Genomic DNA, 119,181 nt, shown 5'->3' on the forward strand with positions numbered 1-119,181 from the left:
CGGCACCCCGACCCTGAATCAGCATCCACTTACCTGGGAATTCCTCTCTGGTATTCCGGCTGGCGGCAGAGATATCTTCACTCTTCCGGAGCTCCAGGTATTCCTTGGCAGCATTGATCTACGGACTGCTGCACTCGAACCGATCTGCACCTGCAAAACAAAGGAAAGAAACAAGATAGCTCTTGGAAAAGGCGCTAGGAAAGCAGCACAGCTACACATACAGCATATGCATAGTGCTGCATCGGAATAGAACCGCACCAGCAGAAAGCAACATGTAAACACGTGGAAAAGGCACTGGGAATGCGGAGCAATTGCATAACTATCATCTAAACATAACCATACTTACCAGCATAGCACACGTGTACTTCCACCATTAGTGCTGGTGTGCAGGACTTGCACCGAACACTGCAGACTTGCACTCCTCTGCGGCCCGTGCTGGAAAGACACAAGCATAATAGAAGACATTAGCCCCACGAAGACCAAGTAGCAGAGGACAACATCCTGCAAGAACTGAGACATTACGGAGTCACTGCCACAGCAGGACTGGGCTAGAACTCAAAACAGCAAACCAGTGACACAACTTGTTTCCACCAGAACACAGCAAGAGACATAGCGAATCTGCCAAGAAGAAGCAGGACGGAGAGCTTGCCCTCAATAATTATCAGGTGAGTAGAACCCGTGAGAGGGAAGTGACGGGGCAAGAAACACGGGGCATGGGGGAAGAAAGACATTGGCGGATGTAATTGATCCCTACTTCCTCTTGTAGGAGGTGATTCCAGAGCAGACAACCGGAGATACTCAATCGAGGCTCCAGATGCCCCCACAGAGACAAGGTGAGCGTAACTGCAGGTCTCAGTGTTTTGTGATGACTTCTATCATACGCTGTTAGGGTTCATGCATCCCCTGTGATGCCATCAGAGTAGAGATGCAGGAGGTGGCAAGGGCAGAGAGGAAAGCATTGAATGGACAGACTACAGCTGTGAGGGAAGCCTGTCGGGTGGCGGTCAAGCCAGTTAGGTAGGCAGCATGGGCAGTAAGGGAGGCAGCCCAGAGGTCAAGAGATGATCAGGCGAGTGCAGTCATGAGCTGGGCAAGCATATTTCATGAGGAAGACATGGAAGTCAGTATGAATCAGCCAATGTTTGGGGTGTCAGAAATGAGTGGCTACCAAGGAAACAAGCTTCAGGATACTGGAAGGGCCATCAAAACAATGCTTCATGTTATGATGGCATAGGGAATCTGTATTTTATAACATGTAATTCACCTCATTGAGTACCAAATAGACTCCCATGCTGAAAATAACCATCAATGTGCGGACAGGAAAAATTGGCATTCTAAATTAATAGATACAAGTGCTTGCATCAGATTCAAGCAATGGGCTGATATCTAGTCATGTAGCCATGTGTACAATCTGTGTCAACTAGACTCAAAGACTCATATTGAATACCCGCCTTGCACACCAGTTATTTCATACTCTACATCAAAATGTAATCATAGGCAGTGCCGCTGCAGGTAGGCCTGAGCTAAGTTTATTATATCCATTAGCAGCCTGCCAGCATCCAATCACAGAGCAGGGAACAATGGCCGAGTCGTTCAGTATAAACCAGAGTTCCCTGCTCTGATGAGGTTCCTCTATTTGTCAATATATTTCCCCACTTTACCATCCCTCATAATTTATTCTTTCTGTCATTCCTCGAGAGTATGCATATTTTTTGGAGGGAGGCTGAGGTGTGCCTGTAGATGGGGGTGGTCATGTCATCATCCTATGTGTTTCCTAAGCACCCGGGTGCCTGATCCAAACCACTTTACCGCTGCCTCAGCCACCGGCCTCTAGATTTATTTTCTGTTTTACTTTTAATTTGCCACCTAGTAATGGCGAGTATTAATGGCAATAATGTGGGCACTAATATAGGTCGTCTGACATTTCAACACATAAAAAAAAGATTTACGCCAGGTCTGGGGGCTCATCAGGATTTTGTAACCTAAATAGAAAAATTCGGGGAAATGCAAATCGAAGGAAAATGTTTTCATAAAATGGATTTTGAAGGGAAATGTCTGAAAAATTATTAGCCCCAAAAATTACAGGAAAGGATCAATAGCAACCCCTCAGGCCACGGAAAACTAGTTAACTATGAATAGGCCAACACACAAAAATTATTGAAATCCAGGAGAAAATCCCCCACTTAATACAAATGGTATGCCTGAGGCAAAACACAACAAAGGAAAGTTCCATCTGGGTACCTTGGGTGGCGTGGGGCAATGCGGACAAGTGTGGAGGCATGGAATGAGGAGTCAGACCAAATGGGGGCATAGTGATTGCTATTCACTTTTAATTATTTTTTAAAAAATGACTTATCCCTAACTATAGGTGGCTCCCCACCTCAAACAAACTAAAATTCCAGCAGTCAGGAAATCCATGTAGTCCAAATCAAAACGTTCACATTCCTAGTCCAAACTCCTATTCTATCCCTGCCACTTAAACACACAACCTGCTCTAAGAGTTCTTCCCAACTCCCAGGAGAATGACTCCCTTCTCCTGGGTATGAGTCTCTGAAGGTGCAGTGTTCTCAACTTCAGGACATGTTCAAAGGTTCACAAAAAAGGAGAGGTTCAAAAGTGCACAACCAAAATAAACAAAGTTCAACTATTTCCAAGTGGGGGTAGGAGAATGACTTCCCTCACCTGGTGTGCTCCCCACTTCTCTGGGTATCTTATCTTCAACTTCGTTATCAAATCTTGTAGTCCCCTCTCCCCCAAGGGCTTCTTTCCGCTTTCTACTTTATTTAACTTGTCCCAATGGGTCCTCCTTGACTCTCTAGAACCACACCCCTGTGGAATTGCCTTACAACAACATGTTTCACTACTTTTTCTTCTTCTGCTTCTCCACTCACAGTCGCAAACTTTCCCGGCCCAGAGCACCATTATATCAAAGTTGTGGCCATCGGTCACAACCAACTTCTTAAGAATCTTCTTTAGTGTTCGATTAAATCAATCCACCAGCCCATCCATCTGTGGGTGGTACACAGAGGTATGTAATATGGAGATGCAGAGGATTTCTTTCACTTCTGCATGTGTTTTGGCATAAATGTACTCCCCTGGTCGGTTAGAATATTTTTTGGGAAACCCCACTGGGAGTAAGAAAGGGATCAAATATTTCAGTATTTGTTGAGAGGTATTGCTCTTCATGGGAAATGATTCAGGGTAATGGGTTCCTTAATCAATGATTACCAAGATCTACTTGTTTCATCGGGATGGGTCGTCCCACATGACCTACAATATTCATTGCTATCCTCAAGAAAGGGACCTCCATAATTGGAAGGGGCTTTAATCGGGCAGGTGGCACATTATATTTATATTTACTTTATTGTGATACAATCCTAAAATTAGGATTTTGCACAACACATATATCTTAAAACATACAAAGCATGATCAAAATAGAATAAAACAATAACACAATTAAACAAGAACAACAGGAAACAGTAAAGACAATAGAAATCTGTCAATAGAACACCAAGATGTAGGATCTGTACCAAAATACTAGCCCAAGCAATAGTAGACCAGACATAAGACATAAAAACAGAGAAACATAAAAACATCCCATACCTCTTGCATACAACCCGCAATGGTAGAAAATAAGCAGCAACTCATTCTTTCGAGGGTTATGTCGCCTGCCGTGCATCAAAGCGTGCTACCCATGCCCTGCTCATAGTCACCTGATATGATACAAAAAGCGTTGGTTTAGGGCATTGAATCAAGTAAAAGGGTAGTTTTACCAGTTATAAGTATGCATATGAGACCCCCTCCATGTTAACAATTTCCAGTAGCCCACCAGACAAGCCACTCAAGCTTCCATCAATAATTAGTCCGAGAGAAAGATCTTAACATGGGACCATACTTTAAAAAGAGCAAGCTGAAATCCCAAAGATTCGGAGTTAAGGCAAGTATCCCAAAAGGGTTTCTCAGTTATTGCCTCGTAATTGTGGACCAATTTCCCAAAGGCACACATATATATTGGTCCTAACTCGGGACAAAGGGTCAGGACATGCTTAGTGGATTCCAGCACTCCTGTGGCCTGACAAATTCGACAATATCTAGACTCAGGCGGCACCTTCAAGGGAGGCTCTGTGATTGCCAAAACCGGAAGCAGGTGGCACATTGGCAGTGGCTGTCTTCTGACGTAGTGTTCATGTGGCAACACAGTTCTTAACATCCACATGTACACCCAGCCAGTGGAAACTTGTTATTATCTGGTTCTTGGCTTTCGTCATGCCCAGGTGTCTGAAGGTCAGCTGGGTATGTTTCATATCTAAGACAATGCAGCAGTGACTCAGAGGAACCACTAATTCAGTACTCAAGACTTCAGTGGCACCTCTTCGGTAGAGCAGAGCGTTTTTTTTTAAAGAAGAAGGGGCCTCCTTTTTCTTTACCTTTTTTAAGTAATGTCTTGGTGGAAAGCCTCAGCTAATATAGTGTCATTCCATTGTGCAAATGCAAGGTCTGGGATTTCCTCTGTGTCATCATCCACCGGTCCAAGCATTTCTGCAGCAAAGGATGCATCTTTTTTTCCCAATGGTGCGAGGTTTGTCAGCTTCCCAAAAACTCTTGTCACATCTCTCAGTGATCTCATGCTCCTGTACCTCCATAGGTTTGGGAAAGAGACTCCAATATACCCTGTGCTATTTTCTCCCCAACCTTTGCATGGTAGACTTGCTTTCAATTATTATGTAGCTGAATTTGTATATCTCCCTGATATTCTGGGTCGATTATTCCCACTTCCACATCCAGACCATGTCTCTAGAGTAAAACTAGCTGGACATAGGTGCCTTTTTGTAGGGACAAGATCAAGCCTTTGGGTATTATTGGATATTATTTGGCATTCCCTCACATCCACTACAAAGGCCTCATTACGGGTCCGGTGGTAACCGTGCCAGTGATACCGGCGGGTTGCCGCTGGACCGTAATGATTTACCAGTGCCTGACTTCCCGGTAACACCAGGGGATGACAACCCCGGCGGACCGGAAAGTCAGGCGCTGAGAAATTGTAAGTCCCCATTCCAATAGAGTCCCAAAGGACTCTATGGTAGTGGGGACCACGGAAGCACCAGCACCATTAATAACAGTGCGGTGCTTTCGTGGATACTCTGTGGGCAGGTGACCGCCCGGCGGGTCGGCACCCGTGCTCAGACCTGTAACATGCCGGTCCGGTAAGCTTACCGGGTCCGTTGTTTCCGGACTGGCAGGATCAGAATGAGCCCCAATGTCCTGAAATACAGTGGACTCGGGATTTGCTACTGTGAATTCAGCAGTGGCAACTGTGGGGCTGGAAGCTCTCGTGGTCCAGTTTGGTAAATTTCAGTTTCCCTCAATTTATTTCAGTTGGGCAAGATCCCACTCTTAACACCATTTGTGGTGGAAAGGAATGAGTCTGACCAAACAGAGGCATAGAGATTGCTTTAAACTTTTATGTATATTAAACAAACCTACCTATCTCTAACTAGAGGTGGTTTCCTTACCTCAAACAAACTAAAACACTGACAGTCTAGAAGCCTGTGTAGTCCAAATCGAAAAGTTCACAGTCCTAGTCCAAACTCCTATTCTAGCCCTGCCACTTAAACACAAATCCTAAACTAAGAAAAAGAAATAAAAAAGCATTATTTTAAAACCCCTGAGTATGACTCCCTTCTCCTGGGTATGAGCTGCTTTAGGTACAGCGTTCTCAACTTCAGGAAATGTTCCAAGGTTCACAAAAAAAAGGAGAGGTTCTAAAGTTCACTACCAAAAGAAACAAAGTTCCCCAATTTCCTGGTGGGGCTCGGAGAATTGCTCCCTTCTTCTGGCGTGCTCCCCAGTTCTCTGTAAAGCTCATCCAGGCCATGTTATCTTCAACTTCTTTAACAAATCTTGTTGTTCCCTCAAGGGCTTCTTCCGCCCTCTACTTTCTTTAACTTGCTCCCACTGGCCCGAGGAAAAGGCTCTATGAGTCCTCCTTGACTCTCCAGAACCACACCCCTGTGGAATTGGCCAGGGAATTGCCTCACAACATGTTTAAATACTTTTTCTTCTTCTGCTTCTCGACTCACAGTCACAAAGGTTCCCGGCCCCCGACCGGACTTACTCTTATTCCTGTTACTTTTGGTCGGGAAATGCTACACTGCTTTCGTAAGGGGGCGCGGGCTTGTTCTTCTGCTTTCTACTTCTACTTCTCTTTGTAGGCCCGCATGTCTTCACAGCCAGGTACCGCTGGCGGTCTTGGCACAAGTTCCGGAAAGGTCCACCTGTTACAGGTCACGCCACCACCAGTTTCCTGTGCTCCACATACATTCACCTACACAGCTCTGCAGTAGACCAGAGTAGGTGGTCTGGGCACAGTTCTCGGACCACACAGTACACCCACAACAGGTCACACCACCACTTCTAAGTTTCTCCACTTCAAGTGCAACTGCTCCCAGCCGATTCGTAAGATGCAGCGTGCCGCTACTTGTACCAGGCGTCCCACTGCTTGTTCCGGGCATCACACTATTTGTCTCTGCTACACTGGAGAGCTGTCTCGCTGCAGTCTCCTGAATCCCAGTTTCAACCTTGCAGGCTTCTCAATGGCATGCTCACTCAACAGGTTCTCCTTACGGATTCAGAACTGAACAAAGTCCTTCTTTGCTGTTTGGTTTAAATAGCGGGGACTGCCCCAGCGTAACATTAGTTCAACTGACAGCAGCTGGTTCAGCACTCTTCCCACTTTTGCTCTGCATCTTCTTCGTCCCTATATTCATTACAGCAAGATTATCTGATAGTTTACAATAACACATGGTTTCAGACTGTAGCATATGTAGAGACGTGTGACAGGGTGGGCCGCCACAAAAAAACACACTGACTCTTATGAAAAGTCCAAGAGTGTTTAATTGAAAACAATGGTCAGAATGGCTGCTTCTGTTGTTGATTCTTTGGGGTCTAAGGAACTGGGGATGACTGGCGCTATGGCCGGCCCTTTCCTCTAACAACTTCTCAAGCCTGAGTCCAACCACCCAGCCCCCGACGTCCCTACAGGGCTGTTAGTCACTACCAATCAGTAACACCCATCTGTTCTTCTTACTATTACTATAGGTGTTTTCCCTACGATGCTGGCTATGTCTCCCTAGGGAACATCAAACGTTCCCTCTCCTATCGTTGGTTAGTCTCTCAGGAATAGAGAATGGTGCCTTCTTTCACCCAGCGTCGCGCTCACACCTTTCACAGCCTCTCACTCCTGACCCTTTACTATATGAACCTTCTAACTGTTCTCCTCCCACCACGTCACTGTTCCTCCAATCGCACACTCCACCTTTCCCATCCACCCTTTGATCTTACTTCCTTTAACAGTCCTGTTCTTACTACCACTTATATCTCCAACTACTCCTCTACCTCTGTGCCTTCTTCTCCCTCCTTCCTCTCACTGTACTTCTCTGCCTTCTACTGTTCCTCTAATACCAACTCCTATTTTACTCTATACCAAGATCTACTCTGTTGTTCCTTCCACTCTGCTACTACCACGACATCTCTCTACTACCTTCCAAGTTACTCAGGGATATGGTCCCCTGTTCACCTCTCTCACTATTATCGACAACCGAGGATATGGTGCCTTGCTCACCCTCTAATAGCCCCTGTTCAACCCTCAAGAACCTCGATGGATATGGTGGCCTGCTCACCCTCTACTAGCCCCTGTACAACCCTCAAGAAACTCCAGAGATATGATGCCCTGCTTACCCTTCTACTACTATCTCCCCTCTGTCAGGAAAAAGGGTTGGTGTAAGAGGGGAGTGTGCAAAAGACACTGAAAAGGGTAGAGACACGAAATGCATGGAGAAGCTACAATTCCCAGCAGCACTTGGGAAATATGCAGTTGTGAAGCCGCCCGTGCTTCTGGCCAGCTGTTAGTGATTGAGAACAGCTTATTACAGGCCAACGATGCGCGGCAGGTGTGGCTTATTTTGACAGCATGGAGCGGGCGGTGAAGGAAGACCGAGAGATGCAGCCGCGTAATTACTCCCAGTGTTTCTGAAGTGGCAGGATTTGCTTCAGTGGTGGCGGGCGGAGAGAACGTTGCAGGCTATTTTGGCATAGCAAAACTTCGTCTGGGAATGCTCATGGGCCTCCCGGACCTCAGATAAGTGCGGAAGGGGCTTTTGGGCTAACTGTGTATGCTCTTGAGCGCTTCTCGATCACTTGAACTGGCAATATGAGACGGGGCAGGGTGATTATTCATATCTGTCTATGTAAAGCACACAAACTCCCCGCAGCCTTTTAAAAGTTGAAAGGCACCAGGAGAGCAATGCAAGCCTGTTGTTTATTTGATTAATCACCGGTGCTCAAATTGGATTGGCCGCTATTTACCTCTAATCAGTGCTGTAACTGGTTTTTGGGGTAATTTTCAGGACAGGAATGTGCAGGCAGCATACGTTTATGTTTAATGTCACAATCATGTTATGTGTTGATATTCTTTGCTTCTGCTTGCCCTAAGGGCCATGTGTATCGTTCATCATTGTGGGAACCTTCCCAATTGTATGTGTCCATACTGCTTGCTACATATGTTGTTCATGTGTTAAGGAAAAGAAAGTACACGTATCAAGGTGTGCTTATTCTGGGTGTGCCTAAGTAGGGAGTGCATGGTGCATGGTTATGAGTAGGAATTCGAGGTATATGGTAATTACAAAGTACTAAGTTTATCGTAGGGAGGCTAGGGTTTTACCCTGTTACTTCCCCCCATCCAATCCAAACTAGAAGTTCCCTTAGCCTCTATCCGGTGTTCCTAAAACCCCCTACCCTATCCACAACCTCTCCCTAACTCCTCTTCCTCCCATTGGCTGCCACGTGGTAACCTGTGTTATATCTATCAGGTGCCTGTGCCAACCACGGTGGGAGGGTCGAATTCATTCGGCTTCTGTGGTTCGGGGGAGAGTGTTGAATTTTCTTCCCCATTATTGTGGATCATTGTTACCCTCTTCCACTAATGTCCTTCGCTTGCTACTCCCACCTTCTACTACCTTTACTCCCAACAACTACTACTGCTACCTCCGCTCCTACTACTATCCCACTCTGCCACTACTCCTACTCTACCTCTAATACCCACACTATCTTTTCTCTCAAACACTCCACAGACCTCCTCCTTAACAATAGCCACTGCACTCCAGTCGCTCTCACCTCCTCTGGTCTCTTGGACGTCCTCCTCCGTCTCCTGTTCTCACCCAACTAAACCACACCTACTCACACCCACCTCCTTAAATACCCTAGCCCCGCCCAGGATAGGCCACTCACCCTGTCCAATAACTTTCCTGGCTCAAGAGGGAGTGGCATGGGGAGTGTACGGGGAGGCTTCAAAAAGGGCTTGGTAGCTTTGCCCCCTTTTCTGGACGCATCTCTGGAAAGGAAAGTGGAAGAGTTTCTGGAGGAGCTGGAGTCCCTGTTCCATGAGGTCTTCAATTGTAATATCTCTTGTAAACTGGTGGGAGCCTAATTAATAAGGCCTCCTTTTCTGAATGGTGTGTAGATTTCTGGAGACTTTTCTACACCGGTTTCTCGCCCGGCTGGTGTTAGGCTGCTGGATGTGTGTTGCGAAGTAGTACAAACTGCTGCTGCGCTCTGGCTTCCCTCTGCTGCGGTTACGCCCCCCGTCATTGTTCACTGCCATCATAGGTGTGGGGCGTCTGTAAACACTTGCGCGAACACTGGGGAATGTTTGGGGTTGGCTCCCTTCCTTCCGTTGCGAGGCCTGCATGCAGCCCTTGTCACAGAGGGTTTTGGTGTTATTACCCGGTGGGGTCAGTAGTTAAAGAGGCTGAGTCCCAGACTCGCGTCCTTGTCCCCAGGAGGGAAGATCCTCCCCATGAGGTCTTTCCGCATGTTACTACCCCCCGCGAGGGTGTCTATTGGTTAGCAGCCGCACCTCCACAGACTCATAATAAAGGGCTCCCCTGGGGGAGAAGTGTTGACACCTGGAGGGTCGTCGCACATTCTGTTACAAGAAATAAAATAAACTAGAGTGCCTATAAATAAATGCAACAATAACACTTAAAGTTCACAATCACATCCATTCCCAATTAAATCGAGGAGTGTAACTCAAAGATCAGACCCGACTAATTGAAACACATGGTGCCCTCCTGTTCCAGGAAGACGTTTGGTCGTGTGCAAAGTCAGGCAAAAGAAACGGATACAAGCATACAAATGACAGCACCAGTAGGATATTGGGGCTCATTACAAGGTTGGCGGGAGCCTTGCTGGTAAAACCAGCAGGCTGCCGCCTACCTGGACATTTTTTACGGCTCCTGCGAATGGGCAATTACCGGGTCATCATGGCCCTGCCAGACCCAGTATTTGCCTATTCGCGGGCGACGGAATGAAATGCTTCCAATTCCCATTTGAGCCCCATAGAGCTAAATGGGAATGGGGAGATCGGATGTACCGGCACCATTCTGAATGGTGCCGGTGCATCCAACATGCTCTGCTCGCGGGTGCCGGCACGCCCGCCCGCCAGGCCAGTCCTGGCAGGCGGGAAGGCACCCACAAGCGGAACTCGTAGTTTGCCGGTCTGGTAACTACGGTACCGGCAAGCTTACCAGTACCGTAGTTACCGGACCAGCAAACTTGTAATGAGGCCCATTATGTTTTTAATGTTATTGCAAAGTGAGACGTTTGGATGAATGTCAGTATCCTTTCCATCAGTATTTTATTTCATTGACGTTTATCAACTGTCAGATTATTTTTAAATTAGAAATTGGTCATCTTAATTGATCATATTTAATTTGGCAAAATGACACTTGGACCACTATTCCTTCTTTGAATTAATATAGAATTCCTAGGACATTGTCATAAGCCAACAACTATTTATCATTTTATCCAGAAAGGACATCATTTGATTTCCAAAATAGTGTGAATCATATCTCACCAGAGCACAGAACAAATGTCTATTTAATTCTCTGATTGTACTATACGGACAAAATAGTATTTTCTTAAAGACATTTATAAATTATACACTGGAAATCCTTTGACATCTTTTGCTTACTCATCACACCCACAGCACTCCTGTAAAATAGTGTTTAAACAGTGGACATCACACCCTTTCTTCTAGAATGTGCTCCCCATTATGTCGTTCCTAGTCCAGGGAACCATCTGATAATCTCCAGTGATCCAATAACAGTAGACAACAGCGTTAAACAGTTTCCAGGATCCTGATGGGAGGAGGAGACTAGAGTTGAAGAATCTTCTGGAAAAGGGCCAATGTTGCACTTTTCTGGAAAATTGAAAGCAGTGTTTTACAAATGCAGCAGAACTGAATATTGCAGGTTTATAAAATACCCAGAGTATGGTTCACCAGACACGGTGAACACAAACAATGTTACTAAGCATGGCACTAGACAACATTTTGAAGAGGTTGTAGCATTTTACTCCAATTTTCTGACGTCGAGAGTACTAAAAGAAACAGGCACCGAGCATACAGCTCCTATTCCGATCAGGCTGTCCAAATTCCACAGCTCCTCCCTCTTGAAAGGCATCGATGGTGCCAGTGACCTGAACATATCTATCAAACTCTTGGATGAAAGCAGGGGCAGGCTATGCATTGGGATGGGACTGGGGAATATCTGCCTGTTTTAAGGGAGTAGCGGGGCCAGTAAGCCGCATATCTGTAAAGAGGGGGTTACACGCTCCCTTATTTTATTCATTTGTTTTACAAGAGTGCCTTTTCAACCCCAGGTCCCTTGGTTCCAACAGCAGATGGACATGAACACATTAGCAAAACGCAAGCAAGGCAAATAAGAACGGATGGGTCTCCAGCAAGGACCCAGAGGCCAGATGGTCTGTGGTAATGTGCAGTCTCAGAGAGAGGACATTTCAGATATAATAAGCTGCACCTCTAGATATAAATAAAACTTCTGAAACAGGAAACCCCAATATGGAGGCATGAGAAGGATGTAAGGATACAGGGAGGACAATCGAGTTGAAGTTTGAACTGCCAAAAGGGGGTGATCCAGGCAATAAAAATCACCAAAGCAAAAATAAAACCACAGGTGACCACACAATAAGATAACCAGTGCCAGTGTTGATGGCGATGAGCCAGTAATATACAAGGTGTGTAGAAACGTACGAAACACAGCCAATATAAATCAGTAGTGCAGCATTGAAGAGCTGTGATTTGCAGCTATTGCTGGCACAGTTGGGGGCATAAGAAAAGGAGGATTTTGCGCCACACCTTAAGGAAGAAGAACCAGCTGCCAACCACAGCATTTAGTGCGGGCTAAGGGAGACCCTGCGTAGCATTTTGACACTCAACTAGACAGTGTGGGCACAGGATTCTGAAGGTGGGGAACAGAAGGGTACACGCCAGACTGTTTTATCAGAGTTCAACTTTAGCCAGTGTGACCATATCCTCTAAGTAATTGCCAACAACTCTGAACATTCGGCCACACCAGTGTTGTGCTGCGGCACCAGTGTTGTGCTGTGGCACCAGTGTTTTGCTGCGGCACCAGTGTTGTGCTGCTGCACCAGTGTTGTCCTGCGGCACCAGTGTTGTGCTGCAGAACAAGATCTGAGAGCCAGTGACATCAGAGCAGAACCTGTAGCCATGAAAATGAGCTGTGAGGCATACCATATCCGGTAGCTTTGAAACCAGGAATCTCAGCCCTGGTGCCTGCCTTTTATTCTTTTTATAAGAGTGTAATGGTGACATGTGGTCAGGATCAGCTCTAGTCTTGGAAGACAATAAAGCTTTTCCAACATTCACTATATGCTCTCTGGTACCGAGTGACCATTCATTTAGTGGCTTCTTGGTACTAAATTGCTACAAGGGTTCCCTGCGGTTGCTGACAGGATTAATAGGTCATGTCTTTAGGGATTTTCAAGATATCCAGTGGTCCTCAATTTCTCTAAGGCCCTCAGGCCGCGTTTCATAGGATGGGTACATTAACACAGAAGGCAGCCTATCCCCGTTCTAATATTCTAGAAGAGATGCATATCAAACAACACTGTTTCAGGCAATCATAACCAGCAATTTGTGTAACGGGCTAGCTATGCAATTCACAGGAATTTAGCTCTCAGCCTCATTTATCATATTTCTTTTTAAATCACCCTTTTGTTTTTTATAAATGTGAGTGCAGAGGAGTTTTCTCACCTGTGTGTGTTCTCAGGTGACTGGTAAGAGCTGCCTTTGCACTGAAACCTTTCCCACATTTAGCGCACACATGAGGTTTTTCACCTGTATGTGTTCTCAGGTGACGGGTAAGAGCTCCCTTTGCACTGAAACCTTTCCCACATTTAGCGCACACATGAGGTTTTTCACCTGTATGTTTTCTCCAGTGGTAAACAAGCTGCGCCTTCTGAATGAAACCTTTCCCACATTCAGTGCACAGGTGAGGCTTCTCGCCTGTATGCGTTATCTGGTGGTAAATAAGATTTCCCTTCTGAATGAACTTTTTCCCACAGTCTGTGCACTGATAAGGTTTCTCACCTGTGTGTATTCTCAGATGATCAATAAGAGATGCCTTTCCATCGAAGCCTTTGCCACATTCCGTGCAGAGATGAGGTTTCTCACCTGTATGCACGCTCTGATGGCGAATAAGATCTCTCTTTGCACTGAAGCTTTTCCCACATTCCGTACACAGATGAGGTTTCTCACCTGTATGTGTTCTCTGGTGGTGAACAAGTTGTCCCTTCTGAATGAAACTTTTCCCACATTCAGTGCACAGATGAGGTTTCTCACCTGTATGTGTTCTCAGGTGATGAATAAGTTCTCCCTTCACACTAAAGCTTTTGCCACATTCAGTGCAAAGATGAGGTTTCTCACCTGTATGTGTTCTCTGGTGGCGAACAAGTTGTCCCTTCTGAATGAACCTTTTCCCACATTCAGCACAGAGATGAGGTTTCTCGCCTGTATGTGTTCTCTGGTGGCGAACAAGTAGTCCCTTCTGAAAGAACCTTTTTCCACATTCAGTGCACAGATAAGGTTTCTCACCTGTATGTGTTGTATGGTGGTAAATAAGAGCTCCCTTCTGAATGAAACTTTTTCCACATTCAGTGCACAGGTATGGTTTCTCACCTGTATGTGTTCTCTGGTGGTTAATAAGAGCTCCCTTCGAACTAAAGCTTTTCCCACATTCAGTGCAAACATGAGGTTTCTCGCCTGTATGAGTTCTTTGGTGGCAGACAAGTTGTCCCTTCTGAATGAACCTTTTCCCACATTCAGTGCACAAATGTGGTTTATCATCTGTATGTGTTCTCTGGTGGTAAATAAGACCTCCCTTCTCACAGAAGCTGTCCCCACATTCTGAGCACTGATATGGATTCTCACCTGTATGGGTTCTCAAGTGATAATTAAACAATGCCTTTCGAGTATAGCTTTTCCCACATTCAGTGCAGAGATGAAGTTTCTCAGCGGTTTGTGCTTGCACGTGGCATATAAGACTACTCTTCTTATGGTACATTTTCATCCACTTATGATGCTTTTCATGCGTGTTCGTTATCTGAGGCATAGTATGAGGTTCCTCTGGAGACAAACATGGCTTGTTTCCACTGAAGGTTTTAGCATGTTCAGTACATGAATCCCTGATGACCTTTATATTCACACTATGGTTAAAATGCCATGTGTTCTATCATGAATTAAGAGACGGTATAATATGCTTTTCGTGCAGAAAATAACAATACTGAGTTCCTGTGATCATTCTATATATGTTTCCGATCTATGTTGTAAGAAGCTGGAGGTTACAGTGGCTGAAAACCTTCAGGTATTCAGAAGGCTTCTCTAAATCCAGTTCCTTGTTACGCCGAAAATCCAACCAGTTCTTAGACTTGCATCATCCGAAGATGTGTAGATCGAATACACACTATCGATATTCGTGCTATATTAGAGAAATGAACAGAAGCGCTGTTGCAGTTTTCTGGGCATCAGTCACCTATAGAATTAAAAAGGAGATTCACATTAATAATGAATACATGTTCAAGACCACTGGAATAACATTTAGCAGGCAGACTGGTTCTCAGAACGAGTGATGTGTGCTAGTTAATTGCTTTCTTGTATTATCTGATATGTCTTTGAAGTGCCATCTATTGGGGACAAGTATCTCAATGAGTGGCAGAGAAGTAATGCTCCAATGGTTAAACAAATAATGCAGCCGTAACGGAGCAGATGTGACCAGTAGCTGGAATATTATGTTTTTATTATAGTTGTGCTACAGAGTGAAAAAGTATTAATGTTATTGTGACTTATACTGCACACCACTGCCATTCTCATGGTCTCCAGGGGCTCTGGAGGATCTGAAAAGGAAGAAGGGCTTGGAGGGCTTAGAGGGATAGAGAGGGGAAAGCGCTAGAGAGCTTTAATGTGCTGTTGGTAGCTTCTAGTCAGAACAACCAATCACTTTGTGCAGGTTTTGGTTTTAGTTGGTACAGGTTAGGGGGTGTTTGTTGTGCATTTGGGATGATGTGTGTAATTGGTTTCGTTTTCTGCAGTGTGTTGTGTTTAGTTGGGTCTAGCGGAGTGTGTGCATTTTGTGGTGGTTGTAGGTTTCTATTGCGGTGGAGCTATGTGTGTGTTTTGTTTGGTGTTTGATGGAGAGTATGCAGGAAATTGGAAAGTTTTTAGTAGAGTTAGTTAGTCTGTGCCTTCTGTGCAGTGGTTATGGTGGTGCGGCAGGGTTCAAATTCTTATAAGGAGGATTGTGTTCAAATGCTTTTTAATTTGGGACATCCTTGCCGGGTGGCAAAGGGCTGAGGTTCAGAGGTGGTGAACTCAAGGTGGAAACATCTCACAGTGGCCAAGTTCTGAGTGGCAGTGTCCCAACATAGTGCAATTAAACGTGTGCCAACCCTGAAAGCAGCTGAATTCAGAGAGACAGAGCCCACAAGGCAGTGACAATCTCACAGTGGCAACATTCAAAGTGACAGAGTCACACAGAGGGAGACATCAAAGAGTCATACAGCGGCAGAAAGTCAAAGTTAAGTTAATATAGTCCCACCGGGATTTAAAGATTAAAAACCTACAGCATCTAAGATCAAAGTGGCAACATTCAGCAGCAAAGTTCAAAATCAATGTCAAAAACAACCTGGAAGTCGTAACATTTTAAGTGGGTCCTTTATTCATTAGGTCTCCAGATGCATGTTCTTCCATCATATTTATGAGGCAAGGCCTCAACTAGCTTATACATGCTCCACATTTCATTCTATGAATGGTAAAGCCATACATGTCTCCAACAGACATACAGCTTCTAACCAGCCTATGTTATCAGCGATTACCTTTTGGCAAATGTATTGCGGCTCGGTCATGCAAAAGTTTAAATGCATTATTGAAGAGGAAAGGACTGAATTGAGGTTTAAAGCAACAGTGTCTTGCCGCTTTAAGAACGATGCAGGCCCTGATGGCATTGCCAAATCTTAACTTAAACCCCAGATGACTCTGCAAACACATCAATCTCCTGAAGAATTGACGGAAGGTAAGATCTCAGGTCACACCAATGGCTATGAGGCAAAGTCCTTCGGAGTCTCCCCTCGTTATCATTCCATCTGCCTGGCTATCTTTTACCATTACATTATTGCCACATACTTGCTTCTTTGCCAAGAGAGCGTGCGTGTATTGCCTGGTTGAAAATACAGACACCTCGTCTTCAGAAGGATGCTTTCATTTCATGACATTGCTGGTGCCATTGGATCAAGTTCACGCCAGTTTCCCACTGCACAAACCTGGTTGCTTCTTCATGGAGGAGCAGTCCTATGTTCATCCAGCCTCAGAAAGCCCCTTGACCTTTGTCATGACTGTGCACTCGCTAGGTTTTCCCCTGCTGATTGCTTTCTCACATACCAAGTAACCGGTCTGGGTTTCATGTTCCTCTTAGGTGGAACGTCAAAAGGTTGAGGGGAAAATGGCGAAAGGCATACCCTACTCTTGGGCAGATAGCTCGGGGAGTGTTGATGACAGACCTTCCTCAAGATGGGCACTCTGTCATGTGTCCATGTGTGTTGAACATGAAAGCAAAGTCTTTTTGGTTGTAATCTGCACTAACCTCAAGTTGGAATGACTATAGGAGTCTGATTTTGTGTTGACTTTGTACAGATAGTGTTAATGGGGCCCCAATGAGTAATGGTTGTTTTTATTTATTCCATATATTGCAATGAATGTTACCATGACTTTAATCTGAAGTTAATCAGAATCCAGATATTACCATCAAAATACAATATACTAGGTTAGAAAGCGTGTTTAGCAATTATCGTTTTGGATTTGATGAGGAGGTCCTAGCACCCATCACCGTACAACCCCAGCACACAATCAAACTTGCTGGGCTCGCAGTGGCAGCAGTGCAGCGGCCCTGCACCTTTCTTTTCCACCTGGGTCTGATGGCGAGGCATGGATGGCCCACATTCTGGAGGATGACTTAGTTCAGGCTTGTCCAGATGGTGAGGATGTTGGCACGGTGATGCCTTAACAGGCAGGGTGAAGTCGTTGGTCCTTTCTCTGCGCTGCTAATGTGGTGCGCAAAGACATGTTATGACTCTAAAATATAAGTAGCCTTTTACCGCGCTAATAGCCAAATACTGGTAAATGGTTGCAATTTTGGGCATCAAGGGGAGGGGGTTTGGAGTCCAATGTCAGACAGAGAGTGGCAGCGAAGACAGGCTGGGTTGGACAGGACACTTCATACGCAAATGTCCAGTCAGACCTCGTCAGACATCAGGAAAAGTAATTGCCCGGTCCTGAGAGCACCACAGTGCCCATTTCAATGTTTCCTATGAAGGATGTCCTGACGCATCCACTGTCAATCGCCATGCCTCATGTGTACGTGCCCGTTACTAAGCAATGGAACAGTGGGTCTCCAGTAAAGACAACAGCCCTTCTCGATTTTGGTGCCACTGGCAACTATATATGCACACACCTCACGCACGCACGGTCTCAGGGTATCCCTACAATCATGAGGAGAACCACCTCCGGTTTAGAAATCACCTCAAGACCTTCCTCTTTCATCTGCCTTCGCTCCCCCTCTCCCCTGCTGATCTGCTCTCTTGGCACTGTGCACCTGGCCACCCTCTGTTCCCCTGGGCCCAGGTACCTGCTCACCCTGTCACCCTCCTGCACTGTGTCCTGGCCACCACTTGCACTTGAGGACTGTATCTGTATCCATACAGGCCCCCCTCTCATCCCCCATTTTCTTCTTTTTCTGCACTTATCAGACTTACCCAGTTCTGCTGCTGGTAACACAGCACTTGCCACTTGCTGGCTGCACTACCACCGTTTACTGCTTCCATTATCTGTTTATTTGTATTTAGTTATTATTATTTATCTGTTCTCCTCTGCTCAGCACTTTTCCCCTTTCCCTTTCCCATACACTTGCACGTTCTCAATGTCACTGGTCCGAGTAAGATCGTTTTTGTGTTCTCCCCGGTGCCCCTCCGTTGCCTTGTCGCGCTCTGAAACACTTGTGTATGAGCGCGATTAGAAATAAAATATCATATCATATCATACAATTGCTAAGAAAGTGGAAGAACCTGTGCAGGCCATAGATGGCACTGCTTTGTCTTCAGTGCAATAAGAGAACAAATGCTGCTGATTTACGTCTGTAGTAGCTCAACAGCATACCAAGGTCATCGCCACACTTCGGTATTGTGCTGGGTACGCCTTGGCTCGGGCTCCATAACCCTTCCATAATGCATCTTCCGATCTCCCAAGAGTCGTCCTTTCCCCCATTGGTGTCATCTACCAGTTCCAGATGACCCGGACCTAGCAGAACCCTCACCAGTGGCATGCTTGACAACTTATTGTGCCACAGGTACCCCCAACCCGACGACCCAGGTATCAGCCAAATACAGGCAAGACGTGGTAGTTTCTAGCAAAAAAGAGGCACCTTGCACCAGCCACGACTGCCCCATTTACCCAAATGAGGGGGGCTAAGATTCCATGTGGGAGGATATGTGCACTCACTGAACCAGAAGAGAAGTATCTCCACGAGTACCTTGACGCCAATTAACAGAAAGGCTTCATTCGACACTCCAAGTCACCCGCAGCTTTACCCGTGTTCTTCATCCTTAAACAGAAAGGAGAACAGAGGTGGTGTGCACTACCACGTGCTAAATTAGATCACAGAAATACAACAGTATCTGGCCAAACAACTAGGACTAGGTCCGCTGTGTGACAGTATTCGCCAAATTAGACATGAGGGGTGCCTACAACCTTATTCGCATTTGTGAGGGTGATGAATGGAAGACGGCATTCCACACTACATATGGGGCCTCATTACGAGCTTGCCGGTCCGGATACAACAGTACCGGTAAGCTTGCCGGTTCTGTTGTATCCGGACCAGCAAACTCTGATTTGTGCTTGCGGGTGCCTTTCATTCTGCCAGGTCTGACCTGGCAGAAAGAAAGGCACTCACGAGCACAGCATGCCTGTAGCACAGGCACCATTATGAATGGTGCTTGTGCTACAGGCATCGTCGTTCGCATTGAGCCCTATGGGGCTCAAATGGGAATGGGGATCACCCGATTCTGGCACCCACGAAAGGGCAATTACCGGGTCCGGCGGGGCCGGAATACCTCGGTAATTGCCAATTCACGGGTGCCGGACATTCCTGCAAGTTTCAAGGTAGCCTGCCGGTTTTACCGGCAAGGCTGCCTCCAACCTTGTAATGAGGCCCGTGGTCTTTCTTTGTACCTGTACGTAGCTGTATGCCTAGATGATTTTCCGATTTACTCTGAGCATTTGTCCACTCACGTGGAACACCTACAATCAGTTTTGGATTTCCTGGGTCAGGGCTCCTTCCATGTCCAGTCCATGGAATACTTGGGCTTTGTCCTGAGACCTTAAGGGGTACTCATGGACCACCGGACGGTGAAGGCAGTGTTGAAATGGCCAGTTCCATTTACAGTGAAAGCCTTGCAACCTTCCCTGGCTTTGCAAACATTTATCGCTGCATCATCTATGGATTTTCAGCAATGGCGGAGCCTCTCACCAAGGCTTCTGTTCAGTTCCGGGGGACAGCGAAGACCCAGCAAAACGCCTTTACTACAGCTCCTGTATTCATGCATGCTGATCCCTCCAGACTTTTTTTGTTTTTTAAGATGCCCCCTCGGCTACTGCAATAGGGGCAGTGCTTTCCCAAAAATGCCCTGAAACTGCAAAACTGCATCCCAATGCGTATTATTCTCGAAAGCTCACGTCCCTTGAAAGAAACTAGGTCATCACAGACCGTGAGTTGTTGGACATCAATGCCGCTTTCTTGGAATGGAGGCACCACCTCTCCAGGGGGCCCCTGTCAGGGTTCTGTTCAGCTCTTCCTCATCACGTCTTGGGCCAGGTACACATAAAAGGAAACTTCCCCATGCCTCCAGAAAATCTATCTTTATTCCTGAGAATTTAGGACTCAAACGCCAATTACAAAGCCCTCAGAAAACATGTTCATCCAGACGTTTGCGTTCCTTCAGAGAGCGCTAAGGGTTGCCGTGGAAACGCTGGCTTCCACTGCATAGACGTTTGCCTCCTGGATTACGGCGGCACATTGTGCGTGCAGTCAGGTGTTCCTAATATAAACTCTGCCCACTCTGCACGGCGCTGCTTCTGAATTTGTTCTGAAAGCTTCGTTACGTCTTTAGTTACCTTGATTCCTGGTCTTGAACTCCTGGTCTGTATTTCGTCTACCCTTGCTTCGTCTCCTGATTCTGCTCAACGTTGTTTACCTGGTTGACCTGGAACGCTTACTGGATTGTCACGGTTCTCCCTCTTGCACTTCCTTTACCTGTTGCCGACTCGGAATGCTTGCTGGATTGTCACGTTTCTTCCTGCTGCACTTCTCCTGCCTGTTGCTGACTCAGAACATTTCCTGGACTGTCACGGATTTGGAACATTTCATCAGTTCATCACATCTAGTGTCTGAACCCTTCCGCTTAGGACCTTCAAAGAACACTGGGGTCATTGGCGCAACGCCGCAACGATCAAGTACTTTTGTTTAGGCGTCCTCGTGCCGGCGGGAATAGATGAACATTGTTACTTCCGGAACTAACACTCCTATTGCTGCAATATCCCTTCAGGAACACCCCAAGGCGCATAACATTCTTCTATAGGTAAGAAGACTGCACTGCAGTAGGGTTTGTTCTTCCATACTGTTTGTTCCCTCAGTAATTGCTACTTCTATTTCCCAGGGTTACCTATCATACTAGTTTGGAATACATTAGTCAAACCACTCATTCCTTGATTGTGAGAAACAATTCCCATCACTGTTCAATTTCATTGTTGCTCTGAAACAATATATTAATCCTTGTTTTTTCTTTTGCAGCCAGCTGTGTGGGTACCAGGGTGTAACTCAATTTGTCGGGCAATACTCACCTCAATCTGTCCTTTTGTACTCTTGAGGGGTATATTGTCAGAAAGACTCAATTGCTTCACGACGTGTCAAGCCACCACTTCTGAGTTTAGCCCTTGGGCCTAACAGCCCGTCATGGAGTTACAGAGTACACTGATCACTGCAATTTACTGGCACTGCAAAGCATATGGAGTTCCAATGCACAGCAATTCAGGTGGCATCTGTGTTTTGCAGGGTACAACTTGACTTATCATCCGGGGAATCTACAGAGCATGGCTGATGCCCTCTCTCATCAGGGGGACAGTGACTATACACCAAGAGTCCCCAGAACCACATATCCATCGTCCTCTTTCCCATCTGTATCCACACACCTCAAATAAGATGCTTCCGTTCTCCCAGGCAGGATCTCCTACCTCATCTATCCTCCTTGTTGAATGCACAATACCTGCTCCTCTCCCCCACCAACCACCACTTTTTCACTTGGCCTCTAGAATGCACAATTCCACTGCAACAAGTCTACCTACATAACTGACCACTTCTACTCTGATCACCCTCACCTTCCACTTATTGCGATCACAGAAACATGTATCTCCCATCAGGACTCTGCTACACTAGAAGCTCTTCACACTTTCTAACTACTCCAACACCCGTTGGGTAGGATGGTGGTCTGGGGTTCCATATTAATGAGGCCCTCAACACTGCCCCTCTGCGCCCCTCTAGCATGAACTCTTCCTCTATTGAATATGCACCTGTTCAACTCCTCCCTCCTCTCACTGTTCTGGGTATCGACCACCTGGTCCTCCTAATTCCCTCATCATACCCTACTCCTTGAGTAACTTCTTACCGATCACGCGGGGGGATTTTAAACCGCCCAAACCATCTGCATCCTAAAGTTTGCATCTTACATAAAAGTTAGATTTGTGAATGCCATGTACTAGCTCCTGGTTTTTTAGAGGTGGTTCCTGCCTTCTATGTGATACCTGATGCCTGGGAGCTAGTTTAAGCTCCAGCTTATATAACCTGAATTCTGTACTCCTCATCTGCCCTCGTCAAAGACTAAGAAGAAATTCAGGCAGAACGCTCTTGCTCCTTACCTTGATGATGTGAGGACCTCTCACATATACTTTCCCCAAATCAGGTCTCTTCCACTGACCGTGCTTTCTCTGACTTTTACTATGCACTTGTGACTCCATTTGACCATCACTGTCATGCTCACACATTTATACCTTCTCGTCCCGTCCTCAGCCTTGGATCACCTCTGAAATTCAGACCCTCAAATCAAACATGTGCCATAACCTACAATACTGGTGCAAATCACAGACACGGTCCCTACTCCTACAAAACATCCCTGGTTGGGCCAAACTCTGCACTGGACTCTGCCCAATCCTCCTACTTCACAAACCTAATGTTCTCCCTTGACAATTACCCCTGCAAACTTTCACCTACCTTCCAATCTTTGCTCACACCTCCCAAGCCAATAGCGACCACCTCCTCCCTTTCTGATGACTTTGCTCACTACGTTTCCTCTAAAATCTCTATAAAATATATATCACATTTCCTCCCTACCTCTTCAACACTTGACTACTTCTCCCCTACCTCGCCTATGGAATTTTTACCCACCCTTCGAAGTCCCAAGCAATCTTTCGTTCTGATTGACCCCTTTGCATCCCAAATGGTCAAAGACTTAATTTCAATCACTTGCCCTTATCTTGCTGAGCTCTTTAAACTTCCTTTCCCTGCTGAACTCTTCCCTTCAAATCCACAACTGTGTTACATCTATTGACAAGCCCTCCCCAAACATCCCAGCTAAATATCACACACTTCCTCTCCTTCCCCATTATTCAAAAGTCCTTGAGCAGATCACCAAGTACCTGGAGGATAATGATAATGACATTGGAGATCCACTTTCATCTGGCTACCGTAGTAAACACTCCACTGAGACAGCATTCATGCAGGTCTCCAACTTTAGCTCAAATGCTCGCCACTCCAAACTCTCTTCCATGCTCCTTCTTTTGAGCCTGTGTGCTGCAGTGGACTACTCTTCTCTTCAGGATCTTGGGTTTCACAAATCTGTTCTTGCCTCAATCACCTCCTACCTGAAAGTACAATCTTTTAAACCACCTTGAAACTCCCAAACATCTGACCCGGTTGCCCTCCATATCGGCATCCCCAAATGATCAGTCCCTGGACCTGTGCTCTTCACCCTGTAAAGCTTTCACCATCACCTTTTTGCTGTAGAAAATCTTTTTGTCCTTTCCTTCCTTCACCCCAGAAACCTCTGAACAGATTACGAACGGACTCTCTACATTTCGTCACTGGATGGCTCCCTGCTGCCACATGCTGAAGTCCTTAAAAATAAAATCCTCTTTCTCGCAGCTTTCAATGTCATCCCTTCCTTCTCCTACCTCCTGCCCACCTCACCTTCTTGCTCCCTCACCCGAGGCTTGCAATCTTGGGGTCTCCGATAGCAACCTCCGACTACAACAAGTCACAACCACTGCCTCTTTTACTCGTATTAACCTAAATCATTCCTCCTTTTCTTACTAACCCCTCTACAAAAACTCTAATCTCCATTCCTGTGCTTAGCAAACTGGACTACTGCTTAAGTCTACTCCTTAGCCTCCCTCCATTGGGGCAAAGTACTCAATTTAGTTACCCGCACTCTTTGCAACCTTCTGTGACGAGTCAGAAGACGGACACAGACTCTTTGAGGACAAGATTCATAAACTTTTATTAAAGAAAAGGATGATGCCGAACGTTCCCAATTTCTACAAGTGGTCACACCTATATTTCCAACTAAGATGTTCGCCAGTCAGTGTGCATGTTCAAAAGGATATAGTCTGCTGTACAAGCCTACCATAACTGACCCGACCACTATAAAAACGACCCTATATCTGGAGAATGACTCCCTTCTCATTGAGGGTATTTTAATACCAATCTGTAGACTTGTTTAATGATATGAAATTCCCAGATAGTGTGTGACTTCACTAGTCTGTAACTCTTCAATTATGTTCTGTATCTTTCCTTTCGTCTTGGGATCCCCTTCTTTTCAAAGATATTTTTTCTTTGTTGCTTATTTCAGAGTATCCGGGAAGGATGTGATTATTCAGGTGGCTTTTCTCTCTGGGCCAATTAGTACTCAACTTGCGTTGTTTTATGAAATAACGTGGTACCATACACCAACACCCGGGCCTGCAGGTAAGTTTACTGTAGGTTTATTGGTATCATAGTTGCCAGGAAAGACACCAGCACATCCCTCAGAGCCAGCTTACACTCACCAACTGTAACTCTCAGAACCTAGTTCAGATTCCAACACCACAACACTCTCCCTCGCTGAAATCACAGCATTCCAGGGTTAGTGATGTCACCAGCATGTCACCAGCACTCAGTCATACATTACAACATCTTACTTGCTTATTTAGCTGTCTCTGAAAGTATATTACAATGTCCTTTGCTTTGGACCTGCTCTTCTGGTATGAAATATTCTATGGGGTTTCCCTTCTGTTAAACTGTAATGTAATCGCACAGCCCGAATGCCACGTTATGTATGTTGGCCGTAAGCAAATTGCATCATGCAACGAACACCGCGAACCATGAAGCCTAAATGTGGCCGGTGGAAATACATTTTGTAATTGTCCGCCATTTCCTTTTCTCATGTAACGCTTTGCAAACTATATTCTGTGCTTCAGACACACACGGTGCGAGGCCATAGCTTGAACTCTGAATCCTGTTTAGGCAGGAATGTGAAACCCTGCAAAAATACATTGAGCCTCATTACGAGGTTGGAGGCAGCCATGGCGCTATTAGCGCCATGGCTGCCTCCAAACTCGTTCCGACTCCGCCCTGGTGAATGGAGCAATTACCGGTCCATTCCAAGGTTGGCGGGACCAGTAATTCCCCATTCACCAGGGCCATTCCCCATTCCCATTTGAGCCCCCATAGGGTTCAATGGGAATGGGGAAGGCGCTAATAACGGTACCGCAAATTGCGGTACCGTTATTAGCTCTAGAGTCCCTTTGCGGGTCCCGTCCTTAACGCCTGAAAAAACAAGACGTTAAGGAAGGACCCGCAAAGGGAACTCGTAGACGGGCAGTAAGGGATTACCGGCACCGGTGCCCTTACTGGTGCCGGTAATCCCTTACCGCCCACCTCGTAATGAGGCCCATTGTTTTATTATTCAGTAAAGCCTTGAAGCTGTACAAGAGCTGCGGCTAATCAGAGGCCCAGGTGCCGGCCTGTCTTGCAAGCGCTGCCGTAGAAGGCAGTTAACTGAGAATGATATGCAACTAACGGTGCTCCTTCACGAAGGATGGTATTTCTTTACTTCAGAACTGTCTGACCCTTAGCCCATGAGCGCAGCAACCAGATAACATTGTTGTAATGTCTCCTGCAACATGATATCCATCCTTGTGCCAGTGTCCCGTGTTCCCCAAAACAGTAAGCTGTCTCTGCAAACCTTGGCTAGAAATACCAAATGTTTAGACTGAATGAGGTTACGTGCCTAAATGTCAATTACTGAACCCTAGCTTGCACGTCATGTATATGGGTGGTCTGAATAATGCTGTTCAATGATTATGTATTATGTATATATATTACTGCTTTAACGACGGCTCGCTCTCTCTTCTCTAAAAGTGTTTGTGAGCACACGTCGTGAGGATTTGAGACCCGATCGGCCGATCGAGATACTCTGAATAAAACCAGACTTGTTTGGAAAACGAACCTCACGACTGGCGCATCAGTTAGTATATGGTTATGGTGCCTTTATTCCATATATGGTCTTACAAATATGTTTGTTTGTTTGTTTGTTTGTTTATTTGGTAATGCGCACCAAACCCTTAGGTAGCTGGGCGCAGCAGTTACAAGAATACTTAAAACTTAGTTACATAGTACAGGCAAATACAAAAAACATGATACAACATCAAGATTCAAATTACATAGAGGTTCGGTCTAGTATCCATGGGGACTGGTGGATACATTAATAGGGCAAGTGGGAAGGTGATAAGTATAAATGCAGTGTTCAAGCAGAGAAGTCGGGGTCCAGCTGAAAGTTGAATAACTAAGTGTCATTGATTAGCATCCAGTTCTGTAGGTTCCGTTTGAAACAGGAGTAAGGTTGCTCCTTTCTGAAGGAGCCGGCAATGCATTCCAGTAGAGAGTAGCTTTAACAGGGAAACTGGATTCACCTGCTTTGGAGAGTTTGTATCTAGGGATTTCTAGGCAAAGAAGGTTGGAGGCTTTAGTGTGGTACGTTGTAGTTTTTCTGGTCAGTCTAGCCGAGAGATATGGGGGGGCTGCATTATTGAGGCCTTTGTGGGTAAGGGATGCTGTTTTGAGTAGTATCCTATCGCTGATTTTGAACCATCGCTGGTCTCTTCTATGATTGGAGATATGCTCCCTTCGTGGTATATTCAGAGCTGCTCTCAAGGCATTATTTTGTAATGTTTGAATTTTATTGATGGTGCTTTTGTTGGTTCAGGCATATAAGGCGTTACAGTAGTCTAACTTGGACATTATTAATGCATTAGCGAGTGTAATGCAGCTGGTTTTAGATGAAAAGGGTCTACAGGCCCTGATTAATTTACACGTATAGGCTGTGGAGGAGGCATGGAGCTAACTTTTTTAATGATAGATGTGGAATCCAAGTTAAAGCCTAGTGTTTTTACCTGATTAACTACTTTTATTACGTCGACAGTAAATGCAGCGTAGTTGGGGCTAAGTTTTTTTTGTTAGAGTCAGAACCCAGGATCAGAATCTCAGTTTTGTCGTCGTTCAGGCAGAGTCCATGTGAGGCCATCCATGTCTGAATGAGGAGGTATATTCTGTTCACCAGAGCTGTGTCTTCGACAAAATAGCCCGAGAGGGAAATGAGGATCTGAGTGTCGTCAGCATAAATAGTATATGTGACGCCCAATCGGTAAAGTTTGTCAAATAGGGGCTTGGTGAAGATATTATATATTGTTGGTGAGATGCAAGAGCCTTGTGGGACACCGCGGGAGATTTGGATTGGGTCTGCAGAGGCTCATGGGGAGAACACTCTCATCGTACGGTTAGCTAGGAAGGATTGAACCCACGCTATAGCATCACTCGAGAAGTGAGCAGCTGATGCAAGATGGTCGCATAAGACTGCATGATCCACCAAGTCAAAGGCTGCCGACAAGTCAAGGAGGAGTAGTATAGCTGTTTTACCTTTATCCTTCAACTCGTCGATTTATGTCTTTAAGTCAATTAGCGCCGTTTCAGTACCATGTTGGGGTCAGTACGAAATATGGCGCCCAAATAGGGACCCTCCATGCGATGCTCCATCGCCTACGTTGAAGGCAAGGACGAGTCGAGGACGAAGCTGTCGGGCCGGGATCGGAAGGAGTCCAGGGCGCCCCTGCAGAAGTGATTAGAGACTCCTCTGTAGATCTGTACACAGCCGATCCCTGATCGACGAGCAGCGCCCAGAGAGCATCAAGGCGAGGGTCCTGGAATCGAGGCAGATTGAGCCAGACACGCTGGGCGAGACGATTCTTGGTTGCGCCTGTATCTGGGTGAAATGCGCCCTGAGAAACAAATTGATTGTTCAGGTGAGTCGTACCCCAATCAGATTCTTAAACCTCCTGATATTGGTTGAGTGTTGCACTTGCAACTACAAACATCCAGGTAAGAGATGTAAGAGTTAACCATGCCTGGGACATTGGGCCTCATTACGAGCATGGTGGTAGCCGTGCCTGTATGGCAGGCACAGCTACCGCCATGCTCGCTACCAGCGCCGCCTCCTGCGAATGGGCACTTACCGGCCCATTAGAAGTTGAATGGGCCGGCAATTGCCCATTCACGGGAGGCGGTAATGCCGGGCTCCTGATCCCCATTCTGCCCCATAAGGCACAATGGGGGTCGGAAGCATGGTGTTGCACCGGCACCGTTGATAACAGTGCCGGTGCAATTACGAGGTTCCCTCACGGGTGCCACACAGCCCGCCAGGTAATACCTGGCGGGCTGTCAGGGACCCGCCTGGGAAACTCAGAATAAGGCGGTACCGTGTGGACGGTGTCGGTGCCATGCCAGCACCGCCCATACCATACTGCCAGGGTCGTATTGAGGCCCATTGTCTTCCTGTCTAGTGAGATTTTTCCACTGTGGTAGACAATCTTTGGAAACTGGCCAGGTTGCGCCACCCGAAGGGTCGTCAGGGTATGAAATGTACATTAAGTATGGTATTGGGGCCATTGTATTTAATGTGGTTTGGCATAGGCAGACTAGACGTGAATCACACCTTCAGTGGCCGAACTATGGGAGTTTCGAGTAAGCGCGAATAGAGCATTTAGAATCAGTACTGCTGCGAAAGAAGGCCAGACCCGCAGCGTTTGACGCTGTTAGGGACTGAAGGAAGGAAGCGAATCAACGCTCGAAAAGTGGAGAGAAACACGCACGTAGGCACATGTCAAATGTAGAGAAAGCGCTAGTGCATGATCAACAGAAGCAGACAGAAGCCATTCGAAGCATGGATAGGACCTTCCAATAGGATATAGAGAAAATAGACCCTTCACAGGATTTGCATACATCAGACGAATTGATAAATAAGATATTGAATGAGCAAAGAAATGAACATCCGAGTACTGACCCAGTTGCACCGCCTCCCTATGTATCCCCTCCTGCCGCTATTCCCACGCTTGCACCTGCACCTGCAGTGACCGTCCCATCTGCACCAATGACATAATTTCCTGCGCCTCCTTCAGAGCATGAGTTATACGCTCTAGCTAGCAGCTCTGCATCAGTAGGGCCTGAAAGAGGAAGTATTAGACTGACTCGTAGTACAATTAGTAAAGAACAAAAAGAAGAACTGAGACAGTGGACTGAGACATACTGATGATGGCAATGAAACACTTGTGTACGAGCGCGATAGAAATAAAATATCAATCAATCAATCAATGAAGTGGCTGTACAAAGCTCCATATCTGATCATAGAGGTAATGGTGAACAGCAGGTATTGTTAGAATATATGGGTGAATATCTTGTTAAAGTATGGAGTGATTTAACTGATCAAGTTGTACCGCAAGAGCTGCGTGATTTGATTGTTCTTTCGCATTAACGAGATAGTGCGGCAAAAATACGTGAGCATGTAGACGTATATTTGTGTTTAAACGAGAACTTGATTGATTGCATAAAGATATAATGAATAAGCGTGAACCGCATAGGTCACATATTCAGAAACAATTTCTCCCACCATTAAAACCTGTTAGGAGATGTGTATTTGCACACGAGAAGCGCTTAGATGGATTACGGATGCTAGCATTTCTCCGATTGAGGTGCACGATACGTTTAGTCAATATTCGCCGAAAATGCAGAGAAAAGTGTTACAGGTTATGGTGGAATATTTACAGGATGATTGCATGAAAAAGAAAGTTTGTTGCCCTGTTGATTTGATGATGATTTATAAAAGAGTGTTTTTTCCTGACACAGGAACTGCTGCTTTCCCTTGATTTAGCTTTGTTGCTTAATAGACGCTCAGATTTAGGGCCCCCTACTTTGCAGTTACTTATGAGAGAGGTGCCTCTCACGTTTGTTCCGAAGGTTGAGATTCCTGCCGTAGGACAGACTCGAGCGCGTACGATAGAAGCCCATTATATTGCACAGTTTGTGCATGCTCCTTTTCCAGACAAGAAGTGAATACGATAAAACAGACAGTCCCTGATAAGAGGAAAAATCCTGCTGGTTTCTATAAGGAAATTGAATCTGTTTTGAATTCATCTGTTTTTACATTGAGTGATAATGATTTATTGTTCCCTGTGATTCTTCCTGCTGATATATGGAAACAAATTAGAAGTATAAATGATGCGCCAATGTTAGGCGATACATGGGAGAACTTGATTAGAATTGATAGTGAGAGAAAGGCTGGAAAGAAGCCCCACAAGTATTTTTAACTCTGCCCTCGCGGATAGTATCAAAATTGAAAACTTTAGTGCCTGAAAAGAGAATCGTTTGGGATAAATTAACTGCTTGTTTACAAGGTAAATCAGAAGGTGTGACGGAATTCTTTATCCGATTTGAGGAAGTATTTGCAGACTTTAGTGGTCAGGATCTAAGTACTGAACCCGGGAAGAGATTGTTGATAAATTTGTGCGAGGATTGCTACCGGAAATTCAGACATTGATAATGACATCCGAAAGTGCATTGCAAGCTATGCTACACATGGCTCAATAGTACAAAAATTGAGTGAATTCAATAAAAGTTAAGGAAGTAAGGAAGAAGTGAGACTTAAAAACTAGAGTGCTGCTACAACAGGTAGCCAGAGGAAATAGAGGGGGTGGGAATGCTTCATCAAGAGTCCAATTTGCATTAGTATCCAATTAACGTGGGGGTCCGATAGGTATAAATCAAGAAGGCCATTGGCAAGCACAATGCCCACAATTACGGCAATCGAATGTAACCATTTCAAGAAGACCGTTTAGTGGTCGGCCAGGAATAGGGGATCCTAACCGAAGCCAATTCAACGCACAATTCCAAGATAACCAGGTTAATCAGAACCAGCAACAGAATTCGGTAAATAGTGCAAATGTTTTTGATAATCCCTCCAATGCATACTATTCTGGAGACTTTACATCAGACGATGTACTGTTCCCCTAGGACAGCCCGAAACAGGGTTTGGAACCAGTGCCTATTCCCGTTAATCAGAAAGGGCCCTACATAGAAATGAAAGTTGGGAATAGGGAGCATACTTTTCTAGTGGACACAGGTGCACAGAAATGTTAAATTGATCACCAGCGGGTTCCAGAAATACCACTGTCAGGGCATAGCAATGTTTCAGCAGGGTTCTCAGGCACACCAGTAATTAATCCAGTTTCACAGCCAGTGCCCATCACATTAGGTCCATTCACTGAATCTTGTCCATTTCTTTTAACAACGAATTGCGGTGAGAATTTGTTAGGATTGAATCTGTTGAAGAAACTGAATGCAGTAATGTATTGTTCCCCTGATGGAGTGTACTTGACGTTTTTGCCACAACAAACGCCTGTATCGCAATTCATGTCTTTACCATTGCCAACTGAATTTAGTAAAGTATTGACCAGCATATGGGCAGTAAATGATAACGATGTAGGCATTCTAAAAATTGAGCCATTAAAAGTTTTTTTGAAAGAAGGAATTACATTACTACGCATTTCGCAATACAAAATCTCGACCGAAGGTGAGCAAGCCCTGAAGAGCATTGTATCAGATTTGATTATTGAAAAGTAATTGAAGAAATATCAGGAAGTGTTTGCAATAGCCCGTTTCTTCCTGTTTACAAGAAAGAAGGTAATGAAATCCCGTACCGTTTTATAATTGATTTACGCGCAATAAACAAAATTGTTGCTCCACAAGTCCCGCTAGTTCCTGATGTCACCACAATTCTGACTATGATCCCAGCTTTTGCATCACATTTTAGTGTGATTGATTTGAAAAATGCATTTTGTAGTATTCCCATACATGTAGACAGTGGGCCTCATTACACGGAAGGCGGTAAGGGTTAACGGTCACTGGTAATGGTACCGGTGACCGTTAACCTTTACCACCTTACTACGAGGTCCCTTAGCGGGTTGGTACTTTAACGCCTGCTTTTAGCAGGTGTTAATAACCAACCCGCTAAGGGACCTTGGTGCTAATTACGGCACCGCAAATTTGCGCTACCGTAATTAGCACCTTCCCCATTCCCATTATGCACTATGGGGAAAAAATGGGAATGGGGAAGGGCAATGGTGGAAGGGGGAATTACCGCCCCGCCAACCTTGGAATAGGGCGGTAATTCCCCTTTCCACAAAGGCGGTGCCAGTATTTTACCGGCATGGACCAAGGTGCTATTAGCACCTTGGTCCACCGCCTACCGTGTAATGAGGCCCAGTAGATACTTATTTGCCTTCACGTTAGAAGGACGCTCATTCACGTTCACACGAATTCCACAGGGTTACACTGAAAGCCCAAGCATTTACAGTAGAGAATTAAAAGAACAGCTAGATATGCTTGCTTTACCATCAGGTTGCATTTTATTGCAGTACATTGATGATCTGCTCATAGCAGAAGACTCAGAGGATATTTGCAAGGAGGGAACTGTCTTGCTATTGACACATTTAGCAGCGCATGGACATAAAGCCTCACTGAAGAAATTCCAGTATTGTCGAGAGGAGGTGGCCTATTTGGGCTACCTCCTATCGAAGGAGGGAAGGAGATTGACGCCAGAACAAATAGAAAGCATCTCTTGTATGCCTAGTCCAAATACGCAAAAGGAAGTCCCAGCTTTAATCGGCATTGCTTCATTTTATAGGCAGTGGATTCCGAATTTCACAATGATTATAAAACCCATAGTGGCATTGACAAGGAAGGATGTTACCTTACCTTTGCCATGGAACATGGAATGTCAAGAAGCTTTTGACCTGCTGAGAGCTGCACTATGCTCAGCTCCAGTTTTGGGCACACCAAATTATGAAAAGTGTTTTATGTTGTTCGTACATGAAAGGAATGGATGTGCCTACGCTGTTTTGATCCAGGAACACGGGGGGGAAGAATCGACCGTGCAGTAATTTTTCTTCCACGTTGGATCCTGTTGCATGTGCTTTGCCGTGCTGCTTGCGACCTGTTGCTGCTGCCGCCGCGTCAGTAAAACAAACCGAGGGATGGTTTTAGGTCACTCTTTAACCATGATGGTACCCCATTCAGTAGACGTTCTAATAAATAGAACACAGACGCAACATCTCACTTCTGCCCGATTAACAAGATATGAACTGATTCTATTTGCACCGCAAATCCAAATTAAGAGATGTTACTCTTTGAATCCGGCTGAATTATTGCCTCTCCCAAGTGAATGGAGAGATTGCTGCATGATTGCTTAATTGTAACTGAGCAAGAAACAAAAGGAAGAATTGATCTAAAAGATAGACGTCTGAAAGAGCCAGCTGGAGAATTGTTTTGTGATGGCTCCTGTTTTAAATAACCAAATAGCACATCAACTGCTACCTACTCCATTACCACATTGAGAACCATTGTAGAAAATAAACAAATCCCACATAACTCAGCACAAGCTGCCAAAATAATAGCCTTAACCAGAGCATGAGCAATTTCTGAAAACCTTAGCGTAAACATATATACTGACAGTCAGTACGCCTTTGGGGTGGTCCACAACTTTGGCCGATTATGGGCTGAAAGAGGGTTTCTGACATCTCATGGAACCAAAATTCAACATGGCATTTTAATAGTAAGACTGTTGTCAGCACTTGCGCTTCCTAAGCACTTAGCAATAGTAAAATGTAATGCTCATAAGAAAATAATATGTGACGTAGGGAAAGGAAATGTATTTGCGGACAGAATTGAGAAACAAACTGCCACTGATTTACACACAAAAATGTATGTCGAATCAAAAAAGAGAGTGTCCTGTATGATAGAGGATGGAATTGGAACTGTAAAAGAAATATAAGCAGAGGCTACTCCTGAGGAAATAAAACAATGGTTCGAGGGTTCAGCAGAATTATATCCCGAGGGTTGTTGGGTGGACAAAGAAAACTGTAGATGGATGTTACCAAATGCATATGTTATGGCAATGGTTACTATGGCCCATGGTCCAACACATATTTGTGCAAAGAAAATTTGTCAGCACCTTGGTTTTGTATGGTACAATGATAATATTACAAAAACTGCTGAGAGATTGGTTCAAAATTGCATGAGTTGTTTACAACATAACATTGGGAAGGGAACCGCAACACCAATAGGAAGTTGTGGTCCTCCCTCAATGCCGTTCGAGGTAATTCACTTCGACTTCATTGAAATGGAACGAACTAGAAGTATGTACTTGTAGTGGTCTGTGCATTCCGTAAATAGATAGAGGCCTATCCCCTTAAAGACTGTTCAGCCATGTCCACAGCAAAATCCATGTTAAAGGAATACTTCCCAAGGTTTGGTTTGCCAAGTGTTATATGGTCCAACAATGGACCGCATTTTATAGCTGCTGTAATACTACAAATGTGTGCAGGTCTCCAAATTGATAAGCGATTCCATTCAGCCAGGCGTCCTATGAGTGCTGGTCTTATAGAACGCCAAAATGGAATTTTGAAAAATAAGCTGGCAAAAATATGTACCCAGAGTCACTTAAAATGGCCCAACGCTTTACCTATAGCCCTATTGTCAATACGCACAATTGTGCAATCAAGGACAGGTCTCTCCCCGTACGAAACCGTAATGGGGAGACCCGCCAATGTATGGAATGTGCCCCGTCCAAAAAATCTTAGGAGTATTGGATACCCATTACTGATTGACTATTGTAAACAGTTGACTCAAAACTTGCATTTGATTCATCAGCAGGTGCAAGAGGCTCTTCCCGACAGATAGACAGGTCCAGGTCATCAGCTGCAGCCAGGTGACTGGTGATTAGTCAAGAACTTTGAGAGAAAATCTTTGCTTGCACCACGTTGGAAGTGGCCTTACCAGATTCTTCTGGCAACGCAGACTGCCGTCTGAGTGAGCGATCGCAAACATTGGATACATGCAACGCACACAAAACGAATCCCGCATTCTCTGCCACATGAAAAAGAAACCGATGATTCCGACTTCCAGAGTGAGCCTGCTTTAACTGATCACAAAGACATCATCGAAACTCAGCTGAAACTACTTCCTGAGCCCAAGGAGGGGCCTGGGGAGACTGCAAGAAATTCGGAGACATCAGTGTTACATCAACCCTGTTCGTCTGCTGCTTCATCATCACCATTTTCTGCTTCACCAGTTGGCACTGTTTCTGCATCTGCTGTAAACAACGACAGTGCACTCTTCATCGATCACGCTGTACCTGGTGCTACGAGGTACAATCTACGTCCACGAGTTCAAAAGTGATTGAAACAGCCTTTGTTTCTGACCCACGGATTGGGGCCGGAAACGGAGGCCTAGGGAAAAGGAGCGTTTGACCTGTACAACGGTACTGGATGAAGCTCTGACACGCGGTTTCCCGGTGCTATCTTTGAAAAGTGAAGGGCTTTGCAACCTAGCGTGAACAAGCGGGGGCAAAGGTAGCAACACTATGGAAATCTGATGTTGATACTTGATCCTGCATTTGGAGCCTCTGAGGCAAACACCAGCTTGCTATCATCTTAAGCAGGCATAATTGAACCTGTTTGCATCTGTTTGTATCCTGACTTCAACTGACTAATACGTGTGTCGCCACCTCCCTGAGGTATTGAACAAAAAGCTTGACAGCAAGGCTTTTCTCTATAGACGCTGAGAAACAGATTTGAAATGACTTTCCCTAATTAATGTCTGCCTTTGCTCCTATTGCCTCTTGTACTGATAAGGTGGATGAAACCATGGGCCTCATTACGAGTTTAGGGGTAGCCATGCCCTTAAAAAGGACATGGCTACCCCAAACTCGTGTCCGGATTCCCTGAATGGGGAAATACTGGGCCATTCCAACCTTGGAGGGCCCGGTATTTCCCCATTCAGGGAACCCGGACCCGGTCCATCCCCATTCCCATTTGAGCCCCCACAGGGCTCAAATGGGAATGGAGGCTCAAATGGGGCTTGTTAATGACCGGCCCGTTGTTAGAATGCTGGGCCGCTCGCGGTACTTGCTAAGGACGTCTGTTAAAACCAGGCATCCTGAGCGCGTCCCGCGAGCGGACCTCGTAATAGGGCGGTAAGGGGTTAACAGCTCCGGCACCTTTACCGGCGCCGTTAACCCCTTACCGCCCTCCTCGTAATGAGGCCCCAACACTGGATGTGTTGACATTGAGTCTGCTCCGAGAAAGACTTGTGGGTCGATTCATGGAAATAATGTGCGCCGAAAATTCCCACGCAGAGGTGCCAAAACGTGCGAATCGCAGTAAAAGTGCGAAAATCGCAGTGCAAGCGCGAAAATCGCAGGGAAACCAGCGCACATCGATTCATGGAAGTCCGTGCGCGAGAAAAACATTGGATGTGCGCTAAAAATGTGCGCCGCGCACGCCGGCGCACAGGTCATCCAACAGCGTGCGCCACGGCCACTGCGAAATCGCACATAGAGCGGCGCACATCACAAAAGTAGGCGGAACACGGGGCGTAACACTCGGAATGGGGAACAACACGTGAAAATATGGGCGTCACGGGGGAAGTACAGGAGGCAAGTGCGCGGAACGCCCACACGCTCGCCTACAACCCGTATTCATGGAATCGAATAGGGCAAACCAGCGCACGGTCAAAGACGCGCACAGGGCCAAACAAGTACGCCACAAGAAAGCAGGTGGTAGCGCCCCTGCGACTGAAAAAAATGTGCGCCAAAATGTGTGCTAACAAAAAGCACCCATATACAGCCATGATGAATGGGCCATACAGTGGCCCTCTAGGACAAATGAGGTGCAAAGGGGCACGACAAACACAGACACCCGCTGTGTGAAAAATAGTGTGTGCGCGTGTTCCTGGGTGCGTGGGAAGTTCCACACGCGATTAGCCTGGGTACGTGTACTTCAGGGTGCGCGGGAAGTTCCACACGCGATTAGCCTGGGTACGTGTACTACGGGGTGCGCGGGAAGTTCCACACGTGATCGGCCTGGGTAGGTGTACTTCGGGGTGCGCAGGAAGTTCCACACGCGATTGGCCTGGGTACGTGCATTCCGAGGTGCGCGGGAAGATTCACACGCGATTTCAGCAGAGTACGTGTATTTCGGTGGTGCCGGGGAATGCTACACGAGATTTGGCCATGTGGGTCCTCCCAGGTGTTCCCTCTACACCCTCCACGGCCCCTGCAGGCAGCCCACCCCACAGGGTACTACCCTGCACCCCTGCTCATGTCCCACAGGCAACCCATCCACCATAGCCATGCCCACCAGCCAACCCGCATGTCACCTTGCACTACTGATCACCAACACATATCTCCCATTACCCCCACCCCCCCCCAGCCACCAGGGGCAGCCTCCACCAGGCCCCCACTCATGTCTCCCACCACCCCCACCCCCCAGCAGTGCAGGGGCAGCCTCCACCAGGCCCCCACTCATGTCCCCTATCACCCCCACCCCCCAGCAGTGCAGGGGCAGCCTCCACCAGGCCCCCACTCATGTCTACCACCACCCCCACCCCCCAGCCACCAGGGGCAGCCTCCACCAGGCCCCCACCCATGTCTACCACCACCCCCACCCCCCAGCAGTGCACCCCCAGCCACGTGGGGCAGCCTCCACCAGGCCCCCACTCATGTCTCCCATCACCCCACCCCCCAGCAGTGCAGGGGCAGCCTCCACCAGGCCCCCACCCATGTCTACCACCACCCCCACGCCCCAGCAGTGCAGGGGCAGCCTCCACCAGGCCCCCACTCATGTCTCCCACCACCCCCACCCCCCAGCCACCAGAGGCAGCCTCCACCAGCCAACATTTCACCACAATGTAGATCCCTGGCCCTTATGGTCAGCCTCCAAATGGCAAATACCCACCCGAGTATTGCATCCACCCACTTAGAAATGGCAAAAACATGACAGAAGCCCAATTGCAAGTTTGGAAATGAACACATGTCCCTCACATACACCCAATGGGTGTCAGTGAATGTCAAAACCCATATCATGATATGCATGAAACCAATGAGATGATACTACACATTGAACTTTGACGAAAAAATATGTATTAAAAGCAACATAAATTGAATCAAAAATAAACAAACAATAATAGAAATTTAAAAATAAAACAACAGCAGGTCCGTGAAATACTGCTAAACCACAAATCATAATGCAAAGGAAAGGTGTCCAAAGTCACAGTCCACAAAAGTAAATCCAATGGAAAATTAAAATCGAAAACCATTGCTCCATGGGTAAATCATAAAAAAAATTGAAAATCCAAAAGTCAACTATGTACAGATAAACTATCCAGGGTCCATGATCCTAACCGAAGAAATGAAACCTATCTAATAACACTACCTAAAAAAAATAACTATGTACAAAAATGTGGCCCATTGTCCAAAAGGTCCAAAAAAAAGCTAAACCAAAGGAAACCTAACAATAACTATATAACTATTTACAAGGGCAGTGGGCTAGTCCGACGGCTCACTTCGGGATGTTCTGGGCCAGGGCATCATCGAACTCCTGCTCAATGTCCCGGATGCGCTCCTCCATGGCCCCGAGGGTCCGCAGGGCCGTCCACATGTTCCCCCCAAACTCCCTGCGGATTGCCTCGAGGTGGCTGGGGGGTGGGGGTGCAGGGGGACATGTGTAGGAGCCTGGTGGAGGCTGCCCCTGCACTGCTGGGGGGTGGGGGTGATGGGAGACATGCGTGGGGGCCTGGTGGAGGCTGCCCCTGGTGGCTGGGGAGTGGGGGTGCAGGGAGACATGAGTTGGACATGAGTGGGGGCCTGGTGGAGGCTGCCCCTGGTGGCTGGGGGTGGGGGTGATGGGAGACATGAGTGGGGGCCTGGTGGAGGCTGCCCCTGGTGGCTGGGGGGTGGGGGTGCAGGGAGACATGAGTGGGGGCTTGGTGGAGGCTCCCCCTGCATTGCTTGGGGGTGGGGGTGATGGGAGACATGAGTGGGGGCCTGGTGGAGGCTGCCCCTGCACTGCTGGGGGGGTGGGGGTGGTGGTAGACATGGGTGGGGGCCTGGTGGAGGCTGCCCCTGGTGGCTGGGGGTGGGGGTGGTGGTAGACATGGGTGGGGGCCTGGTGGAGGCTGCCCCTGGTGGCTGGGTGGTGGGGGTGGTGGGATACATGAGTGGGGGCCTGGTGGAGGCTGCCCCTGCACTGCTGGGGGGTGGGGGTGGTGGTAGACATGGGTGGGGGGCTGGAGAAGGCTGCCGCTGGTGGCTGGGGGGTGGGGGCGGTGGTAGACATGAGTGGGGGCCTGGTGGAGGCTGCCCCTGCACTGCTGGGGGGTGGGGGTGCAGGGAGACATGAGTGGGGGCCTGGTGGAGGCTGCCCCTGGTGGCTGGGGGGTGGGGGTGGTAGTAGACATGGGTGGGGGCCTGGTGGAGGCTGCCCCTGGTGGCTGGGGGGTGGGGGTGATTGGAGACATGAGTGGGGGCCTGGTGGAGGCTGCCCCTGCACTGCTGGGGGTGGGGGTGATGGGAGACATGAGTGGGGGCCTGGTGGAGGCTGCCCCTGGTGGCTGGGGGGTGGGGGTGATGGGAGACATGAGTGGGGGCCTGGTGGAGGCTGCCCCTGCACCGCTGGGGGTGGGGGTGATGGGAGATATGAGTGGGGGTCTGGTGGAGGCTGCCCCTGGTGGCCGGGGGTGGGAGTGCAGGGAGACATGTGTGGGAGCCTGGTGGAGGCTGCCCCTGCACTGCTGGGGGGTGGGGGTGATGGGAGACATGAGTGGGGGCCTGGTGGAGGCTGCCCCTGCACTGCTGGGGGGTGGGGGTGGTGGTAGACATGAGTGGGGGCCTGGTGGAGGCTGCCCCTGCACTGCTGGGGGGTGGGGGTGGTGGGAGACATGAGTGGGGGCCTGGTGGAGGCTGCCCCTTGTGGCTGGGGGGTGGGGGTGATGGGAGACATGAGTGGGGGCCTGGTGGAGGCTGCACCTGGTGGCTGGGGGTGCAGGGGGACATGCGTTGGTGGGCAGTATTGCAAGGTGACATGGGGGGCATTGCCATGGTGGATGGGGTGCCTGCAGGACATGTGCAGGGTAGGCCCCTGTGGTGTGGGCCACCTGCAGGGGCCGTGGAGGGTGTAGAGGGAACACCTGGGAGGACCCACACGTGCAATTCACGTGTGGTGCTCCCCGTGCACCCCTGTAATACACGTACCCTGATGGAATCGCATGTGATACTTCCCGCGCACCCCTGAAATACACGTACCCTGCTGATTTTGCATGTGATACTTCCCGCGCACCCCTGAAATACACGTACCCTGCTGCTTTTGCATGTGATACTGCCCGTGCACCCCTGGAATACACGTACCCTGCTGTTTTTGCGTGTGATACTTCCCGCGCACCCCTGGAATACACGTACCCTGATGAAATCGCGTGTGATACTTCCTGCGCACCCCTGAGATACACGTACCCTTCTGCTTTTGCGTGTGATACTTCCTGCGCGCCCCTGAAATACACGTACCCTGCTGTTTTTGCGTGTGATACTTCCAGCGCACCCCTAGAATACACGTACCCTGATGGAATCGCGTGTGATACTTCCCGCGCACCCCTGAGATACACGTACCCTGCTGCTTTTGCGTGTGATACTTCCCGCGCACCCCTGAAATACACGTACCCTGCTGCTTTTGCGTGTGATACTTCCCGCGCACCCCTGAAATACACGTACCCTGCTGCTTTTGCGTGTGTTACTTCCCACGCACCCCTGATGCACACATACACAGGACAATCGCGTGTGGAACTTCCCGCGAACCACTGAAATACACCTTCCCTGCTTGGCGTTTGCTGTTTGCCAGCCCTGTGAACTGGTCCAGGGTTAGCGCAGCCCTTTGCGATTATTTGGGGATTTTGGAGGCTTTTCCTTGCGCGAGGGCGTTCTTGGGGGCGTAACTGGCGCTGCTGCAGGGTCGCTGCGCCACACTGCGCCACGGCTGGTTTTGGATGCAAAAATCCATGAATACGCTGTGCGCGGAAATCGATTTTAGCGCACGCGGCTGGCGCAGACATTCGCACGGGCACGCTGTACGCCAGCCGCGTGCGCAACTCATCTGTATCAATGACCTGGTACTTAGAACATATGTATCCAATGAATACTCTTTTGCCCACTGTTACTGTTCGCACTAAAACCCCTGCAAATGTGCTTTCTTACACTCTCCCTGCACGAGATGTTAAGCATCGAAAAGGTTATGATAACAATACTCTTATTGATTATGAATATGACCCATGCAATACTGAATAAATGTAACTCCTGGGTATACTCGCATTTACCCCAGCATGGAGAAAGAGGGATGGGTTGGTATGTACATCCCTTACCCTTGAGTACTGCTTGCTATGCTGCACTAAGAGACCTCTTCTTTGGAAGATGGAATGATAGTGCCACCGGAAACTTTGATGGAACCAATATAAATGAATTTGAGAGATTAGTACTGACACCATTAGGATGTTCTGTGTTTACAAATAAGAATAAAATTAACATTGTCTCATCTAGCCCCAATGATAGACTCTCTAGACCGTACCAGTCGCTGATCACTTTTAAAATGGCTCCTGTAGGTAATAAGGATGCCACGCCTCCTTCTTACACTATTAATCATAGTCCACCATCTGTCCCATTTTTTCTGCGGAAGAAAGGTTCTCATCCGATGGGTACATTTACCAAATGCATGAATACTTCTATACTTGATCATGAAGATAAACCACTATATATAGGAGGTCCTGTTTATTTTGTATGTGGGGATCAAGCCTATCCATGGTTACCTTGAGATTGGGGAGGTGCCTGTTTCCTAGGGATACTTTTACCTGGTGTATTCCTTGCCACTTCTTCTGAAATATCTATGATGCTAACTTACAGATTTTTGGCCATATAGCCAAATCCTTTATACCTTTCTGGGGGCAGGCCATACATACAGCTAGAGGTAGATCTCTGCCTTCGGCTGGGTCCTCCCTCTGGAACAGCCTCCCTGCCACTCTAAAACTTGGAGAACCATCTCCGGTTCCAGAAGCACATCAAGACCTTCCTCTTTGCTTCTGCCTTCGCTCTTCCTCTCCCCTGCTGATCTGTTCTCTCTTGGCACCGTGCACCTGGCCACCCTCTGTCTTCTGGGCCCAGATACCTGCTCACCCTGCCACCCTCCCACACTGCCTCCGGGCCACCCCTTGCACTGGGGTCTGTATCTGTAACCATACAGCCCCCCCCCTTTCTGCACTTATCAGACACACCCTGTCTATTGCCTTAAACCTAGCACTTGCCACCTGCTGGCTGCATTACCACTGTTTGTTGCTTTTATTATTTACGTATTATTTTATCTGTATTCCTTTGCTCAGCACTTTCCACTTCTCCCCCCTCCCATGCCCTCTCCCCTTTCCCTCTCCCGTGCATGTGCACATTCTCAATGTCACTGGGCCTAGTAAGATCATTGTTTTGTTTCTCCCTTGTTGCCCCCCTTGCCTTGTCACGCTCTGAAACACTTGTGTACGAGAGCGATACAAATAAAATATCAATATTAAAGACAAACGATCCTACTAGGCTCTGTGCCATTCGATCGTGTTGCGACAACGAGAAGTGAAGGGGGAATGAGAGGGGGGGGTGTAAAAAAGAGGAAAGGTGCGATCAAGGCAGCACAGCTCTGGGTATGAGCAAGGAGGCAGGGGGGCTGTAAGGGTTACAGTTACAGCCCCCAAGTGCGTGGTAGCTCAGGAGGCAGTGCAAAGGAAGAATGGTTGTGTAGGAGCCTAGTACCCAATGAGACTGTGAGGGAACCCAGTAACCAGTCAGCGCAGCAGACAGGAAAGTTAGCAATGGAGCGAGAGAGAGAAGGCAGAGGAGAAAAGGAGGGTATTGAGCTGCGAAGGAAGGAAGGAAGGAGGTGATCTACACCCCCACTCTGCCTGGAGAAGCATCTGACCCTCAGAGAGTTGGAGGTAGCCCTTGGATGTAGTGCGGGCCCCAGAAAGCCTTGTGGACGATGCTTGCAGCCACTCGGAGCCAGTGGAGAGATTTCAGGGCTGGAGAGATACGGTCCCTAGTCTTGAGGCCAAGCACAAGTCTCGCAGTCCTGTTCTGAATTAGTTGCAGGGGGCAGATAGTAGAGGAAGACTGATTGAGAAAGAGGATGTTGAAGGGCAGATAGTAGAAGAAGACTGATTGAGAAAGAGACTGTTGCAGTAGTCCAGCCTGAAGAGAACCAGGTCTCTGGAGACAGTGAGCTTCTGGGGGAAACTGAGAAAAGGTACCAGACCACTGAGGAAGTGCAGCTGGAAGTGGATCTTTTCGGCAAGGTCTGTGATGTGAGGAGAGAGTGGAGTCAAAGATGACACTAAGGTTTTTTTGGTATCCAGTGGTGTTACCCAATAAAAAACAGAATTACTTTACCGAATGAAATACTGAATTTTTTATTAAAATGTACATGTGGGTAGGATGAATGTGTACAATGGGTTGAGGGGCGTTTAGAAGCACAGGGAAACAAAGGGTTTGTGGGGGGACCACACAAAAATGAAAAAAAAAAAAACACGGACATTTTACTGGTAAAAAAGGTTTGGTAAAAAGGTAATCTCTGAAATTTCATCGTGAAGTCACATAGATCCATTTTCTCCCTCACAGGAAGGCGAGGGTAGAGGGCCCCAAGGAGGGGGGCCAGAGTGAGAGGGAGAAAGCGGGAGCAGGGGTCGCAATGAGAAGTATCTCCGTCTTAATGGCAATAAGGCAAAGATCGCTGGAGGCGCACCAATCCTGAATCACGGATAGCCAGTCAGGAATGAACAAGGGAGGAGAGGGGGCTCAGGAAAGCCTGAAAGACAGCAGAGTGTCATCCGAATAACACAAAGTTAGAAGAGCAGGTAGAGGTCAGGTGGGCCAAAGGGCCAAGTAGACATTGAAGAACCAGGGTGAGAGGATAGAGCCCTGAGGAACACCACATGTGGAGAAAGAGGTGGTGGAGAAAAAGGACCCAAGTTGGACCTGGGAGGGTCAGTTTAGAAGAAAGGTGGTCAGCCATGCCAGGGACTGATGCAGGATGCCCAGATTCACACAGAGTCGGTTGATCAGGGTGGTGTGATTGACCGTGTTGAAAGCAGAGCAAAGGTCAAGGAGGATGCAGACAGAGGGAGAACTGGAGTTGAGGTTCGAGAGAAATCTTCACAGGTGTTCAGGAGAACAGTTTCTGTGCCACTGGCTGTTCTGATGCCAGGCTCATGGTCATGGAGGCAGCAAACAGATTCAGTGTGGGGGGTTAGCTGGGAGATGGCCAGCCTTTCGAGGAGTTTGCCCAGGAAAGGAGTGACAGAAATCAGGCTATAGTCTGCCAGACATGTAGGATCGGCAGAATGATTTCTTTTAGGGGGGGCGCACAAGGGAGTGCTTGAGGAGAGAGGGGAAGATCCAGTGGTGAAAAAGTGATGCAGAAATCGAGCAAAACTGAAGCGAGGCTGTTAATGCGGTCCTTGATGTTTCTGGAGGAGCAGGAGAGCACCTGTTTGGATGACACTTTCATAGATGAGACATGTCTAGAGACATCGTCGGGTGCTGCCCTAGAGAAGGAGGAAGAAGAAAAAGAAGGAGAGGCAGCCAAAGGGGCCTGGGAGAGGAAGCGAGGACAGGATGTTCTGAAATTTAGTGGTGAAATGAGGGGCCAGAGCCGTACAGAGGGCCTGCGAGGGAACAGGAGCAATGGAGACTGCAGTAGGATTGGCCAATTGCCTGCAGATTTTAAATAGTGTGGCTGTGTTGTTAGAGGCTACAGAGAGACGGGCTTGGATATAGAGCCCCGTCTTTGAGAGGACAGAGTCTCTGTATTACCTTTGGAACAGGCAGCAGGCCAGTTTGTCAGAGGATGTGCCCAAAGCCCTCCACTTCTTCTCAGCCACCGTGCACTTGCGTTTCAGGGCGGCAAGGTCAGAGTCGTATGTACCAAGAGTTGCACTTGGAGGTAGGCTTCAGGCAGAGTCGCATGACAGGGGCAAGGATGTCCAGAGTGCTGGAGATAGAAAGATGCAGGTTAGAGAGGGCTGTGTCAGGGTGAGAGTCAGCTGTAGGAGTAGGAGGAGCAGAGAAGGTAGAGGTAAAGGTGTCCACTGACACTCTTATTGGGCCAGTTGACCGAGAAGGACGGTGACAGTGCTGGCGTAGGCTTTGTTTGGGGGACAAGAAGTTTCAGGTGAGAGGAGAGCAGAAAGTGGTCAGACCATGAGACAAGAGTGGCGAGAGGGTTAGAGAGGGGGATGTCTGAGGAGATGAAAACATCCAAGGTGTGTCCAGCTGAGTGTGTCTGACCAGACAGTAGAATGGAAAGGGCAAGATAGTCTGATAGGTTGTGGAAGAGCCCAGAGGAGGGATTAGAAGCATTCATTTGGATGTTGAGGTCTCTGAGGAGGAGAAGTTGAGGGGGTCGAGGCAAGGAGTGAAGTAGAGAGGTCAGGCCATTCTGAGAGGAAGAGGATGACCTGGCCAGGTGGCCTGTAGATGGTGGCTACCATCAGAGAGCTGACTGGAGAGAGAGAGCCTGCAGACTAGGCATTCAAAGGAAATAGGCCTGCATAGGAAAGACCGAAGCGGGTACCCACCGAGGAAAGATCAGGGCTACTCCACCACTTAGTAGGTTGGTTCTGGGCTCAGAGAGGATCTTGTCGAGAGGATTGGAAGGGGGCCACAAGGACCTCCCACCGGGTGCCACCATTAAAGGGGAGATAAGGGAAAAGGAGAAAAAATAGAGACCATATGCCCCCCATGCATAGGTCTGGAGAAGGAAAGACGGAGGATGTCGGTAAAAGCCTGTCTAGAGGAAGCGCTGAAGTGGGTATTGGCAATAGGAAGGCCCGGGTCGGAGACCAGGATATCCCCTTGAACATTTTCCTTTCAGACTTAGTGAGAGGGATAGGGTAAGAGATAGAGTAGCAGTTTGAGACGATGGGAGAGATTGAAAGCACCATAGGGAGTGAGAGGAGGCAAGACGGGAGAGTGAGGGAGGAAAAGAAGCACAGCCCACAGCCTCACACTGGAGGGGGAAGGTGCACAGATAAAGGAGGCTCAAGGCAGGCAACAAGTAGGCAACACAATTGTCGCTATAAATAGTGTGGTGGAAAGAAAACGTTTGCTTTATCACCCTGATTTGACTTCCTAAGAAAAATGTTCTATGAAAGGAACACTTGTATTAACAGCCTGAGAAAATTATTTCATGGAAAAAACTGTTACATCTTGTAATCATTTTGACATATGGAGAAGAATATTTCATGAAATAAACAGTGGCTTTGGTTTTGAACAAATGTTCTATGGAAGAGACATTTGTTTTGCCAATTTGAGGGACGTGTTGGATGAAAGACAATTTTCATTTAACAGAATAGAATATTGTTCAAACAGAACTCTTTCAAAAGTCTTCCCGAGTTGATTCTGTGGAAGGGAGTCAAACCCTGGATGCAAGGATTGCTTTGCTGGAGTTCTACTTTTGAACCTTTGCACATTTTTATTTAACTGGAAACAGATACATTCATCTTACACAATTTGGTTGCATATGTTTGTGTGAGGGTCAGATTTATTTGGACAAGGCCAATTTCCTTTAACTTTAGTTTGATAGGCAGGAACATTCTTGTTAGGATAGGAACCCCATCCTGTTAGGAAAGATTTCATAATTATAGGTGATTTTCCTTCCATGCGGCAACCCCTAAACTTTTTGCTGTTGTTTTACACTCTGATCTAGACTTTGCCAGAGAAGCGCAGCCTTCCGCCGCACTCCTCTGGGCTTTCGCTCCATTCTTACGGGGTAACTGACATGCCCTTAAGACAGTCAGTACCGGGAGACTTTGTTTCCCTTAGTCCTCTCCTCATGTTGCAGCTTTAAAGCAACATGAAACAAGAGTGCACCGTAACTTACATTACCGCGCTCTTGGGTCTCTAGTCATTCCAATGGCCCTAGAAACTCTCACTGGATTTATCATGAAATGTGCAAGTGTGTCACAGACGGGACTGGTGGCAGCTATCGTTTCTTTGTGTTTTGAACCCCTTTTTGCCATGTTAACCGCGCCTTCCGCGTTTGGCCCAAATGGGTGGCCTGGCCTCCAAAATGGCCATGCCACGAGGTTCTTTGTTCTGTCCGCTGACCGTCTTGCCCCTTCAGCTGACCCGGGGCAGTCCTTATTTGGTCATGCACTTTCCCGCAAAACACAACGCTTTCACGGGCTTCTGCATGCCTTGTGTGTGCCTCCAGGATGTGGGCTGGGATGTCTGTTCCCAATACACATCCTGGGTGCCAGAGAGTCTAGAGTGTCTTGAATGCCTGGGACCACCGTGGTCCGGGATAGGTCCACGTATGGAGTGAGTGTTTTGTGAGCAGATCTCCCATTGGGTCCTCTCCGTTTTGGCGCGAAGGGAACTCTGGATAAGAGGAGGCTGGAAACACCACTACCATGTCGATCTCCTGAGATCTCATGAACGAAGGATAAGGAGCCAAGTATCCTGCAACTAAGAAGTTGAGTCGAGGAATCGCTGGTGACCCGCTGAAGGTTTGGCACCCTGCACTGCTGTCGTCCTGTGAGACCCCTCTGCCTCTGATCGAACGAGAAGGCCTGTACTGGCGCTTCGACCCTTAGAATAGTGGGAACAACTATTCTCGGCACCTTCACCAAATCCTGTACGTAAGCCTTTGGAAGCATCCCTGGGCCATCCAGTGGACTGACCAGCCTACACAGGAACCTTGCTCTGTCACCGCCGTCTGGCTTACTGCTAACCCCGTGTCCTCGGCACTCTCACACGATTCGTAAACTTGGCATTCCCAGGTCTGAAGTGAGACGTGTGCTTTGGGACCGGAATACCTGCGGTTGCCGAATTTACCTGCTGTGGTAACAAACCTGTGCATGTTTGCTGCATGCGGGACACCCTCGACCCTGACTCCTGCTGTTGCGGAATCTACACGGCGTCGAGACTTCCTGCTGATCGCATCTGAACCTGCCAGTACCGAAATGGAACCGGAGGAGCCTGGGTCTGCCTGCATCGGGGACCGGTGAGTAGTCAATACCTTAACCGGTCGCCCTCCCGCAGGAGCCTGTGGCTCTCCACCGCTGTCGAAAACAGCAACCCTTTTCCGCACTCGCGCCCTGCTTCTGCCCACAAGTGGAGGCCGCGCTGGAGTAGCGGGGAACTGTTCATCATCGTTTTTTTCACCTCTCTGAACTGCCTAATCTCCCTGAAGAGACTCTCCTTTGCCCGGTGGCACCCGCGTGTGCAGGTACTTTTGAGCATAAAGCTCCACTCTTCGTAGGGCTCGGACTTCCTTCTAGTTAGGTGGCCTCTGATGTCGAACTAGGTCTAACGATTACTTGCACTGCCTGTTTTCCTCCCCATCTAGGTGGTCTGCATATTTCCTGCTTCTAACTCTTTAGACCCCTTGGTCTTGTATATATATTGTATTAATAGTGATGTGTTGTTTACTTGAGTTTTATCGTGATTCTTTACTATGGTCGATGTTACAAAGGCCTTGTAATAAATGTGTCTATATTTTTAATATAACACCTGTCTGGAGTAATTTGTAAGCGTCCTTGCTTTGTGTGCTCATTGCAGGCTTTCAGTCACCCTCACCCCTCTTGAGACCTAGTCTTGACCGCCGCCATCGCTACCCTGATTGGTCTGGCTTGTCCAGAGGTTACCCTGTTCCAAGAAACTAGGCTGGCCTTCTAAACCTCTGCCCCTCCAGGACAGAGTTCAGAAATCCATCTTAACACATCCCATCACCCTTTTATTTTTAATGACAAATGTTGAGAAAATTACAACTGTGTCTGTCTTTCATTTCCGACCCCTCACATCCACAGGACACTCTGTTCTGTGCAATTTATGGATTATATCCTCGAATGCTGCCCGGGAACCCGAAAGCCGCTCAAGAAACCAGAAACCATCAAGTTGCACGTCGGGCTCTGTGGACAGGACACAGGACACTTAAGTATTCCAGGTTCCCACAAACTGTTACCCCGAAATGCGAGTCAATGTAGCATCAAATTGGTCATCAATCCAGTGGCCTACGCCATGCGGTTACCTGCACAATGGCAGGTGCACCCTGTTTTTCATGTCTCCCTCCTCAAGCTATGTCGCACAGGGACACAGTGGTATGTGTAACCCTCACCGGTTGAGAAGGAAGGACACAACAAATTTGAGGTGGATGATTCTTGCTACCGCCCTCTCATTTGTATTATCTCCATAACTGGAAGGGGTACAGAATGAAGAATGGGTGCATGTCCATGCTACATGGGCTGGTAGTATGGTTCCATTGCTCCCATCCACAAACTGCAGCCAGTAACCCGGTTGCTGGGTGATACTGATGGTGGCATGTGGTGCCTGAAGCAAGGAGTCTAGGACAGCATACCGCGACATTCCTTTAACCTTCCACGCCCCTCAACAAATGCGGATGGTTTGTTCTGTCTCATGTCTGCTGTTTGAGACTGTTCTGCTGATTAGGGACTCCTTCTTCCTGCCCAGTTTTTGTGCTGAGCATTCCTCGGTTAGAACCACATTGTGTTTCAGAGGGACCCCAGGACTGGCTTGCTGGTGCATGGTCTAGCTGCACACAGACCCAAGACATGGAAGAACTGGATAAAGCTGTAGCAAAAAACTCTCGGGCCATTACACATGTGCCTTTCTTCCTTAAAATTATGGCTAGAGTGGCATATCTTCAGTTCCATTAATTTATTGAGAACAACAGCATTCTGGGCTCCTGCCCATTGGGCTTCAGAGCCAGGCATGGAACCGAAACCGCCATGCTGGATCTGAAATCCAACCTTACAATCACAGTGGTCAGAGGGCACCCAGCCTTGCTGATGCTGCTGCTTGATCTCAGCGGCCTTTGATCTGGTCGAACAAACTCTCCTGGTGACCAGATTAAAGGATCAGGCTTGCTGCTCCAGTATGGCAGCTCAATGGACCACTTCCTTCCTGGGGCCCCTCAATGCCAGAGTGGCAATATACGGTGCTACATCCACCCAACAGCCATGGCCGGCAAGTCCCACATGGTTTCTGTATCACCCACACCTTGTTTAACATCTACATCAGTCTCCTGGACCACCTGGATGTGCAATATACCAACTATGCCGATGACACCCAGGTCGTCTTCAAGCTGTCAAGTGATTATACACAGGACTCCTATAGTCTATGATGCAATCCAAACTTGGATGGCCTCAAATTCCCTAGCCCTGAACAGGGGCAAAACCAAGCTCCTTATCGTATCCTTAGGACCGTGATTAAATAAACTCAATACAGACTGCAAACTTCAAATTACCCAAAATGGCACAGTCCGTGCAATTCATGGTCTTTCTAGATTAGACCAAATCACAAACGCCAGAAAGGCCTTACACTGGCTTCTGATAAGCACAGGATCACGCATAAACTCCTGACACTATCCTACAAATGTTGGACAGCTGCAGCTCCCAAATACCTCACAGACTTACCTGAAGGTGAACCAGCCATGCCGGAAGCTACGGTCTCAGGACAATTTCGAAATAGTTCAACCCTATGTTTAAATTGGTTCGATTTGGTGGCACCAGCTTCAGCGTTCAGGCACCTAAAGTTTGGAATGGCCTTCACCTGGCAATGAGAGCAGCCGGCTCACTTTCGGAATTTAAAAGACTGATCAAAACTGACCTGTTTGATCTTAAACCAGGTTGAAGAGCACATGTCCCCAGCCCCTCTTGCTCCCCTGCACTGACCCTTTAACTGTTTCGTTATGTCCATGTTCTTTGGTACGCCCAGAGGCCCGCGGGCATGTGGCGCTCTACAAGAATTATATAATAATAAAGGATCAGAGCCAGAGGGGAAGACAGGCAAAGATGTGGTCAATACTGGGTCCCTCAGTCATCCTTGGGCACCCGCAAGAGGCAGTTATTGAACACAGTAGTTAATCACACCACACACAAAGCATCATTTAAACAGAGTGGCGGTCAGCAAATAGCTGGCCATCTCTACATAGTCATAAAGAAAAAAGGCTAAGGAAACCCTCTTTTTTGGTTACGGGGGCCTGACTCATGAGGGTATAACAGTACTATAGAAAACAAGGTGAGTCAGGGCTACCTCTCCCTTTAGCGCTAGGTGAAGGTTGACACAATTCTAAAGACTACTGTAGCATAATTAGATCACACTAGTGAAGCACACATCTGATTAAAACAAAATGTATTCTAAAATGGTTTGCAGAGTTATAACATAAAAACAGAAACAAAACATGATCATCTGTATGTAAAATGTTTGACCACAGTGCTCGGTACACAAAGGTTTGATGAGCTGTAGACTAATACATAGCACATATCTGGTGGCGGAGGAGAGACGGATCCCGGGCCCCCACATAGGCCAGACATTCTGGGCATCTGGCCCCGCTAAGAAAGGGGGGGGGTCGGAATTTTGGTTCATAGAAAACGTAGGCTTTCCAAGCCGTCAGTATGGAGCAGAACGGATGGAAGGGCACTGGTGTTCTTGGGGAACCTAGTCACCACCAGGATAACCCTGGCGTCTCTCTACTGCCACAACACAGGCCAGATGCAATTTTTGAAAGAGGCACTGAGGGAGATTCTGAATAGGGTGGAGGGGCTCCTTGTGTTTGGGGGGGACTTTAATATGTGGCCCGACAGGTGAATGGATCATAGTGGGGAGCCCAACCCCCAGGGCGGTAGGGAGGGACCGGGGAAACAGGATTTCGCCTACTTCATGTGGGACCAAGGGCTGGTGGACATCTGGAGGGACACCCACCCAACAACGTGGGGATACACCTTCCACTTGGCAGCTCATGGTTCTTAACACTAGAATAGATTACTTCTTCAGTGTGCCCCCAGGGGACACGTGCCGCACCCCCAGGAGGGGCAGTGCCTTTTGGGGCTGCGTTAGGTGAGTAATGAGGTCAGTTGGTCGCGTGTGTATCCGCGTCTGCCTTTGCTTCCCAGCATTGCGCCCCAAACCTCACTCCTCTGGTCTGGCCTCCCTCGTCTGGTCAGGGCACCAGTTGAGGGCTCACTGTTGAGGGCGACAGGGCCCAAGTGCTGTTGGGGTCTGGGCTGGTCTCCCGGGTCCTGCCCCCCCCTCGTACCTGCTCCCGGCGGTGGCAGGCCCCCTCTGCCGGCGGTTGGGGTCCATGGGTGTTGGATTCACCAGTTCGGGCCTCAGAGCCCTGGGGGTACGGGGGGCTCGCCCAGGCCAGGGCCGGTCTCCACAGGCCAATCCCTTTGAGGTGACTGCTCCTGGTGAGGTCCCACAGGTGGCTACACAGTGCTCTGTCCTGCGCCATTGGTCACCTCGCCTGCGGGTGCGGCTCCTTGGGTCCGATGATTCCGCATGGCGAAGGTTCTGACTCTCTCCGTCCTCCGGGCCGTCTGGGGCTCTCCAACGTCAAGTCCAGGAGGATCACAGAGGTCTCACCCCGGCGGCAGTGATGCACACCTCTGCGATGCCGTCAACTCGGGGCGGGGGCACCCGTTCACACTGGTCCTCGGGTTTCCCCAGAAAGTCCTCATGTCCGTCCTCCGTTATGGCAGCCGACGGGGACGAACGCAAACTCTCTTCAGGGTATTTGCACTCCCCAACCCCTGTGCCTGTCGACTCCCAGCGTCACCTTCAGCAAACCGGGACGGGGGCGCTACAGTGGGTTCCTTAGGTGATCTTAATCATGGGCCAGGGGAAGCTCCAGCTGAATCGCCATCGTAGAACCCCAGCCGGGGTGTAGTGAGCTCAGTAGGCCCAACGGAGGAGGACGGAGCGCGAGCATCACCACCCCTAGCAGTCTCCAGTATGTTGCATTTTTAAATCGATTAGTTAGTAACTATAAACTAAATATATGTACGGTTCACTTCACCACATCGGTGCATTGCGACCAGCACTGTTAGCAGCTTTCACTCCGCAGCTTAAAAAGGATTAACAACACCCACCTCTAGCCATCCGGCATGGAACTATGTTTTGAAATTTTAGTTCCCAATTTATCAGAGTATATACATAGATATATTAAAATGACATGTTCACCATCTAGTAAGCGTTTGTATGTCATTATATCCTATCAGGACTCTAGTGTCCCCCCTCTTTTGGAGACAGCGGTCACTCCTTGATCTACACATCAGGTTGCATTACACCGAGATGCAACATTCTGGTAAGCCCATACAAACTAAACTTTGAGTTTGCGACTATGCTTCGATTCGTCGCTATAAGAGTATTTACACTGAATATCGCTCTCCAGCACTTGATGCAAGGCCAAGGACATCACACATCGTGTGGCATTTCGCATGACCTACTCCACGTTTGCACTTAAACTCGCTGACAGGTACTATGCCCTCTCTTAAACTTCCTTAATTAAATTAAATTTGTGTTTATCCACAAAACCGACAAACTTATAGCATTTATTTATTTATTTATTTATTATTAATGTGATCGTTTTTTAAAACACAAACGTTACACATAAATCAAAATCATATTGATAAATTTCATTCAAATCTAATCAAAACAATATATAACTTATATAGCAAATAACAAATACTAAAATTCACAATGGAAATGAAATACATGTGTATATAGATAACATTTCCAATCCAACTGAGGGTTTGTCACAGGATTTAAGTCCTCAGAACACAGTTTATATTACATACCATTCAATATGTCATTCATGATCAGGTTAAGGTAGGTCAATGTGTTGGTATCTTATTGTTAAGTAGATGATTGGCACAAAGCCACACTCTATAAAGGGACAGATGAAGACTGGCATTGAGAGTATTTAAACATATATGCCAAAACCTATATTCCCTTTATAAAGTCCAAGTCCAAATTGTGAACAAATCTCTCATAATGTTTAACGAAAACAGGGGCCATTGCTGCACATTTTGTAAGTATATGTCTGGCAGTTTCCGGTTCATCCTGCTTAGTACAGATTCTACAGAAACGTTCATTTTTGGATATTGAACGTTCAGGTCCTGTAGATGCAAGCAGTGGTAGATGGTTAATACGCATGAGTAGTATAAATCGCCTTAAGTTAACAGACGGGCAGTATGTCTGTGCCTTCCTGAAGGTGTATAACATATATGTAACAATGGCATAGTTTTTCAAGTTTTCTAAATGGGCAAAGTTATTTTGCCAATCCCAAATATTCACATGGTGGCCTAGTTGGTGTTTCAAATGTTCGTAATCTTCACCCCATTTCAGAGACCAATTAATTGCTTTAAACAATGTGGCCATTTCTGCTGTAAATTTGGTCTGCTTATTACTGCAGATATCTTCCGCAATACAGATCAGTAGAGGACTGGAAGGGGAGATTTCAAGGATAAAATCCCCAATTCCAATCTTAGAATCGCCACAGGTATACTCTGGGGAGGCCCAAGAGTTTCCTCCAGAACTTCCCCTCTATGATCTGTAGCCAATCAAGATTCATATTAGTCAATGACTGGAGACCATATGTGATCATTGGGACCACGCACTGTATGTTCAAATGACGCGCCCCCCCCCCCCGCATGGCCGTGAGCTATGCAGCCTTGGTTTTCCGGACCTGCTTGCATGCTTCATAATTACCCTTATTGTCAAATTCCACACCTAGGTATTTATATGAGTGGGTATATGGAATCTCAACGGAATTAATGTTCAAGCGTGGCCGGGCAATCTTTCAATGTGAATACAATAATATTTCGGTCTTATTTTGATTGATGATTAATTCATCTAGTTTAGCATACTCCCATATCTGTTCTGCCGATCGAAGTAATCCACTGAACGTGTGGTCAAAGATTACTAAGTCGTCGGCATATGCCATTATTAAACAATGACTTCATCCCATCTTAGGTGGGCAGTTGTGAGCTTCCAGAATGAATTTAGGGATGTCAGAAACAAACAGGTTGTAAAGCAGGGGCATAAACCCTGCTTTACTCCTCAGATCTGCATAATCGGTCTAGTCATTGTGCCTCCCGTGCCTAATCTAAGTTGTGTTGAGGTGTTACTGTGTAATAGTTTCAGATAATACAACAGGTCATCGGGGCAAGACATAATTTCTAACTTTTGCCACAACATGTTACGATTCACTACATCAAACGCGGCCTTGAAGTCTATATAGAGGGCATATAGGAGGTGGATTATTGGGGTGCAATGCCTTTTCTCTAAAGCTATTCATTATGAATAGATTATGAGAGGTTGAGTATCCTGCTCTAAAACCACTCTGAAAACGATTGAGGATCCCAGTCTTCTCCACCCAAGATTGTAATTTCTGTAATAGTAGAGAGGCAAATATTTTACCTAAACAATCAAGCACTGACAAGGCGATAGTTTCCCGGTTCAGTTATGTTCCCTTTTTTGAACACCAGGATCAATACCGCTGTCTGCCAGGTAGCTGGAATTGTGCCTTCCCTAAATATTTTTTCAATCCAAATTTTTAATAGATTGGCCCAGAATTGCATTGGGGATTCTTTTTCATAGCTATATTAGATAGATTGTTCGGTCCCGGGGCTCTGGAAGATTTTAGAGTACCGATCCTAAGTATTAGGTCATCCACAGAAACCGTAAAAGGAGGAAAGACTTGGGTATTCCTAGGCGGAGGGGAAAGGGTCTCTTTCATTTCGCCATTACGGTTCTCAATGGATTGTACCCATTCTTGCGCACTTATAGGGTTTATCTGTGGAATAATATTACTTCCTCTGCTGACCCCAAGAGAGACCATTTGTTTCGTGAGTTCCTTGAGCATAATACCTTGATGGTATGTTGCCAACTTTCAAGTTTTTTTGCTCTCCTCTGTAATTTCAACCTCAGGCGGTATTTATTTTTTAATTTCCTGATTTCTTTGTGTATGTCCAATATTGGACTGCCACTTGCTCTGATTTTGCGAATATCTCTCCTTAGCTTACGTTTGGAATCTCGGATACCTTTATCAAATACTGTAGTAGAACAGGCATTACAAATTGTAAGAAGTGGCCTGGAAGTGGCCTGTTTACCAGAAAAGGTAGAAATCAATTTTTCTATGTCATCCAATGGCATGTCATTAAACAGGCTTGAATATTTCATGTCCCAGACTTTAATTGCTAGGCCTGCTCTTAGGATGTTCTTTTCAGACCATATTAATCGGGTAGAAGTATGATTTGTCAGAAGATTGCCTATATTACCCATGGTCAGGGCATGATCAATACCGCCAATCGTCAAAATGAATGCCTCATGGTCACTCCAATCATTCGCCACGACAATCATCTCATTTACAATCTTTGCCACCTCTCTGCTGATAAAGATATAATCAAGGGTACTCTGCGCTCTTTCTACCCTACAGGTATATTTACCCGGGCAGTCATGGCATGTACGGCCATAGATTATTTCAAGATTCCAGCCACCAAAGAAACTTGCGCAACTGTTTCCCTTGGGGTCGGTAACATTATGTGACATGCGGCTGAATGGTTGTCAAAACTTGTTTGAGGTAGTACCACTACCCCCTTTAATATGGCAATTCAGGTCACCTCTTATTATTATAAAGTTACCCTCAGACTCTCTCTTCCAGCTAGCAATCAAATCATGCAACAGTTCCTGGATACGTTCTCTATGACAGGCACCGGGAGGGTTGTAAACATTGACCAACAGGACTTTTTCCTATAGCCCCTGCACCAATAGTGTACCTTCAACGGCCATAACATATTCTTCATTGAATGTACCAATTTGTCTAGAGGTTATTGATTTCTCAATCCCAATTAAAAGTCCCCCGAAGGGTCTTCCAAACTTACCCTTTGAGGCCAACGTGTGATATAACATATATCCATCTATAACAACAGGAGAGAGTAACCATGTTTCCTGAAGCATAAAACATGAATGGTTAGTAATAAGAGGTAGAGAACAGATGTTTAAAACCATGTGTGTTCCATACCAGTAATGAACTAACTCAGGGTTTATGCATCACTTTAGGTAAAGGATCGGCTAGCCATTTAAGGGTGTTTTGTATGTTGCTCATTTGCACATGTTTGCCTTCAGTCAATGTGGGATTGTTGTTTTTATTATTTTTCAGAGAATCGACTTTCATAGAGAACAAAGAGTCTTCCGCCTCCGGATCGACATCCACACCCATACCAACTTGCGCAAGGCTAGACTTATGCATGTGGATGTGTTGTGGTGAGACTAAAACCTCACAATGTAACAGCGTTACGTTGGGGTTGTTCCCTTTTAAAGGTTCCACAAATGAAGTCTTCGGAAAGAATCACTCTGAGTTGGGATATTTTGTGTAAGTATGAGAGCACAGCATTCTTTGGTAACCATTTGCCTCTGGTTTTCTGATTTAAGTTTTTTATTATGCAGATTTTATTGCCATCTTGCGAGGGTGCCCTGGGCGTGCCCAGAGATTCCACCTCCAGTAAGGAATACTCCTGTTTCCTTGTCTTGGGATTTCCACAGGTGGTGGAAAATTTGTTTACACTGTCTTCAGTGCTAACAGAGATATCTGAGTCCTGGTTACTGCTGTTAACCTCTGATATGTCATTGGGGTTTTCGGTCAATACCCAACTTGCGAGTTATCCTGGACCATTCGCCCGACGCTTTTTGGTCCCAAGGGCTCTTTTCCGCACTTTTTTAGATAAAGGGTTAGCAGTTCCCAAGGGCGATGAAGGTACTGAGGGCTGGGATTTTTTGGCAGCAACCCTTTTTGCCTTTCTCCGCTGCTTCCTAGAAAAGAAGGCTACAGAGTTTTCATTTGGTGCCGCCCGCCCCTCTTCAGTTAGGATTTTCTCTGAATTTGTTAGTGCACCTTCCGTAGATTTATCTCCTGGCATCACGTTCTCAGTTGTCGATTCAGGCTCAGGGAGGTTCAATTGGAGTGCTCTGTTCACATGAATTCTTCCGCATAGCTTTAGAAGAATTTTAAGGGCAAATTGCATTGAGGACATAGATGCTTGGAGGTCCACTATTGCAGCTGCGTTTGATGATGAGGCTTCAGATTGACGGCTTTCATTCTGAGTGATCGTATCTTCAATATGTATTTGATGGTCTGGTGATTCAGAGAGTCGCCCCGCAGCCACTTCTGGTGCGGGCTAGTTGCCGGGTTTAAGACCTGAGCCTCCACCGTAATGACACATTTTTTGTGAGTAATCGCGTGGCTCTCATTTTGGGCTACACCTTTATTGGGTGGAGGCGCCATCGAGCGTTGGATTGAGAGGCAGAGGTCTAATAAAGAATTATTGTCTATGTCCTTGAAATCTATTATGTCCACAGGGTCTGTGCCATTGTGTATCGAGACAGTAGCCTCCTCAGGCACTGATTCTTTAGCAATAGGCAAAGATCGTTGGAAAAGCGCTGGTATTGTTCCTCGTCCACTTGGCAACGCTGTGGACATATTCGTAGCACTGTCAGTGCCAGGGGCTGCAAAATCCTCTTTTGGTTTACCCTTATTCTTTCTCAAGTTATAGTTAATTTCAGCAGTCCTTGCTTTGGGGGGGCATATCGGGTGCAGACAATTACACTGAACACACTGTAGTAAATTTGTACGAGGGATCAAAGGAGAGTAATATCCTGCAGTCTCCCAAGTACCTCGCAGGACTCTAATCACACTGCTTACCGTGTGAATGCTACGCTGTTGTATTTCTGGGGAATTAAGTCCCGTGGAAAGTGGATAGAAGGGGTACAGTCCTGCCCTTGCCTGTCCGCGAGTGACTACGAAGGACCACTTCCACACCATTACACCCCGCGCGTGCTCGCGCCTGAATGGGGGTTAAATGCTGTTTGTTGCCGGCTCTGTAGCTGCAGCTCCTCCTTGTGGATGGAAATGGTAGAAAGACTAAAAATAGACAAAGTGGGATCACGAAGGACCACTTCCACACCACTTCGCCCCGCGAAATGACCTGACTTTGCAGGTTTCCATATGTATCTCTTTGAACACACAATGTCTTCTACTTCAGACCATCATGTATAGCCCAAAGGCGCTCTCTACTTATTAGTGGTACGTTGACACCTCTCATCCCTTTTGCATCTCCATTTAGGGCTCACCCTAATATGGCGGCACACACTCATTTGTTGTTTTGTTTATATTGTTTTTAGATTACGTTTTGAACTGTGATTTATCGACCCACATTACTCCACTCCTGTGCCTACAAGGATTACAAGTCCTGATGAAAGTTCGGAATTGTTTAATGAACTATGCTATTTGATGACCCTTTTTTAGAACCAAAGTGTCTGAACTAGAAACAATGAATACAGTGTCGACAATTTTTGATATGTGCTATGTATTGGTCTGTAGCTCATCAAACCTTTATGCATTGAGCACTGTGATTAATTCGAATCGAACCAGATCACTCACATACAGGCGATAACAGTTGATATGTGCTATGTATTAGTCTACAGCTCATCAAACTTTTGTGTACCGAGCACTGTGGTCAAAATCTGAATCTCATTTTACATACAGATGATCATGTTTTGTTTCTGTTTTTATGTTATAACTCGGCAAACCTTTTTAGAATACATTTTGTTTTAATCAGATGTGTGCTTCACTAGTGTGATCTAATTATGCTACAGTAGTCTTTAGAATTGTGTCAACCTCCACCTAGCGCTAAAGGGAGAGGTACCCTTGACTCACCTTGTTTTCTATAGTACTGGCCATCTCTACAAACACGACCATGCCCCCAAAAAGGGCACAAATCGCAAAGGAAATGAATACACACTGGGCCTCATTATGAGTGTGGTGGTCCGGAAACAAGGGTACCGGTAAGCTTAACGGCACCCTTGATTCCAGACCGCCAGACTACAAGTCTGCCTGCCAGGGCCACCGCGCCCAGCAGGTCTGACTCTGTCAGGTGCAATGCCCCCGGTAGGCAGAGTTGTCATGGAAGCACCGGCACTGTTAGCTATGGTGCCAGTGCTTCCTATGGGACTTCACAGGAATGTGGACTTACCGAATACCCCACATGACTTCCAGCTCCCCGGGAACTTGTAACGTCCCATGGCACCGGGAAGTCAGGCAGCAGATTCAGTGTTTCGAGGTCGGCGTCAACTCACCGGTAGCACAGCGGGTTACCGCCGACCTCGTAATGAGGCCTACTGTCCCAGAGAGGTATATGTCAGCATAATAGGTTTTAGGCGGACTACATCCCCCAGTCCTTGAATACAGGCACCCAGTGGCATTTAAACCAAGCCCCCCCCCCCACCCTCAATCATGCTTTGGATGAAGTATGTCTTGGAGGAAACAAGTCAAAAACCTGTTAAACCCAGCAAAATGTGCATGAGGCTAACTCATCATGTAAAAGTTGTGCTTTCCACCTAACATCCAAAAAAGAGGAATTACTTGTCCAGACCTGCCTTACCCATAAGACAATAAGCCAGATTATCTACTGCAGAACAATATATCAATCACGTAGTAGGACCTGAGCACATGGCCATTTATGGCATGATTAAAGAATGCTTCCAATTCGACACTCACTGCGGTCACACAATGCCTTTGCTCAGGCACGTGGCACAATGTCAGCTCATCAACCTACCCTGGGTCCGCCATTGATATGAACACAAATTTCCTCTGTAAACAGTCTGTATTTTACTTTTAAAGTATATGCCAAGGAAATTGTGCGTTAGTACATGCTGCTGCCCCGCAGCGTCAAGCAATCGGTCGGCCTGCTGACTGTGTTACAGGCCGGGCCTGGAATAATGAGGCAAAGATGGGGATCACGTCTCCATTTTGTGCAACATTTTGTGGGACACTGCGATGGTCCTGGGAGCGAATGTGGAGTCCTTCTTTCTTTGCTTCATCTGCTTCACCAAACCTCGACCTCTAATGTCCAACACTGTCTCTTTGGCGCCTCTCTTGAGTATCAGCTGCTCCTATTATTGTCCGTTTGGCAGCCTCATCTCGTGACCTCACATCATACTCATTACGGGGGTGCAGTACCTCTTCTGCGTTATGTGGGAGCTGTGTTCTTATCCGTCGACCAAAAATGAGGTATGCCGGGCATTCGCCCGTGGAGCAATGTGGGATGTGCCTGAACTCTCGCAAGAACTGGTATAAGACTTGTTCGAACGGCTTGCCTGTGACATGTGCAATCTGCAAAGTTCTCTTGATGCTCGACATGAATCGTTCGGCCATGCCGCTGGCTTGTGGCCAGAGGTGGGTTATTTTGCAATGCTTAAACCCTATTTATGTCGCAAAGTTTGCAAAATCACGGCTTGTGAATGGTGGTCCATTGTCCCACAAAATGACCTTCGGGTTGCCAGAAGCCATGAGGATTCAGTCCAATGCTGGGATGACCACCGTAGCTGCTGTGGAGGGTATGATCTGGACCTCTCGGAATATGGAGTATTTGTCAATTAATACAAGTGCATGGGAGCCTTCTCTTATGGGTCCGAAGAAGTCGATCACCAGTTTCTCACACACCCCATCTGGCAGCCACGACATCTGCAGTGGGTGATGTTTAGGTGGAGGGGCTACAACCCAGCCTATGGCGCAGTTCTGCAGTGTCCCTTCTACTCTGCTGTCGAGATGGGGAAACCATACTTTCTTTGTTGAGGATGTCACCCAATGGCCCTCAGGGGGGAGGTCAATGACTCGAGCAACCTGGGCAGGAAAATCGTACAGCCTTTGAGGATAATGTTGTCCTCTGTGACAGTTGAGTTCTTCTTGAACAAGGGACAAGCTTTGCACGTCATCTTGGACTGGTTGACCCAATTGTTTGGCCAAGTCCTTTGCATGCCTCATCCTCCCTGGTTGAAGGCATTGGGCCACAATGTTGAGGGCCTGGTCGGCCTCCGATTCTTGTTGGAGAGTTGCGCATGCAATCGGGGATGGTTTTATTTGGTGAATGATGTAATTCAGGTATTCTTCCGCTATCGGGTACTCCTGTCGTGCAGCACCCAGCGGGTGGTGCAGCAGGTAGTGCGCTGGGCTTTTGTCCTTCGCAGGCTTGTGTTGAATTGTGAATTTATAGTCTTGTAATCGGAAACCCCACTGGGTGATGCCCGGTGGCATCCGTGTCATCCGGCTGCCATAAATCGTAATGAGGGCTTGGTGATGATGGTGAAGGCCTTGCCATATAGGAAGAAATGGAAGTACTTACATGCCCAGACTACTGCCAGGCTCTCTTTATCGGCTTGGGAGTACCTCTGCTCCCTGTCAGTGAGGCTGCGGCTTGCGTAGGCGACCACGTGTTTGGCATGTGGTTTCTTTGGGCCGAATTGTGACAGTATGGTGCTGAGTCCAACGGGACTGGCATCTACCGTCACTTCCTTGTCTTTCACATGTCTGCCGCTGCTGTGATTTCAGAGCATATTTCTTCAAAGCTGACCTGACACTCCGATTTTCCAAATATCTGACACAGTAGCTGGCTAGGCCTAGCAATGATCCGAGATCCGAGAGAGTGGTTGGCCTGGATGTTCAGGGCCGCACCTTTTCTGGGTCTGGCTTCATCCCCTCATCCATAGAAAATGTGTCAGAAAAATGTGACTGTGTTTCCTAAACCCGCACTTGTCCTTATTTAGTGTTACTCTTGCAGCTTCCAGCACCACGCAGAGGCGGTATAGGGTTTCATAGTGTTCACTCAGGGATCTGCCGACGACAAGGATTGTTGCAGTAATTTAGACAATTTGGTTTGCGTTTTATGATCTGATGTATTTCATCTTGGAAGATTTCCACCGCAGACGATATACCAAAATTGAGTGTGTTACGAATTTGTGATGTAGTGGGATTCGGGTGCCAGTTCCAGTTGGTAATAGCCCTCATTTAGATCGAGCTTGGAGAAGACGGTGGTGCCGTTTAGGTGGTGGATCATTTCAGTGTTCCAGGGTGCCAGGTGTCTTTAACTTTGGATGGCTTTGTTCGGCCTGCGCATGTCCACACATAAATGGATAGATCCCTCCACTGATTTCTTTGGCACTGGGACTATTGGGGAGACCCACAGTGTCGGGCCAGTCGCCCGCTCAGTGATGTTGAGGTCCAGCAAACAGCAGAGCTTCTCTTTTGAATATTAATGGGGATTCCCCTGTATTGTTGGGTTACTGGTTTGATGGTGGGGTCGATGTTCAGTTTGACTTTACAGTTCCTCACTTTTCCCAAACCTTTGAATAGATTCAGGAACATTTTGACCACGTCACCATCTGGGTCCATGTATTTATGTGGCATAATTCGATAAAGGATGTGGTCCAGGCCCAGGTCTAGTGCTGTTTTGAAACTCAAAAATGCACCCACTGTTTGTTGCCGTGGACAGGTCATGCAGTTGAATATGCACCTTTGTGTGATTTGTGGGTGCACACAGTGGTAAATACACCCTTGCACAGGAGTGGAGTGTCAGATCCATATGGGTAGATATCTACCATTGATGGCTTCAGTTTTGGGGGGTTTGCGGGAGCTTGTTATATGCCTCTTCGCTCACGGTCGCCCCTGTGTCAATGAGGAAAACGGTGGGTGTATTGAGAACAAGTAGGGTGAGCATGGGACTGTGTTCTATTGCCGTGATGTTGTGTAGTGCCCACACATAGCCTCTCTTTCGTTGGTCGCTAAATGAGCTTCAGTCACTTCGGATTGAGAGCCTACCGCCACGTATCGGAGGTGTCGCCTCGAGCGCTGTGATGTCCTTTCTGGAGACTGATGTGATTTCCGTTCATAGTATTTGTCCCGGTCCCCTTCTGCTGGTTTGTGTCTTCTAGGGTCTTAGGTGCTTCTGCGGTCTTCCCCGTGGTATTCCATGTGTCGCCTGCCACTTGATGGTGGCGATTTATGCAGCAAGTGTTGGGATGCTTTCTTGTACACCGCTTGGAAAAGGGCCACTCCCCCGCATGCTGTGCACTTCTGTCCCACCGGTGGAGGCGTCAGATTAACCTCCAGATGGTTGCTGGAGGTAGATCCTCCACTTTACTTCCACAAACTGGTGGATTTACCGCGCTGTCGTTCAGCTGGCTGTACATCCACCAAAATTCCCCATGGAGTCCTATATGCTGCACAAATGTGGAATGACACCGCCCTGTCAACAATAGTAATCCAGTGGTAACTACTTGAGCAAATGGCTAAACAGTGATTTTGTTTGGCAGTAACACCACTGAATTGCCGACAAGCTCCTGATGAGGTCATATGTGTTTTATCTGCTAATGCAGTTTGGATGTATACGTCTGTTATCAGGGAAAAGTAGATACACTGCATCCAAGTGAGTGTTCACTGCATCTGAGCCACTTCACTATAGGACTCAATAAGAATTGTGGATTCTATCACATGCAAAGAGGCTGCCTCCGAATTAAGATGTGTCCAAACGACTTGTCACTTGAATGCAGTGTGTATAGTTTGCCCTGATGACCGGCATGCGTTGGCAGATAAAACACATACTAGGTCTGATTTCTTTGGATAGAATTTGCATATCAAAATTCTGACCCAGAATGATCGTACTGAATTCTCACCCTCAAAGGGATGACTTCAACATGTAACTAATGAACAAAAGCTGGTTCAGGATTCACTGTGAGCACTCCGCTCTCCAGAAGATCTATTCAGTGTAACTTTACACAGCACACATTACCCAAGGTGCCTTGGCCGATCTGTAGTGCTCCTCATAATGTACTAATTTGGGTGACACACCTTTCAGAGTATCGACTAACGGTGGTAACTACACCATGTTTTTGAATCATCGTTCTTTGAGCAAATAACATTTTACTCTGCACCCACTCATTTTGCCACTGAAACAAAGCAATCTTTTCACGAAATGATGTGTGAGCAATCATAGATAAACCTTTTCATAGTTTTTCATGCTCTAAGCAGTTTGCCTGGGAAAACATATTTTAAATGTAACTGAGCTTTTCTGGCGTTAAGTTGGCACATTCCACCCTCCGCACGTCTGTCACTTGCAGTAGACATGCGTTTCTTTACCCGCATCAAATGCAGTCAAAAAGCTTTAAATATGGCTTAGTGTATGGTGCGTGTTTCTGCAATAGATGTCAATGGTAACAGATCTGGATGCATATATAGAATGCATCTCTCTATGTGTTTGCTAAGCATGATTGCACAATGGTCCCAGATGTAAATAGCTTGCCTCTTAGGCTGTTCAATTCACAGGTATATTAATGCAAAATATGGCATGTTTCTTTCAGCAAAGGTGTAGATTGGCTAAAGAATGATGCTATTGAAGTGGGTGGAGTTGGTTTTATTAATAATGTCAAAAAGGAGATGTTGGCTTAAAGTAAATATTCTATTATTAGTTGTCTTACCATACCACATCGTCATAAGTCACTGAGTTGTTATTTCCTATTTTAGTGGTCTGCAGACCTCCTCCCAGGATTGCCTGAACTCAATTTCCCTCTAGGGGGTTAATTTTACAATGTTTTGCTATGCAGCTAATCAGGATGAAATAGTCTGTGTCTATAGTCTCTTAGTTCTTTGGTGCTCCTAGCCCTCACACCAAACAAGTCACGACCAGCAACACACAGATAGTAACAGTGCATGACATCCTTCTTCTTGGCTTTCCGAGGGGTAAGCATTCATTAGGTAGGGCACTTGGAGACTAGGGGGTGCACAACCCTCATGCTCTTGGTTCCTTGCCAAGTGATGACAACACAACTCCAACAGACAGTTCATCTGTTCTAACAAGGGGTTATTCTGACAACAGTGCAACCTACAGAAATGAATGAACTGCTGCGATTTAACATATGTAAATGTATAATCAATAATGGATACATCAGGGATCGAAAATAAGATGGGGTAAGCAGGAGCTAAAGGTAGCTTCTGTGTAGCCAGCATTAACCATTGACCAGCTACTACTGTGGAAAGAGAGTTAGTACATAGCAGTCTGCAAATATAACTTTCGCATAAAATGCCGATATATACTTTTGTCCTAGATTTATGATCCCTTATGCCTTAAATTTTGTATATGTTTGTTTATAGATTGTCCAAAATGCACAGAATTAATTTCACAGAGATGTGTTTGTTGGACATCAGTTGGCCTGGGGAGTCGAAAGTAGTTGCTGGTAGATGTTGGTATCAAGCGAAACAGGCTCCTCTAGGCAACAAGCAGCTAAATAGCTCCCAGGTCCCTTCAACTTAGAACCCTGGTCCATAATTACACGTCTTACTCCAGAGGGCCAGGTATGCTAACAGGGAATAGGGAACATGTCCCATTTCAGGTATGTACACTTGGAAGTCCCTTTAAGGAGTGGTGGTGGCAATGGGGAACGTTAGGCATGCTCTTCACTAGTTCAGCAGGAAGCTGGAGTGGCTGAAGGGTGCCCCATGAAGAAATCTAGCCCAGGTTCCAAGCCACAGCATTCCAGGAAGAGCTGTTTGCAGGAAGCACCAAATGCTCCGACTTCCATATTATCATCCGGTGGAGGTGATGTAAGCATACCACTCCTCTCATGGCCTTCTAAAACATACATCTCTGTTCATTCTTTGACAGAGAGAATCAGGACCCCTTCATCCCATTTTTTTTCTCTTCCCATCCTGATGTAGACCATCCACTTCTCAGCATCACAGATCAGCTAATGATTGGCCGAAACACTGTTGGGTCGACTCCCCCCGCCCCCAGTGTTAAATGACAACGTTGCAAATGTTGTAACATAGCCTCCCTAACTGGACCACGGTCTAAAATATCAGTGAGGTCATCGGTCTCCATAGCAGCTGCAGGTTTGGACCACCGCAGATACTCAGCCACATTACAAATGCCAGCTCTGTATGAGAGATCAGCCTGACCAGCCATCTCTGGGTTACCAAACTCTGTCTCTGGTGCTGTTTCCCAGCCGCTGGTCTCCTTTAGAGTTTCCACCAGATTTAGCATCTTGGATTCTTCAGAGATCAACTTCTCAGGGACATTTTGTGTCCCATATTCGTACCCACAAGGGGGCTGATCATACTCTTAATCTTCCTCAAAGATTGATCCCACTTGCCTGAAAAAATTAGGTTGAGGAATGAGCCTAAAACACTTAGATATATCAGCCATAGGTTTAGTAGTCTTCGTGAGCACTGAATGCTCCGATGAAGTTGAAGGTGTCGAAGGCTTCGACAACTTCCTAGATGCAGTCAGTGAATGGGCCGGCAATTTAGTAGGCTTCGATGGATCACATGCTTCGAATATTCAGTTGATAAACATAACGGGTTCGATACCGAAGATGAATGCTTCCAGGGGCCAAACTCAGGCTCTTTCTTGTGCGTCGAGTAAGACTCCTTTGACTTGTGTCAAGGAGTCTCTTTTACCAGGCATTGAGACGCGCGAGAAGGAGACATACAAGACTCCCTACTGATCTTCTTAGACGCCGAGCCAAAGGGTGGCTTCTTTTCTCAGACTCCTTCAGAGGGGCAATTGGAGGAGCTTGCCTCTGGAAAACTTGAAGCATTTTCAAACAGAAGTTTTCTGTCGGAGTCGAGTTATTTTTTGGAAAAGAAACTTTCGGGAGAGGAAGACGACAACAACGATCTGTGATGTTGTTTTTTACTCTTCTTATGAGAAGAGTGTCGTGAAGTAGACCTCAAACGTCTTCAGTGTTTTGGAGGCTTTCTTATGGGAGAAACAACTTTTGAGTCAGAGGATGATTTTGTTTTAGATGGGGTAATGGTTGGGGATTTGGGAGAGGGCATACCTGCATTGAGTTTTCCCTTTCTTTCCCGCAAGGCCTTGACAGTGATGGATTGACATGAGCCTCAGTCATTGACTTTGTGGCCCGACCCCAAGCACCAGAGACACAGGCGCAGTGAGGGTCTATGATAGACATTTTCGCTCCACAGTCTGAACACCGATTGAAGCCTGTATACGGTGTTGAGGACATTATTCGACCAATATTCACTTGAAGACAAACATAATAGAAATTTCGCTGAGGCGAGTAGCTCCGAAGCACGTAGAAATGTGGAAAAACAGAACTGAGGTAACCGACAGTGCACGTGCTTCATATACCAGCGTCAACGTCGCAAGGGATGCTACGGAGGCCATCGAGAACCAAGACTCAATGCTGCACGATGCTCAACCCTATAAAAAATAATTACGAAGCAAGCTGCAAGCAGACTTGAATGTCAAAAATGAGGAATACGTAGGACGACACAATCCATTTGAATGTATGTTTTGCATGGTTTTCTGTTGTATGATTTGGTTTTGTCAGATTCTATCAAACTGGTGGCTATCTTGAGGAAGGAGGGAGGACATCCAGATGCCTGTATTAGCCTGTTTGGATACTATCATTAACCACCTTCACATTTGGATTTCTAACCCTCATACAGTGTGATAACATGTGATGTGACTCTAAGGCAAACACTTTTGTTTGTATGAATGTAAACAATAAAAGTTCAATTCATAAAAATAAAAGTAGCATTTATATCTAGAAATAAAAGAAAAAAAAACACTGCAAATTTTGTAATCTGATGCACTTTGTCTACACATAATTTGTTCACTATGATCCCTGAATGTTGCAAGGGATTGTACATGTTATTTTGTATTTAGGTCCAGACAAACAGGCTTGGAAAAACACCAATGTATCACTCATAGATATTGGGCCTCATTACAAGGTTGCCGGTCCGGTAATAACGATACCGGTAAGGGAATACCGGCATCGTTTACCGGACCGGTGCATTACGACCCACGATGCCGGTGATACCGCCATCAGCAGGGACCTTTATGGGCACGGGCATGCGACAGCAATGCCAGTAACACCGGCTTGCATCACGGTGCAGCCGTTAATAGCAATCTGCTGTGTTCAAACCTGCCACAGGTGCACGCAATCAGCACAGGTGGAGGCAATGGAGTCAGGCACAGCACAAAAGGAGCCCACCCACACACCACACCCAAAATGCTACCATTATCAGTTGCAATACAGGGGCTGGAGGACATGCCTGTACTGCTACTACTCCAGCAGACATTGAACCAGGGAATGCAGCGAAGGTGCAGGAGGAGAAGGAGGGTGAGACAGTGCCAGTACAGACCACCACGACAGGCAGATGTACCCCGCAGGCAGCCACCAACATCTCGCCTAAGGACTAGTCCATTTGACCTAACCCCTGCACAGATCCACACCCTGTACCTGGACAGGGACACCATATGCACAATAGTGGACCTCATCCATGACGACCTAGTAAGCCTCATCAACATCCGGACAAGCATCCCCCCCCTTGCTGAAGGTAGCGTCTCCCGTGTGCTCAACCAGGTGCTAGATGCCCTCCTGAAACATGAGGACCACATATATTTACCACGGACTGTGGAGGAGGTGAATGCTTCCAAAATCGCATTCTATGCACTGGCAGGCATGCCAAACGTAATCGGTGCCATCGACTGCACCCATGTGGACCTGGTACTCCAGCATGCCGAGGAGGTAGTGTACCACAACAGGAAGCTCTACCATACCCTGAATGTCCAGATAGTGTGCGATGCAAGCCAATTAATCACGCATTGCTGTGCAAGATACCCGGGATCCACACATGATGCCATGGTGCTGCGCAACTCCATGCTTCCCCGCTACATGGAACGACGCGCTGCACAACATACCTGGCTGCTGGATAAGTCCAACAACAGGGCAATGAGGGGTATTGCCTGGGGGGGAGTGAACACAAGCATAGGCAACCTGTCTGCTGGCTGGGGTATGAGGGGTGCTTCCTGGGGGGGGGCACAAGCATAGGCAACCTGTCAGCTGGCTGGGGTGTGAGGGGTGATGCTGGGGGGGGATCACAAGCATAGGCAACCTGTCTGCTGGCTGGGGTGTGAGGGGTGTTGCTGGGGGAGGGGGGGACACAGCGACCTGGGTGGAAAAACTGTGAGCCCAATCACCTTGACAGAATGTCCAACACAGCCAATGGATGCAGATGTGGCATGCCTACAAAGCTGTGCGTTGATGTAAGCAACATACACAGCACCCACCCCAGCATGTGCACCTTGAACACCATCAGTCATGAACCACAGGTACCACGATGCACCACCCTGTAGGCTCTATGCCTGAAATACATGAGCGGAGCAAAGTCCATAATTGGACATGCAGCTATGCCTGGGGCAAATCGAACTGCCACACATGGAAATCCCCGTCACTGCACCCACCCCACAGGTACACCACATACCAGTATACCGGTACAGGCACCTCAAGGGACACTTACAATTGCAATGGTGCAAGCAAGGAAACTAATGTAATCACTGATCAGTCACCACCACCAACAAAAGAGCGAGTGGCGCAGGACCCATCCACAGTACCTCAGCTCCACCATGCCAGCACACACCCAGCCCCGTCACAGAAATGTTTGCCGTCACTGGCGGACCCTACCACCATTGCCATTGGTTCCTGGTCACATGGGGGAAGGCAGTGATGGACAACTACATGGTGACAGTAGTTGGAATCACGATTAGCAAACCAGCGTGTCTCATGAAGCACATCAGGCATATTTGTCATGATGCACTCCACATGCATCAGATGTCAGCACATCATTGTCATCATCAACTCATATGTGTGAGTGCTGCACCTGATGGAAAGGTCCCTAGACGTGAACGGCACACGTACCCCCCAATCATGGACCATGCCTAAGTACACTTACCTGGGTCTTATTACAAGGAAATGTCAAGTGCAGTCACGATGAATCTGTGGCATGTGACCTTCAACACTGTACATGCATTGCACGGATACACTTTCTATTGCTGCCGTGCAGGTGATACTGGGTATTCCATGAAGCCATGGCTCCTGATCTTCATCAGGAAAACAGTCAACAGGCACGAAGAGGACTGCAACCGTGCACATGCATGCACTCGTGTCACGATTGAGCAGACTTTTGGCCTGTACAAGGCCCGTTTTTGCTGTCTCAGCAGGTCGGGTGGGGAACTCATATACAGGCCTGAGAAGGTGGGCAAGATAGTGTTGGCATGTGCCATGCTGCACAACATGTGCATCCGACGCAACGTACCCCTGCCCCCTGACACGGACCAGATTCCACCAGAAGAAGAGGAGGATGATGATGGTGGAGAAGATGCATATCGACCACAGCACAATGTGAATGAAGGACGTGCAGCACGCCGAACTCTGATTGCACATTACTTCTGATGGACTGGGTTACACAAGGCACTTGGAATGGGGGACAATGAGCACTGGGCACTGTTAAGAAATAAATTTACACATTCAAAAAGCAATGTCCAGTCATGTGTTTTTCGAATGTGTGTCAATTTATTTCTGCACACCAGGTGTATTAAATGTATCATGACTATGTACAGTGAACAGGAACCAACGTGGACCTCTACCCCTCAATATACAACAAACTACCGCCCAACATCCCCACACACCCTACCCCCACCCTCCCATGATCCCCACACACCCATGACCCCAACCATCATCCCCCAACACCCCCACACACCCACCCCCCCAAAACCCCCACACACCCATGCCCCTCACCCAACTCCCCCACACCCCCCACACGCCCCCACCCTCTACCCCCCAACACCCCCACACACCCACCCACCCACACCCCCACACACCCATGCCCCCTCACCCACTTCAAGTCCAACTCGACCCCAATGTGTGTCAGGCTACTGACGCCCCATTTTAAGTGGAGGGGGTTGTTCATTAGGCCGGCGCAGACAGCGCTGTGACCTGCGCACTGGGCTCGTCTGGTGTTGAGCTGGTCAGTGGGTGGGCTTGTGGGTCGGCCTCTGCAGCATGATGTTGGGCCATGGAGGCCACCAACTGGGTAACAGCTTGTGTCATTGCTGACATGACCTCACACGCGCGCTGGGCCACAAGGTAGACTGCACGGCTTATTGTCCTGGTGTTTTCTTGCATGGTCAGGCGTGTGGCTTCCCCTTCCGCTACATATTGTTTGACCATATCATGCATGGCCTGCTGGAGCTCCTCCATGCAGGTCAACCGTCCCTCCAAGTCCTGGATGGATTGCGCAGCCGATGGTTGCACGGGAGGTGGTGGTGTGTGTGTGTGGTAGTGGGGCTGCGTGGTAGTACGGGAATGTCATCCACGGAGGCGTCTCCACCGGATCCAGGCTCGGGAGATAACCGTGGGTTGTCCAGCATGTTTGGGGTGTCTGGCATGTCCTCTGGCAAGCTGTAGACTGCAGTCTCCTCTTCCTCCACCTCCTCCACCTCCTCCGCGCTATGTTGCGCAGAGTGCGCTGCCTCTCCATGGTCACTGTTGGCCGTCGACTGTGGGCCCTCCACATCACTGGCCGCAGGTGATCCCCCCTCTCCTCCACCTGAGGTGTTACCTGTGGGGCTGTTTTTTTGGTGGGGAGATTTGTGGCAGGTGTGCCTTTTGCCATGGGTGCCTTCATGGCAGCAGTGTTACCTTGCTGGTGCTCCTTCCGGGATGTTGGAAGTAGCTGTTCGCAAGGTCTGCAGCCTGTGCGCCCTGTTGGCTGGGGGGCTGTGGCTTGGCAGCAGTGGTTTGCTTATAGCCAGCCCTTGAAGAGGAGGGCCTGGAGGCGTTGTTGTGTCCTCGGCTCAGCCGTGCAGCTGTCTTTGTTGGTGTTGCAGAGTCTTCCGCCTCGCTGTCTGATCCCGTGCCTGTGGGGGGTAGAGAGGCAGGGCATCCGTCATGGGTCAACGTACATTCTACATACATCGGCCATGGTGCTTACAGGAGTTTGGGAGGGGTGCAGTGTTCTAGTGCAGCTATGATGGGTATGGTGTCTGTGGGTGGCCAACATGTGTATGGTGGCTTGCATGTTCTGGCCATGCCTCCGAACTGTGTGCCATGTGGTGTCTAGTTGTGGGTTCAATGTGCTTTGTTTCATTGGTGTTTACACTTCGTGCATGGTCATGGCGGGTGTGTCAGGTGTGCAATCGGCAGTGGTGATGTGTGCACCATGCAATGGGATGGCACAGTGGTCAGGCCTGTGTCTTTACGGTGATGTATATGTGTGTGTATGTGTGTATGCAGATGGTGCTTGTGTATGCAAATGGGGACTCATGTGGTTTCTGTCAGTGGGGTTAGTTGTGTGTTTTCATAGCAGGGATGTTGCACTTTAGTAGCGGCTGACTTTAGTCCACTTAATGTCAAAATAAGTGAAAGGCATTGTAAATGTATTTTTGCTAAAATTGCACGTGCTCTAGATAACTTGTACTGCAAATTAAAATGTTCTATTAGCAGTCTTTAGTTTATTAAATTTGTAATTCGTGTTGCAGTCATTTTTCCGCCAACTCAGCACCGATATGTTCTGTCGAAAAATTGATGTTGCTTACCATTTAATGTGATATGCACATTTTGCTCATTGCGCACAAACGGTTGGGGACCCCTGCTTTACATCCTAAGAATCCTTTTTTCATGTAATGCCAAATAGTGCATTCTAAAGACCCTGGGGCCTATTACTTTGGTGAAAAAGAGGTTAGGAATAAAAACGATAATTTTCTAAAGGATTTGGAACCTTTCATCTCTGCACCAAAGGGATTTTACACAAAACATAGTGGCAAACATTGGTAAAAACATTGAGCATTTGACGACCACTTTATAGTGTGGTGTGTTGGTGTTAGCTGGGCATTTGGATCAATAGGCATTCTGTTGAAAAGAAGACATTCACGTGCATGTGACGGCCACGGCACAGGTGAGGTGGTGAGTCTAGACGGGTAATTGATTCATCTTGACAAAGCTTGATCCAGGCCAGCCATGGATACATGAAATAACAGGGTGCTATTTACACGCCCTTGATTCAGCCTGTCTTTAATCAAAAAACGTTCACTCGGGCTCCCCTGCATAGCAAGTCTGACCCTCACTGCTGTGTTTACAAAGAACTGTTTTATAGAGTAGAGCCATGTTAATGCCCCATTTGCGTAGTTTAGCCCAGAGCATCTGTCGCACAACTCTGTGAAAGGCGTTCGAATAGCTAACAAGGGGGGGCTGGTGAGCAGCAACAGTGATGGCTTCCTGTGCTTTGCTCTCCGCGTCCAGCAAGATCCTTTCCTGCCAATAATCTGTGATCTGGGCACAACGGGCAGTGTGATGTACATGATTTATGATCCGAGGACAGCGACTACACATTGGCTGAGTTTTGAGATGATCGGACTGCCCGTGGTGGTTCAGTGGCGGCGCAGGAGGTCACTGTGAATCCTCGGCCTTACCAGGCCGGCTGAGCCCGCGGGCTGGAGTGTGCACTGAGGCAGCCCTGCAGCCGGTTCCCACTATCTGAGAACGTTATGGCACCGCTGGAGAAGCTGAGGCCCTGCCAAGCGGCCAGGCTTGCGGCCTGATCCTGAGATCCGATGCACGGATAACCCGCCTGTGCTTGTGAGGGCAGTGCTGGGCCTGGGCTGACTCTGCATCCGGCGGTTGTCTGGGGTCAACCTCCCCACCTGGAACCCGGGGCAGAACTGTGGGGACAGCGCTTATGTGAGGTGACGCCATCTGGAGACAGTATTATACCTGACTGGCGTGCAGTCCCTGGCATGGCGACACCCATGAAGCAACACAATCCTTGCCTGCAAGTCTGAGCCCAGTGCAGGAGACTGGGTGGGCCACAACACGTGGAGGTGTTTGGTGGGCCTGTGTCCCCTACCTGACTTGGGGTTGCGCTGCTGGGGGCTGCAGCCTGTAATAGTGTAACAAGCCGATGTCTGGGACGTTGGTTCCTGACTTGCGTTAACATATATAACCCTACATCAGTTGGGAATTGGGGCCCTCTGGTGCTGCATTGGCTCCACTCTCTGACCTCGGATTCCTGTAAACATGACCCAGAGCAAGAATATTAAAAAAAGAAATCGAAATTAAATAAATCAGATTGGCCCAATGAACTCTTTTACAAGCACCCCACATAAGGCTGCCGTGGTGTGCGAGGTGACGGAGACTGAGCCTGCTGGGGCCCTTCCTTTGTCCCAACATGGACCCATATATGACAGCGATGCAAGCTGGGTTGGCATCGGTAAACACCAAGCTTGATGACAGTGTCCACCATTAACTTTGTGCGCAACAAACTGGATAAAGAAAGTGGCCGGATAAACGTGGTGGAGACACGTGTCGGAGGCTTGGAAGACACAGTGGAGCAACATGGCCGGGACCTGCAGATCCTCAAAAAGCAGCTGCTGGTGCATTTGAAATGTGATGATCTTGAGTCCCGTTCCTGCCGGAATATTAGAATAGTTGGGATTCCCGGAAAATCAGTTCATGGCCCCGTGGAGCCCTTTGTGGAGAGTATACTGCAATCCATCTTTAGGGAGGTTCTGTTCTCTTCAGTTCTTAGTGGAGAGGGTGCACCGCTCGCAGGCCGCACTTCAAAAACTTGGGGCCCCATTACATACGATTATCACCAGTCTATTAAATTAAACTGAGGGGACACTTCAATACGAATCCGCGACAGTGCACGTTCACGAAAACACCTCAGCAGGCGCTAGAACAACATACGGCATGTCAAACAACTCCTTCGTGATTGGCAGGTGCAATATGCCATGATGTTTCCAGCTAAACTGCGTATACAGCATGGGGGCAGGCACATTTCTTTGACACCCCTTAGGAGGCCATGGTATATAATGAAAGCTCCATCACTATCCCAGAGGGTTGAGGTCCTGACTCGGGTTGGAAATACCGTGCGGCCACATGGTCGCAGCCTGCATCCGGTGATTGATTTTTTGGGAAGGTTAAGATCTGATCATTTTTGCCCTCTATTGGGGAAACTGCTCTGTGGTGCCTCATTGGACGCTTTGCGGATTGTCTTAATATTTCAGCTGAAGTTTGCATTGTGCTCCCTAATGTTGTGGGAGATGCACTGTCAATTCTGGGTGGATGGTGAGGGTGGCGGGGTGGGGGCTCAAAAGATAAAATGCTGGATGGTCATGTGAAGGGCGACTATACGCAAGGCATTACTGAGTTTGTTTGTTTATTTATTTGTAAGGCGCACCGCACCCAAAGGTATCTGGGCGCAGCAGTTACAAGCAGACTTTAGGCATGCATTACAGGTTGCATCAAGGGTGAGTGTTTTAAGTTTTATGAAGCAGGCATTTACACATGGCAGGTGACGGAATGGGCATGCGTGGGCTGCCGCTAATGTTAACATGGAACATACGTGGATGGCATAACCGTGTTCAAGCCAGGAAGATCCTTTTGTATGTGGATCGACATGTCCCAAGGTGCGTATCTTGCTGCAAATGCATGCACTGGGGAGGGTACATGAGAGGTTTGCGCATGGTTGGGGTTCTATACTGTTTACTCCTTGCAGTCGAGGGTCATCCTCACTCTGGTACATAACTCCCTAGGGTTCAGGGTATCCGGGAGCAGTGTTGACGCTTTGGGACGATATGTTAAAGTCTGGGGCACGCTGGCAGGATGCCTGATCATTTTGGTAAATACTTATGGGCCGAATGTCGATGACCCTGAGTTTTATCACAGAGTCTCTGACGCGCTTGGGGCTGTGGATGGGGCATGGATCATTTGGGGGTGGGGGCATTTCAATACAATACTCAACCCTCAACTCGACTGAACGTCCAACACCAAGGATGATGACCAGACGCTGCATCCTGTGTTACCGTACTTGCCGCTGGCTGACGATTGGCAGGAACTGCATCCGTAAGAGACGGAATTTAACTTCTATTCCTCAGTTCATGACTCGGGGTCAAGTATCGATTTCTTGTTGCTCACCCCTGAGCTGCTGCCGATGGTCTGGGATTGTAGCATTTACCCCTGAAAGCACTCAGGCCACTCCACAGTGGCTTCATCCTTACATATTGGACAGTGCCCCAGGCTTCGACCCATCTGGAGTGGTGTTGAAAGACCCAGGGGTTGCACAAGGATATAGTTGAATTTTCTTTTATCTCAACGAGCGATCAGTGGCATTGCAATCTACACTATGTGAAACATTCAAGTTGTAGGTGAAAGGGGTCCTTCTCTCAGTCTCTGATGAGGAGTTTGAGCTCTATTATCTGGCCGCCCAGGCCCGTTTCGCTCGGCACTGGTATGCTGGGGATCATACAGCGATGCACTCATTACCCAATGACCTTACATCGGTAGTCTTTAGTGACCAGTACATAGACTCCTGCACTTGTGACCCAGTTAGAACCACAGTAAATGCCTGGTCGAGAATATTCCGTAAACTAGAAATTCAGATTCCCTACCAAAGGGCGGTCCCATTATGGAATGTTCTGGACATTTCCCCCATGTTTGATAAGGAGCTCAGAAGGTCCTGGGACAGGACGGGTCCATTGACAATGGGCAATTTGTTTCTGGAGGGACAGTTTGTGTCCTTTGAAGATTTCCCCTACAGATGGGAATGGCCCTCTCTGAGTACAGGTGAGGGCCCTCCTTTCCTAGTGAGCCGGAGACCCACGAGTATCCCTTTAATGGTGCTGGGGGCAGGGGACAAGGCGTAGGGTGCCCAAGTTATATAATCTCCTTCCAACCCACCTCCCACTAAGGAATACTATGAGGGCTGTTTGGGAGAGAGACCTGGAGGTGACGCTAGATGATGGGCAGTGGGACCGGGGCTGTCTGTCTGGAGGACTTAGGCTCATTCTATGCACGGTGTTACGCCATTTGCATTACACGCCGGCCAGATTGGACACATTCCTTTCTTTGTAGGGTTGTGGGGCAATGTTGCAGGAATGATTGATGATATGCTTGAAATTCCACCATCCCTCGCCCCGATCAAATACCTGCTGGGAGGGGTGGGTAGGGACATAAGAAAGGTCTCTGTGGTCACATGCTGATTTTTAAATATTCCATGCGCGGTGGCAAAAAGATGTACACTTAAATATTGGAAGTCAATATTCCCCCAGCTGCGAGGAGTGGCTGAGTGTATGTCAACAATAAGGAGGAGGACTATGTTTTAACGGTAACACCTGTAAGTTGGCCCAAGGATATTTGGAACCCACTCTGGCTTGAACCGGTCATGGAGGTGATGCGGGAAAAGTCAATACTTCTGTATCTAATTGTCAGTCCCCCCCCTTTGGGTTCCACTCGCATTCCAATGTGCCATATTGGAGGATTTGGATCGTCACTTTCCTTGTTAGTTGCTGCATTTTATGTAATTTCCCTGCAGAAAATTATTGGTTCGAGATTTTGTGAGCTGCTTGTTCCATGGCTGTCCTATAAATACATTTTTGCTTTTAAAAACAAAAAGATGATATATCTATAAAAGCTAGATAAAGTGGAGTCTTAGTTTCAGTGGAGTATGGATAAGCTATATGTTGTGATGGTACCCACACTTTGCCTAAAGCCCGTCTGTTTGGACAGCTCTTTTTCCATTACCCAAGTGTTGGGGAGGGAAGTTTTTCTAAAGTACAACTGGTGTGGGACTCCATAAGACTTATCTCTTGGTATTAGGGACCAAACTCTTAATATAAGCCTGTAGTACACAAGTCGGTAGAGTGGCTGGCAGCCAGGCTTATTTTAGGAGGAGTTATGTGAGCTGTAGAGCAGTACAAAGAAATCAGTTCACACAGGTATCCAAGTAAACACTCACTTAAAGTTATTGTTATGACCCACAGAACGCGCCCCTTCTGGACTTCTTGGTCCTTGTCACGGTGTTGCTTGCATTCATTGTTTCTCCCAACATGGCCGTATCACGTGACACACCTCGCACCAGCCTTCATGGCGGACGTAGTACGTTCCATAAATATGCCACACCCCCGCGGCCCCGCGCGTCTCAATGCTATTGCGAAGTAGCGACCAGACGTGTGCTGCGTAGCTCGCGGTATTGTTTCCCTTGCTTCTTCCACTCTAACCCAATTCTAGTCCCTTTCCTTTCTTTCTTGATTCCTGGACTCGTGAGCTAGTTGCGCACCTTGTTATTTCCTGGATTCCTGGACCCCTGCGTCCCAGTACTTGAACGCACGCTGGAGTCGGAAGAGACTCGTGCAGCCTTATTCAAGACTCGAGCAGTACGCAAGAAGGCATCGATCAAGAAATCCAGCAAGGATCGAACTCAGGTAAGAAGGGGGGAACTCCTTGACAGTTATATTAAAACATAACTATGCATATAAAAACAGAGCACTTAAACACAATAAGGCCTAATGGGTGAACCACAACCCTCTCTGATGCCCAATTACAATATCAATACTACACACACAGAGAGGGAAACTCCTAACTTATGTAACCTGCCATCTAGGTAAATGTCCCTCAGAAAAGACTAACTTATCTTAGAGTGGCTAAACCTAGCATACGCTATTGTACTGAATATCTAGGTGAAAAACATCCAAATGTCTCCCTAACTGACTATTACCTCTCTGTAAGTGCTCTACTCCACTGCAGATACAGCGTATCTCTGCACGCGACAAACACATCATTTAGTTCCCTTGATGGGAGAGCAGTCTGCTGCTTTGCAAGGAAATCCGCAGCCACAGACATTACTGGTCAGAAATCTGACTATTGAGGTGTTGCGCACAAGACACTTAAAGGAAACATTGGTGTCAAGTGCCCGAACTAGAGCACATAATAATAGTGCTGACTGTTCTGGCTACATGGTGAAACGATGATCACAATGAAGGTCTTTTAATTAGCCCAGATATATAGTTTTATAGTTGTGTGTTCCTGTCCTGAAGAAGGCGATCAAACAAGATGACACTGAAACCAGTTGAAGTTTTAAGTGAATGAGCAGGAAATGGATCTGCTCATCCGACAAAACAATTACTCTTTCAGTGCTTTTTGTGGTATATAGTGCAGAAAAGAAGGGTTTGGTAACAATTCTATAATTGGAGGGTGTCATGACAATAGGTGTTATTCCACTGTACTGTTACATGGTTTTTCCTTTTTAGCTAGAATTATTATTTTTAGGTTCTGATAGATTGGGCTGTAGATGAATAAAATTGGGTGTAGTTACAAGTCCAAACTCTCTTGTTTTTAAATGGTGTAGATGGAGTGGGGTAGAGCACTTACATTGAGGTAATAGTCAGTCACGGGGAGACTTCAATGTTTTTCACCTAGACAGGCGGTACAACAGCGCGTGCTAGGTTTAGCCACTATATACACAGGGCACACAGGCACATCTAAAATGCAGCAACAAATAACATTCAATGTGACATGTAATCAATTCATATAAGAAACAATAATGCAGGAGAGTAACTTTTTCTATGCTTTACAAATCCAGCATACAGAGTAACGTCAATTAAGGTCATCTCCTTTGCAAAATTGAGATAGGAGGGAAAGTTTCAAAGTTAGGCCGAACACAACCAGCAACTGTAAATAACTACACTCTTCCAGAAGGATATAGGCAGTCTGTTTCCTAGCAATAAAAGTGTTCACAATTAACAGGTATGGAGGAACCAGCACTGCCAAAGTCAATACGATCAGAAGATGGACCTTTGGGAAACCAGGACAGCCAAAGTCAAATGTACAGTTCCAGTTCTGATGAAGATCTAATTCTGATGAAGATCTTCAGAGGAAAAGTTAGTTAACCAGTAAGTAGTTCTTGAAGAAACAGTCGCTCAAGGGGAGCCTAACTGATAGTGCACAAGCAGCAAGGCCTGCACAGAAGAGTTGAGGTCAATTCTAAATTTAAGAGCCAGGAAGCACCGAAACAATGGCACAAGGTAATTACAATTCTAGCCTCATAGTACTTTGAAAGTGAAGAAGACATTTTAACTGGCTTCCTTCTAGGTGCAGTGTTGCAGACCCAGATTCCTGCTCCTTGGTTGTGGTGAGGAAAGGGGGGACCTTTGGCTGACTTCTGTGGCAACAATCAGGAGGAGGACTCGACAGCAATGGATTCCACTCACTTCAGCGGATCTTTGGGATTTTGGCGCCTTTTTCTTAGCGCCAAGAAGAAACAAATATCGCTGGTTGGATTCTCTTCGATTACTCGGTCCTGAATTCTGGTGAGGAGACCTTTAGTGAAGAGTTCCTTCCTGCCTCTGGTGGTCCACACAGATGCCTGCAGAGTTTCAGCCTGATTCAATCTTCGAAAGACGATGCACTCGCTAACTATCCAGGTACTCCGGGTATTGGGATTCTGCAGTTCAGAAAAGGCACAGCAAGTTTGTAGATGGCCCAAAACAAAGAAAGTCTTCGGACTAGTTGGTCCCACCAGCCTAAGTGAGGAAATCTTCCCTGTTGATGTGAAAACAGGGTCAGCACAGCTGCAGGGCTTCACCAGTGCTTTCACGTTCCTGGAAGGTGCTGCTGGCGTCTCTGCTCATTTTCTGCTTCAGATTCCTTGTTCTAGTGGTCGACTCTGCCTTTGGTCCCAAAATCCTCTGCTTTTATGCTGGATCCCAGTCATTCACACTCTCAGAACTGTCAATCACCTGGGTGGTCCAGCCACCCAGTTAGAACTGGTTTCAGCCCAGCATACCTACAAACAAAGGACAGTGATGTTTCGGGCTTCTGCCTCACTCTCTGCCTTCCCAGACACACTGGAGCCTGGGCAGGCTTCAGGGCTGAAGCCCACCAAAGTCAAAACACACAAAGGACTCAAATCTATTCTAAAGGATAGAGTAAAAGCCCAGAAGTAACTGACAAACAAAAAATGGCAAAAAAAGAAGACGGGCCATTTTGAGAAAATGGTCACCCAATGGTGCTGTTCTGCAGCTGAGAAATCAGCCTGCTAGTAACCTGCACAAAGGTAGTAAAAAGTAACCACTGCCACCAGCCATTTAAGTTAGTCAGTGTAACAAAAAGTTACATTTGAAGTGGGATACAGAGTTGCTATCTATCCCCCACCCCAGCGCCCCACATATGGTTGGGTGTGCTAGACCCAGGAAAGAAAAAGGTAAGTAAGATAAAGGTAATCTTACTATTCTCACAAGAAAATGTATTTAAACATAAAGAGAAGTCCAAGGGACTTTTCAGGGACACTGCACAGAGGGTGCTGGGTGTCACAGAGCAAAAAGTAGACGCCTGTATCAAACATATGGCGTTTACCAGACTCCATAAAACAGTAAAAATAAAAATCCCAGTCAGACGAAAAGAATGGGTGAGTGTTAAAAAGTTCCACTCACTCAGGAGATCAAAATCCAGTCCTGAGTCCAGCAAATGAGCCAAGGGTCTCAAGGGGAATTAGCACAGAAACAGAAAATTCTCCCTAACACACATCTCATCCAAATGAAAGCTGCAAAAATGTTTGCTAGGGACGTCCAGCATCGCCAATAATCTGTCGTTAGTTGGATCGGACCGTCCCTGGCACCCTTTTTATGCACTGGTATGAGAATGGACTCACTCTAGGATTATGGGATAGCACAGCATTTTAGGACCTTCTGGAATAATCTGTACAGAATGCCAGACCATAGCTCAGGATCTTTTTTCATTGCCATATTTGAGAGCCCGTCTGGGCCAGTGGCCCGCAACAGGTTTAACTTGCATATCTTTCCAATAACTTCCTCTGCCGTCATACGGTGCTACGTTCGAGCTTGAATTCTCAAAGGCCTCTTAGGCCTCGCCGTCGCCACATGGGTTCCATATAATGTCTCTAAATGAATTCCCCCACTCTTTTTGGCTGATGGGGTTCATTTCTTTCCCCTCGTTCCCATTTCCTTTAACATATGTCATAAGGCTTTGCGGTCTTGTTTCTGTATACTAGTATATAGGGACAACCATTTGGAGGTTTTAGATGATTATCTGTGGGTCCATAACCAGCCCTTATACTCGGTACGGTATGTCGCAATCATTCCAAGCCCCAACTTTGCAAACCTGTCCCCTCATTATCAACCTCCTAACTAATGGCCTGCACGTTGTGTTGAAGAGACCCCCGGCAATGGCATGATCATATGTTTTAGTGTTGCTGCAATGGCCCTTCTCACCCCTAGACTTAACACTACCATACTGCCGAGCCAGTGTGGAGTGCACGCTGACCATTCCATCACATTCCTTTGCCTCCATTTCTTCCCATACACTCTGGTCCGAATATAATCTATTATTTAAGTTGCACATTCTTTGTCAGACCATATGATTCTGTTCCCCTGCGCGTTCATCTCAAACATGCCCTGTAACGCATCAAGGTTTGTCCTAGTTGCATTCATTATCCTGCAACTTAATATCCTATGGTCGCTGCATTTTGAGTCCATCAAGTACAACGTCCCCATAACCCATTCCCGTGCACACTTGACAGGAATGTAATCAACCCTACTAATGTTGTTACAATTAGTCCAGGTGTATGAAAGGCCACTCCCTGTTCCCTTTGGTTCATTAATATAATCAACTCCATCGGACTGAGAGTACAATTTCAGACCTTGATTAACTTGCGATCGTCCTTCACCCAAATTCCCCCATCCACTATGATGTTTACACTATTATAGTAGGCATTAAAGTTGCCACATACCATCATATCACCGTCAGGAAAACTCCATTCCCATTCGGACATTACCTGCACCATGGCTTCTATAATCTAGCAGCGCGGCCGCCCCGGGAGGATCATATATATATATATATGAATTATCAATATATGTCACTTGGTATTGCCGGAAGGGAGTAAGTGCACCCTTCAAATTCATTCCTCATAATGAAAGGATTTGACCACAATAAACAATCCTCCACACGGTCAACCTGCTCTTCCTTTTCCTGCAGGTTTATAGTCTTATAACGATCCACATTTATCTTGGTAGCTAGCCACATTTCCTGCAATATAAAAATATCAGCACTGTGTAATATTTCGACGCTAAACCCGCTGACCTTCTAATGCGTATGGCCTCGCATATTCCAGCTAATCAGGGACAGAGGCAGAGACTCTCCATTTCATTGCTGCCCAAAACCAGAAATGCCGGGTATTCAGGCCCATCTCCCTTGCGGATCATGGAGGATATGGACCATGTGTCCGTCATAGCTCTCAACTCACCCGCTTTTGGCGGGTGTCACCCGCCTTGAAAGCAGATGAATCACCCGCCAAGTCCCTCATACGCCCATTCACTTCTATGGGCCTCTCACCCGCCAAAAAGAAAATCGGGTGTTTTCACCCGCCTTGCTGACAAAAAAGGTTGAGAGCTATGCATAAAATGGGGTCCGTCTACAGGCAGACTTCTTCCTGTGCCAGTGTTGCTTTATAGAGCGTCGAGCGAGTCTCGAGGGGATCCTCCGATTTCCACTGAATATCCCCTTTTAAGAACACAATCAGCAGAAGACATAATACATTCTACAACCTGCTGATGAAATGCAAGCAGGCCCATCTCAAGTCGTTAGGAGTCGGCCAGCCCCACACAGGCAATATCGGCAGAAGGAACCGCCCTCAGCGGGGTGTAGCAATCTGGACACTTCTGCCCGATCCAGAAATGGGCATTCCGGGGTTGCAAACTGATCAATTAATGTCATTTTCATATCTAATTCTTTCTTATCCTTCTTGTTCAACAGTTTTATGCTCTGATCTGATGGAGCACAAGATTTGTTTCAATTTCCACAGTTACCATACGATTTACTTGTATTTTCCCTATTTAACCCGGTGGAGTCCAGCCGAAAATATATGACAGATCCTCAAGCTCATCTTCCGACGGTTCCTCGTCAGGACTTTTTTTGTTCTCTTGTAGATGTCGATGGACCGAAGCCTACTCTTCCGTTTTTTTTTACTTTGCTAGACCTTTACCACACAATTTTTCTTTCTCTTTTCTCTCACTGTTATCTACAAGAGTATAGTGCTCCTCCGTGAACACACGGGTTATGTTGGGGTTATTGTCTCATGTTCTAATCTCAAGCTCTTGGTTTTGTAAGCAACATTTTGCTTTACCCATTTTCTGCTAAGTACAGCCTTTGTCTTATATGCTTTCTTCTTTGGTGGCGAATGTTCCCGTTGTTTTGCTCAGAAATTCTGTTTCCGTCACTTATTTCCTCCTCATGGGGTTCAAGGAAGCAATAACGAAAGGCTCGGCAGTTTCCCCAACCTGGGGGTCAACGGATGTTGCTTTTCCTCGCCCACAGAGTTGTGGGTTATTGGGTTGTCTTTCATTCCCTTGTCTGGGGCTATATTCGCACACATAGTAGAGAAATGCCGGTTGGATGCTGCCATAGCGGACGCTACTGAGCATTCCCTTTGTTCTGTTAAGAGGTCTGCACATTGTACCATCAGAGTGTCAGAACTACTGCGGACAGTTGCCGGTGTGCCCCACCAGCCCCATGAGCCCCCACAGCATTCAGAGCACACGAGACACTATGCTCTCTGTCCGGACTCCACGGTCGCACCGGTGATCCATTTTTTGTGTGCACACGCGGCAGAGTTGCGTCACTCCGCCTTGAGTGTGCCCTTAAAGGGGCAGTCACCACACTCCTCCTTTTTCATAACAAACAAATACAGCAGGAGGCACACATATGATTTAAACATTCCACTGCAAACTTAACACCCCTTTAATAGCTTCCCTCCCAGACCCACAAGTCTACACTCAGCCTGTGAGATGGGCACACCAGTTCAGGGGTCCAACACAGTCACTGAGATGGGCAGGCTTCCCCCTCCCTGCCCTTTGGGGATACCACCTGCCCACCTCCTGCATCTGGCCCTGCTCACCTGCGTCCCCTTGACGTAGGGGACTCGGCATATTGGCCAGCCCACCGCCTCATCCGGTATCTTGACACAGTCTCTTCGAAGGATTGCCTCCGGCCTGGTCTCTCCCAACTTCTTGAAAAAAAACGGGCATTTTAGGTGACAGTAGAAGTTCCATCCGACGCAGTCACCATAGAGCCACGCACTTCTACCACGTCCAACAGCTAGCCATGTGGATTCCGGTTCTTCACTAGCACTTCATCACCGGGAATCGGCTGATGGTGGCAGAGTCCTCTTCTGACGTTCTCTCCTTCTGTCCTCAGTCTCCTTTCTTGCTCCACTTGAGCATCATCAATCACGGCTGGTTGTCGCTCCTGCACATAAGGTATTAACTCCCTCGGACACGGTTGAAACATTGCTTCCGCTGGTGCCACTCCAGTCGACACATGAGGGGTAGCCCTATACTCCCTCAAAAACTGGTACTGCACCTGTTGTAGGCAGTGACCTTGGCCATGAGCAATGCGGAACACCTTCTTGAGGGTCCTCATGAACCTCTTGGCCTCGCTGTTGGCACAGGGCCAGATTGGTGTAATCTTTCAGTGTTGTATGCCATACACTTTTATCAACTGAGCGAAGCTGTTCCCTTGGAATGGTGGTCCATTATCGGAGCACAGGGTCTGAGGCAACCCATGAGTGGCAAAGATGTTTTCAAAGGGCAACGGCCACGTTATCAAACAACACCAATTCGATGAATTCGACCTCGGGGTACCATGACCATTCATCCACCACCACTAAGAAGTGAGTCTCTCTGCCCGTAGACCCAAAGTCTGCATGCACATTCTCCCTAGCCTTGTTCCTCAGGGCAATGTCTCAATAAGGGACTCGGTCTGTGCCGGGGCAAGCGCATGACAACACACAGGCCAACACAAACTCTTCCACCTATTTCTCCGGGTCAGGGAACCATACTTCCTGGCGTGACCTTGCTTTCGTCTTCAACGTCCCTTGATGACCTGTAGGATTTTATACACCAGTACAACTATGTGGTCTCCCCTGAGTAAGAGCTCTGACTCGACAAATGTCAGCTCCTCCTTCACTCTCCACAGTTGTTCCAGCACCAAACGCACCTCCTGTGTCCTTTGTTCCAGGGTGTCCACCACCAACTTCCAGAACACCTGCTGAAGGGCCGTCTTCAGTATCAAGAGCAGCACTGAGTTTGGGGTTGCTGATTCCACAATTAGCTGAACATGCTCGTTGGCCTCCTCACCACTGATGCCTTCACGTTCTTCCACCCCGCCTCTGGGATGCCTTGACAGATAATCTGTGGCGTTGTTGCCTGGCCGATACACCAGCGAGACCCCATACTCCAGGAGCGCGAGCATCCACCTTTCAATCCGGGCTGAGGGCTTTGATGACGAGCAGGCCATAACCATCAGCAGAGGTATGTGGTCAGTCATTATTGTCACCGGCCATCCAAGCATGAACAATCAAAAATGCTGACACTCCCACAAGGCCGCCAGGGCCTCCCGCTCTGTGCGTAGTGCTGCTCCGTTTCCGACAGTGCCTTGCTCGCATAGGCGATCGGTCTGGTCCTTGTGCATCAGTTTGAGTAAGGACCGCACCCAAACCAAACGGGCTGGCGTCCACCACCACCTCCGATGACAATGACGGATCGAAGAACACCACATCCTCAAAAGCAGCTTGTGGCATCCTACCTGTTGAGGCTTCTCAGGGGCTCCGACCTGGAAGCTAGGTTCCAGATGAAACAGCCACAATATGTGACCATCCCTAGGAAGCTTCGGACTTCGATTACATTCTCTGGGGGCCTTGCCTCCACAATGTCCCTGACCTTCCAGGGGTCGGGTCACACCCCCTTCCTTGAATACAAACCCATACATTTTTCTTTTCAGGAATTTGCACTTTTCTTTATGCATGGTCAGCCCCAGTGCCTGCAGCTATTCCAGAGTCTTTACCAACCGTTTCATGTGTCCAGCCTCTGTCTTTGCAAACAGCAGAATGTCATTGCTGATGTTGAGAACACCCTCGAGTTCCGCCAGGGCTCCACGGATGATATTCTAGAGCACTTCTGCCACGGCTGACACCCCAAGGTTTAGGTGTTTGTACCGGTAGAGGTCCCATGCATGGTAAATGTGGTGATGTATCTCAAGTCTGTGTGTAACACCACCTGATAGCCTGACCGCAGGCCCACCTACAAAAAGAACTGAGCCCCTTGCAGTTCCGCGATAATGTCTTTGTGGGCGTGAGGTGTCTCTCTGGCTTGATGGCCTTGTTTGGGAGCCTCATATCCACACAGATCCTCACAGAGTCAGGTTGCTTTGGCTTCCGTGCAATAACTATGGGCAGCACCCGGGGCGTGGCTTGGACAGCCATGTAAGAGGTCGCACTCTGGAGGAGCTCTGCTGATCCTGTTTTGATCCTGATGGAGGGGTACGTCCACGGGGGCCGGCCGATGTTGGAAATCGATGTCCAGGTGTGTGAATGCCACCACTACACCCTATGAAAGTTTGGGACGTCCAGAAGGCTTAGAAACCGAAATAATTGTGATTGACTGGGACGAGCCCCGAGCAGGCGGACAAGACAAAATGGCGGCGACACGAACACCGAGGATCATGAAGTCAGTGTCGCGATCACGAGTGCTGGACCTTTGCGTCCCTTTGCTCGGAGACTAAAACACATGAGCGCCGCCTAGGACGCACGGTGGCCCAGCGAGCGGGAGTGCCGAACGGATGTGGCTTTGGAAGTTGGGTGGCGTGACTCCTCCTTGGTGCCTGGCGGGACGGGCCCCCGCCCGACTCATACAACAATATGACCACGAGAGGTGTGAAACCCAAGGCCAAACAGCCCACGATGGAGGCTTACGCCAAGTCCCCCCCAGGGACGGAAGGAGGCAAGATCAAAGAGACCCCCGTGACGACTGCGGAGTCACCTGGCACGATACAGGAGGTGCTGGCGGCGATTGCGGACTTAAAAGTGTCATGGGAGACCAAGCTGGGCCTCGCCATGAAAGAGCTACAGGAAGGCTTAAACCTCAAGATCGGTGCCGTCCAGGAGGAGGTGAATCTGCTTAGGCTGGATGTGAGGGCGGTCTCGGAACGCGCGGGGGCCATCGAGAAGGAGACGGCCACGAACACGGCAGATTGCGCAGCTCATAAAAAGGAGCTACATGCCCTTGTGCAACGGGTGGGTAACCTGGAGGACAGAGCGGAGCAGGCGGAGGGACGTGCCAGACGCAACAATATCCGTATCGTGGGCCTACCTGAAGGAACTGAAGGGCCAGACCCCACGGAATTTGTGGAATCCATGTTTTTACAGGAGATTACCGGCGGGGTACACGACCCAGGGGTTTGCAGTTGAGAGAGCTCATAGGGCCCTGACCAGGAGGCCGCCTCCCGGGGCCCCCCCGCTGCCGGTGATCGCGAAAATTCTGAACTACCGTGATCGCGAAAAGATTCTTGAATTCTTTCGAAAAGGGGGAACGATTGACAGTGGATTGGCCAAGATTACGGCCTACCCTGACTACACGCTACAAGTACAGCGGAGTCGAATGCACTTCGGAGCGGTGAAAAGGAGACTTCGTGAAGCTGGCCATCGCTATATGCTACTCTACCCGGCCAAATTGAAAGTTTTCTACAGAAGCAGATCCCTGTTTTTCGAAACACCGACTGAGGCGATGGACTGGCTAGACGCGCTGGGCAGTCCTCAAGAATCAGGCATCCAAGCAGAGACTACGGAAGATAAGTAGCTTATGGCTGGGCCGCCTGGGGCAACGGGGCCGAGACATTGGGACTTGAATATACTCATTTGTACAGTATGTGATGCGTATGATGTGGTACTGACTGGCTGGCCCATTGGGCGTGCCTACCCGTGGTCACTTGATTGGGAGCTCCAGGAGGCTTCCTTTGTCCCCATTAGTAATATATCTAGTTAGTTAGGTCGCTGTTAGATCGGCGACGCCCCGCGGGGTCCTATTCCTTGTAAACGGGATAAGACCAGACGCGGGTGGGCCTGAGATCCAGGGATGGAGCTGGGCTTTTGTTGGGATGGGAGGGGTTGTTTGCTGTGGTGTGTAGTTGGGAAACAGGGAGGGGGGATGGGGATCAAGGGCGGAAGAGCCGGCGGAGTGTTAGACCAAGGGGGTATTGTGGGGAGGGCGGGGCTGAATACAGACCAAACCGATGGCATCGGATAGTCTTCGCATAGTTACCTGGAATGTCCGAGGCTTCAATAGTTACCTCAAGCGAAACAAAGTCATGCTATACCTGAAGAGGATGCGGATAGACATAGCCCTGCTACAAGAGACCCACCTCACCAGGGAGAAATTGGAGGTGGTTATGAGGAAGTGGAAGGGCAAGGTAGTGGGTGCCACGTACTCGGCGTATGCTAGAGGGGTCATCACCTGGGTGGCGCCGCATGTGCCGTTCCGGGTGCTCGACTCGATAGTGGACCCGGAGGGTAGAATGGTGGCGATAACAGGACTCCTGGAGAACAGGGAAGTACACATCCTCAACCTGTATGCCCCCAATCATGATACTGCAGCCTACTTTAGATCCCTCTATGGCAAACTTGGCCCCTTGGTAGGGGGCGCGATGGTGTGGGGTGGGGACTTCAATTGTGTCTTAGACCCCAAAATTGACCGGTCCGCAGACACCAAAGGGAAAATGTCGCCGGCGGCCAAGGCGCTCGGGACATTGCTAGGAGACTTGAGACTGGTGGATGTGTGGAGGAGACTCCACCCCATGGAGAGGCAGTACTCGCATTATGCGGCGCCATATGACTCATATACGAGATTGGATTATGTGTTTGGAACTGCGGGCGAAATAGTGGAGGCGGAATACAAAGCTCGAGTATTGTCGGACCATTCGCCCCTGGTGGTAGAGTGGCGACACCAACCCCCTAGGCCTCGGGTCCCCACATGGAGACTCCGGGCGGAAGCACTGCAGGATGAGGGTTTCCGGGAGGACCTGAGGGTTGCCATCGGGGAATATTTCGAGATAAACACGGGTAGTGTGCGTTCTACGGGAACTCTGTGGGAGGCCTTTAAGGTAGTGGTGCGCGGAGTGGCGATCTCTAAATCCAAGGGACTTCAAGGGGGTATCGAGAGGGAGCTTCAGGACACCGAAAGGGAACTGGAGAGCCTGGCTCGTCTTGAGAATGCCACTCAGGTAGACAAGACTAGGATGAGAAACCTTCAGGTGGCGTGCAGCGCTCTTTGGGACCGACTATGTAGACTGAACCATAGGAAATACACTGAGAGGCTGCACGCGGGGGGCGACAAGCCAGGCAGACTGTTGGCCTGGCTGTACAAGAGTGAGTCCCCCCCGAGTGGTTATCCATGAGATCCGTGGTGAGGACGGTGGTCTTCGTAACACTCAGGACGGGGTGAACGAGGAATTCCTCAGGTTCTACAAACGTTTGTATGAGGACACTGGGGAGGACAGGAGCCAGGACATCCTTAACACACTGGAAGACATTGGTCTGCCCACCCTAGACGAACTGGAGCGGGAGGAACTGGACGCCCCTATCACTTCTGATGAGCTGGAGGTGGTGATCCGGGGCCTCCCCACGTGTAAGGCACCTGGGGCGGATGGCCTGCCTGGTGAGTTTTACAAGGTGTACGTGCAGGAGCTGCTGCAGCCTCTGCTGGCCTTATTTAACGAGGCATACGAACAGGGAGAACTCCCGTTGTCCCTCCGTGAGGCCATGATTGTCCCATTACTGAAACCAGGCAAGCCGGCTGTTGAGTGTGGATCTTATAGACCTCTGTCCTTGCTAAACCAGGACAGCAAAATACTCACGGCGGTGCTGGCCAACAGGTTGAAGAAGGTGATTGGCAAGCTGATCCACCCGGATCAAACGGGATATGTCCCAGGCAGGAATATCAGTGATAACCATAGGAGGCTGCACCATGTTATCGACCATACTAAGGATGACACGGGCGAGATGGCGGTAGTGTCGCTGGATGCGGTCAAGGCCTTTGATTCAGTGAGATGGCCTTGGCTGAAAGCGGCCCTGCAGGGATACGGCGTGGGTGCTGGTTATATCAGATGGGTCCAGTTGTTATATAGCAGCCCGGTGGCTAGGGTCAAGACTGGGGCCACAGTCTCGGATGCCTGGCAGCTTAGCAGGGGGACCAGGCAGGGATGCCCTTGGTCACCCATGTTATACATACTTGCGCTGGAACCGCTGGCGATATGCCTGTGGCAACAATACGGAGAGGTGGGCATTAACACTGCCAGCGGCAGCCACTTAACATCTCTCTATGCGGATGATATGCTGTTGTACCTCTGCTACCCGGAGGAGAACCTGCAGTACGTACTGGAAGTACTGGATCATTACGCTGTCCTCTTGGGCATATCAGTGAACCCCAGGAAGTCTAGCCTGTTCCCTTTGGGCGGGTACAGGGACGTCCCGTTGAAGAGGCTGCCTGTGTTGCCAATACCATGGCGGACCGACACGTTTAGGTACTTGGGGGTAAATATTTACCACCGGACTGAGGCGGTGCACAAGCATAACACAGAGAGAGCCATAGAGGGGGTCAAGAACAGCATGACATTCTGGTCCAGATTGCCCCTGTCCATGATGGGGAGGGCGGCTTTGCTGAAAATGGTGGTCCTTCCCAGACTCCTGCACTTCTTCGTGAACGTCCCGTATTTGATCCCTAAAAGCCTATTTGTACGACTTCATAGTATGTGTAGGGGCTTCGTGTGGGGTAACTCCAGGAATAGGGTGGCCCTGTGGAAGCTTCAGAACCCGTACGAGAAGGGGGGTATAGGCTTGCCCAACTTCGAACTATATTATCTGGCGGGACAACTGTTGTATGTGGCCAGGTGGTTGTCTGATGAAGATTCGGCGGAATCTAGGTTGCTGCGTGAGGATGCGGCCCCATATTTCCTGAGAGAGGTGGTGTGGCTACAAAGGAATAAACTGACGGGAAGAGGGTGGCTATTGAGCTTGGGATGGGAGGTCTGGCACAGAACATGGAAATTGATGGGGGAGCCAGAACCACTATCTTGGCAGGTCCCGCTGGTGGCCCTGTGCGAAAACGACACCCAACTGTTTCACTCTGTCCGTAGGCATTGGGAGCCGGTGGGCCTGGCCACGCTTGGGGACATATGGAGAGAAGGGGAGGCGCTGGACTTTCAAAAGTTGCAGGATGAGATGGGGGTACACAGAGGCCAGTACATCACCCATGCTAGGCTAGTAAAACGTGTGAGAAAGAGATGGCCGGAGACGGCACTGGCAGATGATCCTGATGCCACCCTTGAAACTATGTATGATGTCTCAGAGGGTGGGCATGAAATATCACGAATATACGAACTCCTCAGAACGAAGGCTGGGAAAGGGTTGCCCCAACTGAGGCATGAATGGGAGGAGGAGATGGGTGAACTCATGACGGAGGGTCAGTGGAAGAGGGTCCTGGGATATCATAAAAAGTTGTCCAGAAATGCACGGCTCCAACAACTCCAGTTCTACATTACTCACAGGGCCTACCTGACTCCCCAGAGGATCGCACGGTTCGGAGGCTCGATCACTCAAAAATGCCCCAGGTGTGGGGAGGTGGAAGCTGGGTTGTTACATATGTTTTGGGCCTGCCCGGAAGTGTATAGATTTTGGGAGGAGGTCAAGATGAAGCTCGCAAGTGGGGGAGTGGTGTTGGACGTGGGATCTGCCTGGTCATGTATGCTTGGGATCTTCCCCAGGCCCAGACACTTTAGGCACCTGAGCAAGCTGAGGGACCTGGCATATGTTCTGGCCAAACGCAGGATTGCCATGAACTGGAAATCGGCTAGCAGGCCGAGAGTGGAACTATGGTGGGCGGACCTTATGAGGTGGGCGGAGGCTGAATCCGTGGTCTGGTTTGAAGCGGTCACTAGAGGGGGCGAGGAGGAGATAGGGCCCTTGCTGGCCTGGCGACAATTGGTGGCCTCTATGACTAACCCACAACAGGGCTTGGACGACTCTGAGAATTCTGAAGATGTGCCTACGGACAATGTTTCTCCTGACGGTGCCCCGACTGAGGATACAAGGGAGCCGGCTCTGGCTTGATGGGGGTGGGGGGAGTTTTCTCTTTTTTTTTTCTTTTTCCTTTCTCGTATTTTCTTTTGTGGTTTCTGTAAATAATTAACAGTTGTATTGTGTTGTGTGTTGTTTGTTTTTCTAAAATATAAAATCAATAAAATATTTTAAAAAAAAAAAAAAAAACTATGGGCAGCACCCACGGGGTAGGTCCATCCACCTTCTCAATGATGTCCAGCACCACCAGATTATCCAGTTCTTTATCCACCAGGTCCCGCAGATGGAATGGGACTCTGCAGTGCTTGAGAGCAATCGGCTGTATGGACTCATTGATATGCAGCCTCACGGGTTCCCCAGCCATGCGGCCCATCCCCTAAAAAAGCTGAATGTACTTTGTGAGAAGTCCCTGTACAGCCTCCACGCACACTGCATATGGGAATCTTACGATGCCCAATGCTTCTGCTGCTACACAGCTGAGGAGAGTATTGCTGCTGACACTCATCAGACAGAACCGCGCTTTGATGGACGTTCGACTTTCGCCACAAATGCTCCGACCAATGGAATGGGCTGCTCGCAACCAAACGTGAATATCCTCGCTCTCTTCTGCAACATGGGCGGCCCCACCATGGCATCATAGTGCACCCTTGCCATCACGTTCACTGATGCCCCTGTGTCCACCAGCACAGGTACCGTCGACTCATTGACCTGTACGAGACACCTGGGCTGCCGTCTGGTGGTGGCGCACAGTGCATAGATGCTGGATATAAAGAAGATATTACCCTGCTCATCCTCTTCCTCCTCTTCGTGAGTCAGGCCATCATCCCCTTGGTCTATCTGGAAGACATTGGGCGGGTGCTGTTGTCTAAAGAAACCTGCCTTTACAGGCCCCCGCTGCACCACGACTGTTAACGGTGCCCTGCACATCCGGCATAGTGATCGAGCGTCCCACAGCGTCCACACGCCTTCTACTGCGCAGGACATTCCGCTGGGTGTGCAACATCATAACCACACTTGAGGCATGACTCCAGACACCTGCTTCCTCTGTCACGCTGACCACCACTTGGTTGTGGGGCACCTCTCCCTCCTTGACCTTAGCCCACACCTCCTCTGTCTTCCCTGGCCGAATGGCTGCATCCATTTTCGATGCCCTGACTTCAGACACCTCATGGCACCGGCCTAGCTTCAGTATGCAGGGTAGCGCCAGTCCCGGTTCCCGCAGGACCTGCCTTCTCAGTTTGCCAGACAAACAGCCCTGTATGAGCTGGTTCCTGACCATGGTCTGTGGATTTTCTCCAGGCACACGACATCGGCATCCACTGTAGACTGCCGTAGAACGTTTCCAGAGACTCATCTTTCTGTTTGGGGTACACATGATGAAGTGCTCATAGGTCGCGTTGGCTACTGGCATGAAGTGCTCGCACAAAGCGTTCTTGGCTGCTATGTATGAAGCATCCACTGGCTGTAATGACTGAAAGATTATGTGCACTGCTGGTCCTGCCGTTTATAGAAGCATGGCCACTTTGCTATCCTCATCTGTTTCCCCGTGGCTCGGAAGTACACATCCAGCTGGTCTATCCAAAGCCTCCATCTCGGTCAAAGGCTCGAAATATCAAACTCAGGCATCAGTTTAAGCGTCCCTTGCTGTCTTGGCGTACGCGCACCCACTGGGGCCGCTGGTCCTGCCGGCGCCTGGGCTCCTGCACCATCTTCTTGGTCACCCATGGTGGTGAGTGCATGAGCACCCCACGTGGAATCTGGGGCCGCAACTCACAATGGCCCGCCTCCAGGCAGAATACACCAAAAAATGTAATTGTGCACTTATTGGCCAACACTCCACTCTCAGGCTTGCTGTAGTGATTGCCCCTCCACTAATGTCCAAACAGCCAAGAATATGGAATAGACTCCCCAGCACACAGGCCAAAGTTCCCAGAAATTGAGCTGGGTGGAAGATGAAGAAAAAAAACATTTCCCTAGGCCTCACCCCTCTCCTCGCCTCAATCCTGGAGAGAAAAGTGTCCAAAACACTCCAAAAAAGGTTTCCAGCAACAGGACGTTGACCCCTGCATGAGGGGGTCCCCAAGCACTCCTAACGGAATACAACCCTCACCACCACGTGCCGCAACTCTCACCACCACGTGCAGAAAAGATGGTAGCCGTCCGCTTAGATCTCACCGACTCCACGCCATGGAAATCCAGAGAAAATGCCCCCAAGAATTCTCACTGCCTTAGCTCTGCGGGTTCAGGCGTCGGATGGACCATGCAACCTCGTTGCCACTGTTGACGGTGTGCCCCTCTGGCCCCATGAGCCCTCCCCCCCAGCAAACAGAGCACACGAGACACAATGCTCTCTTTCTCTGCTCCACAGTCGCACTGGTGATCCGTGGCATGCCCCGTTTATTGCATGCACACGCGGCAGAGTTGCGTCACTCTGCCACGTGTGTGCCCTTAAAGAGGCAGGCACCACAAGAACAACTCCATGGCTGTTGTGGAAGCGATGACGCCCACTACACAGTGGCATTCCATTATGCCCCCTACACAGCGCTGTTCCATTACGGCGCATACCACTTTTGTTTTGCTGGTCTAGTTCACCAAAGATGACATCCAACGCTGATCACGTCATGTCCCCGTTCATTGAAACAGTGAGAAACAGAACCAGCTACGAGTCTCAAACAGGTAATCCTTTTCCCTATGCAACGTTTTTTCAAATTGCCCTTCTGTGTTATTCCTGTGTTTCCCTCCTTCCAGCCTTATTATGTCCCGTCTCTCTGCCTTTCCTGGAACCTCTTCCCCTGTCCTACCTGGACAGTGGCCTCCCACTCCGTCTCCAGCTGTCATCAATGCTGCTTCAGCCGCCACCTCCATTTACATCTTGCACACTATCATCTACCAAGGTTTTTTGGAGGCGCTCGCCTTTTTGACCCCCTTGGCCTTTGCGTCTGCATCTCCGTCCTGCTTACCAGTTTCTAGTCTGGAATCAGCTGAGCACAAATAGTGCTGAGTGACATATTTCGTCTCCTTCCCATTGAAGGTGCAATTGTGTTAAATCTGACTGTTTTTAATATAGCCTACATAGATGCCAGTGCTTCCCTATTCTGCGATTTACTGGCAGACTGCTGGTTGTCACTATTAATAGTGTCGTCCATTCTGCCACTATTCGATGGAACCAATCCTTCCAGATTGGAAGAACTTGACAGTCTTTCTCCTGTATTTTTTCCACATGGGGCGTTTTCCCCTTCGGAAGGGATACAATGGCAGCATTGTGAGCACCCTTCTGAAGGCTATCGACCAGATTCAACAATGAGTTATTATCAATAGGCTTAATATTTGCTATTCCTTCCTCCGCACTATCATGTGTTTCCCTCGGTGTGTTTTTGTTTGTACATTCACTCGTCTCTAGCTCTTCCGCTTGCCCAACTACTGGCATGAAAAAGGCTGTAATCCCGCCCCACCAACCAGATTATCACACTGTTGCATTTCAATAGGGCCCCCTTCTTTTTAGGTTCGAGGTCTTTCTCAATAGAGCTTTGCACACTGCCCCACGTCTAACAGGGTTGTTTCTCCCCCGTACACTACTGCTGGTTTGATAAATAGGAGCTTGTGCGGCGTCATTACTCTGGTCATGTTTACACAAAACAATTCACACAGGTATACAGTTCTTACCAAGGATGTGGAAGGTCACATTTCTAAATGACCACAGTACGCAGTGCGCAGACTGCGGCCTCCACTTATCCGTGCAAGGCGGGTCTAGTTATACACAGTTGTGTCCAAGCACGGAAAACCTCCAAGTAGATAACAGAGCCAAACTCAGTAATCCAGCAGCAGACACACTCAGTGGCAAACAATCATAAATGCAGTAATGCCCCAATGGCAACTTTCATGGGATAGTACCCATTCTGACCTGCGGAGTGAAGAGGAAACAGGTAAGATACCCCCCACACCCCATATCCCCTGTTGATCTGTTTCTTCTCTTGGCATCGTGCACCTGGCCACCCTCTGTCATTCAGGCCCAGGTACCTGCTCACCCTGCCACCCTCCTGCACTGCCTCCAGGCCACCCCCAGCAGGGTTCTCTATCTGTAACCATAGAGTCCCCCTGCCACATTTCTTCTGCACTTATCAGATATACCTTATCTGATTAACTTTGCCCTGCCACTTGCTGGCTGCACTACCATGGTTTATCGCCCTTATTTATTTATTCTATTTAATATTTATTCTGTTTCTCTCCTCTGCTCCGCACTTTCCACTCCACCCCCCATCCATGCACTTTCCCGCTTTTCCCTTTTCCATGCACTTGCGCTTTCTTAAATGTCACTGCGCCTAGTAAGATCACGGTTTTCTTTTTTTTTTTGTTCTTACTTGTTCCCCTCTGTTTTTGCCTGGTCGCGCTCTGAACCACTTGTGTACGAGCGCAATATAAATAAAATAAAATTTAATTTCATTTCAACTCCTTCAGTATTCTGTGCAGAACAGGAGACCTATTTTAGCATTGGCTCAAGAGGGCAGGTAGAATATAGTGCCTTGAATGGGAGGAGTGAACAGTTGTATATATTATAAGTATAGGTAGTAGTGCGATACTTTCTGAAGTACCGAAATCAGCCACAGTAGTTCTTAACACCACACGAGTGTACTTAAAGTGCGTCATTGCGCAAAGAGGCTCCTAAGGGCCAATGTTAGCTTTCTAGCAGAACTGAGCTCTAAATGTAATGTCTCAGACAATGAGGAATGTGTTCGGAGTTAGCATTCATTCGTTTGTGTCACCATATAGCATAGCAAGATGGTAAGCTGTTTGACCATACCCAACCATGCATGAATACACACATGGTGGAGCTGAATTACGCAGTCCAGTTCATTCATCCCTCTTCAAACTTATAGCCATTACCCGTAGGACATGGAAGCAAGTTCCACTCCATTTTCTATTCAGCAAGACATACAGCAGCTCGCTTCTTTTTTTTATTTTATTTTTTATTTGTTATAGCTGGTAAACCAACTTTTCAAATTTTTATAAACATTATTATTTAGCATACTTAAACATCTTATACTTTACAACGAATATTTACATCCCATTATAGGCAAATATGAAACAAGTAAACATAATAAAACCACATAAAACAAAATAAACAGAATGATACAAAGTGAAAGGAGAGCCCTCCTTGAAATTACTTAGAACTGACAATCATCATTCACTTTGAATTAATTTATGCAGAATTCGAGCCGGGGAAAATTATATTAAGAAATTGCACAATTGCAAGTTGTATAGTCATTCTTGGATTAGAAAACAGACGATTCCATATTTGCACATAACTGGTGCCACTCTGAACCGACAACTTTCCCCCGAAGCATTTCACTCTGATGTCATGTAGTGTGGGGCATTCAATGATGAGATGTTGTAATGTTTCAGTTTGTCCATTAACTTTACAGTGACGACAGAGATTCTGATCCTTCGATATTACTTTTCTTCTAGACAGGATCTCATTTGTCTCATATTGATTGAATCTGAATCTTAGATATTTCTGCCGGCATGCATGTGACGGGAATTTCAGCAGATACTCTGCTATTACCCCATATCTTTTGATGCCAAAAGCTTCGAGGTTAAAGTCTTTAAGTTTTGTGCAAAGCTCAATGTTGAAAATCCAGTCTGCTTGATACATTTTATTTTTGGCATGATCCGGGTTAGTCAACAGAAGCTCAATCGATACTGAGGCATCAGCAGCCGCATTAAGCGTGTGACTTCTCCACTTCCTTGACATACCAACTTTTGCAGTTAATAGATTTTGGGATAGTACATTTAGAAAGGTAGGCCTCCCTAAACCATCCAGCATTTTCCGTAGAAGCGCACACTGCTTCCATAATACATGGGCATATAAGGAGACCAAACCCAGTTCATATCGCAGCATGGCCAGTGGTGTACCTGGGGAGAGTGATAGAACTTTCTTCCAAAATCTAGCTTCTAAGCTATCCCAGAATTTGCGGTATTATGGTACCAAAGCCTCGACACCATATAGCAGAATTGGAATTACTTTGGCCTTATAAAAGAGCACAATGGGGGTCATTACGACCCAGGCGGTAAGTACGCCAACTTTACCACCATGGTGTAAACTATGAAGTGGTAAACTATGTTTACACCATGGTGGATGGCGGATTTACCGCCCCATTCCAAGGTGAGTGGGGCGGTAAATCCCCATTTCCCATTTTACCCTTCCCCATTCCCATTTTTGCCCCATAGGGCATAATGGGAGTGGTGAAGGCGCTAATTACGCCACCGTAAATTACGGTGGCGTAATTAGCACCAAGGCGGTTTAGCGCCATGGATTTTAACGGCTGCTAAAAGCAGCCGTTAAAATCGGAATCAGGCGTTAAGGGTTAACGACGGCGTTAACCCTTAACGCCTGAGTTGTAATGAGGCCCAATGTGTTTCACAGTGAACTTCCCATATCTTCTTAACATGATTTTAGATTGTGAGATCAAAGAACTAAGTTTAACCCTAATTTCAGCTGTCATGGTACTTAGGGTTTTCTTGTGCTCAATATATACTCCGAGATACTTATAGCTGGCAACTTTAGTTAGTACACAATTTTGAAGGGACCACTCCAGATGATATTTTTTTGTAAAATTATTACTACACACTAACATTTGGGATTTGGCTGTGTTGATCACAAGGTTATTTGATGTTGCATATGAACCTAATTGGTTTAGAATGTTTCGTAGGCCTATGGGAGTGCGGGATAGTAATACCAGATCATCTGCGTATAGTAAGTAGGCAACCTTTTGAGATCCTATACGAGGCGCATCAGCTACGCAGTTCATTAGTGCAGGGCCTAGATCAAAAATAAAGAAGTTAAATAAGAATGAGGCAAGAGCACAGCCCTGCTTCACTCCTCTATATGTGTGGAAAGCTGGTGATAATCTTCCGCCCATATTTAGTTTAACTCGCATAGAGGTAGAGGAGTGTAGTAAGATCACTAAGTTTATAAGGGGCATTGGGCCCTGATGATGCCTTATCTTAGCTATAAGCATATCTCTATCAATGTAGTCGAAGGCGGATTTAAAGTCAATAAACCCCAAATATAAGGGGAGTCCACCATCAACTTGCTCTGATTGTATCATTGAGAGTGCTAAGATGTTCGGTATTGTGCCCATGCCCCTTACAAAGCCTGACTGGAATGGGTCTCTTAGACTATTTTGATCTACCCACTCATTGAGCTCCTTTAATATTATTCTACAAAATATTTTCGCAGGTGCATCCAATAGAGAAATTGGTCGGTAACTCGTTGGTAATTGACGGTCACCCTTTTTATAAATCGGAATTGTAATTGCATCCGTCCATGTTTTTGGTAATTTTTGATGGTTGTTTATTGCAGAAAATATCTTGTAGAGAATTGAGCTCCAGACTTCAGGGTGTTTTTTCATCAGAGAGTTCGAAATCCCATCAGGCCCTACTGCACACGAGTTGCTTGATGTCATAATTAGGTGTTTTATTTCCTTTTGGTCAGTATGTAGCCAGAACCTCAGCACCTCTCGTGTATTTAATGTCGAGACCGTGTTTACGGGTGAAGCATATAGGGATCGGAAGTAATCTACCCACTGATGTACCTCAACTGTCGATGTCTGAAGGTCTAATTGCCGGGCGTTATTAGTTTGATTTATTATTGCCCACATTTTTGTGATATTTATATCAGCCAAAGTCGACAACATAATTGCACCATCTTTTTTATATAGATTGGCTCGATGTCCTTTGACCCAGTTATTGTACAGCAGCTCGCTTCAAAGCGAATAGAAGCCCGTTGTGACGCAGAGGTCTTGGACAGGAACACTCGGGCATTGAGAGAGATACATTCATTTGGAGCCTTCCCCGATAATTGTGATCTAGGATTCTGGGGATCCTTTCACCCAGGGATTCTAATGATATGGAGCAGAGGGTGTGCGGGTGTGTGGGTGGTACCCACTGATAAGGTGGAGCATATTCCTGAGGAATATGGGAGGTACTTGAAATCCTGAAGCTGGTGGATTCATCTGACAGCGGACGCTTTTAGGTAAGAAAAGGGATTTCCAAGTGGGGAGCCCCATAGATAGGCTTTCAGCCCAGCGACCCAGGCTGCTGATGCCATGCAGGAGCAGGGGTGGCAGCTTCAAGGCGTACGTAAAGGTCATGATTACATGAATTCATCGCTTGACTGAACTGTGTGCCATGCTGGTCCTGTGGCATTGTGCTTTTCTTCATATATGTTAGAAGCACAAGTTGATTCGTTAAATTATGTATCTTGGTTTGTTTTAGAAGTAATAGAAATGGCTTGAGAACCTTTAGGAGTGTTATAAGTTTCCTTGGAGACGGTTGGAAGCAGGGCTTCAGAAGGGGAACTGATGATACCAAGAGGTTTTCTACAGAGAAGTGACTTGAGACCTCATCTCAGGTAAACAATGTGTGAGCTGTGGTTATTGTAATGGTCTTTCATTATGAAACACATGGCATAGGCACTCGAGCAAACTTTGCCATGCTGCAAAAATGAATTGAACATGTTACTTTTTGCACCAGGGAAAATGTTGCCCTGGTGCTTATACCATACCAACAGTGTTACTACGCCTGGAAACGATCCGGGGCTACGCCAATTGTGATGAGGGAGTACTGGGGTCGGCACCACCCATGTGGCATGAGCCCCCGCCGGCATACAAAGATACAAGAGGCAATGTATTGCGTCTGGGCTCTACGCTCGCTCTGCCGGAGCACACGTGAGCTGCCCCTTTTATTCTGCAGTCACACACAGAGTTACATCACTCTGCCGCGTGAGCAACTTAAAGGGGTCACCACACTCCTCTTTTCATAACAAACAAAATAACAGTTTAACAAACCACCACCAACTCAAACATGTGGCAAACAACTTCAAACACCCCATCATCACGGGCATGTATCATAGTCTCCACCTGCATGGTTCAGGGGTCCAGCACAGTCACTGAGGTGGACAGGCCTCCCCCTCCCAGTTTGTTGAGGATGCCCCCTGCCCCCTTCCCAGCTTCGACTCTCCTCACCTGCGTCCCCCCAACCCCAGGGAACATGGGGGCCGGACACCACCACCTTCATGCAGCTCATCAGCGCAGTCTCAGCCCGGGGACACCCCCAACCGCGTGTCTTCTACAACTCTCTTGAAAAAACTGCCGTTCCTGGTCACTGTAGCTGTTCCATTGGAGGCTGTCACCATAGACCCCTTCACAGCGATCACATCCATAGAGCTTGGTTCATGTTAGGGACAGGTCCAGAAAGAGATATGAGCACCTTACTCGTTCTGTTCTAACCGGTCTAGTGGCACTTGCAGCCGGTTGGTAGAAACCATAGGGCCCGCGCTCTTGGTGCCCAAAGTGTAGGTCTATGCAATTTGGTTGGTGTTTCTACTCGTACGACGCGGGTTCCCTTTGGCTGTATGCATTTGCTTCATTCACGTTCAAGCGTAATAGGTATAGTCCATGCGTTTTTGCTTTGCATATCATTTGTGATTTATTGAAAAAGTGCCAACACGTGTTTCGACCATTGACGGGCCTTTCTCTGCTCTGCAGGTTCGGGCTGGTGGTCAGAACCATTTTTTGGGGCTTTTGCTCAGGCACCTAGTATTAGCTTATTAAAAAGGCTCTCTCTACAGAGCACCATTTTGGGGCATTTTAACTCGCACACCATTTCACAGACCCTCCAAAAATATTCTGCACTTGTAACTCTCTTTTCAAGTTAGTGAAGTTGGACAATGGCCGAACTTGCGGTGTAGAGTTGCGGGGTCTCCGTCTCCCCTCACCCCATCAGCGTTCACAAACAAGATTTCACAGTAGTAAGTTCAACCTGCTTATTGTGGGCCATAGTCTCCAGTGTGGGTCCAGATAAAGCTGCGAGGTCAAGTGAAAGGGCGCTTAGTGCGACGCTGTCCATGCAAACGCGATTTACGGAAAACCACCCAGAATCCGAAGTAGAAACTCACTGGGAATATAGTCACTGGGGGTGAACGAGGCACAATGGCTCCATGTGACGCGAAATACACTCCAGGCATGTTTCTCTGGCAGGGTCTGTACACGGATGTGCAACTGAATGTTTGGCTCAGCGGACAGTTCTAATGAATAGCTGCTCATCTGGATACCCAATGCCATCAGCGCCCACTGGGTGGCATTCTGGTATTTGTAGGTTTCTAAGTTTGCTGGCTGAACATATTTCTATAGGGTCTACAGTCGTGTATTACGATTTGCGAACGTCATTTTGCACAAATAAAAAGTATTGTTTGAAGCACACGCAGGTGTGTGGAAGGGCACATGATTAGGTGCAAGGATGTAAGAGGAGAGGTCCCGAACCCCCCCCCCCACCATGGAAGGCCTGCAAACATGGAGGTACAGAGGATCCTCGGGGGTGGCCCCGGGCCCAATCCCTGGGGCCTGCCATCACGGCACGAGGCCTGCCTGTGGAGCTGACCCTATGCAGGTAATATAATCACACGCCTTGCAGGAAACCAATCCATCTGTACATTCTAAATGTAAAGTATATTGCTGCCAGCCACATAGAAACGCACCATAACATAGAAGCAATTATGAAAGTGCCGCCACACAAGCAACACGTCACTACACTTAGCAAATCATCACTTTTTATAAATGTCACCGTCTCCACAGATGCTGTTTTCAGGAGAAAGTTATGTCCCGAAACTGCAGTGCTCTCGAATCCCGGCGGCCCCACGGTGTGTGCTCCTGGACGGATCCTCTTACCTGAGCGAGTCTTCTCGGGGAAGTGCCCAGAAGTGATTGAGGGCGCGCTTGGCGCTACCCAGGACTCCAATGTGCATCTCTTGGCAACTTGGCCCCCGGGAATATGGAAAGCTCCAGATGTGAAGTCCCTGCACACCCAGGGGCCGATCCTTTTGCATTGTGGGGCTGCTCGGTGTTTATGTGGGGCTGCATCTTGTAGCCATTCTCCTTGTCTGTGCTGCAGGGCTCGCGCCCCCCCCAAACCCCATCACCCCCTCTTACCGGCCTTTTCATTGGTCGCTCCCGGCGGCTCTCCTCGTCGCGGGTCTAGAACAGGAAACGCAATAATAGCCCAGCTGAGTTCGGAGGCACGCCCAAATATAGCCCGACGGGTCACTAGGGCATAGAAGATGGGGACCCAGAGATTTCATGGATGGGACCGAGCCTGGGGGGTTAGCCCTGGTTCTCGGAGCCCAGGAAATGGCTGCACAAAACGCTTTCTCCAAAGCGCTGTACATACAGCATATTTACATGTCAATATTGTATCTAGCTCAGAAGGATGAAAGGCTGAGTTAGTCTTGCCCAGATAGGGACAGAACCTGCATATCACACACAGATCGCAGCAGCAAGCGCTGAACCCACTGAGCTATCTTGCCAGCTATGGTATAGAATTAGGCCACTCCCTCTTATTCTTTAATATGGAGTTCACAGGTAGAGTGATGGTGAACTTAACTGTTAGCAAGTACCTTTGCAGGACATGTAGTGCTCGCCACTGCATTTCCATGGACAGTGTCCATGACGCCTTAGGGTCTGCAGAAAGTGGGGGAGGGGGCAGCAATTCAAGCACATCCAGAGATGGAAGTGTAGTATAAGTCATTGGTACGCGTACCATTTTTACAGTGCGTACCTTTAGTTGAAACGCTCAAGAAACGTGTCCTTGACCCTTTTTCTTTCTGCCAAGCCACTTATAGAATCGGCTCAGGCCGGACATTCAAGCACGGCCAGACTCCCTAGTCACAGTGAGGCAGACACACACACAGCGTCTGTGGCTCTGCAGGTCGTTAAGGCGCTTAGGTTGCAAACACATTTCTTTTAGCCTTTCTTATGCATGATGGAACATTTCCAACTCAAAGATCTTGGAAATCGGTGCTACTTAAGGTGAGCAGCACAAAGCGCCCATTTAAAGATTTGTTTATATCAATCATGTCTCTACCATCTTGACATGCACAACAATAAAGTTGCTTTAAGTCACTAGCTAAAGGTTTTCAACATCATGAATAACCTAAGAAAAAAGGACAGAAAGTGGTCCGCAGCATCACAGCAGCATGTACGGCCATGGTAAAATAGCTGCGCTGAGAGATGCCGCGGCAGAAGACGTAAACAGTTGCTGGATGCAGGAAGCCAGGAGCGTGGTGGAGATGATCCTAGTTCCAAAGGGTGGTTCCCTTCCCCTGGATTCTTCCTCCTTCTTGAGTGTCTCACAAGTAACAGTTCTCTAGGCCTTTCGTGGCCAACAGTCACCTTTACAAAAGAACTTGCTTGACTTCGTAACTTTGTGTCTGTTAAGGTTCCTGGTAGAACTTTCTACCAGGGTGGTTTCTCTCCTTCTGGTTAGCACAATCCCTTGTCTAGTCATCATATTACCTCTCAGGACATTTTTGGATCTTGTACACTTGTTGTTATGGCCTGGTATACTCTCCTGCCAGGGCTTCTTATAATGTATTTATTTATGTTGTTATTTATAAAGCACACTAAACCTGCAGGCATGAAGGTGCTGGTTACAGGAATTACAACAGTACAACACAAAGGTAAAGAAGCATATACGTTGAGTACAGAAATGGTCAGTTCATGGCAGTTGCAACTCCTCTAGGTATGTAAGGAGAAGAGCCATATTTTTAGATGCTTCCGGAAGTTCCAGCAGGATTGCTCTGATCTTAATGGCAGTGGGAGGGTATTCCAATTCCTGGAGGCAATAGCGGGGAAGCTGAGATCACCTGAATGTTGAAGTCTGAATCTCGGGGTGGTAAAACAGTGCATATAAGAAGCCTGTGTGAGTCTAGTGACTGAGTTTTGTTGAACTTTAGCAAGAAGTATCTTGGGGAAATGTTCGAAAAAGGCATTTGGGGTGATAGCCAGAGTTTTGAACAAAATGCACTTGCAAATCGGCAGCCAAGGCACGTTTCTTCTAGCTGCAGTCATATGATCTTTCTTTGTGATGTTCAATGCAGCTCTCAGTATGTTATTCTGTATGACCTGCAACTTCTTTAATGTTTAGAGCAGAAGTACCAACGTACAAGGCCTTATAGGAGTCCAATCTCAAGCCAACAAGGGCTCTAGCAATGGTGAGGCAGCTATCAGTTGAAAGGAAGTGTCTGCAGGCATTAATCAATTTGGTGGTGTAAGCTGCCAAAGAAGCCACCGCATATACTTGTCTGGTTAGTGACAGTGTACAGTCTAGGTAGACCCCAAGGGTTTTGACTTTGCCCGACACTCCGATATTGATAGCCTCAATGTTGAAGGAATTGTAGGCTCAGTTGAGTTTATTTAAGAGCGACTGAGATCTGGCTAGAAGCAGCTCCGTCTTGTCATCGTTGAGGCATAACATGTGTGAGGCCATCCATGACTGGATTGTTTGATCGATCGAACTCCGTGTGTTGAAATCAGTGAGGTAGTCACCTGTGATGCGTAGGAGAAGTTGAGTATCGTCCGCATAGTTTGAGTAGGAGATACCATGGGCATCCAGGAGATCGAAGAGTAATTTGGTAAAGATATTATTGTACAATGTTGGTGAAACACAAGAGCCTTGAGGGTTGCGACAAGTGATAGGAGCAGGTGGGGCTGAAGCAGATGGGGAGAACACTCTCGTGCTGCTTTTGGAGAGAAAGGAGGAAATCCAGGATTTGGTGATTCACCAAGCCAAAGGCAGCTGATAGGTCAAGCAGAAGGATGAGAGCAAGCTTGCTTGTATTCGTCCAGTTGATTCTTTGTCAAGTAGTGCTGACTCAGTGTCATGGCCTGGCCGGAATCCCGACCGGCGCAGGCCCAGAATGTTGTAGGATTCCAAGTGTATCTGGATATGTGGATGGGCTGCTCTATCTAAGATTGTTAGGAGGAAAGCAACAGTGGTGATTGGGCGGTAGTTTGTAGGGATGTCCGGGTTGAGGGAGGCTTTTTTAGGAGAGGTAGAACCCAGGCGTCTTTAAGGTTGGATGGAACTTTGCTGGATGAAAACAAAGTATTGATCAGCGTGATAATGAATGGTACAAGTGCTTCTGCACAGTCTTTGATGACTGCAGCTGGGCAGATGGACCCATGGCATCTGGAAGGCTTGAGCCCTCTGATAATTTTGATAACGTCCAACTCTGAGATAGGTTTGAAGTCAAAGATATGGACATCATGCTGCGAGGATGGGGTGTAGGTCCGTTTGGGAGCCTGCAGTGATCAGTTTACTGTTCTTTAGCAGTATCTTTTTTTGTAATAAGGAGATTTTGGGCCTCATTATAAGTTTGCCGGTCCGGGAACTATGGCACCGGTAAGCATTCCGGTACCATAGTTCTCGGAACCGGCAAACTACGAGTTCTGCTCGCGTGTACCTTTATGCCCGCCAGGTCGGACCTGGCAGGCGGACCGGCACCCCCGAGCAGAGCATGTCGGATGCACCGGCACCGTTATAAACGGTGCCGGTGCATCCGACCTCCCCACTCCCATTCAGCCCTATGGGGCCGAATGGGAATGGGGAGCATCTTTTTTCCGGTGCCTGCAAATGGGCAATTACCGGGTCCGGTACCGGGCCGTAATGACCCGGTAATTACCCATTTGCGGGAACCGGAAAAAAATGACACCGGTGGCAGCCGAGCCTGTTTTACAGGCAGGGCTACCGGTGGTATCATAATGAGGCCCTTTGTCTAGTAGTGCATTTTGTATGTTAGTACACCAGGTGGTGTCTTTTGTACAGATAGTATTATTCTCACACACTTGTGGTTGCTTGGTATACCAGGGCTTCTGGTTCTTACACACTTGTGGTTGCCTGGTACACCAGGGCTTCTTAGTCTCACACACTTGTGGTTGCCTGGTATACCAGGGCTTCTTAGTCTCACACACTTGTGGTTGCCTGGTATACCAGGGCTTCTTAGTCTCACACACTTGTGGTTGCCTGGTATACCAGGGCTTCTTATTCTTACACACTTGTGGTTGCCTGGTACACCAGGGCTTCTTAGTCTCACACACTTGTGGTTGCCTGGTATACCAGGGCTTCTTATTCGTACACACTTGTGGTTGCCTGGTACACCGGGGCTTCTTAGTCTCACACACTTGTGGTTGCCTGGTATACGGGGGCTTCTTAGTCTCACACACTTGTGGATGCCTGGTATACCGGGGCTTCTTATTCTTACACACTTGTGGTTGCCTGGTATACCGGAGCTTCTTAGTCTCACACACTTGTGGTTGCCTGGTATACCGGGGCTTCTTAGTCTCACACACTTGTGGTTGCCTGGTATACCGGGGCTTCTTAGTCTCACACACTTGTGGTTGCCTGGCATACCGGGGCTTCTTAGTCTCACACACTTGTGGTTGCCTGGTATACCGGGGCTTCCTAGTCTCACACACTTGTGGTTGCCTGGTATACCGGAGCTTCTTATTCTTACACACTTGTGGTTGCCTGGTATACCGGGGCTTCTTAGTCTTACACACTTGTGGTTGCCTGGTATACCGGAGCTTCTTATTCTTACACACTTGTGGTTGCCTGGTATACCAGGGCTTCTTAGTCTCACACACTTGTGGTTGCCTGGTATGCCGGGGCTTCTTAGTCTCACACACTTGTGGTTGCCTGGTATACCGGGGCTTCTTAGTCTCACACACTTGTGGTTGCCTGGTATATCGCGGCTTCTTAGTCTCACACACTTGTGGTTGCCTGGTATACCGGGGCTTCTTAGTCTCACACACTTGTGGTTGCCTGGTATCCCGGGGCTTCTTAGTCTCACACACTTGTGGTTGCCTGGTATCCCGGGGCTTCTTAGTCTCACACACTTGTGGTTGCCTGGTATACCGGGGCTTCTTAGTCTCACACACTTGTGGTTGCCTGGTATCCCGGGGCTTCTTAGTCTCACACACTTGTGGTTGCCTGGTATACCGGGGCTTCTTAGTCTCACACACTTGTGGTTGCCTGGTATCCCAGGGCTTCTTAGTCTCACACACTTGTGGTTCCCTGGTATACCAGGGCTTCTTAGTCTCACACACTTGTGGTTGCCTGGTATCCCGGGGCTTCTTAGTCTCACACACTTGTGGTTGCCTGGTATCCCAGGGCTTCCGTCTCACACACTTGTGGTTGCCTGGTATCCCAGGGCTTCTTAGTCTCACACACTTGTGGTTACCTGGTATCCCAGGGCTTCTTAGTCTCACACACTTGTGGTTGCCTGGTATACCAGGGCTTCTTAGTCTCACACACTTGTGGTTGCCTGGTAGACCAGGGCTTCTTATTCTCACACACTTGTGGTTGCCTGGTATACCGGGGCTTCTTAGTCTCACACACTTGTAATCATGGGCATTTGCCCTTCTCCAGAATAACGTATCAACTGTGTTGGATGATGTATCCTCTCGATATATTATCTCACTCAGGTTTTCTATTTGCTTGCATTGCACCCGTTCATATATTCGTAAGGGTTTTGTTTGTGGATCTTTTCCTTTTAAATAATATGTCTATTAGCTTTCTCTCTCTTTCTCCGTTATATTGCGAACAATTATCTGCATTCGGTTTGATCTCTGTTACGCCCCGAGGTCCCCACTTTCTTTGTATGGGCTCACTGACTCGGAATGGCATTCCTGGATTCTCCCGCTGTCAGCAGCTAACGGATTTCTGCTTGTGTCCGTGTTGCTGTGATGCTGGAAATGCATCGGAGGGAGAGGGCCTCTGTATCCTTGTCCTTTACTGCTTTTTATCGTGTGTTCTGTCGTGTTTTCCGCACAGGAGTTCATGTGCGACTCCTGGCGGTGCAGCTCTCTCTTTTGGTTTGGTGTACAGACCCATGGGATACCCTTATGGCACCCATGGGCGGGGGTACAACCCTGTGCCCCTAGTGTATCATTTTGGGCACCTGTGTGTGGCCCACAGAGCAGGGTATGGGCTGATGGCAGCTCCATACTGGATTTGACAGGTGCTCTGATTATCTTCCATTTTGGGATACCCAGGCCCTGCCATTGGAATCAGTTTATTCTGATAGGAAGCAAGATGGCCCCTGTGGCCTCTTGCTTTCTATTGGTGTCCAGTCAATTGGTCGACAGCAAACTGGTCGACTGCAATTTGGTCGACACCATTTGGTCCAATGCCAAATGGTCGAATTTTTATTTATTTTTTTATATATGTGTTTTGTGGGTTTTCGTGTGGGGAAAAAAAAAAAAGAAAAACCAAAAAAGGGGTAAAAAAAAAATGTAAAAAAATTCGACCATTTGGCATTCAACCAAATGGTGTCGACCAGTTGTCCTGTCGACCAAATGTTTTCGACCAATTGACTGGTAACCCTTTCTATTGCCTATTACCTTGTCTTCCCAAAGTCCTGGGAAGCCCTGACTCTGTCCCTTCCCCCTGACCGGCTGTTGGGTGGAAGTTCCATATATGATGTTGTTGTGAAGTGCTGACCAGACTGGCTGGAGCCTTCCCAATGACCGTATGTTATGGGTACGCCTGTGGGTGGGACCTGTGTGAATGGAGTGTGTGATGAATATGCATTCTGTGTTGTGGGTGTCTAGTATCTGGTGTTTGACACAATGACTAAGACAGCCCTGCCCGAAACTGGTATGAATGAAGTGTGGAGTGTTGAATGGCTGGGTACTTGTCCCAATACACAAAACTTGTTGTGAGTGTCTGGAGAGGAGTGAATGGCCTGAATGCGCTATGCACCTTATTGGCTGCCTGCCTGCATGAATGCCCTTCTGACCGATTGGTTGCTTGAGTGTGACCCAGCAGAACGAATGAGAGACCAACTAGTATATCTGGGGGCCTCTCACTGCTAGAATTCGTGTTCAGAAGATGAAGTCCACTACGAAGAGTAACTGGAGTAACTGAAGCTTAACCTTGAAGCCCTGCTGGAAGAGAAGAATTGCTGTTGCTCTCCTTCACAATCTGAAAGCTGCTGTGTCTCCAAGAACTGACCCAGAGAGGACCTGGTAAGGCGCCCTCTTCCCGAGCTGCGAGGGACCATCGTGCACCAGCTGATCATTGCCAAAGCTACCTGGTAGACAGACCTAAGACAGGCTGCCGACCGGAGACGGGGACTGCCGCGGAATCCCAAAGAGAAGTGCCGGACTGCTGTCCACCACTGTCGCCGACTGCTGTCGCCAACTAGAGCCGCCGTGCTCCCGTTTGCCTAAGAACTTTATTTGATCCAAGGACGCTCTCGTCTGCATCGCCGCCCCCTTTATCCCTCTGGAGAAGTCCCGAACGTCGATGCGCCGAGGAGCAACCGCCGGTGGGTTTCCCGCCACCTAAAGACCACAGAGACGCTGACGTCTCGATGCCCTTGCTGGGCCACAGTTCTTCTTCATCTCTTTGCGGTCCAGAACTATCATCACCGAAGTACCCCGCACGCCTCTTTCTTGCAGGACGCCAACGCTACGACGTCGACGAGCGCCACTAGGAAAGAAGCTGCCACTTCTCTGCCGTAGTTCACCCTGTTCTCCGTCGGATGATCGACGACCCGTGACTCCTGCCTTAAAGGGAGGGCACTCAAGACGACGAACGATACATTCCAGGTACATTGGGCTTGTAGAACTATTATAGAAGGAAATAAGACTCATAGAACACTATATGGACTGGGCTTGTGATACATCTTTGCTTTACAGGTTGCCCAGGTGGGGGGATCTCCACACAGAACTATGTCTAGGTAGCGGGGCCAGTATTCTGCCAATTGTTCCAACCAACTGCTTTCCTCCTATTTTCTATTGTTGGTTTCCTTATTAATTTGATCTGTGTGACATTTAACCTGAGTAAAGTTGATGCACTTTAATGAAATCTGCTAATAATTGTGGTACCACTTAGAACTGTATATATTTACCATTGTTGATTTTCTGAGCACAAAGTGAGTTATTGTGATAGTGTACATAACCTTTAATATTAATTATATAAAGACTGTGTTTTAACTAATACAGTGTGTGGACATTCCTTTGTGGGGCTTGGGGACTACACTGTACTTATGAACCAGCCTGCATCACATCCTGAGAAGCTAAGCCTTGATTGCTCGACCACGATACCAATAATAGAGAATCTTGGCTGGGGTCCTCTGTGCCTCTCCTCTGCCATATAGAGAGCAGAAGTACAGACCCCCCCCCCCTCTAGTCTTTACAGTTGCGACCACTTCTGCTTCTTTCTTCCGTCTCTCATGGCTTCCATGAGTCTGGACTGCTTCCTTCTCGGCTCCGATAACTGAAGCATTACAGTTGGATACCGGTGAATGCTCAGGAGTCCCTAACCAGCTCTTGGCATTCCCGCACTGGGTCCTGGTGCAGCAGCTTTCTTTTGTTTCATCGGCAAGCATCCTGGCTACACCATGCCGGCTCCAGCCTTTTTCCTTCCTGGTTCTCGCAGAGAGGTTCAGCTCTCTCCCACCAGCAGCAGACATTGCAGTATCTCTGCCTATGCCTTTTGAACTTCCCGCGCCCAGGTACCCAAAAGCAAACACTAGATCGCTCGCTAGACTTTCGGCCATCTTTAATCTGCATTCTTTGATTGATCTTCTTTGTCCCAGTATTTTGAGACTTCTGGGACATGGAGTCCATTGTTGCAAATTGATCCTGACAACTTGAGTAAGTATTTTCAAAGGATTCACAAGGGAGACCAAAGGTGGAGAATTGGTCTATGGGTTTGGGTGTAGGGGTTTTGCTATTCTCTAGAGGAAAATTAGTAGATGTATGACAGAAGGCCATGAGGGTCCAGGACATGGGCAGGTTATCTTCAGGGACAAATGGGAGATACCATGTCTCACCTGATGAAGCCATGACATCTCCCTAGAGGTTGTTTCCTCTCATGTGATCCCCCCTCATATAGCTGCTCCCAGAGTCAGGATCAGGTAGCAGCTGCTGTCTCCTGGCCACATTGGAGGAGGTCGCCGCTGGGATCTCAGTGATGGCTCCACCGGGTTCATCACATACCCTGCCCCTAATGCTGCTGGTTCTCTCAGCACCTATTAGAAAACGGAAAAGGAAGTCTACATTACCCTGTTCTTTTTCGTCGCAGTGCTCTACCTTCAAAGAATAGGGCTTCAGATGTAAGAACCAGCACATGATTCATGCATTGGTGTCTTTACGATGGTTCATCCAAGTCAGGGGAGCATGGTCTGTGACCAATCTAGGCTTCTGCCAGTAAGGTAGTAGTTATTGCCCACTTTATTGCCAAGGCCTACAATTTCATAGTGGCATATTTCTTTTCCCGTGGAAATAGTTTTCTACTGATGTAAAGAATAGGTTCTTCAATACCATCGTGATCTTGTGAAAACACTGCCCCAAATCCAACATGTAAAGCATCAGTCTGTAAAATAAAGTCCCTAGTGAAATCTGTCACCTCCAACACGGGTTCACTATACAGTATGACACTGACACAAGAGATACAATTTCAAAATCTTTATTCCATTTTCGGGGTTTGGAAAAACTCCTGCTTTGCCCTATAGCTAGGATGGGATTAGCCTCTATCATCAAATAATAAAACAACACAGTCCTAGGGCCTCATTACGAGTTTGGAGGTAGCCATGCTGCCTCCAAACTCGTGTCCGGGTCCGGGTTCCTTGAATGAAGAATTACCAGGCCATTCCAACCTTGGAGGACCCAGTAATTCCTCATTCGAAATACCCATCCCCATTCCCATTTGAGCCCCCATAGGGCTCAATGGGAATGGGGAGGGAGCTAATAACAGGCCAGTTAATAACAGGGTAGCTCCCTGATCCCCTCGCGAGACCCGCAAAGGACGTCTGGTCTGACCAGACATTCAGAGCGGGTCCCGCAAGGGATCCTCGTAATAGGGCGAAATGGGTTCAATAGCACCGGCACCATTAAACCCATTCCACCCAACTCCTCATGAGGCCCCTAGTCAGTCTTTGCCAAATCAAAAAAGCCCTATACAAAACCTAATGCCTGCCCTATCTATTATACAAAACCTAATGCCTGGGAATATGTCTGCAAAGGAAAATCAGTGTCATAAAATAAAAATCAATGTGGCTGAGTCAGCTCTCCTTCCCACGTTGCACAGAACGGAGTAAGGGGGTCCCCGTAAACAGGATGGAACACTCTGGCCCAGGTTCTCAAAACAAAGACAGTACAAAACGTGGATCAAGGCCTGCTTGGCCTTCCACCTTAAAGTCACTTATTCCACTTTTCTAAAAGTTTTTTCTCAGTTCAACAAAAGTTTACGTGGGTCTCTCTTTCGGGCTCAGAACTCACAAAGCAAAGCAAAAAGAGGTTCACGTAGGTCTCCCTCGGTCAGGCTCGGACCGACTGGTAAGGCTGGATCTGGGAGTGGCTGCTGTGAGGTCTGGAGCCTGTTTCATTGGGCAAACAGCACTTGGACCTGAATGCTATTGGCATGGCAGCAATGTCAGCCGTTGCAGCGCTTCATCTGCCAGAGCTCCGCTCCCTATTACGGCCACCTGCTGCGTAGTGACGTCATCAGCACGCTGTAGGTGCTGTCACAGTGGAATCTGGAATTGCGCTGACAGCACTAGCATTCTTTCATGTCTCAGCTTTTGTATGTCAGAGGCTACTGGCGGGTTAGAAGAAGGGACCTGCTGACACCTAGTCAGCGTACGGAGGAAATTCTCCTTCTGGAAGAAGAACATGCCGAGAATTCTGCGATGAAGGCGCCCATGTTGAGAGGACACCGGCATCTGTTTGATGCAATACTACATAAAGTTTATGTGAGCGTTGACTCCGGGCCACGGACATGGAGGGACTGTTTGACATTTTGGTGTGCATGTTTAGTAGCAGTTTGGGAGACCTGGGGACGTATCTCCCTGTACTGTGGTGATAATACATACACCCCTGCTCGGATGTGACTAATCTCCCGGTGTGGCCACTCCCGGGTGGCGGCAGGCTGGGCTGCCCCCAGCTGCATTTGATTCGTTTTTGCAATGCTGACTTGAATTTTATCCAAATAAATTGCTGTTGTATGTGTACGAGTAGGGGTGAATGAGTTAATCCATGGGAGAGACCATTACAGAAGATCGTACTAGACAAGCATCTCAAGGAATAGAGACATTGGGCCCCATTACAAGGTTGTCGGTAGCCTTGCCGGTAAAACCGGCAAGGCTACCTCCATACCGACATGAAAGTCTGGCACCCGCGAAAGTAAGAGCAATTACCGGGGTATTCTGACCCCGCCGGACCCGGTAATTGCTCTTTCGCGGGTGCCGGTAGATCCCCATTCCCATTTCAGTCCCATAGGGCTGGTGCTACAGGCATGCTGTGCTCGCCGGTGCCTTTCATTCCGCCAAGACAGGCCTGGCGGAATGAAAGGCACCCGCGCACAACTCGGAGTTTGCTGGTCCAGACACAACGGTACCAGTGAGCTTACCGGTACCGTTGTGATCGGACCGGAAAGCTTGTAATGAAGCCCATTGATGCATAGAGACTGTCGGAAGGTATTGGCATACCAGGAGAATCAAGCCAGTCTCCGGGGCTTGTTAAAGTTAGTTATCTTAGTGGTAGGGTCAGGTCGAATTAGATTCAGACTGAGGCCATCTATTTCTTTGGGACTTCTGGCAACAGACAAGCACCTTTATTTCCTTTAGATATGTAGGGAACTTCCTCTAGAATTAGTGAAAGATACAGCCTTTTTGCTATAATTTGAATAAAGGTGAACTAGAATGTCCTTAAATAGTCTCACTCCTTCTTCTGACCCACCACAGTACCTTCAACACTTTTCACTTGGCTGATGATTTTATGATTTTTCCTTGATTATGGCAAGAGGCTCCTTTCTACTGTTAAGTAGCTTCACTTGCAGGTATGAGGGGCCCTGCACAGAGAACTGGAAGAGGCCGGTCACTCCATACAGTCCAGATAATAATGGGCCTTGCAGTAAATATTGGTAGTGATGCGGCAGTAATACCATTACTGCCGTATTACTGCACTGTCCAGCTACGACTATGGAGGTAAGGTGGAGGCAAAACATCCAGCAAGAACCTGGAGGTAATTCCTCTACCTTAGCGACCAAAAATTGCCAAATCTGCAGTATTACCACGAGTGGTAATACTGCTGAAATCCCCATTGGAGTCCTATGGACTCCAATTAATGGGAACTAACACTGCCTACCACACTTGTAATCACGCGGTAATTCAACCGGACCAAGTGGTGGTAATGTTAATACCGTTTGGTTGTATCTCAGTGGATTTACCTCCGAAATACCAGCAAACATGTAATGAGGCCCTATATGTCTACATGAAGAAATATCAAAGCAAGACAGCGCTGGCACCAGGTGGCGAGGACCCTTTCTGGTACTTTTGGTTACTTGAGGAGCTATAAAAAGTAGAGAAGTTCCCACCTGTGTGCACGCCACACATTGCAAGCAAAGTGTGACACCACGAAATGGAGGGCAAGTGTCTAGCAGGACTGTGGTATTTACGTGTGATCTTAAAGGAAAAGTATCATTGGCCTGATCAATGCGGAGTGCATTGATTAGAGAGTGGCCTGAGGCGAGTCAAATACAGCCTCAGATGAAAAGTCTTGGGCCTGCTATCAGAGAGGCGCGTAATGGCCGGGCACGCGGGAACCTGGGAGTGCGTCATTTATACGTTGCGTGGATTCGTTCCTTCACCAGCGAAATGTATAAAGGGGCAGGTTGTGAGCCCTTTCACCACTTCATAATTGGCTATGCGACAAGGGCCACGCGAAAGCTTCCGCTGATGGTAAAGCCCCTCACACAGCTGTGGCAAGTCATCAAAGCCCCATTCCAGTCACCGTAGCCTACGTACAAACTGGGTAGTTCTGGGGACACAGTGGCGGAAACAGTAATCAGGTTTGGTGGTAAATCGGCATATTTACTGCTGAATTACAACTAAACTCGGAATGAGGCCCTGTGGGTCCAATGTATATTTTATAGTTGAAGAACAATGAAACTGGACAGCAATTTAGTTCCATAACAGGGCCTTTCAACAGGCCTGATCATGTGTTGCTGTAAGTGTCCAGGGAAAGGGAGCACGGTAAAGATATATGCCGCCAGACCTCTGGTAACTGTTGGGTGAAGGGAAGTTATTTTATTTTGATAGCAGTATTGATCAAGATGTGTGCAGTGGAGGTGAGATTGAGAAACACCCTGATGTGTATATACCTTCAGGGGCTTAATAAAGGTCTGTCCGTGTAGACCCGGGTCCCATGAACCCCTTTCATATGTCATTGGGTGAGGCTCATAGAAAGGGTGTTGTGCAGGAGAGGGTGTATGTGGGTGCAGATTCATTTTGACACACTGTGGGCCTCATTATGAGTTTGGCAGGAGCCGTGCCGGCCAAACCCCTAAATTTACCGGCACCCAGCAATGGGGACGAACAGGGTCATTCCGACCCAGGCAGACTCGGTCCGTCCCCATTGCCGGGTGCCAATATTCATTACCCCCCATTCTTTTGCCCTCAGACTGTCCCTGGCAATTCTGGGTGGGTAGTCACCCTACTTATTTCCCTCCTCCAGAATCTCCTGTTCATATCTAAAGACTAGAACGTTACACTCGTGCTGCTCCTAAACTGAGTATCCGTTCGCTGCTCTCACTCCCTGCCACGTGGCTTTGCTGGTCTACGCATTCATTATATTATGGCTTCTTTGTGTCATGGCCTATATATATATTGTCTCGGGAGGATAGCTCAGGGGCAACGTGCTCGCCTTGGGAGCAAGACGACACGGAGCAACACAGGTTCGATCCCTGGGTCCGTGCTTAGAAACCTGTGGGTATTAAGCTCGTTATAAATAAAATAACCTATCATATCATATGTCATGCTAGTGCCATGAAGCCCTTTGGAGAACACTTAGTGATATGTGTAAATATAAGGAAATTAACATATTTAAGTATGTGACTCAGCCCCCCCTGATGGGAGTCCACAGCCCTACAGACTCCCAGTGGTGAATGCAGCCAGTAATTCCCCCTAGTCGCCCCTGACACTGGTTTATGACTCTAGACCTAGAAGAAGGGAGGTGAACGGATGACTCAAAGCTCTCAAGTTTCCCAGCCCCGTGTCTGAGAAAAACACCTAGGGCCTCATCAGGGTTTGGGCAGTGCAGTGAAAATGTAGAGGTAACGCTATTACAGCTGCATTACCAATCCTGAGTTTGTGGGAAACTGAGAAGATGAATAAACTGACTTTCCACCCATTTTCGGCAGCAATTACTGCAGCACTAATTGCGCCCAAAGTGCCCCATTGGGTCCTATCTGTGATGGTGTCGAGTGGGCGCGACGGCAATGTTCGCCATCACGCGTATTGTAGAAAATAAAGTGGGTGTGCCCCAAGCTCGGCAGTGTGTAGCCGATATGTACAGTCCTGTGTCTCCTTTCAGGTACGGTGGGCAAGGCCTGACCATGGGGGTCCTGGGTGCAAATAAGAACATCACACTGGCAATGAGGATGCTACTGGGCAGGGTGTTAACATTCTGACAAGTCATTTTACATCAGCAATGATTTCCGACGCCTGCCAGGAGCATTAACCCTTGCAGGCACATTTCCACTGCCATTCTTTGTGTTCTATGGTCGCGGCTCCATGTGTGGAGTGCTCGTGTGCCAGAAGAACAATATTTGGAGCCCACCAGGGCTATAACTTCCGAAGAAGGCTAGAGGGGCCACAAGGGAGGCCTTTTTCCCTCTATTCTCTTTGTCATCATCTTCAAGAGAGGGGATATTCTCCTATGAGGACACCATTTACAATCCTGAGGTGGGAACCTGGGACAAGATCACCTTACCCAGGAGGTGCACCAAGAGGTCTACACCGTGGCCATAGTGAGGGTCCCTGTGTGGTTGCGACACTGCAGTGGTCCATCGGAAGATGCAGATTGTGGCCTTCACGAGTGTGAAAGGTGCCTGTGCGATCTTTCAGCATGAGCAACACCGATGATGCCGTCCAGGGAACGGATTGGGCCCCACAAGGCAGACGATTGCCCCATCAGCAAGGCACACTAGCCCCGATGCCTTGGGCCTCATTACGAGGTGGGCAGTAAGGGGTTAACGGCACCGGTAAAGGCGCCGGAGCCGTTAACCCCATTCCGCCCTATTACGAGGTCTCTTTGCAGGACCCGCTCTGGACGTCTGGTTTTACCAGACGTCCTTAGCGGGTCCCGCAAGCAGGCCAGCATGCTAACAACGGGCCCGTCATTAACGGGCCCGTTGTTAGCATGCTCCCCATTCCCATTGAGCCCAATGGGGGCTCAAATGGGGATGGTCCGGGTCCAGGTTTCCTGAATGGGGAAATATCGGGCCCTCCAAGGTCGGAATGGCCCGGTATTTCCCCATTCAGGGAACCCAGACCCGAGTTTGGAAGC

At 47.9% G+C, this 119,181-nt stretch overlaps 1 protein-coding gene across 1 annotated transcript; it reads right to left on the bottom strand.

Annotated features, from left to right (window-relative positions):
- Window positions 1-12,657: 12,657 nt before the first annotated feature.
- Window positions 12,658-103,946, bottom strand: LOC138468408 (zinc finger protein 84-like). Its single transcript, XM_069608961.1, has 2 exons — window positions 103,717-103,946; window positions 12,658-14,909 (listed from the first exon to the last, which is right to left on the bottom strand). The coding sequence occupies exon 2, from the start codon at window positions 14,487-14,489 to the stop codon at window positions 13,101-13,103; it is 1,389 nt and encodes a 462-aa protein (XP_069465062.1). The 5' UTR covers window positions 14,490-14,909; window positions 103,717-103,946; the 3' UTR covers window positions 12,658-13,100.
- Window positions 103,947-119,181: the final 15,235 nt, after the last annotated feature.

The sequence above is a fragment of the Ambystoma mexicanum genome, chromosome 4q (genome assembly GCF_040938575.1).
Source record: "Ambystoma mexicanum isolate Mex_15411 chromosome 4q, UKY_AmexF1_1, whole genome shotgun sequence".
In the NCBI taxonomy this organism is placed as follows: Eukaryota; Metazoa; Chordata; class Amphibia; order Caudata; family Ambystomatidae; genus Ambystoma; species Ambystoma mexicanum.

Coding starts and splice junctions, on each gene's coding strand:
- LOC138468408 (XM_069608961.1), bottom strand. CDS start 14,489: ATGCCTCAGATAACGAACACGCATGAAAAGCATCATAAGTGGATGAAA.